At 38.6% G+C, this 144,179-nt stretch overlaps 2 long non-coding RNA genes and 1 pseudogene across 2 annotated transcripts; 1 reads left to right on the top strand and 2 right to left on the bottom strand.

The window, feature by feature from the left end:
* Nucleotides 1–2,051: 2,051 nt before the first annotated feature.
* Nucleotides 2,052–2,332, top strand: LOC100483683 (annotated as a pseudogene).
* A 41,171-nt stretch (nt 2,333–43,503) lies between these two features.
* On the bottom strand, nt 43,504–60,109 carry LOC117796401. The gene is made up of 3 exons (XR_004620887.1): nt 60,030–60,109; nt 48,795–48,916; nt 43,504–44,876 (listed from the first exon to the last, which is right to left on the bottom strand). It is a non-coding gene; the product is annotated as an uncharacterized LOC117796401 (long non-coding RNA).
* Nucleotides 60,110–68,566: 8,457 nt separating this feature from the next.
* LOC117796400 lies at nt 68,567–140,813 on the bottom strand. The gene is made up of 6 exons (XR_004620886.1): nt 140,735–140,813; nt 130,382–130,517; nt 114,945–115,094; nt 73,115–73,233; nt 71,693–71,815; nt 68,567–68,817 (listed from the first exon to the last, which is right to left on the bottom strand). It is a non-coding gene; the product is annotated as an uncharacterized LOC117796400 (long non-coding RNA).
* Between the last annotated feature and the right edge of the window lie 3,366 nt (nt 140,814–144,179).

The raw sequence follows: 144,179 nt of genomic DNA, 5'->3' as shown, positions 1-144,179 counted from the left end.
GCAGATTCTGTCATGAGAGTCTTCATTTCTGACCAGCTGCCAGGTGATACTACTGCTGCTGCAAGGTATGATTTATGGACCACACCTTGCATTGGATCCTTCCATGAAAGGGAACCTGGATTGGAAAGAGACTGGGCGAGGGTGGAGGGAGTGTGGTAAAGGTTAGTTAGGAGGCTTTGGGGAGGTGAACTCCAAAGGCCTTGATTGCTGAGAGAACATGAGAGCTAACAGGGACAGAGAAGTTGGGGGTGACTCCAAGACTTTGTTGGTCAGTGATGCCTTTAGCCGAGATCCCAGGGATCTGTATGTACCAGGTACAGAATAGGGCCAAATATGTTTTTGTTGAATAAATAAGAAGGCAAGAAGAAGAAGTTGGAAGGGGATGAAACAGGAGAAGACAACGACCTCAGTCTGAGATAGTTTGAGTTGATTCTGCAGAAACCAAGAGAAGGTAGCTAAAGCAGATAATGTTTTGAAGGCAGAATGCTGTATGACACCTGCTGGTCTGGAAATGGGTTGTTCTCCATCAGCTGAGAGCTGGAACTAGACCTATAGCACTACTAGCCAGAACGAGCACAAACTACCCAAAACCTCCTTTTCTTAATGAACAAAAATGGACTGGGGGCATTTGTCACCTTGCAAGTGTTCTTATATACATGTTTAACTTTATTCTTACTTTACAATAAGGACTTTAATGACAAAAAGCCATTAAGGAGTCAGAATTTGCTGGCAAACATTTTAAAGCTCTGGCCTAAGAATCAGCTTAGTGTGAAAATTATACCAAAAGGCCTGTTGTCATGGGTTTTGTCCTCCCTGATGTCTAATTTAGTTTGTTCTTCTGCTGAAGATGCTCTCTTTTATGTATCAAAGGAATTGGTTGTGTATGCGATATCATTAGTGCTTTCTCAGATGAAACAGGTTTCTTTCCTTTTTTTTTTTAAACCCACTTTTACCCTTGCAAACTCTGATAAAAAAGGATTTACCTGAATTTTCTGGTGTTCTGCTTGTCATTGGACGTAAAAACAACAGCAAAACCCCAAACATATGTGATGTTTAATCAACAACTTCCTGAGTCTCTCTCTGTCTCTGGTCTCTCCCCTTTAATCCAATTTACACACTGCTGCCCATTTAATATTTCTGAAGCATATTCTCAATCTTATTACCTCTTTGTTCAATAAACTTAAATTACTCTCTGTGGTCTACAAATGAAGTCCAGACTCATCAGTCAGCCTTTCCATATGCACCACCATCTGATTTCCATATACATTTCCAAGAGAATTTCTTTCCTGTTACTTACTTTCACCCACCACGCCCAATGACCAGATCAAACTCATGCTTCCTCATGGGTCGCACCCTTTTTTGTCTTTGGGCTATTGCATATGCTGTTCCACCCAACTCCACTCTCACCTCTTATCTCAGAGTTCTACGGTCCTTTGAGTCCAGGTTACACTTACCCTTTTCCAAGGATTTCTAAGTTGGAATTTTTTTTCTAATTTCCAAGTTTTTTATTTGTGTAGCAAGGTAGAGCAAAAAGGGAATAATCTCTAGAATGTAAACTCAAGGCAGGACTTAGTCCATTGTGTTTATTGCTGTGTCTCCAGTGCCTAGGCTGCCTAGCACAACAGTAGGCGCTGAAGAAATATTTCTTGAATGAATGAATGAGTGAATAAATGAAGGAATGTGTTTTACCTAAGTTCAGTGATATCATTTGCAAATGCCTGGCACAAAATAGGTGCTTGATACTTTAGCTTCCTTTCCTTTTATTGTCTTTTTTTAATAGATGCTATAAATTTCAAGAATATCTATTTCTACAGTGCCTAGAATTGAGCAGGAGAGGAAAGAGAAGTAAATCTATTGAAGACTTACTGTCTGTCAGGTACTGCACAGGGTGCCTTGTCACATTTCATTTTAATTCTCCACGAGAATTCTATACATTAGTTGTTATTCTTTCCATTTTATGTCTAGAGAAGCGTAAGTTCAGAGAAACATGTCCAAGGTCACAGATCAAATAAGTGGGCAGAGGAGTGGTAGATTACCCTGTGCCTGACAAAATGGAGCTCGAGGTCATGAGCAGATACACTAACCCAGTGAACCTGGCTGTCTTCCCCCATTCAACCAGGNGCCCCATTCAACCATGGTGCTATTGGCCACTGGCATGTTCTTTACAGCCTGGCTCTTCGTTCATGAGGTTACTTCCACCAAGTGCACTGGGGATATCTACAAAGAGCTCCTTATCTCCTTGGTGGCCTTGCTCTTCATGGGCTCTGGAGTCCTCTTCCTGCTACTCTTCCTGCTGTTCCAACCAGGCAGCTTCACTGAATTCATGCTTTAGTAAATTCACTTTTTTTTTTTTTTTTTTTNCTCTAAAACTCATACCCTAATAATCATTTATACCAGTGTGGGCTATTGGCTAGTAAATTACAAAGTAGGATGCAAAATCTTGTTTACCTGACTTGATAAATCCACATTCTTGACACTGTATTGTGATGCCTCTCACCATGCCATTACATAGCAAGTGCTTAATAAATGAATTATAAATTAATTCATTAATTTTTATTTTTTTTATTTTATTTTATTTTATTTTTTTTTTATATTTTATTTATTTATTTGACAGAGAGATAGCCAGCGNGATAATCATTTATACCAGTGTGGGCTATTGGCTAGTAAATTACAAAGTAGGATGCAAAACCTTGTTTACCTGACTTGATAAATCCACATTCTTGACACTGTATTGTGATGCCTCTCACCGTGCCATTACATAGCAAGTGCTTAATAAATGAATTATAAATTAATTCATTAATTTTTAAATAAGTAAATAAATTCTTATATAAACTAATGAATTGCTAATGGCAAAAAAACTAATGAATTAGAGAACTAATGGATTAAGAATAAGCCACTCTCCTACTAAAGAATCATGAGTTTAGAATGATGCCAGTCAGCAGAGAATCACCAACCTCCTTTTGCTCAAACAACAGAGTTACCTACAAAATAGAAATAAGCCCCAAATGACACATAGTCCCTTGCTACCCTCGTGGGAGTCCAGAAGCTCTGTAGCCATCACTGAAACTGGCACCCTTAATTACAACACCTGCCATGCCACTTCAGAGTTTCTGGTCTATGACTGCGGGCCTAGAAAAGCAGCAGCTGAAACCTTGTTTTGAGCTGTCATCCATAGCAGATCGCAGACTATGGTAATACCAGCTCCAGCGGAAAATTTGAACTCGAAAACCTCTCTGATCCACTGCTTCAGACTATTCAAATCACAAAATGAACCAAGTGGAGGTAGAGGGACTTCACGTGAGAAACTCTAGAGAACTTCAGTTTATTCACATGCCTTTGATGTGAGTTATCACGCCATAACAGATAATAAAGTGATTCTGCTATCAAAAATATCTTCTAGGGGGTGCCTGGGTGGCAGAGTGGGTTAAGCATCCAACTCTTGGCTTCGTCTCAGGTCATGATCTCAGGATAGAGCCCCGTGTCAGGCTCTATGCTCAGCACGGAATCTGCTTGATACTCTCTCTCCCTCTGCCCCTCTTGCTTGTACTTTCTCTCTCTCTCTCTCAAATAAATAAATAAATCTTAAAAAAAAATCTTCTAAAATCGTACAGGCTGTGTCCCACTCAGTGTGTGACCTTGGACGTTTGCAGAACCTCTCTAAGCCTCAATTGTAAAATAGGGACAATAGTGGGTGCCTTATCAGTTGATTTTAAGGATTAAGTTTTTAAAAAGTACATATGGCATTTAGCACCATGTTCAATAAGGATTTTAATTTGTAATATGTTACACTGACCACACTACTCTTAGCACATTTGGCAATTTCCCCCATAGCAACGGTTGGAAGCTGGACCAACTGATTTGAAATTAATCCTGATATTGAAAATCTCTGATATATATTTTATTTGCAGCAGGATTATGGGGAACTAATATTCTCAGGGTCTCTCTTAGGTGTGTGCAGCCAATCTCAGCTACTTGAGAGAGAGCTCAGAGTCTCTTTCAGATATTTATAACACATTGTCTATGAGCTGTGATTGATTTTGATCTGATCTATATATAGGAATGAATTCTGATTCTCATCATTAATGTAACAATAGTAAAAGCTACCTTTTATTAGACACTAGGTGTTTGCTATGTAATATCTAATTCTTACAACATATCTGTAGAATAAGGATTATCATTCCCACTTACAGATGTACAACTTGGATTTAAATTAGTTTATGTAATTTGTTGTCCAACATCATAGACAGTAAGCAGCACCGCTGTCATTCAAACCTAGATCTGCCTGACTCCAAGGCATGTGTTCTTTCCATTAAGCTACATAGCCGTGACACTCTTAAACACATAGTCATGAACCAACATTTTCATCTCACTAATGGTAATACCTCTGCTAGGGATTGGAGGTATAAGGATGAACAAAACATGGTTCTTTAAGGATTTAATAGTTTAGAAGGGGAGACAAGTGAATAAATAGGACTTAGAGTCTGAAAAGAGCCTGATTGATGCATACATTGGGAGGGACCGGATTAGGTAAGACACTGGACGTGGTGATGTCTTAGCTGAGTTCTGAAGAATGAGTCGGCATTAGTCAAGTGAATGGGAGGGGCTGGGGTGTGAGAGAAAGATGTCCTCGGGAGAAAGCACAGCATATAGGAAAATCTGTAGGAAGAGAGGCAGAGGCACATTTGGGCACCTGCAAGCAATTTAATATGTCTACAGAATAGAGAGAGAGGGAGAGCAGAGAGCATGACGCTCTGGGGTGAACATAAGGAAGTTGGGCTTTATCATAGTGGATATTTATATTGATTCAGGATGAGATTTAGTTTAGGTAATAAAGGAGGGACAAGAGAGCTAGAGAGAGGTAGAAGTCATGGACCAGGGAAGCCAGGCTACATCGAAAGGTCAATCAAGGCTGGAGGAGGCTAATAATTTGAAGGTATGGTTCATAAGAGCCTGTGCATATACCTTGCCAGACTTCTCATTGCTCCCTCTGTTTATATCCTGGCCCACAGTGGTAATGAACCTGTGGAATTATAAATGGGACATTGTTCAAAGGCTTATTGTATTTAATTCTCTATCCAGTCTTAACCAATGACTTACAATGTAAGTACAGTTTCTGAACCCTGTTTATTCAGAATCCTCTCCACTTCTTTTTCTCAAGAGTTAGTCTTTGCTAGATACTGTGGAGTTGGGCCAAGGTGAATTCCTGACAGTATGAGTGAGGTCGAAACACCTGAGTCACATAAGATCCAGAGGGCAGGTAGGCAACCAGAACACTTCTGTGTTAGTCAGGTGTCTTGACAAGAGCTGAACAAAGAATAATTTCTCTTTCAGAGGTATATGGCTTTAATTTGGGGAGAACGACTCCCCAGAATTTACTAGAATTTTACAGTAAGGAGAACAGTGGTGTTTTGGCCACAGGTGAAGAATTTCTTGGTGCCACCATATCCTGTAGGGCAATAAGGAACAGCTTCACAAAAGGGTGTTCTTTTGCCAGTAAAAGCAAAACAAAATGAAATAAAGAACCTGCAATGATTAGCTATAGAGAATGCTGTGGATCAAACTTGTGTTTTTACTCTTAGAACTTATTATTGTTATTTTGTTCCTTTTGAATTCCTGTCCTTCTAGGATATAGTAATTTGGAATAAGGTTGACTTAGTTACATTTGTTGCACTTATACAGATAGTACTTATACCCAATACAATTCTAAGGACTTTTTATATTAGCTCATTTAATTCTTTTATAATCCTATGAGGTCGGAACTATTGTTATCATCACCTCCAATTTGCAGATGAAAAAATATAGAGAGTAATATGTCTGTGGTAAAATAGCTATTTGGTGGAGTTGAATTTTGAACCCAGGAAGTTTGGCTGTAGAATCCATGCCTGAAACCTGGAGTTCCTAAGTCTTAATATGAAGTAAAAATACTAAGGAAGTACGTTAAAATTCAGAATCCCAGGCCATACTCTCCAAGATTCTGATGTAGTATGTCTGGGAGGCGCCTGAGTATTTGCATCTTTAACAGATGTTTCATTACTTGTGAACCACACTCAGAGAAACACTGCTCTAACTCATAACATTAACCTAACTTTGTTACTGTTGTTGAAAGACTGCTTGTCCCTTCCTGTTTCCTACTACCTCAGTATGCTCTTCAATGCAAAGAAAAAAATGTGAAAATAATGACATTTTGATGATTATCTGTGTATCCATCCATCCATCTACCCTTCTTTTCATCCATCTGTCATTTATCTATCAATCTATCTTACAACATCAGCTCTGTCTGCATATATATCTCAGTTTGAATGAAACTAGTCTCAAATCAAATTTTAAGAATTCTGTATGATACTAAGTATCTCTTTATACTACGTTTTTAGCCATTTGTTTCTATGCTCCACAGACCCATTTGGAAATAACTGTGGGAAAGACAATCCTTTCACTTTTGTTATGGGATTCTTGCCATCAAGAGGAGACATTCTTTTATAGTTCCAGTGTTAGAGTCAGAACTTATGTTTTTTTTTTTTTTTAGTCATTTTATAATGGCCTTTTAGTGCTTGTAGCTATGTTTTGAGAATGTGACCCGACCTATGGCATCTTTCTATTGATTAAGGAATGTTAAGTGTTTCTTCTGAGTTTTACTATACTTGTGCTATCTCTCAGCACATTTATGATAAAAGATATGCTGTCAGAGTAGAATGAATGCTGAAGTCAATGTAAAAATGATTAGTGGAAAGGTATATTTGGAATCTCATTTTTCTATCTGAAATAAAAGGGTTATCTGTTTTTCAACCTTATCTTTATCTAAATTTAGGTATTCAGAAGGCACATGTTTTTAGGTTAAAAACTAAAATTCACATCCACTTGATAGAAAAACAGTGAAATGGGGACCTGGGTGGCACAGTTGGTTGAGCCTCCAATTCTTGGTTTTAGCTTAGGTTGTGATCTCTGGGTTGTGAGATTGAGCCCCGCGTCAGGCTTCGTGCTCAGCGAGGAGTCCGCTTCCCCTCTCCCTCTCCCCCTTGCCCCATGCTATCTCTCCTTCTCTCTCTCTAAAATAAATAATCTATTAAAAAAAAAAAAGGAAAGAAAAGAAAGAAAAACAGTAAAAAAAAAAAAAAATGGGGGCACCTGGATGGCTCAGTCAGTTAAGCCAGTCAGTTAAGCATCTGTCTTCAGCTCAGGTCATGATCTCTGGGTCCTGGAATCAAGGCCTGTGTCAGGCCCCATACTCAGCGGGGGATCTGGTTCTCCTTCTCCCTCTGCAGCTCCCCCAGCTTGTGCTTTCTCACTCTCTCTTTCAAATAAATAAATAAAACCTTAAAAAAAAAGATTTAAGCAGAAAATTCTCACCAGTTACAGTTGAGCCCTCTATATAGCCAAAGGTCCCAGACAGACTTGTCCTCTCCCTTAAGAGTGGTGCCTTTTGACACACAATAGAGGACACCTTTCCTGTACCGACTCTTGCTCACCCACCTAATTGTAACTGACTAAAAGAAATGGTGTGAGAAACAGGAGTTTTGGCTAGGAAAAAATGAAGGAAGGGGACAAAAGTAGCTAGAGACTAGAACAAAGGCATATTAACAAGGGTTGTAGAGGCTTCTAATTCTCAGTATACCAAAGGAAGCAGGAACTAGAGAGGGAAGGAAGGGGAGGAGCTTGAATGAGTTAAGTGTGAATTCCTTTCTGTATTCTCCTTTTGTTCTTCAGTGGACTCACGATCTAATGTGGTAACCAGTCTCTGCTCAAAAGTAGCTTTTTTTCTTTTTGTCTTTCTCCATGTGACCTTACTCCAGAAAGGTTTGCTTTCTGGACCTAAACACCAAAGAAGGACCAATCAGTTTCCCCTGTTTTCCAACTGAAGCTCTGTTTGGTACTTTCTAGGTGCCTGGGTAGATCCAACCTAACTCATAAACTTTCTTGTGAGGATACAATTATTTTTGATGTGCTCCTTCTCCTTAGATTGAGGGTGTAAAGTAAAAATAAATACTTTTCAAAATGAATTAATTAACTTCTGCTTCAGGCCAAGATGGAGAAAGTGGGACCAAGTTTGCCCTCCACCCTGAAACAATGAAAAAAACAGGCAAAATGTATGAAACAAAAGTTAAGACATTGGAGATCTAGCAATGAACAACAGCGACACATGAGAGATGGGGAACAAATAAGGTAAACTTTATAATTGTCCCAAATTCCTGCCTTGAATGAGTTTCTGGATTGTTGTGCAGGAAGAGAGAATCCAGGTGGGGCCAGTGGACCCCATGAGTTGAAGAGTAAAACTGAAAGACTGGGGAGACAAAGGCAGTTAAAGTTTGTGGGGCAAAGTTCTGGAAAGAAGAACCTACAGGGGAGAGAAGCTCAGATACCTGCTGAGGGGCCTCTTCAAGTTTTAAGCAGAATGATAATGTGCATATGTGAAGAGAAAACTACTCTCAGCTGTGGAATGAATTTCCCAGAAATATTAGAAGGAAAAGTTCCAGGAGCTCACAAAGGGCTAGGAATAGTACCTATTCCTACCAGCTAGATTGGAAAACTTATAACCATGGGGTATTGGATAGAGAATTTAGAAAAATATTGCCTCAGGGTGCCAGGGTAGCTCAGTTAGTTAAGTGCCCCACTCTTAGTTTCAGCTCAGGTCATGATCTCAGAATCCTGGGATCAAGTCCCACATCAGGCTTCATACTCAGCAGGGAGTCTGCTTGAGGAGTCTCTCTCTCCCTCTCCATCTGTCCCTCTCTTCCCCTTGTGCTCTCTCTCTATATATAAAATAAATTTAAAAAAATATATTAAAAAAGAAAACTGTTGCCTCAGTAGTGGATAATAATTAGCCCTAGACTAAATGCTACTCTGGTCCAACTTAATGAATCTCAAAAATAGGACTTGAAAGTGTCAAATTTTTCCAAGTAATGTAAACTCAAAAATATTTATTTATAGGAATGCAAAAATATGTAGTACACCCCATGGTAAAATTCAAAATGGCTGATATCTGTTAAGAAGTTACCAGTCATGCAAAGAAATGAGAAGATATGGCCCAGAATAAGGACACCAAACCAGAACTGGCATAGATGTTAGAATTAACATAAGGCATTAAAACAGTTATTATAACTATACTTCATAGTCCCACAGCTAGAGGAAAGATGTTAAATAGAAACTTGGAAGATAAAAAGACCCAAATTAAATTTGCAAAGCTGAAACCTATAATGTCTCAGATGAAAAATACACCAAATGGGATTAGTAGTGGATTAGACGTTGCAAAAGGAAAGATTAGTGAATGGGAAGACATTGTAATAGAATATATCCAAAATGGGGGCACCTGGTGTCTCAGTCGTTAAGCGTCTGCCTTAGGCTCAGGGCATGATCCTGGTATTCGGGGATCAAGCCCCGCGTCAGTCTCCTCTGCTGGGAGCCTGCTTCTTCCTCTCCCACTCCCCCCACTTGTGTTCCCTCTCTCACTGGCTGTCTCTCTCTCTGTGTCAAATAAATAAATAAAATCTTTAAAAAAAAAAAAGAATATATCCAAAATGAAAGATAAAGACAAAAAGGAAAAAAAGTAAATAAATAAAGCATCAGTGAACTATGAAACAACTTCAAGAAGCTAAAAATATCCACCATTCAACTATTAGAATGACTAAACGAAAAATACTGAGTATGCTGGATGCTACCAGTTTCTTAAAAACTGTATGGTCCAGCTATTTCCTCTTAGGTATTTACAGAAGAGAAATATAGTCACGTGTCCATACTTGTTCTTAAATGTTCATAGAAGCTTTATCTGTAACAGGCCAAACAGGATATAACTCATACGTCTATCAACAGGTAAGTGGATGGCATATTGATCCATGTGTATGTTATATCCATAAAACGAACAGTACTCATCAATAAAAAGGAAAGAAGGTAGACAAAAAATAGTATATACTGTATGATTCCATTTATTTACAATTCTAGAAACTGCAAAGTCATCTATAGTGACGGTAAACAGATCAGTGGTTGGCTAAGCCTCGAACAAAGATAAAGCTGGAAGTTAAGGGTAATGGTAAGGAATTAAAAAGGAAGATAGGGAATTTTTGTAGTAATGGATATATTCATTTTCCTAGTTGTATCAATGGTTTTGTGAGTGTGTACATATGTCAAAATTTAACAAATTGTATACCTTAAATGTGTGTCATTTATGCATGCCAGTTATGCATATAATGAAGTTATTTTTAAAATAACTCTTTCCAAACTATGAACCATATATCTTATTTAGAAGATTATAGAATCACTTAAAAATAAGACAAAATGGAAAAAGTTTTGTTTCTCAATAGTTGGTAAGAGAGGACTTTCCTTCAAGTCAAAGCTCATTGTCTAGCACCTAGATCTTGAAGAGCTGAGGAGGGGCTAGAGGTATAGTCTCTAGGTTTTGCCAGCTTAAGGTGTTCACTGGGTCGCTAACCAGGAGACATCTCAGAGCCAACTTGAAAGGGATAGTCACTGAAGGTACAGAGCTGAGCAAATGTTGTGTAAGGAGAGAGAAGACAAGAATAGACCAGAAAAGAAAAGGAGACGGTTATGACCGCAAGAAAAACATTAGTCAGGATGCCACATGGTAAGGGGTAGAAGAATCTGAAGGTCAAGAAGAGGAGGGGTGTAGAAATTACTTAAATAAAACTTAAAAAAATTATTTTCTTATATAGTTGATGGTAACATCTAGGTTGAAACCCTTGATGGATGCAGTATTAAAAAAAGGAATACAAATTTTTGTTTCTTTAAACATCAGTGGAAATATATACTCAAAAAATGTGTTTTCTGGCCTACTACAGGGTCCCATCAAGGTGTTTCTCTTGGTCTGGGATATGAAATAAAAGAGTTTTCAATCTATATATGCCAGCTTACACTTGACAAAGGAGTGCAACTAGATGTGACAGAGATTTTATTAGTGACACTTTATATTTGCAAAGCATTTTGGAATTTATAAAATTATTTCATATATATTTTATCTTGCTCATTTACAGATGTAATTTTTATTGAAGTGATTAATTATTACACTGATAAAGATTAAAGTTATTAGTTTATGCTAAATAATTTCATAGTAGGCAGAACAAGAAGAAAGATTCACTAGGTTTAGAAATCATCAAAACAGAACTTTTTGTAAGAAACTTTAGAAATAATTAAACTTGAACCATCTAATATATATCCAGTAGCCACACATTTAAGCTTAAATTGACTAAAATTAAATAAATTAAAATTTATTAAAATTAAATAAATTAAAAAATTCAGTTCTTGGGGCGCCTGGGTGGCACAGCGGTTAAGCGTCTGCCTTCGGCTCAGGGCGTGATCCTGGCGTTGTGGGATCGAGCCCCACATCAGGCTCTTCTGCTATGAGCCTGCTTCTTCCTCTCCCACTCCCCCTGCTTGTGTTCCCTCTCTCACTGGCTGTCTCTATCTCTGTCAGATAAATAAATAAAATCTTAAAAAAAAAAAAATTCAGTTCTTCAATCATGGTATCAATAGTGCTCAGTATGGTTAATGGCTACCATATTGGATAGCAGAAATATAAAACATTTCATTTTTTGCAGGAAGTTCTATTGGACAGTGCTGATCTATACAAATTCTCTCCTTTTTTCAGTGACTGAAAACATATTTATTAAATTGAGTTTAATTTTAGGGTTGAGGAATTTGAGGCCCAGAGAGTTTAAATGATTTACATAAATCACAAAAGAAGAGCCTGAAAATGAACCCCAATCTCCTGACTTTCAGGCAAGTGATTATTTCAGCACCGCACACCACTGAACTTTAACTGGTATGTCTGCTCTTGAATAGGAGGAGCTTGGATACTCCAAACTGGCAAGTAATCAAAGAATCATTTAGTTTTCTATTTGTATTCTACACGTCTATTTGAAGTTAGGCAGAGCTAAAGTCCAGAAACTTCACTTCAAACAAAATAATGATGTCACACTATAAAAACATGATCCGGAAGAACTTGGGTGCTTTCCAGTTCCCCTATTCTGTCCCTTTATACAAGTCCCCATTCAACTCACTCTACTCCATGCTGGGACCAGACAGTTTGTTTTTAGGTTACAGAAAGATAGGCAGATCTGCCTCCTCTTAAAATGTCCCTGGATCGCCAGGTGGTAAAGGGCTTGAATTTTCAAAGGTTACTCAGCAGGACTTTGAAAATTAAAGAGAGCCCAGATGAGATGTGGGGAGAGCATGCAATTACATTTGAGAAGGTGCAGCCTTTCAACTGGGTGAATTCTTGATGAGACAGCAAAGTGAGTCATTAAACAGTAGGCTGTCAATGAAGCTGAGACCCAGATTTGCCTTGGATCAGCTGCAATGCCAATAATTTAACCATCCAAAGCAACCATGGGAGTATCCTTGGTAAACCTTTGGACCTGTTTTTATTACAGGCTTATGATCCTTATTTTTCTGAAAATGAGTAGAGAAAGGAGTAGATATATATTGAAGAGTTACTGATGAAATTCAAGGGTTCTTTAAAAAAATGACCCAGTGTGCAAGGTCATTTTGGAAGGTCAGTGCTTTATAGCCCTTTTACTGGCCTCAGGGAAAAATGATCACTTCCACATTTGAATTTTGGTAAAAGTTGTTTTTCCTGGACCACTGTTAAATTTCATCCAGCTTTTGGCAAGAACTGCCTTCCTGGACCCTGCTGGAGTGCTGGCTGACACGTTACATCTTCCACAGCGCAACAACTGTTCTATCGAATTCTGGGAGAGCAGCCTATTTTTGTTACCAGACGCTAGAGGATGCATGACATGTCATTAACCTTCAAAACTGGCCCTGCACAAGAGTATTGTCAACAGATGGTGACTCCAATTCTTTCTTTCCTCTCCCTGCCTTCCTCCCCCATCCCCAGGATATCTTCTGGCTCAGAATGCTCCTTGGTTTCAAAGGGAAATTTGTGTGTATGAAACAGACATTGTGGAATGTGGAACAAAGACTAGAGCAAGGTTTCTTATATTTATAATTGAGGCTTACAGAAAATAAATGGGTAGAAGAAACCATCAATAGTGTTCATATGCAAAGATGGGCCAAAAGTGATGAAATAAACGTCTATGCGAGAGGCAGACTGTTGCACATCAGGGAAGGAAGACTGGGGCTCTGGATGGAAGAGCTGAAAGCCAGCATGGTCTTAGGATTTGGGTCTAGCTATTTAATTTTGAAAGTGCTCATTTTGCTTTTTTCATGTTTATCAGTGGAGGTCAATAGTAATTGGAACATAAATTATCAACCATCCCCCAAAATGTATCTTTGAAAACAGGAAGTTGATTAATTCAGCAAATGTGTATAGGGTGGTTTACGGTACACCAAGCACCATGCTGAGCTCTAGGAATAAAATAAGAAATTAACAAGGGTGCCTTTCTGTAAGAGGCAGACTAGTAAACAGATGACTATAATATAGCTCTGATAACTTCCACGTTACAGAGGAAGAGAGAGGTCTATAAACTATACTCCAGGGATGCCATAGGATGCAGTTCCAGAGGGTATGGAAAATCACACAGTAAATGTGTCACATCTTTCCAAAGCATCAGTTTCATTGAAATTTAAACTCTTTGTCCTAAAATGGGAAGTACATTAAAAAGTAGAAATAATTTTTTACATAAATTTCTTTCATTTATCCTAGGTACTGGTTCATTTTCCATTCTCCTTTCCAGGAAAAAAATTGAGATCATTGGCCTAAGACATGATTATCAGCTTTTAGCGCAGGTGTCGCTAAAGCCCTTACAGACCCTTTGCCTTCAGGGTTAGGGGTATCACCATCATACTATTTACATTCACATGGCACTGTATAGCTTACCAAGTGCATTCAGTGGATTTTGTACCTCGCAGTAAACCAGTGTACCATCCCCACATAACTGATTAGGAAATGGAAGCTCTTTGAAATTAATTTGTTTCAGTGAAAGTCACAGGGCTGGTAAATGACATCAGACTGAACCTTGCATTTTCTGACACCAAATCCATTATTCTTTCAACTAAATCATTCTGCCTTTCTTTCCAGTAATTAAAAATTAGAAGACCAAGGTCAAGGATTTCTAGCCTTTTTGTAACTCATATCCATTTCTTGCTATCTTTTTGGGAATGGAGAGTAAAAGTGAAGAGGAGCAGACATTGGGTGATATTGACCAGAAGGTCCTGAGAGGCTGGATGAATCAGAATGCTCCACTAAGTATCTGGGAAACCTTAGGAAAACTGGCATGGTAATGAATGATGGGGGAGCTCGGTTAAGTGGGGAGTACAATGGTGACAATTTAAGAACCTATCATGAAAGATTTCAAGATCTGTTGCTAGATTTTATTTTATTTATTAATTTTTTTTTAGGAGCACTTTTTTTTTTTTTAAGATTTTATTTATTTATTTGACAGAGAGAGAGACAGCCAGCGAGAGAGGGAACACAAGCAGGGAGAGTGGGAGAGGAAGAAGCAGGCTCATAGCGGAGGAGCCTGATGTGGGGCTCAATCCCGTAATGCCGGGATCACGCCCTGAGCCGAAGGCAGACGCTTAACCGCTGTGCCACCCAGGCGCCCCTGTTGCTAGATTTTAGTTCATGGTTAGACCTTGACATACATTAAACTCCTTGTTCTCTCATGGGTACCTCATGTTCTCTCATGGGTACCTCATGACCATGGACTTGATAATTTGACTTTTTCATCCATCAAAATTAAAGCACAACACTATATAAGCTATCTAACATAGCTAAAATTTTGGGAGGATATGATGTCAGGAAAGTGTTTAAGATCTCCATCTTATATTAGGTAATCTGGAAGCTCTGTGGACCGTGTTGATGCTTATTGAGAAACAAATCGGCTAAACCACATATCAATTAGCAATGCTAAATTCCTGAATTCTATATATACATATTTCACATGTACCTGCATCATCAGATTAAATAGGGCATTTACTTATAATAATTGCAGATTTGAATAAAATCACACAATCTCTTTCAAGATTTAAAAATTAAATGGCTGAGACTAAGAAATGACAAACTAAAGGAAGCCACAGTATGCCTGCCAATTATTGTTGGCAGGAAATGGGATGACTCATCCTGAACATGTGCTTTCATTGCTCAGGACAATGGAGCATGATGAAAATGTTCAACTTATTGAATATTGTGGACATTTTTGTCATTCAGTTTGTAGGAGACTATTGAAATGCAACCGTAGACTAACAAGAATGCCAAAGTGACCCATGCTTCCATGTGAGAAAACTGATAATAAACACTGGGAAAAAGATATTAACGGTTTCAAAAGAGACTGCATGTGGTGGATCCCAGGAAAGTCCAGGTGGAGAAATTCCAGAAGTTAGGAAGGAAACGTAGTATTGCCAGTAGGAGGCATGACCCATTGCCAAGAGGTAGGGAATAGGATTCATTTCTGGGGAGAAGGAAACAAGTGTGTTTTGGTTTCAGGAGAATGGGAACATTTCTGGAGTTCTTCCTGATGTGACCTTGATAGGGTATCATGTCCTGTCTGGTATCTCATCCTATAAAAATACACAAATAGATGGGGCACCTGGGTGGCTCAGCCAGTTAAGCATCTGCCTTTAGCTCAGGTTATGATCCCTTGGGGAGTCTGCTTGTCCCTCTTCTTCAGCCCCTCCCCCTGCTCGTGCTCTCTCTCTCTCAAATAAATAAATAAAATCTTTAAAAATAGACAAATAGAGACAAGGCTAGTCAGTCAGTTTAACCTCCATGAACTGGCCCAGTATCACTGAGACTCCTAAAAGGACTGGAAGCATGTGTGGGGTCAGGGGGGCATATGGGATATATCTGTACCATGCACTCAATATTTCTGTGACTCTAAAACGGCTCTAAACAATAAAGTCTATTTTTTGGAAAAAAAAAAAAAAGGACTGAGTTGTTGGCAAAGTCTCAGTGATCAAGACATTCCTAATTTAGCCAGAGGACATTAACTGAAGCTCAGTTTTATCCCTAACTGGCTCTGTTACTTGGGGTAAGCTTGCCTTTCTGGGCCTGTGTTTCTGTATCTGATGAGAAGCTTCCCCTAGATTATCCTCAAGGTCTTTTCCAGCTGGAAAATGCTGTGATTCATGTGAGGAGAAATATCTCTGTACATTTAACAGTCTCAGAGGGAAGCCCAGTTTTGCCAACAGATAAATACCTTGAGTCATTTTGCCATTTCCCCAGGGAAATATACACTCTGTTATTATAGTTTTGTAGTAACAGGTGTGTTGTTGGGGGTGGGGCACGAACAGAGGAAATGATTATTGTGAGTGGGGAATGGGATATAGATGGAGACGATTAGTAATGAAAGTTGTGCTCCGGATCATTTTTCACTGTAACCTTAGCCATATTGTCCAGAGGGAGATCCTAGATTTGCATTTTCCCATTCTGTTTGCAGCCCTAGAAAACATTTGTTCTGTTCTAAACCTCCTTATAAAGGCCCTCTTTATAAAAAGAATGCTCCATTGGTCCAGAATTATAAAAGGAAAACACAAGAGGTGGGTAACTGGAGTCCTGTGGTTTGTTCTACTGCAGTGTGGATGTTGCGGTTCCTCCCCCAGGCTGCAAGCACGCAGGCGCAAGGTGCCCTTTAAGGCACGCCTGCCTTTCCCTGCATACAGTCCTAATAACACCACAGTGAATATTGCAAGAAAACGATGTGACATAAAGTAACCAAAGCAAAAGGAGCCTTTTGTGAACAAATCCTTGCAGCAATCTTGGACGGTCTCTAAATATTCTCCCAATTCATTCACTCCAACATTAGACCATCTGTTTGTGAGCCAGCAGAGTTTTTCATTTGGAATCATGACACTCTGCAGGCAGTTACACGGAAGAAAATCTTTTATCTCAGCTTTCAAAAAGCTCCATTAGGCAGATCCTTTTTCTTCTTTTTGGAACAGACCCCTGCTTTTTTGGAGGAGGTGTATGTTCTTGACAAGTGCTCTTCCCAAATGCACTGCATTGTAATTCAAACCCCAGTAACTTGACCAGCTTTTGACATTATCAGATTGGAGAGAGAAGCACTTCTGCCTGAGGCTCTGGCTGCAGAGGTGAATGTCTGCCGCACTCCTCTCAGCGGGTCCTCACCTCCCAATGGCTCATGTCAATTTTTATGGTAGAGCTGCATGTAGAGACCTATCGCATAGCACAAGAAACAGATGTTGGTTTCTTGACTCACATCTCCAAGCTCTCAGAATATATGAATACTGGTATTTATGTGGCATTTATCTCACATTTCTTGGGGTGGTCTTGACTTCAGATTATTTTTCTTGGTCTTTGATATTGAAAATGTGCTTTTTTTACATCAGTGGCTCTCCAGCTTCAGTGTACATTGGAATCATTTGAGAATGCTTATTAAAAATGAAGACCCACATGCCCTTCTCCAATTCTGATTCAAAAGATCTGAGGTGGAACCAAATATTCCCATTGATGTTTAAATCTCTTTATTGAGTCGTCACATAACCCACAGTAAGTGCTCCACTTTAAGTTCATAGTTCAACCAATTTTTTAAGACTTTTATGTTTTTAGAGCAGTTTTAGGTTTATAGCAAAATTAAGAGGGAGGTTAAGAGATTTCCCATGTATCTTCTGCCCCCGCACATGCATAGCCTCCCCCTTATCAACATCACTCACCAGAATAGTACATGTTTTGCTAAAGATGAACCCACATCGACACATCATCATCACCCAAAGTCCACAGTTTATCTCAGTGTTGGACAGTCTATGATTTGGACAAATATGTAAAGAAATATACCCATCATTACAAAATGCAGAGTATTTTTGCTGCCTTAAAAATCTTTTGTGCTATGCCTAGTCACTCCCCATGCCCTGCTCTCCCCACCCTCCCACTGGCAATCACCTAACTTTTTATGGTCCATAGTTCTACTTTTCCCAGAAAGTCATATAGTTGAAATCTTACAGTTATGTAGCCTTCTCAGATTGGCTTCTTTTACTTAGTAGTATGCATTTAAGATTCCTCCAGGTCTTTTCATGGCTTGATAGCTCATTTCTTTTTAGCATTGAATAATATTCTGTTGTCCGGATGTAGCACCGTTTATTTCTCTATTCACCTACTGAAGGACACCTGGTTGCTTCCAAATTTGCTTTTGTAATTATGAATAAAGCTGCTATAAACACCCACATGCAGGTTTTTGCATGGATATAAGATTTCAACTCCTTTGGGTAAATGCCAATAAGTGTGATTGCTGTTATCAAATGGTAAAACTATGTTGGAAGAATGGCCACTGTCTTCCAAAGTGGTGGTAGCATTCTGGATGCCCACCAGCAATGAATGAGAGTTGCTGTTGTTCCACAGACTAGCCAGAATTTCATGTTGTCAGGGTTCTAGATTTTGGCCATTCTAATAGGTGGATACTGGTATCTCATTATTGTTTTAATTTGTGTTCCCCTGATGATGAATGATGTGGGACATCTTTTCACATGCTTTTTGCCATCTTCTTTGATGAGCTCTTTTTTAAGGTCTTTGACCCATTTTTTAATTGGATTTTTGTTTCCTTATTATTGGGTTTTAATAGTACATTGTATATTTTGGAGAGCAGTCTTTTAAAGCCAGAAGTTTTTTTGGGAATATGTTTTCCTAGTCTGTGGCTTTTCAAATTCTCTTGATATTGTCTTTCATAGAAGTTGTTAATTTTTTTTATGATTTTATTTATTTTTTTGTCAGAGAAAGAGAACATAAGCAGGGGGAATGGCAGGCAGAGCAAGCAGAGGGAGAAGCAGGCACCCCACTGAACAAGGAGCCTGATGTGGGACTTGATCCCCGGACTCTGGGATCATGACCTGAGCTGGAGGCAGACATTTAACTGACTGAATCACCCGGGGATCCCTAGAAGTTGTTAATTTTAATGAAGTCCAATGTATCAATTATTTCTTGCATGGATCTTTCTTTGGTGTTTTATCTAACAAGCATCTCCATACCCAGGTGGCTCCCACTTTTGAGTCTCATTGTATTCCTGTCTGTCTCTTCAGTCTTGAGAGCAGCAGTTTGCTCTGTGTCCTTGCTTCTCATGAATCCAAGAAGAATTATTGATTTTTCAGTCTGTTCAGCTTTCTATTTGTTGTTACAATGGAGTGGCAACTGCCAAGCTCCTTACATGGGAAACTAAAAACCGGAAGTCCTCCAGTCCACTGGATTTTTTCATATGTATACATCTCTGTAGGCACCACCTAGATAAAGCTGTGGAATGTCCAACACCCCAGAATGTTTGCTGATATCCCTTCCCAGGCCAACTCCACCCTACCCTGCCTCAAGATAACCATCATTTTAATGATTCCAGGACTCTGCATTTTTAACCAGCTGCTCAAGTGATCTGGATGCATATGCTTTTATCTTTTGAAAATCAGTGGATTTAGTTCCGTGGTTGGGAAAAACTCACCTGTTGTTCTGAGGCTAAACTAATAGAAATAGTCACGTAATGGATAAATTTAACATGCCTGTCAAATTAACCTTTCTGAGAGAGATTTAGGAAATCCCCAAGTCCAGAGGATGCTGCCAGTCACAAAAAGGCATGCCTGGAATGTGACTGATGGAAAAGGAAACTGTAGCTCCCATGTAGCTGGATTATAATTCACTTGTTGTGATCTAGGGTGTTTGGTGGTATTTTATGAAAGCACTCTTGAGAGTGGGAAGTTTTAATGTCTGTCAAGTGCTACTATTCAGGTAAAGGCTGTTTTAATTCTGTAAAACCTATTTCTTTGGCTAGAAACAGTAATAGTTAATATTGTTGGGGCATCTTAATTAATTCTCACAACAACCCTATTAAGATAGACTTTTATTCTAGAAAACCAGTATCAAGTTTTTGGATAGGAATATAATAATGCTGAAGATTTATTGAATGTTTCCTGTGTGTCAGTTGTTGTGCTTAGTGCTTTAAATGGATTGTCCTTTTTCCCCTTTATTCCCATATGCAGAAGAGGGAAATAAGCATTAATGAGCTTGCCCAAAGTCACTAGTATATGTTCGATAAGCTGGAACCCAACCCTAGTCTCACCCAGACCCTAATCACTTAGCTTCTGTGATGGACTGTTTCCCTAGAGGAATACAATGTGTTGATTTCTTAGCTTGGTGGATCTCTCATGTCTTGAGACCATATAACTTCCCTGGTTGTAATTTAAGCCTTTGAAGGATAATTTGGAGGTCTGGGTATTTATTCCCATCAGGATTATTGCTGGCATTGATACAAGCTGCTCTTTACACTGATGAATGCTGGATCCCATAGATGCAATTTCAGGTTAAAGCTAAGAGGTGTCAGAAAAGGGCATTTTAGTTAGTTAACATACAGTGTAATATTGGTTTCTGGAGTAGAATTCAGTGATTCATCGCATACAACACCCAGTACTTATCACAAGTACCCTTTTTAATACCCATCACCCATCTTGCTCATCCCCCACCCACCTCCCACCAGCATATTTGATTGTTCTCTATTGTTAAATGTCTCTTATGGTTTATTTCCCTCTCTCCTTTTTTCCCCCTTCCCATATGTTCATTTTTTTTCTTTCTTAAATTCCACATATGAGCGAGATCATATGGTATTTGTCTTTCTCTGACTGACATATTTCACTTAGCACAATACACTCTAGCTCCATCCACATTGTTGCAAATGGCAAGATTTCATTTTTTTTTTGTTTTATGGCTGAGTAACTTTCCATTGGATATATATACCACATCTTCTTTATACATTCATCAGTTGATGGACATTTGGGCTCTCTCCATAGTTTGGCCATTGTTGATAATGCTGCTATAAACATTGGGGTCCATGTACCCTTTCAAATCTGTATTTTTGTATCCTTTGGGTAAATACCTATTACTGCAATTGCTGGGTCAAGAGGACAGTTTTATTTTTAACTTTTTGAGGAACTTCCATAGTGTTCTCAAGTGGCTGCACTGGTTTGCATTCTCACCAACAGTTCAAGAGGATTCCCCTTCCTCTGCATCCTTGCCAACACCTGTTGTTTCTTGTTTTGTTAATTTTAGCCATTCTGACAGGTATGAGGTGGTATCTCATTGTGGTTTTGATTTGTATTTCTCTGATGATGAGTGATGTTGAGCATCTTTTTATGTGTCTGTTAGCTATCGGTATGTCTTCATTGGAAGTGTCTATTCATGTCTTCTGCCCATTTCTTAACTGGATTATTTGTTTTTTGGGTGTGGAGTTTGATAAGTTCACTATAGATTTTGGATACTAACCCTTTATCAGATATGTTGTTTGCAATTATCTTCTCCCATTCTGTGGGCTGGCTTTTAGTTTTGTTGATTGTTTCCCTTGCTGTGCAAAAGCTTTTTATCTTGATGAAGTTCCAATAGTTCATTTTTGCTTTTGTTTACCTTGCCTCTGGAGACATGTCTGGTAAGAAGTTGCTACTCCAAGGTCAAAGAGGTTTCTTCCTGTGTTCTCCTCAAGGATTTTTATGGATTCCTATCTCACATTTAGGTCTTTCATCCATTTTGAATTTATGTTTGTGTATGGTCTAAGAAAGTGGTCCAGGTTAATTCTTCTTCATATTGCTGCCCAGTTTTCCCAACACCATTTATTGAAGAGACTGTCTTTCTTCCATTGGATATTCTTTTCTGCTTTGTTGAAGATTTGTTGATCATATAGTTGTGGGCCCATTTCTGGATTCTCTATTCTGTTCCATTGATCTGTGTCTGTTTTTGTGCCAGTACCATACTGTTTTGATGATTACAGCTTTGTAATATAGCTTGAAATCCAGAATCATAATGCCTCCAGTTTTGTTTTTGGGGTCTTTTGTGGTTCCACACAAATTGTAAGATTGTTGTTCTAGCTCTGTAAAAAATGCTGGTGGCATTTTGATAAGGATTGCATTAAATGTGTAGATTACTTTGGGCAATGTAGACATTTTAACAATGTTTGTTCTTCCAATCCATGAACATGGAATACTTTTCCATTTCTTTGTGTTCTCTTCAATTTTTTTCATAAGTGTTCTGTAGTTTTCAGAGTACAGATCTTTTACTTCTTTAGTTAGGTTTGTTCCTAGGTATCTTATTGGTTTTGGTACAATTGCAAATAGGATTGATTCCTGGATTTCTTTTTCTGCTGCTTCATTATTGGTATATAGAAATATAACAGATTTCTGCACGTTGATCTTATATCCTGCAACATTGCTGAATTCATGTACTAGTTCTAGCAATTTTTTGGTGTAACCTTTCAGGTTTTCTACATAGAGTATCATGTCATCTGCAAATAGTGATTTTCATTGCAGATTTGGATGCCTTCATTTCTTTTTATTGTCTGATTGCTGAGGCTAAGACTTCCAATACTATGTTAAATAGTAATGGTGAGAGTGAACATCCTTGTCTTCTTCCTGACCTTAGGGGAAAGGCTCTCAGTTTTTCCCATTGAGGATGATATTAGCTCTGGGTCTTTCATATATGACCTGTATGATTTTGAGGTATGTTCCATCTATCCCTACTTTGTTGAGGGTTTTTATCAAGAAAGGAGGTACATGCATATTTAGGTGCACAGAAGGAAAAGTATTGGCTTCCCCTAAGACGACTAAAAGCAGCTCCCCTGCCTTGCCATTTCATATAGCTCTAGTTCAAATAAGTACTGAAGTATACCAGACTGATGAAATTTTTCTTTATTTAACCATCCTGTGTCTCAGGAAAATATATTAAGTTATTATTCTGATGTAGATCATTTAAGCAATTGTAGTTATTTGTTAAATAGTTTTTGGTCAGCTTTCACTAAGCAATAGCAGTCTGTTCTTCCAATTCCAGCTTTCATTCATAGAAACAGAAATTCATCTGTTTTTATCTAATAATCAAGAGAGTTACCCTTGAAATGAGTTTGATTTTCTAATAGGATAGATAAGGTATGACAGAAGAACTAATTCCTAAAAGGCCACACTTCATTAGATGGGTGTTTATAATCAGTTGGACTAAAAGAAAACAGAGAAGAGAATGGCAAAGAGAACTCTTCTAGGGCTCAAGTGCCATCCAGCTTCCCCTGTATGCTGAGTAGCAACAGTGCTGATCATATTCCTTCTCATATATGCACTACTATCAGGTCATAAACAAATAGATAGAGGGCACAGCTGTGTCTGGGTCTCCAGGGAACAGTTTTGATCATGAACTGTCTCAGCGCTCACCTTATAATTTCAATTCCATCACTTTCTCTCTGGTGTATTCTTTGTCAAGTCTCATTGCCTGGGAGCCCTAGGATACCACTCTAACACAGGCCACCTTGTGTTGTTGAATCCTGTACAGTCCTAGAAAATGAGCGTATCCTCAGATGTACTAAACGATTCTGCTTTGAGTGAACTGGAAGTGCCCAAGGCTAGACAAGGGTGACAGAGTTTGGTAACTCCATGCCCTGACTGGTTGTCATTGAAGCCACTGTTGCTACAGAAACCAGGAAATGCTCAAATCCCAAGTCTCATTTGCAAATCCCAAGGGCTTCTCCTTCACTGCTAGTGGAATTAATTATCCCAATAGCTCAGAGACATAATCTTATAGAACCTTGAAGCCATAGACAGTCGAACTCCTTGCAAAGTCAAATCTTTGTGGATCATTCAAGTTAATTAATATTGAGTGGTAAATGCTGCTAAAAATTCAGGGCTTCATGTATGGCAGGATTTAATTTATCATTACTCTGGGGTTAGGTTGGTAGATTAGCATGCACTGGGACATGTTATTCACAATGATGAAGTGAATGAAATGAGCTGGAAGATAGGAATGTTATTACCATAGAATGTTATTTTAGCATGCCTGTAAACATAGTTGGTCTCAGCTTCACTTTACTAAGTCTATGGGGATCTTTGCTCTTGATGTGTATATAAAAAGTATCTTCTGTGTGACCAGGTCCTATTCTTTGAACTTGGGTTCCATTGTTCATGGAAAAGAGCACTGTACTAGGCCCACAGTCACATACAGAGACCATGGTGTGATGGTTAAGAGATCAGATGCCACAGAAGACTGCCTTGTGCTCTAACCTGGTTCCCCATTTAAACTAGCTGTGTGACCTTGGACAAATGCCTTAAACTTTTTAAGCTTCTGTAAAGTAAGGTGAATGATAGTACTTATTTAATAGGATTAAATGAGATAATGCATTTTTTATTCTGGACATAGTACCTGGAAATCAGAAAGTGTTCAATAAGTATTGGCTATTATATTACTGTTATTGTCTTTGGGAATAGAGTTTGAAAGAGGAGTGAGGCTAAAGAAAAGTAGAAGATGGTCAGAATTTGTGGACAGACATTTGACAAACTATCCTTACATTTATTCATGCTTTCACTGATATTTATTGAGCAATTACTTTGCACAATGTACTGTTTTATGCATTTGAGTTATGAAAGTAGACAAAACAAATATTTTCGCCCTTGTAGAACTTATGGTCTATTGGAGGGGGACAGTTAATAAGCAATAGACACAATAAATAAATAAATTATATAGTACATTAAAGGAAAGCGAAAGAAAGGAAAAAAGTAAAGCCCATACGAGGAATCAAGTGCATCAAGGGGTGGGGAGTGGAGCTAGGTTAAATTTAAGACTCTGCTCATAACCTAAGTGGGTTAACCCTCCTGTTCAGTCCATGAGTCTTTAAAATGACTGGGTTTGCTTCTACCAAGGGCACCAAACAGAAAACAAATACTGACTGAAAATTTACTCCATGCCTGGTACTGTTCTAAAACATCACATATAATACTTCAAAAAATCCTAACAGCAGGTAGACATTATTACTTTATCCATTTTATAGATTAGGGATCTGAGGAACAGAAAAGTTAAGTAAATTGCCAAAAATGACACAGTTGATCTGTATCAGAGCTATGATTCCTGCCCAACATTCTTTGCCGCTAAGCTATACCATCCCCACAAAGCAGTGAGTTGATCTCGGAATGTAGAGATCCTGACATCATTTCAGGCTGCTGGGACACCTGTGCCTTTCAAAATAACAAAGTTGCCTCGAATACAAATATATCCAGATCCCTACTTTTTTAGTCTAAATACTTTGAAGGTAAAATATTGTATAATAATTGCTTTACTTTAGTCATCCATTGATAGAAAAAATACAAACTGGTTAAAAGAGACTAAGTGACTATGAATTCAGTAGATCTTTCAAATTCATTGTTATTATTCCTCTCAACAGTCTCTACTTAGGTTTTTTTTATTCTAAGAACAGATATATAATCTGCTTGGTATACATACTGACACGGGAACTCTTTGCAGTAAACCTCCCCCCAGAGGATTATGACCAATAGGTAGGGCCTTTAAACTAAATTTTTAGTTGGATTTTTGTGGTTGCTTTCAACTGGGGATGGATGACATAGTCCGATAGGAGGGGAAAGACAGACTTTGTTTTCTTTTATATCCATTTTCTTATATGGAATCTTGTGAGTTTCTCTAAACAGGGATCCCAATTGAGAATTCTCTGATTCGAAGCTGTATCAGGCTAGAGGCCTTCCTACCAGCAAACTTGTAAGAAATATATAACATATGGTGTTAAAGACTAAGACTCCTAAGCAAGACTGTTCTGTGATTGTACCCTAGCCATTTAAGACTAGATAGGGCAGGGATGAGCCACAGATTCTTTTTCTATGAAATGGGAATTATCGTTACCAACGCCATCACCACCATCATCATCATCATCATCTCTTGGGATTATGGTGAGAAGTAAATGAGATATCGCAAATAAAATACTCATCCCAATACCTGGCACACACACAACATTCAATGAGTATTGTTGATCGTTATTAGTAAACAAATCAGTCATCAATGTTTTTAATATTTGTATGAAATGGACTTGCAGAATAAGGAGAAATGATAGCTGGCTTTGATTATGACTTTTTGCATTAGACATAGCAAAACCTTGGGTAACTAGCGATCAGATCTGTTTTCACTCTTAAGCATTCTGAATAGAAAGAAATAAAAAGAATAATTTGTGGCAGGGAAAAAAGCACTTTTAAACAACTGGCATGGAAATTGTGCAGAAGAACCAAAGGCCAATGTGCATGTGATTGGTCAGTTTTCTGACTAGAAGGAAAAGAAGGTAAAGAGTATGCTAAATAGTGATGTCTATCTGCAGAGAAGTCAAGGAAAACAAGAATCAGAAACAAAAAGAAGGAAGGAAGTGGGGGAGGGATGGAGGGAGGAAAAGAAACAGTAGGGAATAGTACGAGTGCTCATGATAGTGGGTCAGAGGCAGCTGGGTGACAGGTGGGAGGCATCCGGTGGGCTGGGGGGGGAGGGGGGATTGGAGCCAGTGATGAAGACAGAGATGACTAACGAGTGCTTCTGTTTGTCTGCTGTTTCATCAATCCTTGTGAGAATAGGCAGTGGGCATTTTCTCCTCCCTAGGTTGAGTAGTATCTGAAGATGAGGGGGTAGAATACACACACCTCTGTACTAATAGTGTGATTTTCTATTCAGTGTTTATCATGTGCCAGCTGTGCTTTTTGTATCACATAAAATAGATATCCCTATTTTATAGATGTAGAAACTGAAGCTTAAAGAGGTTAAGGTCACTTAGCAAATTAGGAGAAAAGACTCCAGAGTCTTTTACATATTTCTTCATTCCTTCATAACTTTTTTTTTTAAAGATTTTATTTGTTTATTTGACAGAGATAGAGACAGCCAGCGAGAGAGGGAACACAAGCAGGGGGAGTGAGAGGAAGAAGCAGGCTCACAGCAGAGGAGCCTGATGCAGGGCTCGATCCCACAACGCCAGGATCATGCCCTGAGCCGAAGGCAGACGCTTAACCACTGTGCCACCCAGGCGCCCCCATTCCTTCATAACTCTTGAAGCTTCAAATGTTCAACTCTTGTCATTATGTCATATAACTGAGATTCCTTGGAAATTTTAAAAACAGATATATTGCTTTTTTATTGTTCTGTTTGCCAGAGTGAACAATCCACTTTTTTTTTAGAGAAGCAAAGATAGGTATCAAATGCTACAAATCTGGCATTTGATAATTTTCAGTTAATTATGGATGGCATTTGTTTAACATTTAGACAATTTGAAAAGGAATTATTGTGTCTTAGCCGCATTAGCAACAAAGGTTTTTCTAAGCCCTTGGAACCATGAGTCAAGGTAAATAAAGGTCCCTTGATTAGAAAAGGGCACCAAAAAAGCTTTTGAAAAGTCGTTCAACTTGACTTTGACATTATATTCTTGGGAACTTGCCCAGTTTCAAGGTGAGGCTATTGAGACAGGAAGTACAAATGATAATACAAATTATGGGTTTCCAGTTAAATCCTCATGTAGAAGCTGAAACTCTAAGGGAAGTTAACTATGAACCTGAAAGATAAATTAAGCAAAAGTTAGAATTAAATTGTAACTTAAAATTCTCTAGTCTTTACATTAATCCTGTACAGAAAGTAAATGGCCCAAGTAATAAATGTATTTGCTTTGATCATTACCTAGCAAGTTGTCTTGTATACACTTTCAAAAACTTTGAGATACTGATGACATATTCATTAATTCCAGCCAAAGTCCACTGGTGTTAAAAATAAAACCGATTGCATATTACCTGGCTAATTTATGACATTTGTCTACCTAAACAATATTTTGAGGAACTGGTCCATTGTCACACAATACAAAGAACTATGGCATAAGAGGGAAAACATGCTGTCTATGAGGAAGAACAAACAGACAAATTCTGAGGTCCATTTTTTTTTTAAAGATTTTATTTATTTATTCGACAGAGATAGAGACAGCCAGCGAGAGAGGGAACACAAGCAGGGGGAGTGGGAGAGGAATAAGCAGGCTCATAGCGAAGGAGCCTGATGTGGGGCTCGATCCCATAATGCCGGGATCACGCCCTGAGCCGAAGGCAGATGCCCAACCGCTGTGCCACCCAGGCGCCCCTGAGGTCCAATTTTTATCTCCCTGTTGCTTCCAGTTTTATTTTTCAAGCACTACTCTTAACATTGCCTTCTGTTTCTGTTGACCAGACAAATGACACTGAGGAGCTTGGTGGAAAATTGGAGCAGAGAAAGGGGGGCATTTGGAAACAGGTGGGAGATGCTTGCCTCCAGTCAGTCCAGCTCCGTGTTACCTAATGAACAGAGCATGCTGCAGCCCATCCTCCCTCCTTTCCAAGTGGCTTTCAGAACAGTTAGTTTTGAAATGAGAGAGAATACCTTTCTTATACCCCAGTGGAATAAGGCTGTGTTTGAGATGCCAGGAGTGGATTCCTTTTTTCCCTCCACATGGCTAGAAGAGCAAGACTTTTTTTGTAAGCAGATAATTCAGCTCTGGTAGTCAGTTTGATTCAATTTGTGATGGGGCTAACTTCAATTTCCACATTCCAGAAGGAGGAGTTGCCCTTTTCACACTGAGGCAACAGACCATGATCCTGACTAGTTTTGTCATTTCTATGTAATTCAAGTGAGGGCTCAGACAACAATCCTTGAGTAATGCCTGCAAACACAAATAAATTTGTTCAACTGACCTCTATTACAGCAGGGAGCATCTGGGCCAGGAAATATTTAGCAGGTATAGGGTGTGTTTCTTTAATAAGTAGGTAATGAGTTAACTGGACTCAATGTCTGATGTCTACAGACACATTTCCCATCTACTTTGGGACATTTCAAGGCAAGGCTAGATGAAACTATGGGCAGATTGAAGATTTGTGGTGCTTTTTCCTTTGTTTATCCACTAGCTCATTCTTGTGAATCTATATGGAATGATGACTCCTTCCAGCATTACTAGATATTGTTTGGGTAGCAACTCAAGGTACGAAAAGACATCCAGAGCATTAAATATACCCATCCCACAGTGGCAGGCAGGCCAGAGACAGAAAGTTAGGATGTACAGTTCCCATCAACATTTGGAATGTTGAACGAGATCATGACCTGAGCCAAAACCAAGAGTTGGACGCTTAACCAACTGAACCACCCAGGTGCCCCAGAATGGATTTTTAAAAGAGCCCAATAACATGGGGTCTACAAGAAACTAATTTTAAATGTAATGCTATAGAAAGGGATTAAAATAAGCCAACCAAATAAAGAAAAGGTCTTTGTGAAACTTGATAAATAGAATTCTTATAGTTTCTCTTTGAAAATCTGGCTACAGATTGTGAAGCAAAATTGATTTCTATAATGCCTTTAATGGGGAAAGGGAATTTAGAGGGCGTATTTAGAAAACCAGGCCCCTTGGAGAAAGTAGAGATCAACTTTTGGCTGTCGATGGGCATGTGCAAATATATGCATTAAGACAGAAAGCCAGGAAGCAATGGCCATGTACACTAGGCTGTAGGACCTAAGGGCTAAAATAACCCTGATTTCTAGAGCAGGGAACTAATACTTATTTTAGAAAGCAGTTTAAAGACACTGAACTCGGGATGCCTGGGTGGCTCAGTTGGTTAAGTGTCTGCCTTCGGCTCAGGTCTTGATCCCAGCGTCCTGGGATTGAACCCCTGTATTGGGCTCTCTGCTCAATGGGGAGCCTGCTTCTCCCTCTGCCCCTCCCTCTGCTTGTGCTCTTTTTCTCTCTCTCCCTGGCAAATAAATAAATAACATCTTAGAAAAAAAAAAAAAGATGCTGGCCTCACATGCACTGGGTGTGAAAAAGTGCCGAGGCCTCTCCTAAGCCCGGCTGCCAAGAAATCTAACCAGGCGAGCCAGTCATCTTTCCAAGACCAGCCCTTTTTTAGGGCAAAAGAATGAGCCAGTATAATCACAGTCACCTGGAACTAACTGCAGACAGAGCTGCTTTTGTTCTCCAAATGAAATCTTCCAAAGGGGATGCATTACTTTCTAAACTCCCCTCCCTAGAAGGAAAATAGTCTTGTATAATATTTGCTGCCCTCTCTTGCTGTAATTTTCTGAAAAATGTCACTTGTGATTTTTGTGAACATGTAAAAATAAAGGCTAGTACCTCACTGTACCCTTCATTCTCTGACAACACTCATCTTTTGACCTCTTTTCATTAAATAGTGTGAGAGCTGAAGAAAGAACAGACACTTCCAATGGAATGGAGGTTCCGCCAGACTTAAAACCTTAGCTCTTTATTCCTTTTTTTAAGAAGTACGTCTCTGAAGTAACTTATCATTAAAAGAATTCCAAATCTTATGAAATTTGGTTGAACTCTTACTATTTCTGAAGCAAAGAACTGATCGCTTTTAGTGCTGCTATAAATATCATGGTTCAGTGGCCCAATTCTCCTGTTGTGTCTCCAGCAGGATCAAGTTCACTTCCCAGGGAGCTCTGTGCCCAGAGGGTAACAGGAGGGCAGCACGGAGGAGTATGTCTTCTCCATAGGTTCTGACAATGCTATTACACATCCAAAAGCTTTGCATCTGATAAAATCCACAGGTGACGTGCGTGTTGTTTGTTCCTCTGCCCAATATAAAAAGCTCTCCTTTAAATATAATACGAAACCCACCAGCTATGGGACATGTGCTTGAACTTTGTTCTTCTGGCACTTATAACAATATACTGACTTAGCTTTCTACCTGGGTCCCACCTGTGACCAACAGATGAGTTTCTGAGTTGACTGTGTAGGGTGAAATTCGCAGTTTGGGCTCTAAAACAGAGAAAAGTTAGGTAGTCTGAAGTTTTTATCCTGACTTCATTAGCAGTATGCTCCTATATTCTGAAACAATTGCAGTGAATTCAACATTAATTTGGTCCTAATTCTGGGTGGTTCCAGCTCAACTACTCAAGGCCATAGAAATGCAGAATAATGAATGTTCTGAAATCTGTTCATTTTTTTTAACATATCAAGCTCATTTTTGTTTAGCATAAAGATTTAGACCTCATATTCCCTTTTGATTTATCCTATCTTCTCTCTTTATCCTCAATTTTGAAAATACATATAACTGTTCTGCCACATAGCAGAAAGAACATGGGACTCTAAAATCAGAAAGATCCAGGATTGAATTTCAGTCTTGCCATGTAATTTTAGGCAAAATTTCAACCTCTTAAAATCCCCACTAACTCATTTATAAAAATGGAATAAATAGTGTGGCATGGAGGAGAGATAATAGTTTTAGAAGCAGAGGAAATGAGTTTCGATTCCAGTTCCTTAGCCTGTTGGAGCCAGAAAGGTGTTAGTATCCCCTTCATATGGTTGTAATGAGGATTAAGTGCTGTCTCTGCTTGTGAGTTCATAAGGGTTAAATGGAGTGGGTGTGTGAAAGTCTCCAGGACTATGCCTAGTGTACAGCCAGGACTGCATGAGTATTAATTTCCTTGTTCATTATCTGGGCAGTTAGTTGTGTAGAGGTCAAAAACTCCTTTGTTTTTCAGGAGCAAAGGACCTCTGCTCATATTGTCAATAAACGTTTGAATTAGAGGACCAGAACAAGTCAGGACACATTTATTGCCTTGCTCAATGGGAGTAGATTCTCTAGTGTCTTAATCTGTGTGGGCTACTATAACAAAATACCATAGACTGGGTGACATATAAACAACAGAAATTTATTTCTCAGTGTGGAGGCTGGGAAGTCCAAGATCAAGGTTCTGGCAGATCAGTGTCTGGTGAGAGCTCACTTCTAGTTTATAGCTGGCTGGTTTTTGTTTTGTTTTTTTTGTTTTTTTTTTGCTATGTCTTCATATGGTAGAAAGAACAAAGGACCTCTTTCTTAAGGGCACTAATCTTGTTCATGAGGGCTCCACTCAAAACCTAATCATCCAAAGCCCTCATCTCTAAATACCATTACATTGGGGATTCAGATTTCAACATATTGATTTTGGGGACACAAACATTCAGTCTATAGCATGCAGTAAAATCTTGGAAACATAGGAGAATACACATGATAAGTAGTTGTGGCTATTACCTTATAATACATAGTATGTTCACTGTAGAGTGTAATGCGCTGGGCAAAACTGCAACACAGCCTTTCCATCAGTCTCTGTACAGGCATCCAACCCTACCACTCTGGCACCATCCCTCTGGATGACTTTCTCCTATCAGAGACAGGCATTATTTAGTCACCTAAGTATGGCAAACATATGCCTATGTTTCCAGACTATATGGCCACCCTGTCATCACATGTTAGCATGTGAATAAGACAAAGGGCCCCACAGGCGAGTTTGCTCTGCTTTCTATGTTGCAGAAGTAACACGGGCATGGGAGCAGCCTGTTTTCCTGGAGCCTGGAGGGAGCAGGGTCTAGCCCTGACTGGTGTTTCCAGTGCAGCCGCTGAGAGGACCTGCCACTAAGAAATGCTTTCCCCGGTGCACCCAATTTCCATGTAATTCATGATTTTCTTTTTGTTTTTCCTTAGCTTGAATTACTGAGGTCTTATACAATAAATCCTGGGAGATGTTACAAATTCACTTCAATATTTAGAGGCTAGATGAAAAAGGATGAGGGATGATAAGAAGGATTAGCCAGTGAAGTGGAGAAATAGTAAGAGAGTGTGATGGTCCAGATCTAAGTGACAAATGAGTTTCAAGACGGGGGGATGATCAACTATGCCAGATACTGCTCAGGGGTCAGGTAAGATGAAGATTGAGAACTGAGTGTGGATTTGGCAACATGACCGTTAGCCTTGATAAGGGCAGTTATTGCTGTTGGGGCCAAAAGACTTGTAGGAGTGGAATTAAGAGAATGGGAGAAGAGAATTACAGACAACTCTGAGTTTTGCCATTCTTTTGTTTGTGTTGTTGCGTTCAGTGTAAGATAGTTTACTAAAATCATTATGTCTGTAGACATTCTATATGTAACATAGAATCAACGCTATCTCTGATCTCTATTTCCTTTAATTACTGCTTTAGAAAGAACACAGCGCTCAAGCCAACATATGGAAGCTAAAAGCCTAAATGACTTCTAAGGTCCCTCCCAACTGAATCATTGTGGAGCATTGCATTTCCCAGCACTTCCTGCCAGATTGTCCTTAGGACTGCTCTTATTTCTTTTATGCTTGTGAACGTGAGGCATAGTTTTTACAAAATCCCTTAGGTGTATGTTATGAGGATACAACAGAGCGAAGCAAGGGCTAAGTGACTCGACACAGTCACAGCTCGAAGAGAAGGCTTATCTCCAGGACAGGTATCCTAGGTGCCACTCCATTCTGCCTCACTAAATCCCATCCTATTAGGCCAACCTGAGGGGCGATAGCTCATAATGGCCTCGCTTTCCGCATGTAAAACCTACTCTAAGGATACCTTTTAAAGTGTGTCTTTATACACCTACCCAGGAGGTTACTCCACTTCCATGATTTCCCTGCTAAGAAAATTTTTTCTGCAGTTTTCTGGAAAACACTATTGAGGAGGCTGTCATTGAAAAATAATAAGTTTCCCCATCCATATTGTACCTGCTTATGTATATTTTCCCAAACACTTCAATCTTTCTCCCCACTGTATTTTTCTTATATCAGCTTTTCTAAATACAGTTCATGGCATTCTGTTTTATGTCATTATAAGCCTGACTGCTATGGAAAAGTGAGTCCTGCAGTGTAGGAAGCCTCATTATAATCGACAGATACATCTGTTTTCTGGAAACTGTGCATTCCACAGCAGCCCCAGCATATATGATTCTTAAATAATCTCTTTGTTTACTCCCCAAACAGAAGGCAGTCAAATCAACCAGTTGATTCTGCCAGGATTGCAGGAGGACTCCCATGCATTTTCCAACTTTCTTTTTTTTTTTTTGAGCTGCTGTTGTAAAAGTTTAGTGTGCTTTGGGATGTGTCATCTCTTATTTCTTAAGGGTCAACTGTGCTGAGAGAGAGAAGGTCAACCTAAATACTTCTCGGATTTCATTTCGGGAAATTCCGGGCCCCAGCTCAGCTTGTTCTTTACATGTCCACCTTTCCAGGCTAGCCCTCTGTTGTTGCAGCTGTTGCCGAGCACAGAGCCCATTTATTCACAATCAGCTGGAGCTTCCCGTAAGTGTTACCCAGATGCTTTTTCCTACTGCAACTCAACCTAGGTTTTTTACAAGATTTATCAAATAGTTGGAGTTTCACAGGGCTTTAGAATACATACCTCTAACGTCTGATGACTTCTCAAAACTCAGATGCAACACTAGAGGCAAACTATAAGAGATGTCAACTGCCTCCCTTAGTTCAACATCCACCATTTTGTAGGTGCCTCCATACAGGATGGGGAACTGGAATGAGGAGATAGAATGAACACGTGGACAGTTTCTTTCACTGAAGGCTTACCCCCACCATGCTGCAGCAGAGACCTACATAAAATTAGGGCTCAAGGAGAACTCAAGACTTGGACCCTTGATCTTAGCTCCCTGTTCTAAGATAAAAAAAATTTTAGTGACTTGCCCAAGGTCATCTGCTAATCATGCCATCAGCCTCTTGTAATATTTTGTACTTGATCTTGGGGAAAAAAATCTTAAGGTGATAAACAAGAAGTTTCTTTTTTACAAAGAATTTTTTTTTCTTATTTAGTCTAGAGGTCATTGAACATTGTGTTTGATGGTGATAGTTTTAATATGGTCTGTTCTTTCTGACTTGTCAGACGTCTGTATTTTGGGGGTGCCTGGGTGGCACAGCGGTTAAGCATCTGCCTTCAGCTCAGGGCGTGATCCCGGCATTATGGGATCGAGCCCCACATCAGGGCTCCTCCGCTATGAGCCTGCTTCTTCCTCTCCCACTCCCCCTGCTTGTGTTCCCTCTCTCGCTGGCTGTCTCTATCTCTGTCGAATAAATAAATAAAATCTTAAAAAAAAAAAGAAGTCTGTATTTTGATAAGATAGAATATATCTTTATCCTCTACCTGTATGAACACTCACACGCATGCATATGTGTTTCACCTCTAGTAACAGTTCCTTTGTCTGCAGGGACTGGAGTTAAATGTGTCTGAATTTGGGCAAAATGAAAACATCAAAGTAGTAAAATAAACTGATCCAATATACACTATACACTATAGGAGGCATTTGAATGCTGATAACTCACATCTGATATAAATTGTAAGGATGTGAAATGGTGCACATTCTTCTTCTTTCTTCTTGAAACCTAGAGCAGAAATAATAATGTTCTAAGATAAAGGAAAATATCCTTTAAAAATTTAGGCCTCCCCTCTGATTCTTCCTTTCATTTTTGCCTTAAAAATGCAGGGCTCTTGTTGATCTTCTTGATTTTGAATCCTATGATTAAAAAATATCTCTTCTAGTTTTTCAGGACACTAATCACATCATTTCTGTTTTCATCATCTTTTAGAGACATTGGCTTACTGGGCAGATTTGGGCCAAAATTCAACTGCATCTTTTAGCTTGCTGGCTAATACTAAGTATAAGGAAGGAGAGTACTTTGCTGACATTTCCCCCAGCTCCCTACAGTGTGTTAGTCACTTACCTTGTCAGTGGCTAATGAGGTGCACTCTGAAGTCAGACTGCATGGCTGGGAATCTGGGCTCTTCCTCTTGTTTAGCTAGGCAGTCTTGGGATAGTTATTCAAGCTTTCTGAGCCTCATTTTTCCATTTTAAAAAATGTGGGCAATAATAGCGTCTCCCATACAGGATTGTTGCAAAGGTCAGATGATGATATGTATATAAGGTGATTATTCCCTGATGCAAATTAAAAGCTCTATAAAAAGTTATTATTATTATTATTATTACATATGAAATGAAATATTCTTAACCTGAAGAGAGATGGAGAGGGTCAGATTACCTAGATTTTCCAAAAGGTGCACCTGAATGGAACTGTGGGCCTCGGGGCCAGCTGCACAGGTGTTCAGAGCTGTCAGTCATGGACTTATTCTCTCTTGCTATCTTGACTTTCAAAGGACTAAAGGAAGGCCCATTGTTAGCCACTGAAGGATATTCATTGGCCAGAGTATATCTGACCATAGTCTCTTTGGAACAAAAAAAATCATTCTTTATTCATGTTCTGACTTCCCCTCCAGAAAGTAAAACAATGCAATAGACAACAACCTTTTGTCTAAGGTGAGTTCAGGCTAGATAAACAGATAAATAGACAGAGTTGTGCCCAGTTTTCTTTTCTCTTTTCTACCATTCTTATAGGTGTGAAATAAGGTTGTTGGTCGGGAGTCTCTTTTTCCAGGGTAAATGCCCTTTTTATATGTTTAAAATTCATTTCTTGCCTCTTCTCAATGAACTGCCCACCATCCCCAAAGATGATCACTCTTCTGATTTTTTTTCATTTTGTATTAGTTTTCTAGAACTTTATGTTAATTAAATCATAAGGTATGTACTCTTTTGTGTCTGGCCTTCCTCAACTGCTGAGAGGAGTTTGGTGGCATGACTTAATGCAAAGGTACTAAGTTTATAAGTTACTAGCATATCTTTCTTTCCTTCTGACCTCAAATGTAACTGCTAGGTAGAACTACTACTATCAGAAGGCTGAAATATGTGTAATGGGTACTCAAAGTGCTTTCCCCAACAGACAAAATGATACACATTTTAGTTGGCTATAGTTGAAGTGTTTCAGTAGTATATTAATGAGGTAAATTAGGGATTAATAGGCTTCTGTGAAACAGTCTAGGTATCTAACAGCCATGGCCATTGGTATATGTATTTAACAGAGGGAATAGGGGAGTGTCAGCTGGTCCAGTAAGCCTGGGACATGGTTGGGAATTTTCTTGTGCACCCTGGAACCCCTATACACCAGTTGAGCTGTTGAGTTGTTGTTTGCTTACCAAGGGTTAGTTAGTTGAATTTGACTTTGTTCCCAAACCTGTAAATGCCAGGTATACTATTATTTTAATTACATACTTTAAAAATCATATTTATTGATAAAATGTGAATGCAAAAAGAAAGAAGCTTATTGATTTTATGGCAACTAAGTTTAATGTTATGGAAAAGCACAGTACATTTAGTTGGTTGAAAAAAATCCATCCAGTTAGGTATGGATAAGACAACTGTTAAAGAGGAAAACTGTATAGGAAAAATCATGACAATCTAGAATTCTGTTTAATGATGGCGTTACACATGTCCTTGTCTTCCTACTTTAAAGACAAAACCACTTGAAATATATGGGGTAACAAACAAAAAACAAAACCGGAGGACCCTCAATCTAAGAAAAAAGCCATGGTAGTACATCGGAAAAATTGGTGGATCTGTGTTCATCTATGTATGTGTTATTTTTAAGCTTTTTGCGCAGAAAAAGTTAAACATATACAAGATAAACAGAATAGTTATTTAATGAACTTCTATACTCATCACCTAGCTTCAATAATTATCAATTTTCTGTCTTTCCTGTATTGTTGTTCATACTTCCACTTATTCCCCCTAGCTTCGTTACTCTCATTATTTTTCTATGGTTCCTTTTTGCTTGAGGTGAAATTTATATTCTTGGAAATGCACGAACCCTACCTGTAGGATTTTGACAAATAGATAGACCTGTGGAATACACAACCCTATCACAATACAGAGCATTTCTCTCTCCAGAAAATTTCCTCATGCCCCTTGCCAGGGAATTGCACACCCCAACTCCCCAAATGTAACCACTTTTCTGATTTTCTTTGTCATTTTAGACTATTTTTCTAAAACTTCATATAAATGAAGTCATATCATGTGTACTTTGTGTGTGTGGCCTTCTTTTGCTCAGCAGAATATCTGTGAGCCTTAGCTCGTGGTACGCCCGCGCCAGCTTAGACCCCTTGTAAGTCAGCTGTGTGCATCGCTTCCCAACTCCGCATTCAGTGACCTCAAGCTGAACTAGGAGTATTAAAGTGGGAACATTTACATCATAGAAATTGGCAAACCCTACAAATCAGAGTTTTCCCTACCCCGAAGAGCCAATTAATTATCAGCACACATCACTGGATTCATTCACGTGGTTGGGTAAATCAGTTGTGCACTCACTTATACTGCTGAATAGTATTTTTGTGTATAGATATACCACAAATTGTGTGTCTGTGCATTGTGTAGACATACTGAAAATTGCCATGGTACACATTCATGTTATTTCCATTCTGGAGCTATTAGAAATAAAGTGGCTAAGAATGTTCTTAATACAACTGTTTCTGTGGATGTGTGTTTTCACTTATTTTGGATAAATACCTAGGAGTAGAATTATATACATTTTAACTGAAAAATAAATGTTCTAGGTAGGGAAGCATCTTTATTTAAATGATTCCTAGATTAATGAACCAATTTAATTGACCAATCCACTACACAGTCCAGATCGTATCAGGTAAAGTATAAATCTCACAAAGGGCTTTTATTTGTATGATTATTTCAAACATTTTAAAGCTTTATTAAATTATTTATTTTAGAGAGCAGGGTGAGGGATAGTAGAGAGGGAAGGAGAATCTTTTTTTTTTTTTAAAGACTTTATTTATTTATTCGACAGAATAAGAGACAGCCAGCGAGAGAGGGAACACAAGCAGGGGGAGTGGGAGAGGAAGAAGCGGGCTCATAGCGGAGGAGCCTGATGTGGGGCTCGATCCCATAACGCCGGGATCACGCCCTGAGCCAAAGGCAGACAATTAACCGCTATGCCACCCAGGCGCCCCGGGAAGGAGAATCTTAAGCAGACTCTGTGCAGAGCATGGAGCCTGACCCCAGGCTCGATCTCACAACTCTGAGATCATGACCTGAGCTGAAACCAAGAGTCAGTCGCTTAACGAACTTTGCTACCCAGGGGCCCCTCAAAGATTTTTTAAAATAACAAAACACACATACAGAAACAGAATAAAATGCAAAACAGGCAAAAATGTACAGCTCAATGAATTATTACAAAGTGATTGTCTGTAAAACTACCACCCAGGTCAAGAAATAGAACATTGCCAGCATCTCAAAATCCCTTATCCTCCCTTCTAGTTAATACCTCCTATATTTTTCTTTATAAAGATTATCACTATCCTAACTTTATAGTGTCACTTCTTTGCTTTTCTTTAGTTTTATCACCTATACTGTACTGGTACACCTACACTATACATCACCTATGCTATAATTTAGTAATGATTACTTTTCAAAAGGAATAATGCATTCTTATGTATCTGGCATCTTTTGCTAAAAATAGTATTTGTAAGGTATTTGTGAAATATTTTTTCATGTTGTTGTTTGTAACATAATTTATTCATCTTAAATGCTTTATACTACTCCATTGTATGAATATTTTCAATTTATTTTTTCTAATGTTCATAAAAATTTGGGAGTTCCCAGTTTTGGGAAACTATGAGTAGTGCTACTATGAACATTCTTGTATATGAATCCTGATGCATACATACATTTTTCTATATCATGGAATGGATTTTGTTGGGTCATAGAGTATTGTTTTAATCAGTTTGAGCCACTATAACAAATTACCAGAGATTGAGTATCTTAAATGACAAATACTTATTTCCCATAGTTCTGGAGGCTGGGAAGTCCTAGATGAAGGTGTTGGCAGATCCAGTGTCTGATGAGGGCCCTCTTCATAGTTTGCAGATGACCATCCCTTTGCTGTGTCCTCACATAGTGGAGAGCAGGGAGAGAGGAAGCAAGCTCTCGTGTCTCTTTTTCCAAGAGGCACTAATCTCCTCCTGAGGCCTCCAACCTCATGACCTTTTTATCTCCCAAAGGCCCCACCTCCTAATACTATCCGGTCAGGGTTAGGATTTCAACATATGAATATATAGTCCATAACAGGTATGTACCTCTTAATCTTTAATACATAATACTAAAATGTCTTCCAAATGCGCTTATTCGTACTTCAACTTGGAATGAATGAGAATTGTTGTCTCATATTCTCCCTTGCTTCACTCCTTACTTTTAGCTATCTCACAGGTATATAGTTGTTGATCAACTAAAATGTCCCTCTTTATCTCTTGTAATGCTTTTTGCCTTAAAACCTACTTAACTGGGCACTACCAGAGCTAAATATTTTTTGTTACTGTTTGCAAAATCTATCTTTTTCATCCTGTTTTAAAATTTTTTTTCTGTATCCCTCTGTTGAGACATGCCTCATATAGAGCATGTAGTTGTTTTTTTAAAGACCAGTCCAATTAATATGCATTTTAATTGGAGCATTTAACATTTATTTTAGCATAATTTGTGATCTGCTTGGATTTAAATCTCCCACCTTATTATGTGCTTCCTATTTGTCCTAATTGTCCTGTATTTCTTTTCTCCTTCTTTTGGATTGATACTTTTAAATTGTTTCCATTTCCCTCATCCATTAGCTTAGAATTTATGTACTCTTCAGGGGTATCCTAGAGTTGCAACATGTATCCTTGACTTATCAAAGTCTCATGTTAATTGTCACTTTTAACCTATTTCCAAAAAATATATCTTAGAGCATTTTAATGACATTTACTGCCCCAACTTAAATGCTACTTGTATTGTTAATTATTATTTTACATAAACAATATTCAAATATATCTACTTATAAAGTTACCACGTTATTTCCTATTTCTTCTTTTTTTTTATCTTTTGTTTTTCATTTGGTTTCATTTTCTCCCACCTAAAGAATACCCTTATTTATTTATCTTAATGTTGGTCTGCTGGCAATGAATTTTCTTAGTTCTTATTTATCCAAAAATGTTTCTATTTTACTTTCATTAGAAATATAAATTAGTACTTATTTTCTTTCAGGAGTTTACAAATACCATTATCTCTGGCTTTCATTGGTTTTTTTGAGAGATCAATTCTCAGTGTAATTATTGCTTCTTTTGAGGTAATCTTTTCTCCTCTGCTGTTTTGCAGACAGTCTGTTCTTGATTATAATTGGTTTTTACTAAGATGTGTCTACTCATGTATTTCTTTTTATTTCACCCCTTGGTTTTGTAGGGTTTCTTGAACCGTGTCTTAGAATGTTCAGTTTTGGAATATTCTCAACAGTTGGTCAAATATTATTTCTGCCCCATGCTCATGCCCCTCTTTTTCTGGGACTGGGTTTTATACCTGGTTTAGAACTTCTCATTCTATTCTCTATGCCTCTTATCCTTACTTCTGTATTTATCTTTTTTGTGTTTCTTTGTGCTTCTTTCTCAGTTGTTTCTTCTGATTTGTATATTATTTCACTAATTCTCTTTTCACTGTATCTAAGTTAGTGTTCAACCGATCATTGAGTTCTTCATTTCATTAATTGTATTTCTAATTTTCAGAATTTCTGTGTGTTTTCAAAAATGTTCTAGGCCTTTTCTAGATTCCAGCAGTGTGGAAATTCTCAATTGTATTTTTATAACCTTAATCATAGTAAGCATAGTTATTTTAAAGTCTGTTTGATCGCACCAACATCTGCAGCCCTGGTAGGCTTTCTAAATTGCCTGTTGTTTCTGGTTGTTCTCATAGATTTCATGTTGTCTTTTCACATGTGTGGATGTTTTTGATTGTGAGCCAGACATTGTACTTAAAAGTTGTAGGGAGGCACCTGGGTGCCTCAGTTGGTTAAACACCAGACTCTTGATTTCAGTTCAGGTCATGATCCCAGCTCAGATCTGTGGGATCAAGCCCCTCATTGGGCTCTGCACTCAGTGGGGAGTCTGCTTCTCTCCCTCTGCCCCTCTCCCCTGCTCTTGCTTTCTAGCTCTGTCTCTCTAAAATAAGTAAATAAATCTTAAAAAAAAAAAAAGTCCTTTGTAGGAAGTGAGGCTTGTTTGACATCTTTCTCTAGAGATGATTTACTTTTGTTTCTGTAGTTGCCTCTGGACACTTGCAATCTGGGATCCTCAGTTTAATGTCTGAGATTGAAAGTTTGGCTGTAAGTGGAGGACCACTTCTAGTTCACTGTACTCCCCAAATACAACTCTCCAGAGTCTTAACCCAAAGTGCATGGGATTTATAAGCCCTTCCTTGTACTGTCCAGGAGCTCCTTGGCTCCAACTTTTATCTACCTATTCCTGGGATATAACTAGAGCACTGCTTAGCCTCTCTGCCCTTTGACAGCCTCTTTCAGTATTAGCAATGCCCCAGGGGGAAAGTGAGGCTAAATTTTGACTTGCCTCTCTTGATTTCCCTCTTCTTCTGGATCATCCTGGTAATCACTCACTATCCTGTTGAGTGTAATGCCTTAAAGCAAATCTTATTCACATTTTATACAAGATTGTCTCAAAGGGCTAAACATTTCTATAAACTGTTTTTATATGACAGCTGGATAAGAAATACTTAATAAAACTAAAATACCCTTCTTGTTAAACTATCATTTATATTTGAACCATAAACAAGTGCTTTGGGGGGGCGCCTGGGTGGCACAGCAGTTAAGCGTCTGCCTTCAGCTCAGGGCATGATCCTGGCGTTGTGGGATCGAGCCCCACATCAGGCTCCTCTGCTGTGAGCCTGCTTCTTCCTCTCCCACTCCCCCTGCTTGTGTTCCCTCTCTTGCTGGCTGTCTCTATCTCTGTCAAATAAATAAATAAAATCTTTTAAAAAATTAAAAAAATAAAAATTAAAAAAAAAGTGCTTTGGAATAATGCCTATTACAAGGAATTGTGGTAGAAATTTAATAATTTTATTTTTCATTTGGCGGTTTATAACTTATTGAAATATTTTTATTAAAAATTCTGGAAATAATCTTTCCTTTTACAACATTATGTTAGTTTCAAGTGTATGACATAATGATTCAATATTTATATACATGGCAAAGTAGAGGTCACCACAATAAGTCTAGTGAACATCTGTCACCACGTAGAGTTCCAGAGCTTTTTTTCTTGTGATGAGAACTTTTAACGTCTATTCTTTAAACAACTTTTATATATGTGATACACTGTTAGTAACTATAGTCACAATGCTATCATTACATCTCCATGACTTATTTTTTTTATAACTGGAAGCGTGTACCATTTGACTTGCTTTACCATTTTCTCTGTATCCATGAGCTTTTCCCCCCTTTTTTCTAGATCCCACATATAAATGAGATCATACAATATTTGTCTTTCTCTGTCTGACTTATTTCACATAGCATAATGCCCTCAAGGTTCACCCATGTTGTCACAAGTAGCAAGATTTCATTCTCCTTTATGGCTAAATATTATTCCATTGTGTGTGTATGTGTGTATATACACAATATACACATATATAAAATACACATATATATTCCATTATACACACACACACACACACACACACACACATACATACATACACACACCACATTTTCTTTATTCATCCATCAATGAACATTTAGGTTGTTTCCATATCTTGACTATTATAAACAATGCTACAATGAATATGGGTATACATATATCTTTTCGAGAGAATGTTTTTGTTTTCTTTGGATAAATACCCAGAAGTGGAATTGCTGGGTCAATTAGTTCTATTTTTAATTTTTTTAAGGAACCTTCATACTGTTTTCCACAGTGGCTGCATCAATTGGCATTCCCAACAGTTGCACAAGGGCTCCCCTTTCTCCACATCTTTGTCTTGTTATTTCATGTCTGCTTGATGGTAGCCATTCTAACAGGCATGAGGTAATATCTCATTGTGGTTTTGATTTACATTTCTCTGATGGCTAGTGATGTTGAGCATCTTTTCATGAACTTTTGGCCACCTCTATGTCTTCTTTGGAAAAAAAGAAAAGATCCTCTGCTCATTTTTTAATTGGATTGCTTTTTCTTTATTAAGTTGTATGAGTTCTCTCTCTATTTTGTTATTAACCCCTTATCAGATATATATGATTTGCAAATATTTTCTCTCTTTCAGTAGGCTGTCTTTTCATTTTGTTGGTTTTTTTTTTTTTCTGTGTGGAAACTTTTTAGTTTGTTATAGTACCACTTGTTCATTTTGCCTTTGTTACTTAAAAATTTTGGAAATAGTTTTAATAATAAATGATTACTTTTCTATTTTATAAAATACCCATATAATGAACTATAAGCAATTATGAAAAGTTAACTTTTTGAGGAATTTTTAGCAACATAAGTAAACATCCTTTATTGTAATGCTAAGTGAAAAAGAATAAAAATCTGTATTCATTATACTTGTAGTCTTCTGTGTGTGTGTTTATGTGTGTACATTCACAGAAGAACAGATTAAAAGAAAATACATCAAATTTTTAATATTGATTTTCTCTGAATGGTGGGAATATGGAGTTTAAAATATTTATACTTATGTTTCTCAAATTTTTAAAAATAAACATACCTCATTAATTTAAAAATTACAGTAATAATGCAAGTCTATTATAAAAAGTAAAACATAAATACATTAGGTAAAAAGTAATAGTCCCTCATTCCCTTCACTTTTTTTCCCTTGATCTTTGTCTCTTAAGATAATCATTGTTATAAATTTGGGGTCTTTCCATTTAGACCTTTTTTCTAAGCCCTAGCTTGTGTGTGTGTGTGTGTTTGTAAGTGCAAGTGTATATATTTATCTTTCCGAGAAAAGAAACCCTTCACTCTTATATTTACTTAAAGGTGAGGGTACATGCTTTCCTTTTGAATTTTCAGAGATTAATTGAGAAAACTGTAAAATACTTGGCACAATTTTTTCACTTGAGACAAGAAGTAAAGAAAGAAAACAACCTGAGTGGTGGGCCTGCAGGGCAGATAATTCTGTAATGAATTTCATTGATTAGGCATTGATAGATTCCAGGGTACAATCTGCACAGTGGATATAGAGCAAAATGAATTTATACTACAAGATGAAGCCCATTCTTAGGTCATCTGATCAGTTCATGAAAATTATTATTAAAAATAAAATAGAAAATATCAAAATGTATCATATGTATTAGGGTGATTATTGTGTGCCCCAGATTTGTTCGGTTATAGTTCTACATGTGTGTGTTTTTATAAGGTCAGGACGTAAAATGCACCTTATGTGCTGACTGTGAAAATTAAATCTTGTTCTTGGTGTGTGCATGTGTGTAACCCATTGGAGCTCAATAGTAATCCCTTCAGTAATGCAGAAGAACAAGTAGGGATTTGGCATGTGAATTAGGTCTACAGAAGACTGGATTCGAAGGCGGGAGAAAATGAAGATGAACACGGTGTTTATTTATATGAATTACAGTCTATTGCATTTAGCTAAAAGGATATAACTCTCAACATAGGCTATAAGAGAACATTAATTTGGACATGCCCCATGAGTACAACTGCTCTGGTTTCCTCTGGTTCCCTCAAGGAAGACATGTTTGACACTTGGCTATTCATCCTCATGAGGGAGTTCATTCTGCAAGGTTGAAAGAAGTGACAAATAGGGTCTTTGTTGTGCTTTTTGTACCCCAGTCATTTCACTAAAAGATTACAGAATAATTACTTAAATGGTTGAAAAATTTTGCTTTCAATTTTTGCAACATCACCAGTGCATATTGTGTCATTAGCTTCAAAGTATATAATAGTGGCCAGACAACACATAGGCATACTCTTGCTACACTATTTTGATCTGCCCTATCAGAAGTCCTAAAAGCATGGTAAGCTTGGCCATGGACCACCTCAAAGGTTAAACCTGACCTTGGAATGAAGTCTTCTACCTATTGTTCTCATATTACTCCAGTCAGTATAGCTCAGACTTCAGAAATGTACTATAGAGGATATTTTATTTATGGATTGTCCAGGAAGGGAGGGAGATAGATTCTAATACCCCTCTCTGGATAAGTAATGTTACTTCCTGAGAACAATGAGGAATTATATACGTGGAGGAACAGAAGAATGACAAAATTTATGCTATATTCAAAATTGGCATAGACCCATATTCCTTTACCTAAATTTATTTGCTCAGCCATCTAGTCTGCTAAGTTAACTTCTATAATGTCAGATCTCCAATTCCCCTGCCCTTCCCTCTCATTTCCCTTTGCTCATGATTTCCCTTTGTTCTACCTCACCTTCATTCAATCCTGAACATACATCAATATAGGAAGTTTTGTAAAACAGGAACCACTGGGGTTAACTTTTGTTGTCTACGACTTTTGGTGTTTTTTTTTGTTTTGTTTTGTTTTTTTTTTTGCAAATTTGGCTATGTGAAACATACCTGGAGGGCTGGCAAGGTGATCCAACAGGGATTTATTTTAATAAAGGACCAAAACACCACTGGTGAAAAGAAGTTACCAGAACAGATTGTTGGGGTGCTAAAGTCTGGCCAAAGAACATGGGTCTGTGTCCAAGTGTAGGGGCCTATTTTCACTAAGCACAATTTTTGTCCCTCTGGGCATCCTGTAGCCCAAAGCCACCACCAGTTGTTTGGGGCACTGAGAAAATATTTTTGTAGGGCTCTAGTCTATAAAAACAATTTGATTTTAAAATATATTAAAAATGTATGGGCTCATGTAAGGTGTAGGGATTTATTGATGAAGTTTTAGAGAAATACTTAGGTAGTTGTATATTGCCCCATTACTGCACATGAAGTTTTTTTTATACTGTCCAAGCATCATTTTTTCCTATTCAGGTCCAAAAACTCTTTCTTTATATTCTTTATTGTCAGATGATCCACGATTCCTCATTAATTTCCTATCTCCCATTGTGTGAAAAAGGCAGCAAATGCTTTTATTATTCACTATGCCATGACTTGACTATCCAGGAGTCATTTGTACAGAAACAGTATAGATCTTCTTGCTTCTGCAATTCTCTAGAACCATTAACTCAATATTGCATACACAATTATTCATGACACTGCATCATTCTTCAAGCTACCCATGAGTAGTCGTGTCCAATGTCAAGGGTTGAATACTGTTTCATTGTTGATGAACAAAAATGCAACTGTCATGCAGAGTTGCGAGAAAATGTGAGCAGTAATTAATTTTCTCATCGTGTTAAATTTACCGTTCAGAATTTTATAATGTAAACGTAGGAAAACAGATTTTTAAACCATGCCTTCTCTTGAGCTCTTTTGACCATAATCACTGCACTCCTAGAATGGGATCTCTTTTAATGTTGACTGCATCCCTGCCCTCCACACACCTCCACCNCTCATGCAGAGTTGCGAGAAAATGTGAGCAGTAATTAATTTTCTCGTGTTAAATTTACCATTCAGAATTTTATAATGTAAACGTAGGAAAACAGATTTTTAAACCATGCCTTCTCTTGAGCTCTTTTGACAATAATCACTGCACTCCTAGAATGGGATCTCTTTTAATGTTGACTGCATCCCTGCCCTCCACACACCTCCACCAGTAGAAAGGAAAGCAAAGGTCCCTGGGCAGAAAGAGAAGGGTGGTATCATTCACAGAAAGAATATCTATCCTTTTTCTGGCATATCCTCTCTAGCAACCTAGGTAAGTATGATATCAGTGCATTGACTAGAGGAAAGAGTGGTCTGTGATCAGAAGGACCAGCTGGCGTTGAGGAGCAAGTCTCAAAAGCACNTAAGCAAAGGTCCCTGGGCAGAAAGAGAAGGGTGGTATCATTCACAGAAAGAATATCTATCCTTTTTCTGGCGTATCCTCTCTAGCAACCTAGGTAAGTATGATATCAGTTCATTGACTAGAGGAAAGAGTGGTCTGTGATCAGAAGGACCAGCTGGCGTTGAGGAGCAAGTCTCAAAAGCACTTGGAGGTGATAGATGGGGCCATCCCTAGAAGGCTGCGTAACATATAGCATAGAGCTGTTGAGAGGTCGGTGTGATCACCCTGGGTGTCAGTAGTGAGAACACACATGTAAAGGATGTCTGCTGTCATCCTCACTGCTGTAGATCAGAGGTGGCCCCATAGTTGAAACAAAGACAGGTAATACAACTCAATTACGCCCAAAAACCAGCAATAGATTGTGGGTAGCTCAGAGCCCTCAATTCATTTTATGTCTGATGTGAATGAAAATTACCCCAAAGTAACATGTCAGCACCATTTTGGAGGACCAATCTCACATAGTCCTGTAAAAGAAGTACTTTTCCAAACAGTAGGTATAGTCTATTCATTGGGGCACATTCTGAAATGGGTCTGCCCATGGGGTCCAGGATGATTTCATAAGCCTGAGTCCTAGAACTCCAGGTATCTGGTTGCCTGATATGTGCATGTATGTGTGGTTGGGGGAAAAGTGGAGTGGGGATGGGGTTTGGAGGGCACCTTGAAAGATAGATATAGGACCAAGGCCCACATGGTTCCTGCTTTGGACCTGTGTTCTCAGAGTTTGTCAGGCCAAAGGAAGTATGAGTGTGAGAGAACTGTAGTCAATTCATTTTAGGTCCTGTTTAAGAGGTTCCTTCATTGGGTAAGGGGGACTCAGCAGAAAGAAACTAGGGCAAGTAACCAGTTGTTAAAGGGCTGCAGAAATAGTGGCAAGTTGGAATAGTGACAGATCCAACTACACATGGAGGGCTCCTAAAAAGGCAGGCAGGAGAGTCAGCTCTGTACAGCTGCCAAGTCAGAAACCCCTAACGTCAAGTCACCTTACCAGTCCTGGCCGTGCCAACACTCACCAGTGGCTGACTCCTTCCACCTCCTGCTGCCCTAGTCTGGAGAGAGTCTGGAATTGTGGTAGAACAATGGGGAAGAGAGAAACCCTAGCCGAGGAAAGAAAGAAAAAGAAGGAACCAACCACATTCTCGTTTCCTCATTGCAGTCTGTCTCACCTGTTGTAAACCTGAACAGTACAAAGATGAGAGCTTCAACGCCAAAGCAAGTTTTCAGGTTTTCCTTTTATGAGGGTATTGTCCTTGCTAGACTAAAGGTGTGTTTTATTAAGTAACCAGAGAATTGTCTGTGGCAGTGGTAAATGGTTAACAACCAATTGTCTGACAGTGATGGTGGTGGGGACTGTGGTTTGTAGTGGTTGCCCGCCATGGCTGATTCCACCATGACATCAGGTATGTGCAGTTAGAAAGAAATACATACAATTGACTCTGGCAAGTCAATAAGAGCAGGTTCAGCCACTGACTGCTACCTAAGAATGACCTGAAAAGACCTGTGACCTGTCCAAGTTTTCATCCAGGACCAGAGGAAGATCTAGCCCAAGAATAAATTTAAAGACAGTGGGAGGAAAAAATAAAATTGCCTTCTAATTTTTCTCAGATCACAGTTGTAGAGCATAATAGTCACACATTTGAAGTGACTTAAGATATTTTGAGAATGAGGATTTTATAGCAGGACACGTCAAGAGGCAGCAAGGAGTATTTTCTCTTCTTTATGTGTTGGAGAGCTGGAATGTAAGCTGAACCAACCTGGGTGTGCCTTGCAATGCAGAAGACATGATGTACCAGAATTGGTCTTGGCGTTGGCTTGGCTGTGATTCTGCCATCAAATCTCATTGATTCTGCCATTTCTCCAGAATTCATTAGCACAGCTGTTGGAACAGGGTTAGAGGAAAGTGTCAGACACTAAGTGGTATCTATGAGGCTAATATTGAGCATATTTAAAATAATCTCTGGGGACTTCTGGAGTTTGGTAGGAAGAATTTTAAGAAATGCTCTACAGTTCTTAACAGTTGATGAAATAAATACTATGATGCCATTGATATGGATAATGACAATCATGACCTTGACATGAGCCTGAGAAACTTGGCTTTTCTTGTTTATTCTTTTATATCTAGTCCTGAATTTCTACTTGGAGTGTCCTTTTAAAATACTTATCATTATTTTTAGCACAGGGACAATTATTTACACATTTTTATCCTTGGGACCTAGTATAATTGTTGAATGCCTGATGGTGGTGATGGTGATGACCAGACCAAAGAGCAAAAGGGTAGGAATTTTCTGGGTAGAGAAAACAGATGGCCTGTTTTCTTTTAGAAGTTTGCAAGCTTGGAGTGAAGTTTTCTCCTCACATAGCTAATGCGAGCTATGGATTTGCATTATAAACTCCCTATTACCTGAATTCCTAAGGGTAAACCATCTTGATCTTTTAATTAATAATGTCTATTCTCAAATTACAATTATATTCTTAATCCCTGTCCTGCTAACTGGCAATTTTCTGATAGATTGAGTATTCATTCTTCCTTATTTCACTAATTGCAACTTATATAACATATAATAATAGAATCTTCCGAACCCCACTTTGCCAACTGCAAAGGTTATCAGATGCTAATGAGTACTTTTAAATGGCTGTTAACTCATTACTTTCAAGGCTTTCCAAGTTCCATATTTCTTTTGTTATTTCGCTATTTTTCTACACATTTTTTCTTTAAAGATATTCTTCAAAATCATTTAAAATATTCTTGGAAAAAAGCAACATATTTGATGGTCTTATATATGTCAAGAATGCTCCTGTGGTCGTCCTATTTATCCCTTTCAACAGGCCCTGTGAGTAAGGTGTTCTTACTCCTCTAGTAAAGGGAAACAAGGACAAAAAAATGCTAAATGATATGCTCAAGTTCAATGGTGAGGCAAGGATATGAGTTCGTTTTGTGTCTTCAAATCTTACATTCTTTTCTCAACAGAACTCAAGGGACTATGTTAACTTTACCGTAAAGACAAAATACATGGAGAAAAGCTGCCACTAAGTATCTATGGAAGGACTTTCCCTCATTAGGCGCCATCATTGGCTTCCCTCATCGTTACTGTCTTATTTCACTTTTCTTCATTGTTCTACTCACTTGTTGGCTTTAATTTCCTTTAATTAGACATAACTTTTCTTCTCTTCATCTTTTCCTTTTCCAGTTTGCCTGCAAACATACTGAAATTATATAGGAATCATTCAAACTATCCAGATATATGATTTATAATGTCTATATTTGCCTATTACCATAAAATTTGAATTTGAGCACAGTAAAAATACCACCTTAGAATGGTTTTGTGTAACTGGTATTAACCATATTACCTATCTGGTGTACAAATATAGACATGTCTCATTTTACCAATTAATTCTCAAGGCACCCCTTCTGCTCTTCTACAGAATGTCCTATGGTGTCTTATTGAGACTCTCATTGCACTCCTCCTCCAAATTGCCCAAGGATTCTGAGGTTTACTGAATTCTTAGGGATTGAACCTATTTGTAAGTGGAAAACAGAATGAGAACTAAAGCCTAATCTGGCCACTCTGTCTCAAGATTGTGAACGGTTTGCACAGATCAGATGGACTTTGGTCCACAGCTGTGGATTGGCTCTGCTTACCCAGATCTTGGGTCTTCACCTGGGCACCGTGATTATCCTTCCTTCAGTGCATTTTCTCATGCTCAGCTATTGCTGCTTAAGTGAACCACCATGTTGGAGGGGCTGGGTGGGGATGAGCTTGTAGCCTTGGTTGTCTGTTGTATTAGAATCTGCCTCCCCTCACAGGCTGCCTGGCAGATGGCTCAGTTGGCTAAGCATCTGACTCTTGATATCAGCTCAGGTCATGATCTCGGAGTTGCGGGATCAGAGTTGTGGGATTGAGACCCACTTTGGGCTTGGTGCTCTGCATGGAGTCTGCTTGTGTCTCTCCCTCTACTCCTCCCACTGCTCATGTTCTCTCTCTCTCTAATAAATAAAAAAATCTTAAAAAAAGAAAAGAAAAGGAAAGGAAAGAATCTACCTTCCGCATGGGCCTCCACATACGGAGCAGCCCAGGTCACCAGTCCAGACATCTTCTGACCTCTGATGCCCTTAGGGATCTTTCCTGCCACTGAGATTGATAAGAGAGTTTCTACGAATAAATGTGGTATAAAACCTTAGAGTATTATTGACAATAAGAATTATTTTTCATGATTTTTATTAAAAGGGCTAATTTTTCACATTGTTAAAGTTTTATGAAGTACTTTTAAAAATTATATTTTTAGTTCATTGGTTCACTCTTTGAAGCATGATTATGGATTTGCCTATAATTGCCATACATCATCTAGATATTAATATAATTCAGGGTCATGAAAGTTTCCTTTAGTTTAACTGTAATACCTGGTCATGACTTTTAGCCTATTTAGGCTTAGGACCCTCATTTGTGAAATGAATATACTGGTTTAAAATAGCACTATCTTACGTACCCTTTCTGGGCACATAAATTCCTTTTATAGTAATATATTACCTCATGGACTCCCCTAGGTTTTAAAAAATCTCTCATCATCTTATAGGCTGTATAATAAATAAATAATTATAAATTTTTTAAATAAATCAATGTATTATTAAATATTATAATTTTAGTAGTATAATCTGGAATCCTGATTTCATCAAGACAGCCCTGGATTTTATATATTATCCTGGTGATTATTACTAGTGCCTTCTACTCTCACACTGTCCTGATTTGGATGACAAATTATATGGTTACCTTAATTATTTGCTTGTTTAAATATAACCTTAATAATAGCTATATAAACATACATTTTAACTTTTCCTAACTTAAGTTAACACTAGCTATTCAATTTTTAAAAATTAATTAGGTAACTGAAAGCATTACTAAGAGACCAGAAATGTAAAATGATATCTATCATGTTTGTTTAGGAACTAAATATACATTAAAATGTAGATATAAACTTAGCTATATGTGGCAATATTAACAAAACTGCTTATTTTATAAGATTGAAATTCTTGCATTTTGCCCTTAAAAACATAAAGTGTTTTATTTACATATTCATGTTTTTGTTCTTAAAAGATGAATTGACAGACAGGATTTATGTTGTTAATTACCAATATTTGTTCTCAAAAAAACATTTTGTTATTGATAATCTTTAATCCCATTAAGCAAAAAAAAAAACCGTATTAGTGGTGAAAAGCTTTCCTTTTTAACACTGATTTTTGTACGACTGGAGACACCCTGATGTGTTATATAAATATTCTGTCAATGAAAAGCAACCTATGGCAAAGAAAATATTGAGGAAATGTATAGAATTATCTTTTTTATGTTCCTTGTGAGTTTGTATTCTCAGCATCAGTGTTCTTTAGCTCCCTATCTTTTTTTCAAGATTTTATTTATTTATTTGACAGAGAGAGAACACAAGCAGGGAGAGCGGCAGGCAGAGGGAGAGGGAGAAGCAGACTCCCCACTGAGCAGGGAGCCCAACACGGGGCTCGATCCCAGGACCCTGACCCATGACCTGAGCTAAGGCAGATGCTTAACCCACTGAGCCACCCAGGCGCCCCAGCTTCCTATCTTTAACCAGTGATACACCACGTATATAAATTAAGCAATGAATAAGAACAAAAACAACTGAAAACTGCGTAATTGTCAAACCTGTGGATGGTGTTCCAATGGTGATACGCTGGGTGAGGTCGGAATGGAACTATGATACATGCTGGCTCCTCATTCTCAATAAGACATGAGGTTTGTTCTCACTGCTTGCTGGTGGAGCAAGAGCGCGTCGCAGGCCCCTGAGGCCCAGGCGACCACAGGGCGAGATGCCAGTTGTTTAGAATGTATCTGCAGCTAGTCTTTGTCGCTGCCCTACTGTGAGAGCACCGCTCTGTGCGCACGGTTTTCTTCAACTACGATTGCTGCTGCCAATGCTATGTTTGCCTTGGGAAAAGGTAGACTGCTTTATGGAGCCAGTACCCTCCAACTGTGGGGTCTGTTCTTTCCCTTAAATTCCCTTACTAAAACAGAGGTCAGAATGTACAGTTTAGCATTTTAAGATTTTTAGGCTTTTGAGCATTTTAAGGATTGTTTGAGGATAAAAAAAGGGAATTGCAACCTATATAAAACATCTTAAATCACTGCCTCTGTTCCAGATCCTTCTCGGAATTTCTTATGGGGCAAGTTTTTCTTCACTCCTGGTAGCCAGAGACAGCTCATCCTCTCACAGTATTCAGGCTTTAGTGTTCATCAAGATGAGTCCCTAATCTAGAAAACGAAAAGGTTCTCTTTGTCTTCAGGGACTGACATATATCTCTCAAGCCCTCCTTTCTTGTCTTAAGATTGATCTCTTTGTGGGATGATTGACAGTGTGAATATCAATTTTTTTTCCAGGGAGATTTCACTGCCAACCACTGCAGTGAATTAAGGCCCTGTGGCTCTATTCAGTACATTCCTTTCCCAATGTCAGAGTAATGTGGTCATAAATAACACCACTGGGATCGCGAAAAGTTCAGTACAGATGGGACTTGTTCAAACTCAGGTCAGTTTCTTTTCAGTTTCTCTTCATCAAAAAATCAAACTGAATTGGAATCTGGTTTTACCCATGTAACCTTTAATAATCCCCAGGACATAAGTTAATAACCTCAAACATTTCGGTTGTTTTCCATTGTTATATTGCCAAAAACCATTCTGGTAATCAAAACAATAAAAAGATATCTTCATGCCCTTTTGTGGGAGAATATGAATTTGGTTAAAATCAGGCAAAATTTACTTTCATAATCTTCAAAGTATGATGCCTTTTGCGTGTGTGTGTGTGTAATGTGTGATCTGATGAATTTTTGGGAAATAGCACTCCAGCAGAGAGCACAGAATCTGAGAGTTCATCCACTTCATTCTCCTGACCCTCAGCTTCCTTCTGCAGTATCCTGGCCAGCGTGAGCTCTGAGACCAGCTCTGCTGCTCAGGCTTGTTACTGTATGGATACAGAGGCAGAGACCCTCCAGGGGACCCAGAGGGAATGTGAGAGCCCAAGAGAAGAGGATAAACTTGTGGACATATTGCAGAGAGCAATTTTAATATATTGCACCAACAAACTCAGGATCAGTTACTCTTTTGTTAATGAAGAGAATGCATATCTCTGTCAAGCTGCCTCTTCAGAAAGCAGAGGTCAGAATAACAAAAGTCCTGTGGAAAGGGGGCCTGTGTCAAGAAAACGTGCAGAAAACTTAGAGCTGAAGAAGAAAACTATTGTTGGATTTAGGAAAAAGATTTCAAAACAGTGGTCTAGGCTGGGGTAAAGACAGGGATGGGAAGGGGGGGTTGTTACAGAACGAGAGTGACGTGGTTCAGCCAGACCAGCCCGCAGCATATCACCTTCAGAGCCTGGAAGGCTCACAGGATTCAAGGGAGTGTGTAGTTCTGGAAGCCTCTGCTCCTAAAATATCTCTGCATTTGATTGGTTGTATCTTAAAATTTTCAACAGGGAAGAGAAACAGCACATAAGTAATGTAAAATCCAAGTATGAAATTGAGGCCACAAAATTGTGTCCTGTGAGTCCAACAATTTTGTGCAACTATTTCTCACCAGAAAGAGAGTAACAACCTCCTAACTGGTCCACTAACTGGCTTGACTAATTTTTCTGAAATTCGCATCTATTCATATCTTCCCCAATTGAGTCCTTTCATTGTCCTCTAGCTGCCCGTTAGACGGAGTCTGAGTTCTTGACACAGCTGGCAGCACCAGTGGATGTGGCCCCAGCCTTCCAATCCAGTCCCGCCTTCTGCTACTATGTCCCCTGCTCCTTCTCCCACCATCTTCTTTCAGTTCTTCCAACAGGAAACCCTTTGTCACCCTCCCCCTACCCCTTTACACTTATTGCTCCATCAGAAGCCCTTTCACTCTATTTCCCATCCTGCCGTATTTTAGGTTTCAGCTTTGGTCACTGTACTTTCCTTAAAATAGTCAAGGCCCAAAAAAACTTGAGTAAGTAGTTGGTTGATTGGTTGGTTGGTTTTAAATCTTGCCACCTGTGAAGGCTCGCTGCTATGTGCCCATTGCCTCTGTTTTGTTTTGCTTTCTATCATGGGCTTCTTTACAATAAAATGTGTTATAAAAGAACATTAGTCCAAGGTATCACTGTATAGAATTTAGTGTAACAAGTATTTGTATTTGGTGATATTCAGTCAATATTCAGTGGACACAGTCATTTAATCTCCAGTGTTTCTGTTTATGTGGGACATCTGAATCAGTAGGAAGAATATAAAACTGGAAAGCTGGAGGCCTGAAGTTTGGTCTTATTGGTATCATTACCTACATAGCTAATGTAACCAAACTTTCTATATCTAATTGCATTTAAATAAATGCATCATCTTTGAAATGGACCGATGCCTTTTCTGACATCTTACATTGTATAAAAATATAATGAAATGACATATATGACAACACTATAAGCTACTGTACAAAATATAGATGGTAAGAAGTTTGATAGGAAGGATAAGAACCCAGGAGTTAGGAGACCTGTAGCTAGTCCTATTTGTACTATTAATTATCCACTTTTTTCTTTTTTCTTTTTTCTCAATGCACTTTTTAAAAAAGATTTATTTATTTGAGAGAGAAAGCACGGGAGTGAGAGCATGAGCAGGGGGGAAAGGGCAGAGGGAGAAGGGCAGAGGGAGAGGGAGAAGGGGAGCCCAACACGGAGGCAGACGCTTAACCGATGGAGCCACCCAGACGTCCTCCCCAATGGACTCTTATCAAATAAAATAAAACACAAAATAAGAAATTTAGGCAGACTGTTCTTTTCAGATTCCTTTAACTCTTACATTCTGTCAATCTAAGAACTTGAAATGAGTATTCTCTACACAGTCTCGTTTAATTTCTGAAAGAATCTCTTGCTGTTGAATCCATCCTTCCATTTCACGGGCTGCTATAGTTCAGTGGCTGCTGCAGACAGTGTTGTTTTTCCTTTTATCCCCCACCCAGTTATTTTCTGATTGTTTCAGATATGCATCTTCTACTTTGATATATCCACATAGTGTCCTAGAATAGAATGTTTAAAAATCTACCCAGGAACTGGTACTTGCCAAAAGCTCTTTGTGTTTTCCTCCACAGCTATCCAAGAAGGTTTTAGTAATACTATTCTGTAGAGCTCAGTAGATGTTCTATTACCTGAAATATTTTTTTCTTGTTTCCTGGCTTTTCAGTTGATATTCAGAACACCTATTCCCCAGTGCTCTGCCTGAAGGAAAGACAGTTCTTGGTCCCCTGCTAATGCTCAACAAAAAAGGCCAATTCCAATTAAACAGTCTGGGAGATTCTAATTGAATGGCGAATATTAGCATCTTTCAAAGCTAGAGCACCTGCCTTTAGGCAGTTTGTGGTTTTCTATTCTTGTGCAATAAAGGGACAGATGCCTGACAAGACAAAAAAGAATTTAGAAAGTAGGGATGAAACATGATTCCTTTTCCGAGGGAAAAAAATCACTTCATTCAAGTACCTGCTTAGTTTCATTGCTGCATTTGAGCCTCCAAGGAGAGAAATGTGGAGGAGTTTACCCATAGTTGCGCCTTTCATTATTAGTTTATCAAGTGGACCTTTTTGTACATGTGCACAATCCCTATTAGAATCTCTGTTCTTAATTTCCTACAAATTGATAAGCATAGCTATAAGGAAATCTTTGTGGAAATTCTATTTTCTAACAGTTTGGCAGTTTTTCTTTGATTAGTCCATTGCAGTATCTCAAATTTTACCAAAATCTGTGTTTTTTGTTTACCCAAATGGGAAAAACACTGGCAACAGCAGGAACCTTCATCTGCCCCATAAAACAGAAAAACCATCACCCAGGCACTCCAGTAAACCTTTTTCAAATACATACAATAAGACATTTACCTCAGAGCAGGTTATGAGCCCTAACGTATGATTCAAGCATAGGAACTAAAGTCGCTATTAGGGAATAAAAACTGTGGATGTGTTCTTGCTTGCTGCCTTGACATTGCTATTATAGGCAAGAACAAGGGAAGAAATGATGCTGTGAGCTGATGAAAACAGATGCCAGAAGCAATTATAACCAAGTTGTGGTTAGAGAAACAGACTGAGAAATAATTTTACAAAGTTTCTGGAAGGGTTTGTGCAAGCCACACATAACCAGGAACAACAGAATATGCTACAGGACGAGTAAGTGATAAAAGTGACAGTCCTCAGAAAGACTTAAGTATTTACAAAGAGCTGCAGGGTTGAAAGGCTCTGAACCCTTTAAGATGAGTCATTTCCTATATGGTGCCCCAATTTCCTTGTTTGTAAAATAGGATACTAGTAAGGTCTTTCTCCTAAAGCTGTTTTGAGGATGGAATTAGATAAATCTTGTCAGGCACTTAGTAAGTATTCAATAGTACACGTCAATAAATGGTGTCTACTGTTGCTATTGTTATTAACAGGTTGTACCTTATCATGGACTTTGTCTAGTTCCAGAGCATTTGGTCACAGATTGAGTGATCCAAATACTATAGTCTCTTATAGTCTAGAACTGGCTCAGAAATTGCATTTTCCAAAGACTTTAAAGGTTGTAGATTAGGGGCACCTGGGTGGCTTAGTTGGTTAGGTGTCTGCCTTCGGCTTAGGTCATGATCCCAGGGTCCTGGGAGCAAGTCCCACATCGGGCTTCTTGCTCAGCAGGGAGCCTGCTCGTCCCTCTGCCTGCTGCTCCCCCTGCTTGCGCTCTCTCTCTCTGACAAATAAGTAAATAAAATCTTAAAAAAAAAAAAAAAAGGTTGTGGGTTACACTTTCCAAAATGGCTGCAACAGTATTTCCCAACCCACTTGCTCTTTGGTAATATGTTTGTGCTATTCCTCTCATCAAAAGATGAGGTCTGTTTTCTCCTCTTGAATATGAGTGGTCTTATAACCATTTTAGCTGATACAGTGTGGTACAAGTGACACTATGTGCTTCAGAGGCCAGATTAGAAACAGCAATACAATTTTCAGCTAGTTGGCTGGCATGCTCATGCTGGGAGCCCTGTCTGACTCCCCTGAGGCTGAGGCTGCCATGCTGTGAAGAAGCCAAGTCACATGGAAAAGTCATATATAGGTACTCTGGTTGGCAGTCTTAAGCTCTGAGTCATTCCCACCCAAACACTAGACATACACTTGAACAAGTCAGATGATTCTAAACCTGAGCCATTGAGTTAGTCCCAGCCTTAGCCTTCCCAGCTTAGACCTCAGACACCATAGAACAGAGAGATGCCAGCCCCACTGTGCTCTTTCCAAATTCCTGACCAGTAGAATCTTTGAGCGTAATAAAATGGTTGTTTTAAGCCACTAAATTTTGGGGTGATTTGTTACACAGCAGCAAAGATAACTGAGATAGAAATTCTAGTTTGGCTGGTTCTCCCACTATGGATGTTCCAATTCTTTTCAATCAATTAATCATCATTTACCATGTGCCTCTTTATACAAAACACCATGCTGGAATTTGAATAAGCCAACATAGTCAAACAGGAAAATAAACATAGGATAAAAATTGTTATGAGAACCATATGATGAGAGCTGTGTAATATAATTTAGACATGGCCATAGTATCACCTTGGGCTGAGGCAAAGGAAGGCTTCGTGGTAAAGAAGAGGGTTGTACATGGCCTTGAGGAATAGGTGGGAATTGGATAAATAGAAAAGGAAAAAGAAAGAATTCCTGGCAAAAATGTGAAAAAATAAGGTTTTGGAAAAAAATGAGATGCACTGTACCTTAAAATTAATCTGTTAGAGTGTATGTATCTTATTTGCAAAATGATATTTATTAAAAGGACTTCATTTTGATATGTTTCTTTTTTATTTAATCTATCTATCTATCTATCATCTATCTATCCATCTATCATCTTAGAGAGAGAGAGAGTGCACAAGCGGGATGAGGGGCAGAGGGAAAGAGAGAATCTCAAGCAGACTCTGAGCTGAGCACGGAGCTGACAAGGGGTTTCATCCCATGACCTTGACATCACAACCTGAGCCAAAACCAAGAGTCAGATGCCCATCCGACTGAGCCACCCAGGCGTCCCTTGATATGTTTCTAATTCTAAGAGAATTTACTTAGCACTTTGTATAGGTTAAATTAACTAGAAATACATCAGTGATGTCTTAGTTAATTTCCACAAGATTGGTGAGCAAACTTTGCCTCCTATAGAAACATAATTTAGAACTTTACTAGAACACACTGAATTTTTTACAAATTCCAACAAATATGGCTTATACTAGAAATATAGTCTTAAAGTTACACACCAACAGTCCTTAGAACTCTTAAATCACATAATCTAATATAGCAGTTCTTTGCCCTTTCTGGAAATGTACTTAAATAGAAACTGAAATTTTGATGGCAGGATATAGATAGATATGGGTATAACTTAAATTTTATGGTAACTAATATATAAATATTCACTGAACATCCTAATTTCCTTTGAACAGAGAAGAAATGGCTAACACCAACCTTTGTGTTCTCAAGGCTCTCATGATAACTTCTCATTAAGCACCATTGAGGTGTGTGAACACTACGGTAACTATAATTCTGAGTTTTAGAGTTTTAGATTTTCCAGAATCTGCTTAAACATAATTAGTAACCAGAATGCATCACTTTTTAAATAGCAAATTCTGAGACCAAACAGCTCAGCTTCCTGTCCTTGCTTTCACTGGTGCCACCCGATCTTTTAAATTTTTCCTTTTGATCTTAGTTCTGCCCTTTGGAACAGTGCAGAATAACATGACTCCTTCTCCTACATGACAAACGTTCAGTTGCTTGAAGGCAGTACCCAGACCAGCTCTGAGCCTTCTCTTCTCTTGGCTAATAATCCCATGTTCTCTCATATGACTATCTTTCCAGACCCTTCTCCATCCTGACTGTTGTCTTCTGAATCATTTTCACAATGTCTTTCTTAAAATGTTGCCCCGAACAATTATAATGTTCTAGCTGTTGGGGGAAAAGGCCTTGTTTTTCAGACAGTACCTTCTTAGCATACTTTGAGTCTAACCACTGGGAAGTGAGGGCTGTTTGTTGTTGTTGTTGTTGTTGTTGCTGTTGTTGTTGTTCTGGAAAAAAAAAAAGCATTTTAAGACAATTAGTTGGATGGTATAAAAAATGTTTATCAGCTTGGATTCTGTGAGAGCACCCCAAAATTTATTAGAAATCCTTAATCCAAAGAATCTTTGAAACTTTGGCAGCATCCCAGATGTTAGGTAGATTTTGTTGGGAGAGATTTTTGGCTCAAATGAGTCACCTAACTCCTCCTAGATCTAAAGCTTTTTCCTTTAGGTAACCTAGACTCTCCATCATGTGCCCATGATATAAAATATACCTGGGTCTGTCAGCTGACGGACAGGTTAAGATATGCCTGCTGTATTATCTCTGACTCTTCCAGTATTGTAGCCACTAGCCTCATATAGCCATTTTAATTTGAAATTAAAATTGAATTAAATTAAAAATTCAGTTGCACTAGTCACTTCTAAGTGCCCAGCAATCACATGTGGCTAGTGACGATTGTATTAAACAGCACAGATACAGAGCATTTCCTTCATTGCAGAAAATTCTATTGAACAATATTGCCCTTGGACTTCATTTGTGCCCATCTAGATAAAAGCATATAATATGTGAGAATTTTTAAATATAAAAATGGAGAAAAATACGATAAAATGGATATGACATAGACATTTTAAAAACATTAGTTATTTTATTATTTTATATAATATCCAGCTTAGTGTTTTATAGAAGAAGCCTAGTGATTAAGAATCTAAGTTTTGGAGACAAGCTGTCTGAATTCAGGTCCTGCCTTTCCCATGTCCTAGGTGTGTGACCTTGGACAAGTTATTAACCTAGGCCCTCATTTCCTGAACTGCAAAATATATTTAATGAATTTCTTAATGTGATGGTTAAACTCAAACGAGATAATGCTTGTTATAAAGGCATGTGATGTGATGAGCACTGGTGTTACACACAACTGATAAATTACTGAACACTGCATCTGACACTAATGATATACTGTAAGTTGGCTAATTGAATTTAAATTTAAAAAAAAAGGAAAAAAATACTAAGCACAATGTCTGACATTTATAAGGTGTCAATAAGTCATCGTTACTATTATTATTCATAGAAATGTAATTTTTAGTCCCAAAGTTCTAGTCACAAAATGTGTGCATAAACACAATCTAGCACTTTATTAAATGAATTGGACTTATAGGAAGCAAGCAGAAAGCAACTCATTCTTTCCCATTACTGTCCCTGTAAACCCATCCTGCTGAATTGTTCTTCCCTTCCGCTGGTTGAAATCTAGATGATCCCATAGCTCTTTGGTCACGTGAGTATCATTTCTAGGTGATTAAATGGTCTGGTATACTTCCATTCATAAGCTTTAATCTTTCATCTCATTCATCTCATCTCAGTTCTGGCTACCACTCTGAAACAGAAAGGTGGGCTTGGGTGGTCCCTGTTCCCCTTCTTCCCAGTTCTTACACTCTTCTTCATTTACTAGGCTTCCTCTGGATTCTCTGGGATGGAGGAGGTGAAGGATCAATGGGAGAAATACACTGAAAAGGTCTTCCTTGGCTCCATTGGCTCTCCACTGTCTCTGCCGTGGAAGACATGCTAACAGAGGCTCATGGCGGGATTCCAGGAGTAGCTGGGAGTGCCCACAGCGGTGGTGTGTCCATCTGCCAACCCCTGACACAAGTGATGCCTCCTACACTCAGTCATGTAGAGTTTCCTCCTCAGCCTCTGACTCCTCAGCTTCTCTCTGTGGGTGTCACTGCATCCTTCCATTCAGGGTACCTATAAAGATGATTAAAGCTCAGATCCCTATGATAGACTCCATATCTGGTTTTCAGAATGCACACATTTTTGTTCCACCATTGGTGAGAGAACAAACTTCCATTATGGTCCTCTTTTCTCACTCTGCTTTCTAAGAAATCAAGATTCATGTATAAATTTTTCATGTTTAAAATTTTTCAGATGCCAGTCAGATACAACAGTCTGCGTCACCTAACTGTCGGGAGACACAGGTACAGCTTTCTAGGTGGATCTCCAAAGCCCGCTTCATCTGGTTTGGTTGGTGGGGGAGCAGATGCTCTTCCTTCCTGTATACCATTGTGTGTGGTGGCGGAAATGCATAACCACTGACAAGTCTCTCTAAGGACATCTTTACCACTCATATTCTTAAAGTAGAGGTGATGAGCTAAACCTCACCCTTGTATGTGTCTGGGGTTCACACATCAAGTTTACAATGTCTTAGCCCTGAATTAATGATCTCTTCTCAACTAAGATTGGCCTAATTATACTTAGCATTTGGGCCCCTGATAAAATCCTATGACAACAGGAAAATCAATTTAACATTCTGTTACAGTTGTTCTCATGGAGGTTGTAAGATTGATATTTAGGTGGACAAAGTGGAAAGCAGTCAGTTTTCAGGGATTCAGAACTCATCACTTTGTGCTCAGGATATAGGGGTTGATGAGTGCTTCAGTGTATTTAGACAAGGAACAAGAGCAAAAGAGTATGTTTCAAAGGATCATACAGACTCTATTGTAATAAATACAAGGTTACAGTGTTTCTTCGTGAACCGAAGACTCTTCTTGTTTATAACATTTTTCTGTGGCAATCTGTCTTTTAAAGAAGCTGCCCCTGGACTCTGGCTTTTAATTTTCAGGACTAGTGTGGACATTTATCTCTGTTTCACTGATCACACTGGGTAGTAAAAAAACAAAAAAAATGTTGATCCAGTGACAAAGAAAAATGACCTCTTGTATTCCTTGGCCATAACAAAGCTTCTGAATTTAGTAGTTCTGTTAAACTTTACTCTCTTCCTATCTATAAGAGAGATGCCATGCTGTACTATTTCTGATTAACCATTTTCTCATTTCTCAGAGATACAGCCTGGGAGTGAGGTGACCCTCCAAATTAATGATCATTCTGTTTACACATAAAAAGAGAGAACATAAAAATAGTGACATAACATATAATATATAATAAATATTATAATATATATTTGTAATCCATTTTTAATGTTTTATAAGCACAGACTGATAGTATAGTAATGATAATCATATAAGTCAGAGATATTTTAATATATACAGACTGAATAAACAATGACAGTAAATCTCCACTGATTTAGATAAAATGAATACAGTAACTAAATTAATAAAATCAATGCTAGCTTCTACATATAATATAGTTATATTACTTTTATGTAAATTATTCTATGGTATTTAGAAATAGTTTACTGTTTCTAATTATAAATATTCCTTACAACTTTCCACTCTTTTAAAAATGCCAGCATTTTTTCATAAAGAAAAATAAGATGTAAAACCTAATTTTCAAATTGTTTTGTTAAATCCATGAGGATTTTCTATACTTGATACTCGTCATAGGGTTGAAAAGCGCTTTTAAAATGATCTCGTTAACTCTTAAGAAGATGAGATGGAATTCTTATCCATAGATTTGGGGAGGGGGCAGTTTAAGCTCCATAACTGCACAGTTATGAATAATTAAGGAGACTATTGTCAGGATTCAGGGATGTACTCCCACAATCCCCCATCCCCTAGGGCTGAACTGCAGGGGCATTTATGCCCCAGAGATCCCATGCCACAGCCCTAGGATTTCATCATTCAAAAGACTTTCAAATCTTGAACTAAATCTGCATGAAACCAGATGCAGCCTACTAGAACAATAACTGGTTGTTATGTGTCTTCTCCGTAGTGATTCCTGCCAACTTTGTATGTCATCACCTTCTTGGGCTTTCCTGACCAAACATATCATTTGTACAGAGTAATGTCAAGGGTTGGTAGCCATGGGCATTCAGAAACACCTAACTGGTACTAGACTTAACTCCTAGTGCATAATGGATCATTGTGCAATCTGTAGCCCGAAAGATAAATTGGAACTTTTAAAATGAAAATTAGCCACACAGGTTTTCTGGAGAGAAAATTTAGGACCTACTTACTGGCATCTCAGAGATGCGTCCAACTGTTTGCTGAGCACGCTGATCTCCATTGTGTTTCCCTGGTATTTGCCTCACCTGTCTCTTCTGACATGCAAACCAAGAGTAATAGCGTAATATTGATCTCAATCTTTCATACCCTTAGGAGTGTACCCTTCCATTTATTATTGCTTTTGCAAGCCTGCAATTACAAGGCTTTGACATTTGGGTAAAAGTAAATGCTACAGCAGAAATTATATGTTAATGATTTTCCAAGATCTAAATATTTAATATTCTGGTAATGTTTTCCCTGCTTGAATGAGATTGTGTGAGAATATTACATCACTTTAAAAAAATCTTCATGTAAACGTGTAAAATTCTTGTCTTTTTCTTTTAGGTTAGGTAGATTAGTTAATTTCTCATATATTTAAAAGAGGGGAATTTCTCATATATTCTAAGAGGGGAATTCTTCGATGCCTATCTTTTTTGCTAAGTGAGGCACAATTGCATAGTAATTAAGAATGTGAACTCCAGAGTTCTCCATGTGGTTTTGGATCTTGGCTTTACCTCTTAATAATGATGTGACCTCATCAATAAAATGAGGAAAATGATAGTACTGACTTCCTATAGTTCATTCACGCTATAAATACTTATTGAATGCTGTCTGTGTACCAGAAAGTTCACTAATCACCCAGAATAAAAAAGTTAACAACACCACAAGGTCATTGCCTTTCTGGAATTTACAGTTTTGAATAGTAAGTTTGTCTCCTGGGGTGCCTAGATGGCTCAGTTAATTAAACACCATATCTTGATTTTTGGCTCAGGTCGTGATTTCCAGGTTGTGAGATCAAGCCCTGCATAGGGCCCTGTGCTGGGCGTGGAGCCTGCTTAAGATTCTCTCTATCCCTGGGGCGCCTGGGTGGCACAGCGGTTAAGCGTCTGCCTTCGGCTCAGGGCGTGATCCTGGCATTATGGGATCGAGCCCCACATCAGGCTCTTCTGCTGTGAGCCTGCTTCTTCCTCTCCCACTCCCCCTGCTTGTGTTCCCTCTCTCGCTGGCTGTCTCTATCTCTGTCGAATAAATAAATAAAATCTTTAAAAAAATAAAAAAAATTAAAAAAAAAAGATTCTCTCTATCCCTCTCCCTCTGCCCCTCCTCGCCATGCTTGCTCACGTGTGCACTCTCTCTCTCTGTCATTCTCTCTCTCTCTCAAAAAAAAAAAAAAGTTGTCTCCTGATGACCACCTCGTTTGGTTTTATTCTAAATTTACTAATGAATTTAGATTTGCTGAATTATTTACACTCTGGTCATTGATAACAGATTAACATGCTTAGAACAAATGGATATGAATATACTAATTTATTATGCAATGGGTTGGGGGAATAATGTATAAAAACTTAAAGTAAAAAGGATAGAAAGTAAGACTGTAGGTAAACGTTATGGGTAGAGGAGTAAATAAAATATAAGAAGGGATTTGTATGAGATATTATAAATGAGTACATTTTCAATTTAATATACAGAGAAACCATAAGGAAAGCAATTCAATAGATTCAAGGTCTATGCTATCATAGCAAAAATGAAAAGCAAATATTCCTTTGACCTTGACAGGCTGAGATTAAGAGAGAATTGCAGCAGTCAAGATCACAGAGAGTCCAAAAGTAAATCTTTTTATTTTAAGCAGTACATTTGGAAATAAAAGAATAGAAATATGTGTTTGAAGAAGGAAAAAATTGTAAAAAGCAAGCTTTTCATGAAATCAGCTGCTTGATAAATTGGAAAAATTAAAGAACATGAATGATTCTTTAAAAGTTCATATAGCTGAGCTATATTACATTTGTAATTCAAAAACTTCTGTCTTCTCTGTTCCTTTGCAAGCCTGGTCTCCAGGAGATAAAATTAAATGATATAAAGCTGGTCTCTGAACCATTCAGACATTGTATCATGTTATTAAGTATATGCAAAATTTAAAATATGGTGGTATAAACCATAATTTTAAAAAATCAAATTATACTCCTTAAAGGAACTTACTATTAAAAATAGTTCATGTGTCAATTATATTGTAGTTTTAAGTGAATCAAGGAACTTACTATTTAAACACATTCCAAAGTGAATTCTATTGTAAATTCAAGCTAATTTTAAGTGAGTAAATTTGTTTTGTTATATGCAAAATTTAGGGGAGTAAACCACTAAAACCTTTTAAACATTAATTGAAGAATTATGAATAAATTGCAAATACTATGTTTGAAGAGCCTTTCTTTTCTAGAGGCACTCTGCCTCTGCTGCTTCTGTGGAACTGTTCTGATGGGGAAAGAGCCCCATAATTTCAAACCCTGAGAGGATGTCAGGGCTCCTCCTCCTCCTGCTTTGCACAAACAGGCAGCCCTCACTAATGAGACTGCCTCTCGAGATGGAGAAGGCTGCTGCCTTCCAGATAGCAATGACAAACCCTGGTTAGGACCCTATTAATTCTCCAGGCTACTTAAACATCATCAATCAAAAAAAAAAAAAAGACAAAACAAAAAAACAAAATAAAACCAACTGTGACACTGAATTATAAACATTTTTTAGCTGGTAAAGTATGGAGCTGGTAAATATGATCATTGGACAGTGACTGTCATAGGATTACATGTGCTGTGTGATTAGATATATACACTGCAAAATTGAGAGAGACAAGGTCAAAATACTTTGACGCTTTGAAAGTCTAGGGAATACTTGGTTATGTGTTGTTTGGGGCATTTAAATAGATGTTGATGTATAATTACAGAGGTCTGTGAATAACTTTTACTATTAGGGGAGCAAGGTGGTAAGCTTTTGCTATCTTCTAAAATAATATATGAAAGACTATAAAATGAGCCATATTCTGCTAGGTGAGAAGAAACCTTTGATGCACATTGAGAACCTCTATGAAGAATTTTTTAACTAGCAGAGACGATGTAGAGAGAGCCTCTAGTGAAGACTAATTTCAAGATGTTCTGGGATGGATTTTCAAAGTGATTGAATACTGGTAAATGTGCAAGTGAAAATTGTTCAAGTGCCATTTCAGCTACCTTTGATTAAATTACATGCAAGAGTTGTGTACAGATTAAACACAAATACATATTTTGTAGCCATGCGGCCTACCTCCAAACCTTGATGAATAAATAGGAATGCTTAAAATAAGTGACATTTGGGGGAAAAATAATTAGAAGAGTTTTTGGTACTGGAAACAAATAAAGACATTGACCAAAATAATTCACACTTAGTAAAAATACACCCAACACTTCATAGATGGTGTTAATCTCTCAGTTTCAATGATAGGTCTTCAAATTGCATTATAAAACGCAGTGAGCCATTCATTTCAGAGAGACTTGATGGATAACTAATCCTGAATGTACTGCGACATGATAAAAATACAGGAAGTTTTTACCCTTGGCCCAATATTTAATAGTATTGACTATGGAATGAGGAAAGTTTCATAAAGGAAACTGGGACTGTATTGTTTTTGGAAATGGAGTTTGAACAAATGTTCCAGAAACGTACCAGCTCTTTTTTTTTTTTTAAACATTTATTAATTTATTTTAGAGAAAGAGTGAGTGAGTGAGCGGGGGGATGGGCAGAGGAAGAGAGAGAAGCCTCAAGCAGAATCCGTGCTGAGTGCGGAGCCTGACATGGGGCTCAATCCCAGGACCCTGAGACTATGACTAAGCTGAAATCGAGTCGACCACTCAACTGACTGAACCACCCACGTGCCCCAAAATGTACCAATTCTTAGCCCTTCACCCAGTGTTCAAAGAACTTCACAGCGTGGTGCAAGCCTACTTCTCCATTTCTGTTTACCTGCACATCCCCTGTATCGTGAATGTGTCCTATTCTGTAAACAAGAGGAGTTGTTTATTGTCTGTTGTACATACTCCATAATTCTCACCTCCGTGTATTTGTTTTTTTGGGTTTTTTTTAAGATGATTATTTATTTATTTATTTATTTATTTATTTATTTATTTACGTGACAGAGAGATAGCCAGCGAGAGAGGGAACACAGCAGGGGAGTGGGAGAGGAAGAAGCAGGCTCCCAGTGGAGGAGCCCGATGTGGGACTCGATCCCAGAACGCCGGGATCACACCCTGAGCCAAGGCAGACGCTCAACGACTGCGCTACCCAGGCGCCCCCCATGTATTTGTTTGTCTGTGGTCCATTGCCTATCTCTGCATGCCCAGCCTATTTATGATCCAACTGAAATACCCCTCACCGGGAGTTCTGGAGGGACCATCTCCAGCTATTCCTGGTGGCTTAGCATTGTCTGCTTGTTTTACAGTTATTTGTGAGTACACTGTACCTTCCTGCACTACACTTCTTGAGGACAGTCTTTCTGTGATTGATCTTTCCAGGCTTTATGGTAACTATAACAACAGTACTTTCATAAAGAAGACTCATCATAAATAGGTATTAAATAAATGCTTGAATTAATAATTAGAAGAATTGTTACAAAAAATATTTGGGGGAAAATGCAAATTTTCATTTGTCCCTTACTGAAGTAGTTATTTCTTGTTATATAGCAAATTACCACAAAACTTCACAGCTTAAAGCAACACTCACTTACTGTCTTCCAGTTTCTGTGAACCAGAAATCCTGACATGGCTTCATTGGGTCCTCTGAGTGAGGGTCTCTCATGAGACTGGAATTAAAGTGTCAGTGAAGACTGAGACCTCATCTGAAGGCTTTACTGGGGAATGATGTTGGACTGAGCTCAGCCTCAGTTCCTTGCTGTCTCTTGGCTGGTGACTTGCCACATGGGCTTCTCCAACATGAAAGCTTGTTTCTTCAAAGCATAGAAGCTGAGAAGGCAATAGAATCTGCAACCAAGACAGAAGTCATAGTCTTATGTAACCTAATTATGGAAGTGACATCCCACTCACCTTTACTATATTCTATTGGCTAGAAGTAAGTCATTAGTCCTATCACATTCAGGTGGAGAGGATTACACAATGGCATACATACCAGAGGGTGAAGATCAATGGGGGCCATCTGGGAAGCTGCCTACGACATTTACTGAAAGGTTTTGTGCACACTATGTACTTTATAGTTCTTTTCTTTATATTATAGCTTGCTTTATATCGGACTTCTGAGTTTACAAAGGTTGTCAATTCTTTGAGGTCCAGATCAAATTCTACCTTCTTTTGAGTCCATATATTGAGGTTAATTCCTCCTTTCATTATTAACCCATAATACTTTGTATACTTTTCCATGGCTCACATTTTATTTTGAGTTCACCATCATAAGTATGGCCAGTTCACCTGCCATAATTGTTTTCCTATAGACAAGGGGAAAAATATACAACATCGAGATCAGCAGACTTATTTTCTAAAGTCTATGTCTCTTGCTAATAGAATTATAGCTTGAGTGAAAAGATAATAAATAATGGGAAATAAGTTTCAGAGAAGCTACTAGAGTTGAAAAACATTGTCATTTATCTTATAAAATTTAGAATTAAAAGAAATAATCCAGAAGTGACACCTAACACAGTGCCTGACATACAGGTGGAGTTCAGTCAATGGATGATGCCTTCCTTTTTACTTTTTCGCTTTTGTTTTCTCCCCTTCCCAACATTTCCCCTTGCCCCCCCCACCACACACACACACACACACACACACACACACACACACGGTTTGAAAATGCTGATTGAATTATAATACCAGGATTTGTCAGGTCATTTATTTAATCTTTCAATAAGTTTTCAAGCAATTATTGAGCATCTTCCAGTACCAGGCATTATTCTACATATTAGAAATATAGCAGTGAGCAAATTGAAAATCTTTTCTTTTAGTGGAGCTTACATTTAAATAAAGGAGACAGGTAATAACTAATTGAGGCAGATGGCAACAAGTACTGTGAAGAAAAATAAAGTGGGGAAGGGGACAGGAAGGTGAGGTGGATACTCTTTTATGCAGAACGATAAAGTGACATTTCAGTATAAACCTGAAGGAAGTGAGGCATTAAACCATGTGAATATCTGGTGTAAAAGAGTTCCAGGAGGATGGAAGAACAAATACAAAAACCCTGTAGTGGGATCATGATTGGTGTTGGGGCAACAGCAAGGAACAGCAGAGCTAGACTAGAATAAACCAGGGGGAAATGGTAAGAAACAGGTTAGGCAGGTACCTTGGGGGTAAAGAGTTAGGTGGTAGAGCAAATCATGTAGAACCCTGTAGCTCATAGTCAAGACAGAGTCTTCATTCTCAATAAGAGAGGGACCTACTGGAGTTCTCAGGGGAATAATATGGCCTGACAAATATTTCTGGAGAATCACTCTAGCTGTTCTATAAGGAGTAGAATTTAGGAGGCAGAGATGGAAGGAGAGAGACCAGTAAGTAGGCTACTGCAACACCTCTAGGGAAAGGTGATGGAAGCTGCAAGTAGAGACAATAGGATTTGCTGATTAATTGGATATGGGCTATAAGAAAACAAGGAGAAGTAAAAGCTGCCTGCTAGATTTGGCCCTAGACGACTAGAAGAATGGTGTTATTATTATCTGAGATGGGGAAGACTTTGAGAGGAGCTGGTTGAGGGGGTGGCGGGGAATAGGTAGCTTAGTTTTGGACATGCTACAGTCGAGATGCCTTTTGGACATTGAAATAGAGGTTTCAGGTGGCAGGTTAGCTCTGTGGAGTTCCAGAGAGAGTTTGGGTGCCGCAGATTTGGGAGGATTCGTCATCAGCTTGTGGATGGCATCTAAGAGGTCAACCAGGGACTAAATGTGGACAGAGGTGAGAGGAGTCCTGGGCCTAAGTCCTGCAGCTCCCCAGTGATAAGGAAGCCTCCTTCACCTGGAATGGTACATCCTACTTCAGCAACTCTTTGGCAGAGCTGCAAGCTTTTGGTTCTCCAGAGGAGGAGGGCTCCCTGCCTACTCAGTCGGCTGACTGGAGGTGCTTTCTCCTGGGAGGATGGAAACAAAGCAGGGTGAGAAAGAGCCTGAGGCAAAAACCTTGGCACAGGGGACCCGTAAAGGGGAATTATGTGGCTTGCTGTAAGATTTTTGTAAAGATCAGCCTTGGGCTGAGAACCCCTACAGGATGGCTGCGATGGTAGATGGAAATGAATACCCAGCAGCCTGCATTTTTTACAGGATGTAAAAAATAAGTATTACTGGCAATATCTGTGAGAACGAAAGTTACAGACAATAAAAAGTTTTAAAGTAACAGTAAAACTTAGAATAAAAAATAAGATAGATTAAATATAAAGATTAAATGATACAGGAAACTAGATTAAATAATTGACCCCGTCTCTAGCCCCCCACACACAAAAGGAAAAACATAAGAAAAAAGAAATTGGAAGGCAGCCAGCAAGCCATGAGCTAAGAGCAATTAAGATAAAATAAAATTTAAAACTGAAGGTCAGAAAGAATAAAAGAATAACCCAAACAAGCTGAAGTGATTAAAAAAAAGAAGAAGAATGTAAACAATGATTTCAAAGCCCAGGAGGTTAACTAATCAACACCAGTTGAATTAAATAAGCAGGAGCACACAGTCCAAAGACCAACTCCAGAGAGTCCCTTAAAATAAAGTCCAAAAAACCTGCAACACCTTTTTTGTTCTATGGGCTGTGTTCCACAGGCAGCTAGCTGCCTTCTGGGCAGAGCAGGAGCCTTGACTTTTCTCTCCATACCCCTTCTCTCTAATCCCGGCATCTTTACTCTTGGGTTCCAAGGCTCATACTCTCCTCACTCACCACAGGAATGTGTCGCTGGTCGCCATCTGTCTCAGCTGTGGCTGTATCCTCTGGCTATGACTGATGGAGTAGAGAAGAGCACCCGATCCAAATTAGATCAAGCAGAGTTTCTTTCCTAGAAAGCTGGATTTGTGACCAAAACTCAGTTAAGTCTGGCTTCTTTAATGATATGGCAATAATAATAGTAATAAAAGTAATAAATAGTATTTATTGAAGATTTATATGATAGACAGTAATCTTTAAATAAGTTGTCTCAGTTAAACTGACATCAAAGAGGTTAAATAACTTGCCCAATGTCATGCAGCCTAAATGGCAGAGTTAGGATTTAGACTCACCCCTGTCTGGCTCTGCATCCCACGATCTTAGCTTCCATGTGTACGGTCTCTTTTGAACAGAGAAGATAGGAACTTGGGATGGCCACCTTTGCCCACATGAACAGAGAGCAAAGAATAAATTGGCAGTAATGCGCATGAAATGGGAGAGGGAGAGTCTTAAGGCTCTCTTTTGAGTCTAGGCTCTGTTCTACTACATGTCATAAGCAAAGCCTGCTTCACCATAACAAAATTTCCCCATTTTGGGTTAAGCTAATTCCATTGAATCTCTGGAACTTTGCAACCAAGTATTCTAATATTGGTCCTGGTCCTTGACAGACAAGGAAGGCCCTCAAAGCTCCAAGCTTCCCTTGTTTGCCATGCTTCTCCTGCTTGCGGAGGTGGGGGCGGGGGGAGAAAAGTAGCCTCTCCTGTTTGGCACCCAGTCCCCATTCTCTGTCACTCTCTTCCCAAACTGTGGGTCTTTTGAGTACAAAGACAATTAAGAGGCATTTTGGGTGTGTGTGCTCCTGAAAACACTTTAAATATTTTGCAAATGCCAGGTCTTAATAAAATGTTTGTTTAGGTAAATTGTTATGATAATGTTTAGATAGTTCCTTATATAAATGTGGTTTCTTCCTAAAGTATATATTGGGCATGATTAAAAGTCTGTCTTCCCTTGGAGCACCTGAGTGGCTCAGTTGGTTAAGCAGCTGCCTTAGGCTCCGGTCATGATCCCGGGGTCCTGGGATCCAGCCCCACACATGGTTCCCTGTTCAACAGGGAGTCTGCTTCTCCCTTTCCCTCTGCCCCTTCCCCTGCTCAAATAAATAAATAAAATCTTAAAAAAAAAAAAAGTCTGTCTTCCCAAAATCAAAAGGTCACATATTATAGGATTCCATTTCTATGAACTCTCCGGAAATAATCCTTAGAGCTAGAAAACAGATTGGTAGTTGCCAGGGACTGCAGGAAGGGGGAAATGGTGAATGTACTAAATTCTTGGAATTGTTCACTTTATAATGGTTTATTTATATAATGTGAATTTCAATTCAATTATTTACAAAATTAACAAAAAAATTCTAAATTCGAGAAGAAGAAAAAGAAAGACTACCTTCCATTCAGATGGTAATTGTTTGAGCCTGAAGTCATTGTGTTGAGGACTCTTGGTCAATTCTGGGCATGGAAGCAGGGGGCTTCTTGACCATTGGCACATTACAATGTTTTCTTCATCTGAAATATAAAAGTCAGAACTCTTACTGAGAGAGCATGGAACAGCAAGATTTACTTTGTTCCATTCCCACAAGATAATCTTTATGAATTATAACGGAAGACTTGAAGAGAATGAAATTGTCTTCTATTCTTTATTACTGTAACTTATATGATGTCTTGAGAAGTTCTGTGGGTCACTACTTTGTAATATCTCTATTTCAAGAAGTGCATCTCTAAGTCACTGAGTGTGAAAGGAAAAGTAATTTTTGCCACCACTGTAAATAATCTTGAGGTGAAAAATGAGAGGTCAGGTGACCTCAAGAGAGGATCAGACAGTGCTTGAAAATGGCAAACCTCTTTGCATTGGTCCTTCCAGGATGTAGACAGTATGAAAGCTCTGCCTGGAACTTTAACAACAGTGAAAAAGAGTGTCTTTATCATTAAAGGCTAAGAAGTCAATGAAGGTGACTACGTAATGTCATCTTATGTATAAAACAAAGAGACATTACTAGAATACCCTATTCATGGATGCCTGTCTCTTAGAGGTCAACTTCTCACCCATTGAATCAGAAAAGGAATCAGTTATTACTTTGTGAACCTGGAAGGGGATAAGGACCCTCCTTGATTTTTGGACCAAAATTCTCCTAAAGTTATTCCTTTCTTGGTATTCTTGGACATTCTTATTTACAAAGTTCAGGTGGCTTCTAAGTCTTGGCCAAGTTCATATTTATCAAACAAAATAATCAGGATGAATCATAGACTTTCAGACCTTGAAAGCATGCAACTTCCTTCTTTGCAGGGAAGGATCCAGAACATGAGATTCAGAGAGACTGACAAGCTTTGGCTGGGGCAGAAGAGAAATAGTGGCCACAAATATCTCCTACCTGATGCTGCAGTGTCCCCTTTAGAGCCTAGTACTTTGGGTCTTTTAAGATTAGAACTTTTTTTTTTTGCCTAGCTTAATTGGGAGATAATGAAGATATTTGAAGAGACCTCTTTACTCCTTAAAAAAAGCACTATTTTGTATTACCACAATTCAACAATAAATTTCATAGGATCATAGACCCATGGAACTTTCAAATCTTTCCCAGGGTTCTCCCTGCCCAGCCCTTTCTCTGACACAACACTTCTTGAATGCCATTTCTTCTAAGAGGTTGTCTGGTCTCTGCCTCAACATACTTCATGAAGCAGCACATTTCATTTGTGTGTGTGTGCTTGTATTCTCTTCTCAGATGAAAACAGAATTAAGATCATAGCCTATATGCATACTTTAGTCTCCTTTTTACAATTCATATGCCAAACATACTTTTTATATTGACACAAAGTCTTCATTGTGGTTATTATAAATGGTTTCATATATAATTTTCTGAATCAAAATATATATAACCATGCCTTAATTTTTTTTACTTTTCTAAGTAGAATTCAATCCTGTTTTGGTTTGGACGGTTTGGTTATTAGACGATGAAGAGTTCAAGATTTAACTTCCACTCCTTGACTCTAATTGTAGCTTCTAGAACAGCATTGACTAAATCTAACCCCTCTTCTATGAGATAGTTCTTTTCAGTGTTTTGAGGGAAAAAAGCTATCATGTTCCTCTTAAAATTTGTCTTTTCCAAGGTAAACATCCTCAGCAATTTCAATTGTTCCTCACAAGTTGCGGTTTCCAGACCCTTCACAGGATTGTTTGTTCTCCCCTGGATAAGCTCCAATTTGTCAATGTTCTTTGTAAAGTAAGGTGCTGGAATTAATTACTGTAATAACAATAACTGTAACAATAATAACCGCCATTTATTAAGTGTGCACAATGTTCCAGGAACTGGGCTAAAGCCTTAGCTCATTCATTCCTCACAAAACCATCTAATGTATGTGTTATTATCCTTACTTTTTTAGATGACCAAATCAGTTTTAATATGTTAACTGACTTGTCCAAGGTCACACGGAAAGGAAGTACAAAGCTAAGTTTAAAACATGCTCTGTGTTTGAATCACTTTGTAATGTTCCAGAATTTTCTGGCAGTGCAAAATTTAGGACCTGGATGTTTAACTTTTATGAGAACACTTTAAGACTCCATATCTTGTTTGGTGACTTCATGTTTATAGAAAGTATGACAGAGCTCAGTTCTTCCAGGACAAGCTTAAAAACACCAATTTATTCATTTGTCAAATATTTATGGACTGTCTACATCCTGCCAGGCTCTGTTTTAGAAGGGGACAGCACAGAGACAAGCAAGGTAGACAAGGGTCCTTCTGTTATGGGGTTAATATTCTGTTGAGGGAGGCAGACATTCTGCAAGTAAATAAATAAGTAAGTATGGTAACTTCAGGTAGTGGTAAGTGGTATTAAAGAAAATAAGACAAAGCAATGTGCTAGAGAGTCATGCTCTTGAGGTTCAGGGGAGAGACAACATGAGATTCGGTGATCAGAGGAGGTCTCTTGGTGATATCTGGCCTTAGGCCTGCATGATGAGAAGGAATCAGCCACATGAAGATCTGAGAATCTGAGAAAAGAACATTAGCTTCAAGGAAGGCAAGAGCAAAGGTCCTGTGACTAGGATAAGCTTAGTGAGTTCCAGAAAAATAAAAAGGTCTCTGTGGCTTGGGGTGCCTGGGTGGCTCAGTCGGTCAGGCGTCTGACTTCTGCTCAGGTCATGATCCCAGGGTCCTGGAATAGAGTCCCACATCAGGCTCCCTGCTCCCTCTCCCTGTGCCCCTCCCCCCTGCTTGTGTGAGCACACACACTCTCTCTCTCAAATAAATAAATAAAATCTTAAAAAAAAAAAAAGCTTCTGTGGCTAAAAGCAGAGTGAGGGATGGAAGAGTGGAGAAAGCTAACTTCCAAGATTCAGGCAGGGGTGGGTCCCATTAAGCCCTGTAGCCCATGCAAAGAGTTTGGATTTTTTTCTAGGGGTAATGGGAAACCTACATTGGGTTTTAGGCAAAGAAGTAGATTGATCTAATTAATCTTTTACAAAGATGACATCACTGCTGTGTAGAGAATGGTTTGTAAGGGACAAGACTGAAAGCAGGGAGATGCATCAGGAGGCAAGCTATCACAACGGTCCTGGTGAGAAATGATGGTGGATCCCGTCAGATGGTAGCTGATCCCACTGTGACTCACATCAGTGGAGAAAAACGGGTAAGTTCAGAAAAAATGGAGGAAGGGTGGATAAAAATTCCTGGTAAGTTGAATGGAATATGGTAAGAGATCGAGAGAAATTGGCTTAACTCTTAGATTTGGGGGCTGTTAGGAGGGCCGCGAGGTTTAGCACACACAGGTCTGTAGGGGTGTGTGTATGGACCTCTGCATACTTTGTACAGTCCATTTACATATATTCACTAATTTATTTCTCACGTGAATCCTACAAGGTAGCTAGTATTTCCCCAAGCTATGTATGACAAAGAAACTAATTTAGAGAGGCTAAATAACTTGCGTCAGGTCTTGTAGGTAGTAAATGGGAAAGCTAAGATTTGGACCCAGGTGTGCCCGGCCAAGAGCAGTGCACTTTCTCCTGTGCTATAGCGCCGCCCCTCGAGTTCTGTCAAGACTGCAGCTTGCCCCGGAGGTGAGACAGAGTGAAAGAATCCCACAGCAGAACATGTCCTATTGTCACGGTTTGATGTTGCCAGGCCTCCCTCTGGTTCCTTGAAGCCTATCTCCATTTTTAGAACTTTATGTCTGAGAGACGTAGGCACACTGGGTGGAGTCAGAAGTAAATGCAATGATTAAGCAGATGGAGAAAATGAGTTCTGAGAAGGATGAAAAGATTGCCGCTTAGCTCAGTGATGACTAAAGGAGACATCAGCCTATAAGTATTTCAGGGGTGGAAACAGCAGGAAGAGAGGATTTTTTATTTTATTCTTTTTCAGAGAGTAGAGAAGAATTGCATGAAGGGACAGGCAAAGAAGAGAGTTCCTGAATTTCCTCTTAACTATGACGTTCGTGGCTTGCCCTGATTTTGTGTCTGAATAGTCTCACCAGAGGAATGAGCTATGATTGAGGTACTATCTCTCTAGAAAGGCATCAGGATCCACAGAAGACTTTCCTTTGTCCTTTTATTCATTCATTTGGCAGATATTTATTAGCCCTCTACTTTGCAAGAAGAGGGGTTTTTTTTGCCAAAATATAGGTGGCCATTTTGAATATTTTTATTTTACAATGATATCTTTTTAAAATGAGCTAATTATTATCATGGCAGGTCCTCCACAATGATTGTCTATCTGCGATCAGAATTACTCATACACTGAAATATATTAGCTATTGTAGTGTTCCAGAGTCTTAAAGGAGTCTACAGAGAAAGGATGATGCTGTACCATGGACCCTTATTGCCTGAATAACACTACATCCAAAGAATGAAGAGGCTTAAGTTTCAAACACAGGCCAGTGATTCCCTTGCATTTGCCACAATGTATGTTTGTCTGCACATTTGTTAGTGAAATAAGAGAACATGGCCACTTGATAACACAGGAACAACTGTCTGATACAACGTGTGCATTATTTTCCCATTACAGTATGAACATTTTGTATATCAGGCTGCAAAGTCAGAGAGCCTCAGTTTATCTGCTACATACGGGCTGCTTGCAAAAGCTAAAGCTGCTATGGGAAAGGCTTCTTAAAAAGCACACCTGTCCTTTTCAGATAATTTTGAAGTATCATATTCTTTTTCTGTTGTTTTTGGCCCCATGCCCTTGCTTCTCTAGCATGGTTGCGAGGCCACCCTGCAGCCTGAAGGTTAAAGAGAAACCCAGATGGATGTGTCCTCTTAGTGGGCTTTTAATACACTCCCAAATGACACTTTTTTTCTCGCGTGTTGCTTATAAAAGTTACACCTGCAAAAATGGGACTGAGTCCAGTAAGGAAGGACATAATATTTTGCCTGAATATATAAAAAATGAGTGGAGCGTCGTCTGTATCGCTGGCTCTGGGCAGTCAAGTGGGTAAATGAGCATTTGTTTCCTGTACACCATCTTTGTGTTGAAAATGAGTCATACACTCACGGAAAGAATGGCACTATCTTCTTTTGTCTAGTTCTGTATGCTTTTGTGGTTACTGAATTTGTCTTAATGGGAATCTTGATTGTTTCCTTTTTTGAGGCAAGTTACTAGAATTTATTTTTAATTGGATTAGGATTAATTTAAATATATTGTCCTTGATTTGTAACTTGATTCTCAGCCAGGATATACAATTACAGGAATTTTCTACAGGAGAAAGTTTTTTTCAGTTCATACTGTCATCTAGAAGCATAGGTTGGTTCCCAAATGTTTCAACTGGTTTCCTTTGAAATAGTAATAAGAATAATGTGTTCAGTGTCTAGTCTGTACCAGCCACTGTGCTGTTTGGTTTTTATAGATTATTTCTAATCCATGCAATATGCCCAAATGCAAGTATCAGTAGCCCTTTTTTATAGCAAAGGTGAAAACAAGTGACAGAGAGACTAAGAAACTTGCTAGAAGTCACAGAACTGGCCAGTGATTGAACTTGAATTCATACCCATTTCTGCCCTGCCTCCTTGAAAAGTTCATTTGATGTCAGGTTTGCTTCAATTCTTATTAGAAAGAGGGAGGTTATAAAGTAAAAAGATTACAATAATGCTCTCCCCATTTTTATAAGAAAATGATTTTGTAGATTAGAAATGTTTCAGGTTTTTCCTTAAAAAAAGGAGGCTCAGGTGCCCTTGGATACTGGAATAGCCCCCCATGATTCAGGAAACTCTGGTTCTCATCTTGGTTCATCCAGCTCTGAATGGCCTTGACCTTGAGACTCCCAGGTTCCAGATCTCAATGAGTATTCTGTGGAATACACATATGAATTTTAATCCTATCCTGTGTTCTTGGAGGAATAGCATATGGATCAGATTCTAATGTAAGCTTGTGTGAGAATTTCCAGACTGATGGAGGAAGGGGGAACAGACAGCAGAGCAGCACTAAATTTTATGGGGAAAAAAAGGAACAAAGGAAAACGAAAACTTCTGAAAAATGTCAGCAGAGGCTGTGATATCTAAAATTACTGCTGGTAGGGAACAGAGTCAAAGATATTGTCATAGTGCCGTGTGGTGGTAGATGGGAGCTACACTTGTGGTGAACACAGCACAAAGTATAGAGAAGTTGAATCACTATATTGTGCACCTGAAACTAAAGTGACATTGTTCATCAACTATACTCAAAAAACTTTGATATAAATAAATAAAATTTTAATGTACTAAATACATGGAAATAAATACCATGTTAAAAATAATTTAAAAATAAAATAAAATTACTGCTGGGCTATCTGCAATTATAAACCATTATTTCAGAAAATCCGGTAGAATTGCTAGCATCTTAGGGCCAGAAGCTTGGAGTGGCCCAGGTTTGGTTATTAAGGACAGTTTCAGACACTTTTCCCTCATTTCTTCTTGGCAACCAGAGGAGGGCCCACTTCTGAGGAGCTTACGTTTAAGTTCCAGATTTTTGCTACATACTATTTTTGCCTTTCCTTTTGCTCTATTAGCTCTGTTTCCGTGTTCACACAAGAGTCCATGTGACACCACCGAGTGTGGGGCAAACTCCGGTTTGTCAAATTGTCGAAGGACAGTGTCTCCAGTCTGAGTGTATCACATGGATCTGATTTTGATTGTTTATTATATACATTGACTTGGATTCATTAAACAAAGCGAATTTTTCCAAGAAGGTCGGTCATGGCCATGTAACAATCTATGCCTGATGTTATTTGGCTTCCTCACTTCCATCTTCCCCATATTCCTCCAAGTGCAAATTGGAGAGAACTACCCATTATCTGTTTTTCTATTTTTACAACTTGGCATTCACTTCCTCTAGCTACCATATCTGATTGAGGAGCGGGTGCCAGCCCGGCGCAGTGACTGATGCAACGGGCAGAGCCTCTGCTCAGGAGGAAATGAATGAATTCCCTCCTCTAACTGTCAGTCAGGGGAAAGGGCAGGGTCATGCTCAGCCAGTCCTTGCCCATTCCTACCCACCTGGTCATGCCTTCCTTGCAGATGACAGGTCTGTTCTCTTTCTCATCTGCCACATCTGTATTTCCTTCAAGGGCACTTCTGAAGAAAGACACTAGTGTCATCTTTGTGAGCCGCACCGGCACTCTCTGATCTTTCACTTCTCAGATTTCTCTGGCATGTTTTGTCAGGTTGGACTGTCAATGAACACCTACTTGATCACTTTGAAGATTTTATCATTTATAATGCATTCAGTACCAGTACTGGAAATTGCAAGTCAAACTGGCTTAAGCCGAAAGATTAATTGGCTCACATAACTAGAAGTTCAGAAGGTGTCAGGATTGGTTTGATCTAGGGGTTTAACTGCATCACCAAGAACCTGGTTTCCTTCCTTCTTTCTGGCATTCAATGGTATCACTTTCATGCTAAAGCTGTTGTGCTTTTGTGGTCCCGTCATGACTGCTGACAACGATCAGGTCTGCATACTTCCACTTTCCAAAGAATAAATGACTATTTACTCCAAAGACCCAGCAAACACTTCTTCCTGTCTTGCTGGTCTAAAAATGTATCTAGGACTGGGTGGTATGAATACTCTGATTCTTTCTTCTTAGGTCCTAATAATATGACCCATCTTTGGAGTCAGAGTTGGAGTCTGCATAGCAGCCCCCCATGACAAAATATGGGTAACAGAGGGGGTCTGGATGGTGGAAAGGCAACTTCAAGCTCCATGTCATTGAACAAGGGCAATCATTTGCCTGTCCTGCCTTGCAAAATCAAAACTCTCCGTCTCCAGGATTAATTTCGCCCTGTCTGACTATATAAGCTTTGTCTTTATATTAAGTGTGGGTGTACTTGAGAAGAGTTTGCTTTCTGTGGCTGCATACTGATTCGCATACCAATATCTACTTCCTGGTGATCTTCATGCCTCATCTGCTTACCTTGGTTTCCTAGACTTTTCCATTACTCCGATTATTACCCACTACCTGGATCTCTTAGAGGTTCTGGGGACAGAGTTTAAAATATAAGGTTTGGTCCTTGATTTAAAGCGACAAGATTTTTAAAAATCCACTGGTTTCTAGGAATGCTTAGAAATTGTGAATGCATTCCAAATTACAATGGGCTGACAGAGGTGTGGTGGAGCCAGCTCATACTGGCTCATGAGAGTTGATCATTAAATTTCCAAGTACTTTGTGAGCTAGTTGTTAAACATAGCCATTATTAAAAATTAAAATATATTTATAATTAAATAATATTTAAAATAAAGTTAACAAATACACGAAACTCATTATTTCCTAATTATTTTACTACATTTTGCTATTATCTATGCTTCTAATAATATAATTACATATTTTCATCTATTGTACATGTATCATACCATATATAATATACTCTATACATATGTACACTTTATATATACTATACAAGGGCAAGTTGCATAGTGTGCAACTAACTCTCCCCAACTCTGCGTTCAGTGACATCATGTTGGTAACTTAAAATTGGCTAGTATGGGAGTATTTACACCATAGAAATTGGCAAACATTGTAAATCATAGCTTGTTTTTGTTTGTTTATTAAACATCTACCAGCATGGTTTTCCAAACGTAAAATAGGAATGATAGCAGTATCCACATTATTAGCCTGGAAAGAGGTTACAGTGACAGAATTCATATGAAGAATCAAGCTCCCATAAGCCAATTGATGAATCTTGGCTATGACTCTCTCCTTCCCTGCCTGTTAATAAGAACATATTTAACATAGTATGATCTTTAAGTACTGACTCAAGGCACTCGTTGGGAATATGAAGTAATATCACATTGTGAGGATGGTATAGTTATAGGAAGACATAAAGCCCTGTGGGGTATAGGATAGAATGACGTTATCATCTGATTACTGTGTGACAAGTGGGCCCTGCCCTCCAGCCCTTAGGGGTTTCTGCTGAGCCTTCATCTGCTTCCACCTTCTCCTCTTTTCCTCTTCATCTTCCACTTCCTATACTCGCTAGAGGTGGCCTATGCCTTGGTCTTCAAAGGCATGGAGGTACCTCCCAGGCTGTAACTTTGTCTCTTCACTTCAGAAAACTCAGCTGCTCCCTCTCTGTTAGCAATGAGGTTGCTGCTTTATACCACTACAGTGGATGTCTGCCATTCCTGACACCGGGCCGGCCCTTCATCTCTGCAACTTCCTTTTCTCTGCTTTATTTTCCTCTTGCTTTTTTGGTCGCCTCTTGACACCTCTTGGTTTTGACACAAAGCAGAAACCATGTTGTGAAACTAATAACCATTCTCCTTCTGTATGGTAATTGGGTCGTTGGAAAACTATTAACCTCCTAGTATATACAAAGCACATGTACTTGATACATATCCAGATTGAAAAAGCACTTTGCATAAAGTTCTAGGAAAAAAAGTGACAAATGTAGAGATGTAGGAGCCATAAAGGAAAGAGAGAAGAGGTCACATCTCACAAGGAGGAGGGAAGGGGAAGACATGTAAGGTTAATACCCCTTATTTGTGGTTTTGGAAACTTTCTGGATACTTGGCAATGTTGATGGAAAGATAACTGGACTTTTCATCCATATGATGCCTTATATATCCTTAATAATTTCCTGAATGTCTTATCTGTCTATTTGTATTATACTGTAATTTTATTAAGGACAGAGGTACTTCTATCCACCCAACCCCATCTCACTCCTAATGAACCCACATGTACTTAATGGTGGCCTGTGGCTAAAAATGTTTGCATCAAATTTCTGTTGCATGAAAGAATGGATAATTAACTCATGTATTCTGACTTGATTTGAAGATGATATAGCCTCTACTGAAGAAAAATTTAATTATATGTTTAGAGAGTCATAGAAATTCAGGGGTGAAAAATACCATAAGAGTTACTCGATCTAATGATTACCAAATCTGGTTTTACATCAAAATCAAACAGGGGTGGATTAAGGCAAGGTGACTTTAGAATGCAGTCTCCTGACCTCCATCCCAAACCCATCCCAACTGAACGAGAATCTGTATGTTTTGTGACAGTTTCTGCTGGGTGCCAGGTTTTGGGCCCACAAATGAAGTTTGACTTCATCTAGAGTCCAAAAACCCTTATTGCCCCCCTATGAGATCATAATAGTAACATCTTTGCAAATATGGGGTTTGCCATCTGGATGTCCCTAAGTGTACAGTATTCAGGGGTCATCTTTGCTCTCAGTGGCCAAGTGAAATGGCTCTCACCCTTTTCCCACATCTCTGGGAGGGCCTGAGGGAAGACTTGTGCTTGACTGAGCCTTTCCATGCTGGAGCCTGTTCCTCCAAACTCTCTAGACTGTCTTCAGGCTTGCAGTGCTGTCCTCCTTTCTCCTCACTCTGCCCCTCAGTGCTAACAAAAAACTATTGGGATGGATGTTTACTAAAGTCTGGGGGGTATTTATCCAACAAGAATGTATTGAGAATCATTCTGTGCCAGGCAATGCACTGAGAATGGAATATAACCTCCTCATAATCAAAAAAACAAAACAAAAATAAAATAGATATGACCCTACCTTCATGAAGTATAGTTTATTGGGTGAGACAGGTATTTATTAATCCAACAGCCATAAAAATGTATGTAAAATTATAGCTAAGGCAGACAGAGAGTGAGCATCTGGAGATGTTATGAAGGAGAAGTACATAGTGCAAAAAGAACAATAAGGAAGAATTGACCTCTTTGGAGACCTAAGAGATGGCTTCTCTGAAAAAGTGATAATTAAGCTGAAAACTATTTAAGGTTATAGCACATGTCAGGGCCCTGTGGCAGGAAGGGTGGGTGCTGAAAAGAGCTATATGTTGCAGAAGAGAACGTAGAAATGTGGCACACGCTGAGGCTGCCAAGGACGATGAGTCTGCAAAGGAGACAGAGAATCTGGGAGGGGCTGGAGGAAAGAGGGACAAGGGAGGACACAGGACCCAAGGGCAGACAGCATTTAATAAAGAGGAACTGATCAAATATCTCAAATGTTTATGAGAGTCAAATAAGGTGAAGTTTCACAAATACCTGCTGGATTTAGGGTCTTGAGATCACTGGCAACCTATACAGCCAGGTCTGTAGTGATGGGTGGAGATGGTGTTGAGGTATTATGTGTGTGTGTGTGTGTGTGTGTGTGTGTGTGTGTGTGTGTGTGTGGTAAAATATACATAACATAAAATTTACCGTTTTAACCATTTTTAAGTTCTGCTTCATTAGGTACATTCACATAGTTGTGCAACCATCAGCACCATCCATCTCCAAGAACTTTTTATTTTCCCACACTGAAATACCATACCCATTAAACACTAACTCCCAGTTCCTACTTTCCACCAGCCCCTAGGAGCCACCATTCTATCTTCCGTCTCCATAAATTTGACTAGTCTAGGTGGCTCGTATAAGTGGAATTGTACAATATTTGTCCTTGTTTCTGACTGACTTCACTTGGCATAATGTTCATCCATGTTGTAATATGTCAGAATTTCCTTCCTTTTTGAGGCTCAATAATATTCCTTTGCATGTATATACCACACTTTATTTATTTATCCATCAATGGACATTAGGGTTGCTTCTGCCTTTTAACTATTGTGAATTATGCTGCTATGAGCATGGGTGTAGGTAAAGATACTTGTTTGATCATGGCTTTCGATTCTTTTGAATATATATCCAGTAGAGAAACTGCAATAGAATGGTAATTGTGCATTTAAGTTTTTGAGGAACCACCATGCTGTTTTCCACAATGGCTGCACCTTTATACATTCCTGTCAGCAATGCACAAAGGTTCCAATTTCTCTACATCCTCACCAACAATTATTTTCTGGGTTTGGGTTTGTTTTTGTTTGCTTGTTTGCTTTATAATGGCCATCCTAATGGGTGTGAGGTGATACCTCATTGTGGTTTTAATTTGCATTTCCTCAACAATTAGTAATGTTTAGTATCTTTCATGTGCTTACTGAACATTTGTATATTTTTGTAGAAATGTTTATTCAAGTTCTTTGCCTGTGTTTTAACCAGGCTGTTTTTTCATTGTTGAGTTTTAGGAGTCATTTATATATTCTAATTATTAATCCTCTATTAGATGACTTGAAAATATTTTTTCCCATTCATAGGTTATCTTATCATCTGTTGAGTATTTCCTTTGATGTGCGAAACATTTTAAGTTTGAAATAGTTCCACCTGTCTATTTTTGTTTTTGTTGCCTGTGTGTTTGGTGTCCTGCCCGAGAAATCATCACTAAATCCAGTGTCATGGAGTTTTCCCCCTACATTTTATTCTAAAAGTTTTATAGTTTTAGCTCTCACATTTAGGTTTTCGATCATTTTGAGTTAATTTTTATATATGGTGGAAGATAAAGTGAGAGGATTGGAAGGATTTGTTCATTTTTAAAAGCTAATCAGAAGGATCCAGATGGGAGACATTGAGTACATTAAAGGGAGGGATCATAAATATGATAAAGTTTCTGTGATGGCAGAGAAGATGAAGGGATCTACCTTAGAAAGCATGAGAGTTAGCTTCTACGTTGTAAAGTAGTGATGGAAGTGATCATGGAAGCAGAGAAGAAGATGCATCATAAGACAGCCCGGCACAAAATTGAAATTTTGGTATAAACTCTGTCCTAGAATTTACTAGCCACTGCTGCCACAAGGAATTTCTTGCTGGCCAACTTTCTTTCCATGTCAATACCCATTGATATTTGGCTCAAAAACGTCACAGCCCCTTCTTCTCTTTCTCCTTTCCCCTTTCTTTTCCCTCCCTTCCTCCTTCTCTGTCTTCTTCCTCCACCTCTGCTCGCTCTTTGCATTTTTCCCCTTCTCCTTCCCCTTTTCCCAGTTCCCAGACTGCTAATCCCTTTTCTTCCAGACTTCCTAAAGAAACTCAAACTCCCTCACAATGTGTAATTGGCAGAAAAATACAGCACCTTCTGCAACTAGCCCCCAGCCATTCAGACAATACCTAGCGAGCCCAACCATTTTCCATCAAAATATGTATAAATTCCAAGATCATTTTTCATCTAAACAAGGATGAACTATGCCTCTTCCTGAGAAAGTGGAAGCCTCTTCAATTCTGTTTATTTTAATAAAATTTGTCTTTCCCAGTATACCCACATTATAGAGTTGCCACAGTGATAACACAAATATCTAAAATATATGGCATATTACTTCCAGTCTTAAAATGACATAATAAAATGATTTCACCACACAATCCTCATAAATTACTCTAAAAGAATAAGAAAAATGATAAAGAGAAGCAGAAATCCCATCTTCAATAAAATTAGGAGACAGCTATAACTCTGAACCACAATCTACAAAAGCAAAAAGCAGATGGAAAAGTAATGACATAGTACCTAATTCACTTTCAGCATCTGCATTCAGGTAAGTAATGACCTTGAAGTTCTTCTCTAAGTTATGGTTTCTATATTATATTTACATCAGTGAAACTGAAGGGCCCATTTAAGTGGTTTTTCTAAAACAAGGGTGATCTGTCCAGATGTAAATCTCTTGCTTACCTATTGACAACCAACTTTCAAGATCTCTAAAAAAATCTTAGGGTTAACCTCAAAAAAAACAAAGACCCTATTTTTTTCTAAGTATATCAGATAAACCCACTGTAAAAAAGATAATCCACAAGGTTATAGCCCAGTCTTTGGTTTAGCTCCTCTTCTGGGAATGGAGGGCTTCCTGTCATCCAATATGGCATCCACAGAGTGTCAAATTGTACGTGCTAACCTTCTGATTTAAGTAAAACAGAATTCAAGAGAAGGATAGCTTTGAAAAATCTCAAGATTCTGCCTGACTTTTTTTCCATTTGTGCCTTTGGGCATTGCTTTGAGTCCAGGTATGTACTTCTGTGGGGCTTCTCATTGAGCCCACGCCACAGTGGCAAGAGTGCCAAGTTGGATTAGTCTGTAGGACATTTGGGAATTGTCCTTATTAAGGGAGTTTAATTGGTATTCTCTAGGGTAGTGCAAGTCAGGACGAGATGTTCTTACTCCTACATAATGAATATTGATCGAGGAAGATGATAGCAAGGGGTTCTACCCCTCCCTCCCATCCAGTACTTTCCATCAAAAAAATAAAATAAAGCAGACAACCAGACACTCAGAACAGAGGGAACCACGGAGTCAGCTCTTCTTTTGTTCTGTTCCTATATTAATAGTGATAAAAGAAGTTGAGGAATCCCTCACACGGTTCTCTCCTGCACAATAAACATTGAGGTGAAATCCTTTTTGATCTGTACCAAGTGTCCCTGATGCCCTCAGAGAGGATTCTGTGCAAAAACGTCTACGGAATATTTGATAACTAACAGTGCTGTGTCTTGCCGAGATGCGGCATGAATCCGAGAAAGAAAAATTTAGCCATTGCACTCTGGGAATTGACTGGCCTAATTATTCTATTCAGACCTTTCACCGCGAGAAAACAATTTATTCGTTTCTCAACCCCACCCTCTATGGTTAATGGAACGAACGAGAAACAGGGAGGTTCCAGTAAAGAAGTGGAATGAATTGCACTGGGGTGTGAACTTCAGTTACCACTTTGGACTAATTAAGGGACGAGGCTGATTTTAAAGAGGGAAAATTCTGATGAAGGAACATTTTTTTTTTTAATGTAACCTTACTTTCAAACATGAATAATTGCTACCAACAGTGGTTAGAAAACAGGCAGAGGTCATCGCAGGCCTCCTGGAGGAACAGGAAGGGCTATTTCTACGTCTACGCGTTACTTGCCAAAGCCATTGCTCAAGTGCTTCTACAGCTTTGCCTCTTTAAAAGGGATGAAGCTCCTCTCTCCAAGGACAACAGTATCCACACAGACTCTATTTGTGGCACCTAGAAGTCAGCTTCTTCATTCCTTTTATTCTTTCACTCAACAAAAATTTTTTGAGAACCATCTATATGTCAGGAACTGTTTTAGGCAATGGGAATCCAGCACTGACTAAGAAAGAAGAAAATCCTGTCTCTCATGGAGCTTTGGAGAAACAGGCAATAAACGAGTAAATAATTACACTGTATAGTATGTCAGATGTGTTGGGTGATTGAGAAAAAGGAAACGTGGAAAGGGTATAGAGGGAGCAGGGTTGTGGTTTTAAATAGGGTGGTCAGCATAGGCTCTTTGAGAAGGTGATACCTGAGCAAAGACCTGAAGATAATCAGGAAGCCATATATACATCTGGGAGATGACTATTTCATGCAGAAGAAGGAGCCAATGCAGGTTCTGAGGCACGAACACGTGGGGCAAGTACCAAAAGCAGCAAGGGAACTTGTGTGGATTGAATAAGAGAGTAAGTAGTATTTCTTCCTCCCTCCCTCCCTCCCTTCCTTTTTCTTCCTTTTTCCTGCTTAAAAAATATATATATTTTTGGGGCGCCTGGGTGGCACAGTTAGTTAAGTGTCTGATTCTTGGTTTCAGCTTAGGTCATGATCTTAGGGTCCTGGGATCGAGCCCCATGTCAGGCTCCACGCTTGGTTCAAAGTCCGCTTGAGATTCTCTCTCCCTCTCCCTCTGCCCCACCTGCTCTCTCTCTTTCACTCTCTCTCTCAAATAAATAAATAAATAAATCTTAAAAAAGAAAGAAAGAAAGAGAGTAGTAGGAAATTAGATGGGAGAGGAAATGGGTTGCATTGGGGATGGGGGTTGGAGATCGCATAAGGCCCACTAGGTGGTTATAAAGACTCCATTCGTATCTTGGATCATGGAGGTGATTGCACTAAGTGGATCTTAGGAATTTTTGTATGAAAATTACATTTGGTCAAATTTCCAGCCATTGGGTGATCTTAAGCATGCTGAGAAGAGGACTCCTCAAATAATAACCATCTAAATAGTGGCTGTTGAGAATTGTCCTGGGTTTCTCAAGTTGCAAATCTCACTCTCAGTCAAAATTACTAGTCAAAAGTAACCAGGTGAACTGAGAGTGCCATCGTCTCCTGAGAGAGAAGCGTTGTTTAACTGTGGGAATATTTAGGATTAGTATACAATGTTTAAAATAATCAGAACCATAGTACTAATATCATTATGATAAGAATTTATGCATAATTAGTATTTTATACGTTTGAGAAAAATCTAGTATCTTAGAGTGACAATCTTATAATTTTAGTTTTAAGTGTGTAATTGAATAACTGATTCGGTGGATATTACTAAGGTTATGGACATCACTAGAATATTAAAAGAACTGAAGTTTTATCATATTCATAAAGTTAGTTTAAGTTGTCCGAATTCCTTAAGTATGTGGAAGGGTTTATCAATCAGATCTTTTTAAGTGAAAAGGAAATAGAATACTTTACATTTATAAATGATGTTTGCAATACTTGTAGGTGCTTAGGTTATCAAGTTGGTAAGTGGGAACCAAGCAGGATTATTCAAATCCCCTTAGCAAGTGGTTGTAAATATTTGCTAGGTTCTTAAATTGAATAATAAACTAACCATTAAAGCTCAAGGATGAATTAGGTTTCACATTTGTAACTTTCACAAAGGTGTATTAATAAAATATCCTAAAAATATTTTCTGCACTCTAAACTACCCTTAACTGTACTGGAATGTTCACATTTATTAGCAGTTGTTTACTGTATGGTTTCTGGAACTCCATTTCTTGGCCTCTTTCCTTCCACTGCTCATTTTTCCATTCACACCTTCATGTAGAGCATGTATTTTAAAGAAATTGCTGTTTAGAAAGAAGAAAGGTTTCTTGGGATTCCGACAAAATTCCAGGCTGTGCCTAGGAGTGGGTGTGTAGCAGTATACATTCGGTGGCATTCCTTTGGTAATAACTGTTCTGGAATACTGGACTGTAGCCCAGGCAGAATTAATTTTTACGATTACAAGTTATACACATCTCTTCTGGGATAATTACTTTTCCATTATGCACCCTATCTCCTAAAATTTATCATTTTATAGCAAGAAATGTAGCTTGTGTGATAAAGAACAGTGTGCTCCAGCTTGTGTTGGACTAATGATATATCAATTAAAGGATAATATTTATTCACCTGAACTAATTGAATAACTATGTTGCTGCATTGGGACGGGTTTTTAACTAGTCTTGAAAATTACATTATAATCTACATCTTGAATTTCTGGTTTTCATGCATTTGAAAATACAGCCACTACTTGTGATAAATCACTTGTTCTATATCCTTCTGGCTCCATAGCCATGTTTGGGTCAAATTTCAGAGCTTTTAGGACCTGACTTTAAGAATAGAAACAGTCCCCTAGAGTTTTTTGTTTGTTTATACATACTTATTTTTTTCCAAATGTATTATAGGCAAGAGAAGAATTGCGAAAATCTAAAAAGATGAGCTTAAATGCTTCTTGAAGATTTATAAATTTAACTCTTATGTTCATCCTCATATTTTGCTGTAGTTCCTTATACAATTCATCAGTTCGTGATTTTTGATGTTACAGATTTTATGGCTTTTTGTTTCGAGGGTTGTGTGTGTGTCTGTTTGTGTGTGGTGTGTGTATGTGTGTGTTTCCTAACGGAGGCACATGCTTTTGCAAATATTCGTAGAGGAAGTGGTGGGAGGGCACAGCAAATGGAGAAAAGGCTACCTGAATGTATGCCAGTGAAATTAAACCCAGAGAAACCATGTGTTCAGTAATCATCAAATATTGTCAAGAACTGGTAAGCCTTTTTTTTAATTTTTTTATTTTTTAATGATTTTTTATTATATTATGTTAGTCACCATACAGTACATCCCCGGATTCCGATGGTATGCCTTTTTTTAAAGAAAAAAAGTATTCAATAAAACTGAATCCTTTTTGTATTGGAGACAAAAATTTGAGCCTTTCATAAGTTTTAATCTAGGTTTTTTTCAAGACGGATTCCTGATACCATCAATATTTTCACTTGGGGAAAAAGCATTTCTTGATCATAAAACCCTGCTTACTGTCCCTGCCCCTAACGTCTGTCTCTCTGAGCTTACCATGTTCTCCCCTTCATAGTCCTTGGAAACTTGTACCTATCTCTGTTTTGATGCTCATCACCCAGTATTGAAATATTTATTTGTATTTCTTACTCTCCATTAGACCAGAGGACTCCGAAAGTTGAGATCTGCTTAAACACATAACAATTATCAACCAAGTGAAGCCTGTTATTATAGGCGATGTATGGAATGGAAGAAAAGACAATCAGGAGGCCAAGATGGAAGGAATGGGAGAGGAGGAATGAATGAGGGTTCTGCAGGGACGAAGTGTGAGATGTTCCCAGAAGCTTCAGGGTGTCTGAATATAGCAAAGGAGCAAATTTAGTGAGAATTCTCCAGGATCGTATGTTCAAACAGACAAGATCAGATTTTCTCTTGATTTAAATGTAGTACAATCCCAAAACTGGACCACTGGGGAATTCAAACTTTGTATGCCCCACAGAGAGATCTTTGTTCCTGTCGTGTGAGTTCTCAATACCTACTGCAATGAGTGGCTTGTAGTAGAGCCTCAATTAATAGTATTGATTGTTGAACCAGACAGCTTTATGTGTGTCATTCTCTGCTCTGCTTGGGTTTGTTTTTGTTCCTTGGAGTGGGTGTTTTCAGATGATTTCCTCCTTCATAGTTTGCATATTCTGGCTCCACAATAAATATTAGGTGATAATTAACTGTTATTAACCTTCTCTTCAAGAAATTTGTACAAGTAATACTGAAGTTGCTTAACAAGTAAATATTTCACTTGACTTTTTAAAGAGGCATTTAATGTTTACATCTGTATTAGTAGCCCAAGAGTTAGAAGTAATGTAAAAGCCTTTTGCTATTAAAATGACTGATAACCAGGAGACCATATGGTGGATCTCTGGAAGTTAATTTCATCTTATTTTCCTTTTTAATATCTATACATTTTCTAATATTTAGTTACATGAGTCTCCTTCCTATGTATTAGCAAGTATTTTGGTGCTAGGAGGTGGGGGTGGGGTGGGGAGGGGAAGTAAGTTATGCAAGCAGGTTGGTTGAAGGCCCACATCGTCAGGAGAGAAGCTTTAGGCTACTAGACGATGCAGAGGAGTGTGGACTCTCTGAAAGCACCTCTGGAGACTTCCTTTAATTTGAGGGAAATGAAGTCATTCATTCTTCTTTAACTGTTCTGACCGTGACGGCTACTCTGATTTCATGGCTAAAATAGCTCAGTGGGAAAAGGAGGCGGTGGCAAAGGCAGTGGAAGTGACAAAGAGGGACGAGATTGCAGTGGGGGTGGAGGTAGGGGTGAGGACTGGGGACTGGATTAGATGAAGGTAGGAGGACAATCAAAGAGAATAAACATAACTATCCAACCATCTGAGATCCCAGCTCTATAATTATAAGAAATTAACAGGAATGTGGGGCGCCTGGGTGGCACAGTGGTTAAGCGTCTGCCTTTGGCTCAGGGCGTGATCCCGGCATTATGGGATCGAGCCCCACGTCAGGCTCCTCCGCTGGGAGCCTGCTTCTTCCTCTCCCACNCCCCCTGCTTGTGTTCCCTCTCTCGCTGGCTGTCTCTATCTCTGTCAAATAAATAAATAAAATCTTTTTAAAAAAAAAAAGAAAATTAAAAAAAAAAGAAAAAAGAAATTAACAGGAATGTGAATGGGCAACGCTGTACCCACTATTGGTCTGGAATGACCTCAAACTTCCACTTTCACATTCCTGACCTGTTCCCAGGCTGCTGGGGTTAGGGTAGAGCCAGTCTGATTGCAGGGAATTTGTGTCAGGAATATTCCAAAGCCAAATGCAAGTGATTTGGGAATTTTTATTCTGCTTTATTAATTTTCCCTCTTTTCCTTCTCTAGGTGTAGTTAATGAAATATTGCCTCCATGTTTTTGTAGTAATAGTGAATAGTTTACTATTTTTGCTCTGACTTTTCTAATTGACAATCTCCCTAAGACTTAAAGCATTAGAGTCTTGCAAAAAAGTTTCAAAAGACTTCTGGCTTGCTTTTTTTCTAGCAACTGCTGACATATTGCTTTAAAATGTCTACTTTGAGCTTTCAAATAATACTGTAATAAATATCTGTTATGAGAGATGTTTAACATCACATTCATTCTGTTTTCATGTATTAGGCTTTTATATACATTTATTTTGAATAAAGTATTTCATGGCTTAAAAGTTGAAAAGTCCCTAATATAAATGACTGGAATTGCTTCAATAACAGCGTGCTGAATCTACTTATTTGAGTTGTTCAATAATCTGTTAACATACTCTGGCATTCCAATAGCTGAAGGAATAAAATTAGACTCATTTTGCTATATGGGTTAGATTTTGTTCTAAATTCTTGGAAACTGTGCTTTCTTTTCAAAATATTCATAGTAGTTTTTGCATATAGGTTTACATTATTAACAGCACTTAGTACAGCTTTACTTCCTAGATTCCTTTGGTGATAATTTGAATACACTGTAAGAAGGTCATTGTAGAGATAGTAATATTTTTATCAGTTGGGATGGTTTTAATTGCAAATGACAATATTGAACCCTGACTGGCCTGAGGGATTTATTGATTCACATTCCTAAAAAAGCCCAGAAGTGAAGCTAGTTTTGGTTTAAGTTCAGGGCTTAATGACATCCGAGCTCCATTTATCAGATCAGTTGACCCGGTTCTCAGGTGGGTTCATCTCAACAACGTCTAGCCTTCTCAACAACTCTGGTAGAAAAGAGAATTTCCTAATAGGTGGGAAAAATGCCAGTTCTAATTCTCATTGGCCCCAAACAACATGTGTATTCTTGAAACAGCAAGACTGATGATATGAAAAAGAAGAAAGAAAGAAAGAAGAAAGAAAAAGAAAGAAAGAAAGAAAGAAAGAAAGAAAGAAAGAAAGAAGAAAGAAAAAAGGAAGAAAGAGAAAGAAAGAAAAAACTGAACAGGTGAAATTCATTTTATTAATATATTAATAATATTAATATATTTTATTTAACTAATATATAAAAAATACGTTTTCAACCTTCAAGCATTCCATAGCCCCATGTTGCCAGTGACAACATAGTTTTAGTTGCTAGTCTTGGACAGTGTAGTATTAAAGTCTCCTGAGAGCAAATACACAGATACACGACTAGAGATACAGTAAACTTTAACATATCTTGCTTATGAACAGTGGTCATAATTCTATTCTCAAAAGAAATCATTAAGTATCAAGTGGATAAGAAGTCAAAATTAACTTCTAACTTCTACTCATCTTAGAATTCTGTGGACCAAACTTCCCACATGTTTTGAACACCCTCTCTCTCTTTGATAGTTAGCCACACTGTGAGCTCCCAGTTTCCAGAGCAATTTGCAAAAACCTCCTGCATTCTCAGACTCCCTTGTGGCTAAACTGCAGGCGTGTGACCTTGGTTTTGAGAATCAGATTCCCTTAAGTAGGACTTAGCTTGGGAGATAACCAAAGGAGGAAGCAGATTAGGAATGGCTCTTTCATTCCGCTGATGCGGGGGTGGTAGGGGCTGTGCTGACTTCATGCTCAAGCCAGTTCTGTGGTGTAGTTCTAGGAATATTCCTGGAGGCTAGTCTTGAGCCCGTTTCTCCAGCACACCCAACAATTCTCTGAGATATGTAATAAATTCAATATTTATTAAATAGAATGTAGTAGCTCTCAACAGATTCATTTTCTATCTACTCTACCTGCAGTAAATTGTGTTGCTTACAACTAATAGCCCCAACTGATACAATTCCTAATATTATTCCCTGTGAACACCTGTGACTCTGGACAAAATAATGTCTAACAAGGTGAGATTCAATTAGAGTATTTTTCCCGTCTGGAAGAAAAATGTCTGTGACTTACTAAAGAAGCATTTTATATTTATTATTTCTTTCTTATTACCTTATTTGCATTTTCTGGAACATGACTGCTTACAATGTACCTATAAGTTTTTCACAAAACCAACATGAAAATAATTGTGCCTGAATTACACCTATGACTTAAATTGCTCATAGATATCCCATCATTTCATGTCACCTCCCTTCCCTCAATCACACTAATAACATTAAGAGATATAAATGAATCACTATTACTTAATTTTGTGCTATCTGAGCTGGTTGTTGAGCTTGAGGTATTAAAAAAAATCATAACTGATTACAGTTTGCCTTGAAATGTTCCTCCCGTAAAGTTTTTGCATATGTTTCATGTTTACTGACAACAGCTAATTATTCATGCTCAATTCTTGTGTAAAACTTTTCTTTATTTTCAAAATTCTAGACAAGTTGTATTTTTACTGTACTTGCAGTTTTTCTTTTCAGGTTTATGGTGTGTGATTAATTACATTCTAAATTCGAGGAGAAAAGGTATGACTAGCTATAGGGTTTCTTGTAAACAAACTTAGATTAGACAAAAATGCTGCATTTTCTTTCATATGCTTTTACCCTGATTAGAGTTTACTGGTTTTGTTTATAGCCACCATAGGAACATTTTAATCTGTCATATGCCCAATTTTCAATTTTAGTTTTTAATTGAAAATATTCTACCCCTAATCATAAATAATCTTATGGTTAGATGTGCACACACATACGCACAAAAGATACATTCATTATTAAATATTTTGCACCTGAAATAATTTGTTACTCAGTTCTTATTCAAATCACTTACTAAATGATAAAGATTTTTGCAGATTGGGCTCGGTATGAGGAAGAGGATGATTTTCAATAATCTTATTGTTTAGATGTAGAGCTTCTTACTTTTTACCCCAAATTCACATATCTGTTCCCAGTTTGATTTGCTCCCTAGTGCTGCTAACTAGCTGAGTGACTGTGTCCACGTCGGTTACCTTGTTGGCTCTCACTTTTCTCATCTCTAGAACAAGACAGCAGAGTCTATGACTCTAAAATTCGTCTTTAACAGACCTTACTTATCTAAAGTAGTGTTAGCAGTATTATTACAGGCCTCACTCTCATTATATCTTCCGTTATCATCATTTTTGCAAATGCAGTTTTTACTGAGAGTCTATGCTATTCTACTATTTTTCTTCTGTCCCATTTTATATTCTGAAACATTTTAGGTCATACATTCTTTTTTCTTTTCCTAGTGCTTTTCTTGTGGATTTGTTGAAGAAATCATCAAGAGGATCTTAAGGTTAATAGCAGTTGATTAATGAAATTACAGTATTTAAATAATGATGAGCTTCATTTAACAAAGGCTAGTAACCCATTTGCACCATCTTTTAACCAGTTCTAGTCACTAGCTAATATGCACAAATAAGAGTGGATCTCAGGAATGAAAAAACGTATATTACCAGAATGTTCCATTGAGTGAATATTGACATTTCCAATAAATTTATTTTGGATACTTTAACAACTGCCAAATATTCTTTTAAAATTTTGATCCTAAAATGTCACTGAGATATCCCATGGACAGAGCTAAGTGCTCAGTAGATGCTAAACTATAAAAAGAGTAATATTTATAAGCTTGATACTGCCTGGACCTCTAAACGCCTGGAATCATTTATTAAATGGTATCAGAGTTTGTCGGTAGCAAGCAATGAAAATTAACTCTTACTGAATTTATTGGAAAGAAAGCATAGCTCAGAGAAGGAAAAGAAAAACTTTAAGAGACAGGCTAAAGAAATAACAGGAACCAGAACGGCTCAGGCCTCCTAGGTGTATTAGGTACAGGAGCAAACAACTTCAAGAATTAAGGATTCATTAGGGATGAATCAGCTCCGAACATTCCAATTGTGTAGACAGTGTTTGCTCAGCACCCAATTCCAATCTTTTCTCTCTTCTTCCACTACTAGAAATCAGGAAATGAAAGTACATTTATCCCGGTCTCAGTTAAGGATATCTACGTGACACAATTCAAGTGCTGGGCAGAATTTTTCAACCCTCTACACCTTCTATCTGGAAGGTGGAAGCAATGCCTGGAGGGGCAGAAGCTAATCTATAACCATGACAACTGCAATCACAGGCTTGGCTTCCTGACAATATCAACTGACAGAGAGTGCTAAATGTATTGGAAGCTACAAGTTGTCCTAATTGACAAGACCGAATTTGAGACCAGATGATGCTTAAGAGGTGAGGATACAATCATACAGGGCCTGGTAAGTCCCACTAGGAGCTCAGCCCTCCTACAGGTGACAGTGCAGGATATTAAAAGGTTAGAAAGTGAAGGGTTGTGACCAGAATCTATTTTATAAGGAGACCCTGGTTTCGGTGTGATGGATGTTTTAAAAGGGAATGGATCTGGAGACAAGAAGTTCAGTCAGGACATTACCACAGATTGTGTGTGTGTTCACTGTCAGCAAGCTTCTGAAAGGGAAAGGATATTGCTTTGGACTGAATATCTGTGTCTTCCCCCTACCCCAAAATCATGTGTTGAAACCTAATACCCAGTGTGATGGTATTGGGAGGTAGGGCCTTTAGGAGGTAATTAGGTCATGAAAGAAAAGCCCTTATGAATAGGATAATGTCCTTAAGAAAGAAACATCAGAGAGCTGCTTTGCCCCTTCTGTCATGCAAGGACACAGCAAGAAGATCAACCCGGGGGGCGCCTGGGTGGCTCAGTCGTTAAGCATCTGCCTTCCGCTCAGGGCATGGTCCCAGGGTCCTGGGTTCGAGCCCCACAACGGGCTCCTCAGCTGGGAGCCTGCTTCTTCCTCTCCCACTCCCTCTGCTTGTGTTCCGTCTCTCACTGGCTGTCTCTCTCTGTCAAATAAATAAATAATCTTAAAANTTATCAGAGAGAGAGAGAGCACACAAGCAGGGGGAGCGGCAGGGGGAGAAGCAGGCTCCCCACTGAGCAGGGACCCTGATGCCAGCCCCACTCCCAGCACCCTGGAACCATGATCTGGGCAGAAGGCAGGCGTTGAACCAACTGAGCCACTCAGATATTCCGAGAAATAAATTTCTGTTGTTCTTAAGCCACCTAGCCTGTGGTGCTTTGTTACAGCGGCCCTAATGGACTAAGACAGGCTTCATCTTACTCCACACCCCGCGTTCCTGAGCAGAGCAAAATTAGGGTAGAAGAGGCTCATGACACTCAGGAGGAAAGGACACCCCCTGACATTCAGCAGGGAGAAGAAGGGCATCCTTGTGGTCGTTAATTAGTACACTTCAGAGGCTGTTTGAAAAGGGTATTTTTAGATTACATTATAAAAGGATTACTGTATGTATCCAGTAAAACATTGAGGAGATGTTTAGTTAATTTTAACTTCCTTTCTTCAACTACTGAAAAGCAGCACTGTCTAATTATGGAAGAGCGAAGGTTTCTCATCAATCTCGAGTGTCTAGGACAATGTCTGGAATATGCTTGGTGCTCAAGCCATATTTGTTTATTTTGTATGTGCAGGCACTGTTCTGAGGACAAATTCCTACAACAAACCCTATGCAGATCGTTCAATTATCCTGATTTTAAAGATGAGAAAAAAGGCCAAGAAATCCTAAGATTGAAGCTGAGATCCATTTGACTATAAGGCGCATATTTTCATCGTTCTGTTATACCACATTCGTGGGACCTGTGGATTATCCCAGTGATAATTATCCTGCAGATAATGAAAATAAGTGGCTGAGAGGATGCCTGAGTGGCTCAGTCCTTTAAGCATCTGCCTTCAGCTCAGGTCATGATCCCAGGGTCCTGGGATGGAGCCCGCGTCGGGGCTCCCTGCTCAGCGGGGAGTCTGTTTCTCCCTCTGCCGTTCCCCCTGCTTGTGTGCTCTCTCTCATTCTCTCAAATAAATAAATAAAATCTTAAAAAAAAAAAATAAGCGGTGGAAGTTAAAGAGAAAAATCCAGCATCCAGATGCACATTTCACAATCATTTAAGCGCTTAAGTTATAATAGAAGGAAGAATGGAGTAATATCACCTGGGCTGTGACCTTCAAACCTTTGGACTACAGTCATAAAATTTTTTAATAGTGACCTACCATACACACAAACACAGATGCATGTGTATGTGTGTCTCCTGTAATAATACCCATCGTTATTAAATGTGATATGTTTTATCATCTTTAATTGTTTTCTCCTATGCAATTCTATTTCACTTAAAAATGCTACTTGCAATCCATTAGGTTTGATTACCTGATCCAATAATGGGTTGCGCTATGCAGTTCGAAAACCACTGCCTTTAGTAATCTGTGATGACGCTGCCAGCTGGTGACCCACTGACTGTATTTGGCATGGAGATGCATTCTCTTTGGCCAGCATACTCATTTCAGGCGTACAGATGTGTTATGCTTGAGCAAAATTTAAATATTGGAGATTTCATATAAAAGTTTAGATGAAAGAATCTAGATTTCCAAATTCTTTTGAGAAATGGAAAATCTTCTCTAGTAGTCATACTACCTAATGCCAGACATTGACTAGCTGAGAGGCGGCTGCCTCCTCCTACCCCTCAGACTCAAGCCTCCTACACGGTATCTCCCTGACTCGGAATATCAGCTGCCATTTAAGGTCGTACTTCCGTTCTTTCCGTTGTTATTTCCTTATAAGAGAAGGCAGTTCTTTACTGTATCGAAGAGTAGGAGAACCACATATTTTTGTCGCGTACAGCATGCTTCAGTTATTTATGTTACCTTCAGATCTCTGTAAGCACTTAGGTTTGTGATTCATAGTATTGCGTGTTAACGGCTGAGTAAAGGATGGAAGACTGGCCAATACCCATGATAGGGGAAAGAGGAAAAGGAGCCCAGAGAGATTCTAAAAAGGAATAACCAGAGGGTTAAGACCAAACCTGTAAGAATAGGATGTTAAGGACAGGAGGGATCAAGAGCATCCAGTTCAGGCTGTATGGTCGCTCTTAAGTCAAGGCATTTGTGGATTTAATTGGCAGAACTTCCAAAGAAGATCCTGCTCTCTTTAGATGATTCATCTCCATGTCTGATTCCCACTGTCAGGAAGAAACATAAATAAAGGATTTCACAGAGGGGTCCTGTCTTAACATGCCAGGATTTAGAGGATGCGGATACTAAATGCGGTAGCCAGATATTATTTTGGTGGCAGTGTCTTTCAGATTGAACAAGAATGTGGCTCCCACACATGTCCTGCTATTTAGAGCAAGGTTCAGGAGACAGAAGTGGGCAGGGAAGCTCCTGTCTCAGTGTGGTTTGGGACTGAGCCCTTCAGCATAACGTTAGCCATCCATTGGCATGTCTGAAACCACCTGCCACTGATGGGTCCAAGAGTCTGACACAATACCTGAGCTCAGAACTGTGGCATGATAATATTCTCATTAAGCTTTGAGTCTCCTAACGGCATCTCACTGTCAGGGCACATCACTGGCGTGGACATGTAAGATGAGTTCAAGTCCTAGGAGTAAGGCTTTGAGAGGTTTTAGGTCCTATAAGGAAGTCATTTGCAATCAGCATTAACTGAGGGTACTCAGTTAATAATACAGATAACCTGAAGAAGGAGGAGGTTTTAAATTTCGAGTGCATCACGAAAGAATCAAAATCTGCTTGGGAATTAACAATCAAATATTCAAAGGAGGGGAACAAAATAAGCTCTGCTGTAATTTTCCAAAAAATGCTGGACTCTGACTCCAAAACAGAAACAATTTTAAAAAGGATTTCTGCTTTATCACTCTTTTTTTTTTTATAATAATAATAAGGGAGAAGAAGAAACAAAAAGAAAAGACAGACTATTCTTGCCTAACTGTCATTCTTGGAAGCAGGGGAGTGTTTGCTTTTCTTTTGTTCTTTCAAATCCCAGGGGTGCTATGCAGGCTGGAGTTTCTCTTTGCCTTTTCATCTGCCGGGAAATAGCACACAAAGGCAAGGCTTCCCTGAGCAGGGCAGAGACATTTGTGTTTCCTTTTTTCTATTCCCTGTTGAGCTGAGCCTTAAAAAAAAAAATCTGCCCACTGTGCTTCTCTTGTGTTGTAAGCACCGTGACTTGTGTTTTCCTTCTTTGTATATCACATTTCCCGTGTTTTACCATGTTAGCAAGTTAAAATTAATGCACATTTTAAAGTGTTCACAAGCAGAAAGTCTTTATTCCTTTGATTATGAATAAAGGTAGAGCTGCTAAAATGCTCTCAGAGTAAATTTGTCTAGAATTAATGTATATAAAATATTCCATTTGTGATGTAGCCAGCCATAGCATGAACAAATCAAGTCTCTAAGATCTAAGATTTTACAATAAATAAAATCATACATATAGATATTAAACATTATAATGAGAATTTTATTTCTCCAGAGATATTGTCAAATATAGGACAAAATGGCCAACATGAAAAAAAGGGCACACATGACTTATTAGTACTTAAGAGTCTTAAAGAGGATCACTTTCTTACCCCCAAACTCATCAATCAAATCCCTCCCTAGAGAGGGAGACCAAGAGTATGTCTAGTTTAGCTAAGATCTCCCCATAGGAAGCATGAGGCTAAGAAGGAAGGAGGGGGACCTTGAAAGGATTTAGTAGATCTGGTACAGACCTAAGAAAGATACTTGTACTCGAGCAGGTTGGCAGGGAAGACAGACTGAGAATGAGGGGCCATGAATGTTTGGAATACCTAGCAAAGGATAAATAAATGGTAGCTCTTGTGATTAGGATAATATGGCCCCCAATTGCAACAGATCTTGTTACTTATAAAACATGATACTTTACATGTATTTTGCCAATCTTTTATTCTTTGAGGTATACTGTGTATTGTCCTATATGATTCTCAGGAAAACCTTGGTGAGGCAGTAATAGAAGGCTATAATTTTATTAATATTCTCATTTTACAGGTAAAGAAACAAGGCTTAGAGACCAGCCCACAATCACTCAGTGAAGGTGAACAATTTCTGGATCTAGAGTCCAAATCTTCTGTCTCTGCTCTGATGAGTTTTCACAAAGGGAGATCTCATGATTATGAACCCTTGGCTTTTTAGTGGAGGTATGTTCTTTCATCAGTGTTTTAAAACTATCTATAGATACCTTGAGATCATTAGGCTTTTGCCTGGCTCTTTATATTTTATGGAGTTAATTATAACCAGTCTTGAGATTGTCATCACCTTTCCCTAATCTTTCATTGACTCAATAACCATTTATCGAAAGAGAAAATAGAAGACATTCAATATATGATTACTGAATCAATTGAATGACCCACTACGGGCATAGCAAGATCAGTGTACTTCTGTCTTACGGCTAATCGTAACATACAAAAAGCAATGATTTGCTTCTCGCATTTTTTTGATTTTATTGTGATGAGACCCACCTTCTGCTACAAAGTTCCCAAAGGCTAAAAACTATTTTCTTCATAATTTACCTTCAACTATGGTAGCAGACAGGTGGCTGAGATTGTTGCTGCAAGGAAATCAAGCGTGGAAAAGAAGTAAAGAAGCACAGGCAGGAGGGTTCTGTCTGAGGGTTACAGCAGCAGCAACCAGAGTCCAGTAACAGTGACAGAACAACCGTAGTAGAATGTCCGGTGCCCGTGACTAGCGGGGCCGAGGGTGGCATTGTTCTGGTCAGGTTCTCGGTGTCATTTTGATTGTGATTCTGGCTCTCCAACTGTGTGCTTTCTGCCTATCTTCTAAGCCTATTTCTCCAGCTATCCTGGCTCTTCTGAGATCCATGTGATAGCCTTCCAGTGAATGCCTTTCTGCCTAAATTGGCTAGAGTTAGTTTCTGTAGATTGCATCTAAAAAAATCCCAATTGATGGGGCGCCTGGGTGGCACAGTGGTTAAGCGTCTGTTTTCAGCTCAGGGCGTGATCCCGGCGTTATGGGATCGAGCCCCACATCAGGCTCCACCGCTATGAGCCTGCTTCTTCCTCTCCCACTCCCCCTCCTTGTGTTCCCTCTCTCGCTGGCTGTCTCTATCTCTGTCAAATAAATAAAATCTTTTAAAAAAAAATCCCAATTGATGATTTGCATAGCTGAATTTCTTTGTTCAGGTCACAAGTATCTATGGACTGAGTAATGTGTGCTCATCACTATCCTATGATCCACAAGAGAGTTGCTTTTATGAAGGTGAAATTTTAGTTAGGAGTAGAAAGACCATAAATAAGGAAATAAATAAGTGAATAAAATAATTGAGCTAGTGACAAGTGTTATGGGGAAAAATAGCACGGACCTAGGGGAAGGTAACTAGGCAGCAAGGCTGTTCCGCTCAGGATTGGGGGGTTTTAGAACATCTCTCTGAGGAGATGGTATTTGACCTGAGACCTGAGTGAAAAACAGTAACAACAACAGCAAAACAGTAATATGTAAGTCTCAGGGCAAGGCATTCCAGGTGAAGGGAACAGCAGGAGCAAGTGTCCCGAGGTGGGAATGAATTTGATGTGTTTGAGCAACAGTAAAAAGGAAAGTATGGGTGAGCCTAGTGTAGAAACAGGGAGGATTGTAAGATGAAGTCAGAGGCCAGAGCTTGTAGGTCCTTGTAGGCTGTGGTTAGGGGTTCTGATTTTATTCTAAGCGCAACAGGCAGCCATTAGAAGATTTTAGGTAAGGAAGTAGAAAAAATTGATTCATATTCTGAAAAAATGGTTGGATCACAAAAAGACAAGGGTGGAAACCACAAGACCTGTTGGGTGCAAGAATCCAGACCAGATTGAGTTTAGCAGGGACAAAATGAAAAACCTATATGCTTCCAGCTGCTTCTCTTACACCTCTGGAGAACAGTTTATGTTAATCAAGGGCACTGTGGGCCAAGGCCACCATGTAAATGCTTGAATAAACACTTCCACTTCCAAGCAATTGAGAAAGTCAAGGCAGTTTCTTTGTTTAAATTTTTGTGTAATTTTCCATTCCATTCAGCTGAAAAGAACAGTCAGGCAAACATCACTGCTCAGTTCTTCAGCTTTGTGATAGAAATAGAACATCATGCCCCCAAAAGCAAAATTCATTTTCTGCACACTGAGATGTTTTCTTGGTTAATTCAAGGTTTCACGACAAAGCATGTTTGCTTAAAATTGTAAAAATATAGGCTGGTCAAAGTCATTATACAAACAGTTGTCTTAATCTAAAATATTTATGTATAAATGTATAATACTGTTTTGTGTATATTTAAACAAGCCAGATATTTTAGAAACATGGTGCCTCATGTTCCCTCAAGTTCTTTATAATTAACTCCGTAAAGCTAATACAAGAAATTATCAACAGCAAATACTGATTACTTATCACTATTTATTGATTCTATCAATACTTCTGTGAAACTCTACCTAATCTTTTATTTATTTATTTATTTTTAAAGATTTTATTTATTTATTTGACAGAGATAGAGACAGCCAGTGAGAGAGGGAACACAAGCAGGGGGAGTGGGAGAGGAAGAAGCAGGCTCACAACGGAAGAGCCTGATGTGGGGCTCGATCCCATAACGCCGGGATCACGCCCTGAGCCGAAGGCAGACGCTTAACCGCTGTGCCACCCAGGCACCCCGAAACTCTACCTAATCTTAAATAAAATAAGAGTGTGTAAGAACAGTTTATGAAATAATTCAACAAAAAATGTTCTTATTTTGTCTTTCACAACAATACGGAATTTTTGGGTGCTTTTAAAAATTACTGATGGACAACAAGATGGATAATTAGGATATTGTCTAATTAATAAATTGACTCACTTTGTCTCATAAAACTGGTTTGACTTTGAAATGATTAGTAAGATCAGTCAAATAATTGTCAACTCAGTTAATATTATTTTTTAGTCCTCTTTGGATGAATTATTTCCTCTCAATTAATTATGCCTGAAGGAGATGTATTTTTGTATTTAGCTGTGCCAAATATCATTTTTAAATTTACTTTACAAGGATAGGGCCATATGGAAGTGAGTTTTAATTGGTCATAGTAGAAATATTGGTAATATCAATTTGATCTTAGGCAAAAACATCAAAACTAAGAGATCAAAAGATAAGATTCAGGTAGTAGTAAGGGAACAGGATCTAAGTTTTATGGAAAACATAAACTATATTAGATATTATGCTAGGCATAACAAATATATAAGCTCATTTATTTAAGACAAGAGCCCTGCAAAGAAGGCTTTTTAGCCTATAGGTAAGGCAGCTGCAAAGGAAGACATATCCAATGAGTGGCTGAACCAAGAGTAGAATCTATGTCTATCTACCTACAAATATTTTGTGCTTTCTACAGATTCTCGTTAATTCTCCTGCAGTGTTCCTTCAGTGGTTAAGTCTAACTTTTTCTATTATTCCTGCCCCACCCCTACTCTAATTAGAACCTTTCACACTATAGGTAAGTGCACCTGACACCTTAAAAAATATTTGCTTTTCTTCTGATTGTGAAAGTGATATATATACTTGCAGAAACCTTGGGAACCACAAAGGAATTTTAAAAAGTAAATATTGTATGTTCTTGGAACATAAAAATAACCTCCATAAAGGTTTTGATGTCGTTAATGTCTTTCTCTTCAGTATTTTTCATACAAAATGGGGATTACATTTCAGCTCTAGTTTCATATTCTGCTGTGTTTATCTGTTATTGTAGCATTATGTTTTTTTCTAGTTCACCAAATACCCTTTGAAAATGTAATATTTAGGGATACCTGGGTAGCTCAGTCAGTTAAGCGTCTGCTCGAGTCATGATCCCAAGGTCCTAGATGGAGTCCTGGACTCCAGCTCCTTGCTCAGCAGAGAGCCTGCTTCTTCCTCTGCCTGCCACTCCCCCTGCTTGTGCATGCTCTCTCTCTCTCCCTCTCTCTGACAAATAAATAAATAAAATTTAAAAAGAAAAAAGAAAATGTAATATTTATATGGTGCAAACCACCCTCTTGAATGGATGTACTAGGATACATTTAATCATTCTCTCATATAGGAATATTATAATCTTAATCAATTTTTCCTCTTATTTAATCATATTATAATAAGCATACCCATTTGTCCACTTTTCTGATTATTTGCTGAAAATACATTCCTATAAGTAGAAAAATCACTGTATTTAAAACACATATTTTTAAAAACCCTTTTAATACGTTTTGCCAAATTTCTCTGGTTGTTCTCCATAAAAGTTGTAACAATTTGTTCTCTTACCCGTCTTCAACATGCTACACCCACAAAATAACTGCAAATTTGAGAAACAAAAATGGCATCTAATTATGGTTTTAATTTGAATTTTAGCTTACTAGTGCATTTGGATCTTTTAAAATATGTTTATTTGTTCTTTGCATTTCTTCTATAAGTTGGCCTCATGTTTTTTGGCTTTTGCTACTAATCTGAGTTGGAGAATGTTTGCTTCCTCTTTTTAAATTTTCTTGAAGGGTTTTTATATGAATAGAATGATCTGGTTTTAGAATGTTTGCTAGGAATTCACCTGTGAATCCATTTCCCCGGATTTATTCTTTGTAGATAGATTGTATAATGTTAATCCAATTTATTCAATGGTTATAATACATAGAAGATTTTTTTTTTTTTAGTCATTTTGGTAAGTTCTATTTTTCTAGGAAGATACCGATTTTATTTAAGGTTTACATTTTACTGCATAAAGTTGATTTTTAATATTTCTTTAGAGATTAAATAATTTTCCTATTTTATTTGGCTCTTAGTTTTGCTTAGAATTTTCTTACAATAAATGTTAGTTTTTTGGTGGCTGTTTTGTTGTAAGTAGTTAATTTTATCATCTTGTTCCCCTCCCCCACTTTGGCCTACCTAAAAAAAAAGTTATATCAAGTTACTCTTGGGGCCCCTGGGTGGCTCAGTCGGTTGGGTGTCTGCCTTCTGCTCAGGTCATGATCGCAGGGTCCTAGGATCGAGCCCCTGGGATCCTTGCTCAGTGGGGAATCTGCTTCTCCCTCTGCCTCTTCCCCCTTCCCCTGGCTTTTGCTCTCTCTCTCTCAAATAAATTAATAAAATCTTTAAAAAAAAAATCAAGTTACTCTTAAGTTTTTCTTTTTGTCTTTTCTTTTTGTTTTTGATATAATTATATATTTTACAAATCTGCCATGGAATTTGAGGGATGCAGTGATAAAAAACAGAGGAAGCATGATGAGCAGTGAGTAATGTATAGAATTGTTGAGTCATTATATTGTATACCTGAAACTAATATTAACATTGCATGTTAATTATATTGGAATTAAAATTAAAAAAAAAAAAAAAAAAGAATGCTGAGGTGGGGGGCAGCAGTTTGCCAGGACTGCCATAACAAAATACCATAAACTGAGTGGCTTAACCAACAGAAACACTTATCCCAATTCTGGACGCTGGAAGTCAAAATCAAAGTTTCAATAGCTTCAATCTCTTCTGAGGAGTCTCTCCTTGACCTACAGGTGGTCACCCCACTACTGCTTCTCCACTGGACATCTGTCTGTGTGCGTGCTCCCATGTCACTTTGTGTCCTAAATTATTCTTGTTGTAAGGACTCCAGTGAGATTGGATTAGGGCCCACTGAACGGCCTCATTTTAATTTAATTACTTCTTTAAAAAGCTCTACCATTGAATACAATCACTTCTGAGATACTGGGGTTAGGTCTTCAACATATATTTTTGGAGTGGCACAATTCAGCCCATGGTGCCATGGGTTATCACTGTGGAGCTCACTTAGTAAAAGCTCCAGGAGAGGTTAGAAACTTGGGCCTTAAATGAAAATGCAGAGGAAAAAGAACACATGTTCAGTATTATTACTTAGATTATTCAAAACCTCTATTATTTGTTTTTACCACTCCGTCTAAAATGGACTGATGATGGGATGAAGTTTCTCACTACGTTACTTGTTGCTGTGTGAATTTCTAATAATGTCTCTTTATTTCTAATAGTACAATGCTATATTAATATGCACTTAAAAGTATGTGATGAACTAATTTCAGTTTAGAGGTAAGAGATTATGTTGTGAAGTTCAAGAATCCAACAATGATACAATTAAAAGAAATTCCCTCTGACCTTTAATTAATGATTTTATCTTTTACTACTCTAGCTAGCTTTTAAACTTTCATTGCATTTTTTTGTAAGAATTTTAGTGGGTAGCTTGTAGGCATAATCAAGAATGTTTAGCCACAAATCCCTTTTATCTGATACCTGCTCAAGTGATCAATGCCATCTGGATATACACTGACTACTTTTTCTATCTTGCTACCTATCACCGTTATCATTCCCCAAAGTTTTCATTTTTTAATGGAGGTATAATTGACATATAACTTTACATGAGCTTCATGTGTACAGCATAACGATTTGACACTTGTTTATATTGCAAAATGATCACCACAATAAGACTAGTTAACACCCGTTATCACACAGCTACAAAACTTTTTTTCTTGTGATGAGAACTTTTAAGATGTACTCTCTTAGCAACTTCCAATTATGAAATACAGTGTTATGAACTATAGTTGCCATACTGTATGTTACATCCGCAGGATTTACTTATTTTATAACTTGAAGTTTGTACCTTTTGACTTTCTTCACTCATTTTACCCACTCCACCCTACCTCTGGCAATAACTACTAATTCATTCTCTATATCTGTGAGCTCAGGTTTTTTGTTTGTTTGTTTGTTTTGTTTTGCTTTTTGGTTCCCCATAAAAGTAAAAGCATATGGAATTTGTCTTTCTCTCTCTGACTTATTTCACTTAGCATAATGCCCTCAAAGTCTGTTCATGTTGTTGCAAATGGCAAGATTTCCTTCTTTTTAATGGTTGAACAATATTTCATTGTATACATGCACGCACATATATACCATGCTTTCTTTATCCATTCATTGATGGACACAGGTTATTTCCATATCTTGGCTGTGGTATATAAATGCTGCAATGAACTTAGGGGCACATGTGTCTTTTTGAATCAGTGTTTGCATTGACTGCAGATAAATTCACAGAAGTGGAATTGGGGGACATATGGTGGTTCTATTTTTAAATTTTTGAGGAACCTCCATATTTTCTATAGTAACTGTACCAATTTACATTCCTACCAACAGTGCACAAAGGTTTCTTTTCTTCACATCCTTGCCAGTACTTAACTATTTCTTGTCTTTTTGAGAATAGCTATTCTAACAGATACAAGGTGCTGTGTCATTGTGTTTTGATTTGCATTTCCCTGATGATGAGTGATGTTGAGCACTTTTTCGTGTATCGGTTGCCTTCCAACCTGGCAAGTTTTTATTGTAACTATTCTCTCTTTTTTTCCCTGCCTCAGTGTGTTATTAAGACTAATCCCTCTACCTATGTTTCTTTTGCTGTTCCCTCCCACCTCCCAGGGCACTGGTCTCTACTGTACGGTTTAGGCTTTCTAGGAGGTGCCAATGAACATTCTTTTGGGGAGCAGGGAAAATGCTAGAACTACTAATTACATTTATTTTATCTCCTCTTCAATTGTTTTTGTTTATGTTTTATAATTATATTCTATAACATATAATGTATAATTACATAGTACAGGTATAATTTACCAATAAACACCTGTGTAAATGGTTTATTAAATGAACAGAACTCATCAGGGTGTGCCAGAGATTCAATGATATGCATGCAGGATGTTTATTGGGGAATGCTCTCAGGATCAACATCCATGGAGGTTGAAGGAACCAGGATTGCACCATGGGTCTCAACTGGGGAAGATTTTGCACCCCAGGATATATTTAGCAACATGTGGAAATATACTGGCATCTAGTGGGTAGAAGTCAAGGATGGCAGTAAATATCCTATAATGCACAGGGTAGCCTCTCTAACAAAGAATTAGCCAGCTCAAAAAGTCAGTAATGTTGTGTTTGAGAAACCCTGAGGTAGAAGGAGAAGTTGGGTGACGATCACAGCCAAAGCCTCACTTCATTCAGTGGTAAGCTCTGGAGTTGGGAGGGTCCTTTGGCATCCAGCATGGACCAGTCATTGGATACAGGCTGTCTCCAGGAAGGGAGCATGACCTCAGGAATGGTCTGTTTTTGAAAGCTATATAAATGCCTACAGTATGCAATTTTTTGTATATAACTTCCTTTGTTCAACATTATATTTATGACATTCATGTTATAGTTGCATGCAGCTGTAGTTACTTCTTTATTATTGCTATAGACTATTTCACTACATGAATATATCACATATTTTACCATTCTACTAGAGGTGAACCTTTGAGATGTTTCTGATTTTCTCCTATTACAAATAATGCTGCTGTGAACTTTATTCTCTACAACTCTAGCTACACATGTGCATGTATTTATATTGGGTATGCATCTAAAAGTAGAAGTGCTGAGTCATTGGTTTTTACATATTTTCAACGTTAGTGGATAATGGCAAATAGTCTTCCAAAGTTGGTTATATCAGTTTATACTCACCAGGAGCATGTAAGTGTTCCATGTCCTTGTGAACACGTGGTATTATCAATCTTTTTAATGTTAGCATTTTGATGGGTTTGTAGGGGTACCACAATGTGATATAATTGCATTTTCCTAACGCCTGACCAGGTCATCGTGTGTTTATGGTCATTTGAGTATCTTATTTAGTGAAAACCTATTTAAATCTGTTGCTCATTTTTCTATGTTGTTGCCTATTCTCTTCTTATTGCTTGATAGAATTCATCATAATCTGGATACAACGCCTTTATTACTTACTATGTTTTGCAAATATCTTCCCCTATTTTCATGTTCCGGAAGTCTTTAATGAAAGGAAGTTAGTAATTTTAATCCAGATTTTTCATTTCTTCCTGCACAGTGTTTTTTATTTCCCACTTAATAGCCTAGATCATGAGCATATTCTCCTTCAGAAACTTTGCTGTATTGTCTGTCATATTTAGATCAACCATCTACTTGAAACTGATTTTTATGTATCGTGGGAGGCAGAGACTTAAAATTCTATTTTGTTTCCAAGTGAACGTCTAATTTGCCCAGAATAATTTTGTTCAAAATATTGAACTTTCTGTTCTTAATGCCTACTTTGTCGAATATTGAGTCCATAAATGCAAGGGTCTTTTTCTGTTCTGTTTTATTGGTATATTTGTCCATTCTTTCCCTTAATTAATGGAGCTTTATAATAAGTCTTGATATCCAGTAGAGCAAATAATCCAATCTTGTTTTTCTTTTTTTACTAAGTTTTTAATTTTAATTTCCCTGGAATTACCATACAGTGTTATATTAGTTTCAGGTGCACAATATAGAGAGTCAACAATTCTATACACTACTCAATGCTCATCATGAGTGTACTCTTTTAATATTTTACATTTACATTACCATCAATGTGTAAAGGTTCCAGTTGTTCCACATCCTCATCATCATTTGGTGTTGTCAGGTTTTAAAATTTTTTGCCATTCTGGTGGTCATATGATGATGTTTCACTGTGGCTTTAATTTGCCTTTCTCTGATGAATAATGATGTGTAGAGTGTTTGCATGTCTTTGTTGACCATTTGTATATCTTGTTTTATGAATTGTCTATCCAAATCTTTTGTCTATTTTTTAAATTGGGGTGTATATCTTCTTATTACTGAGACAATCTTTTTTTTTAAAGATTTTTATTTATTTATTCAACAGAGATAGAGACAGCCAGTGAGAGAGGGAACACAAGCAGGGGGAGTGGGAGAGGAAGAAGCAGGCTCATAGCGGAGGAGCCTGATCTGGGGCTCGATCCCATAACGCCGGGATCATGCCCTGAGCCGAAGGCAGACGCCTAACCGCTGTGCCACCCAGGCGCCCCTGAGACAATCTTTTTATATAACTTTAGCTGCCAGTTTTGCAGATATTTTCCTTCAATACATAGGTTGTCTATTCATTTCTTAGTAGTGTCTTTTAATAAGCAGTGTTTGATGCAATGTAACTTAGCAATTTTATTTAATTGATAATGCATTCTGTGGCCCATCTGTATTCTCCTAAATTTTCTTCTAAAAGCTTTATGATGTTAGGTTTTACATGTACATTTATGATGTGCCTCAAATTAATATTTGTAATGTAAATGACTGACACAGTTGGATTGGGTCTACCATTTTATTTTTGGCTATCTGTATATCCTTTTGTTTTCCTTTAGCTTATTTGAATAATTTTTGGAATCCCATTTGAATTTACCTATTGACTTTTGAGCTATACCTCTTTGTATTAATTTTTATTGGTTGCCATAGGAATTGAAATAGATACCCTTAACTTTTCACAGCTTACTTAAAATATTGTACCATTTTGTATTACGTAGCCATTTTGTAATTTATTCTACTCAACACTTTATACTAGAGTTTCCATACATACTTCATGTTTTTTCCCTAAATCCCATAAGACAAGGTTTTAATATTTGGTTAAATAGTCATGAGTATTTTTTAAAATGAAAAGAAAAAAATTTTATATTTCCCGACATATTTACCTTCATAATCAATCAGCTACGAAGTTCTTTCAATTCTTTCATTCTAAGTGTATTTTATAACATCATTCTTCTCTTTATTGATCATCTTGTTTGTCTGCATAGTACCTCATGACTAGACAATGCCTCCTATCTAATCACCTTTCCTTCAGACTCCCTGTTCTCAGATCTCTCCCAAACATTGTAATGAGGAATGCAGTAGCAATGAGGAGTCCCTGCGCAATTTGAGAAGAAAGTTAACATGTATAACCTAACTTAGTAAATTGCCTGAAAGTCGAGCCTATTTTCAACAATTTTATATTCTATGCGTTGCCTTGTATTGGGCTTTGCACAAAGAAGGCACTCAATGAATATTTATTAGATTGTTGGATGAACAAAGAAACTGTTTTTTCTTACCCACAATGAAGGAGAACCTGTGTTGCTAAAACAAAGTTATTACTCTGAAAACTGATAATGGCAGCTAACAAGAGATGCATTATATGTTATTGCTTCTCAGTAAAAATAAACAAGCAACAAACAAATCTATTTCGCTTTGTGCATAAAATAAAGGATGATAATAGCCAGTCAAGAGAATCCTATGGGAAAAGGGAGGAAAAACTATGAATCTTCCAGAAATCTGTCTATCATAAATGTCATGTCATATCAATCAATCGCAGGCAGTTTAATTTCAGGATGAAGAGAACTAAAAGTTGATCTGTACTCAGGTTATTAAATTCATCATCAGGTATTATTGCCACAAACATGGTATCAGCTTCTGTATGTCTCCAAGTGCCTGTTTTATTTTCTAAAAGTTGCAAACTGAGATGTTAAATGGCATTTTTTTTCATCTTCTCCTTCTTTTTTACTTTTTGTTTTCTTTTTGTGGAAGCAGGTACATTTTATGCTCGTTCAGCTAAATAAACTGCTGAATTTATAAGCTGAGAAGGGACTCCTCAAAAGGACAGATAGGAGGGGTCTCTGATTAATTCAACAGCTGGATTTCTACCCCAACCAAGACCCGCTAAGAAAAATGAGCTATGGGGAGCTAAAGAGAAAAGGAGGACAGTTTAATTAAAATTGGCTCAGGATGGAAACTTTAATGAATTGCAGTCCCAGAGTGGAGCAGTTCGCGAGACCCTAGAGTCCTAAGGGAACTGTCAATAATAAAGATGCAATTATCTGAACTGATTGCTCACAAGACTCAACTTGTTTTCAATAGTGCCACGTGTTGTTTCTCAGGGCATAATGATTTGGCAGAGAAATAACCTGGCAGAATGTGCTGAAAATAGCTGCTTTATAATTACATTGCTACTTTCTGTAAATCTGATAATGAGGTAATATCTGGTATGCAAAAATTAATCATGCATTCAGAGAGTTCTATATTAAATGTCACATGAGTGAAATTTCCACTCAGTAGATACAACCTAGTCACAAAAACCTCTAGGAAACGGAGTTCAAAAACCAATTATGGATATAAAAAAGCCAGATTTGCCTCCAGGTCTATAATGTCAATCTTATTAGATCAGAGAGGAAAATTTCAATCTAGTGAAAGGATACAGCCTCATGCTGCCCCTGCAGTGTCCTGAATGGATCTGATGGGTGACAGGAGGCTGAGTGAATCTTTGGGAACTCTTGCAGGTGTCCAATGTGTTTATCCTGCTGTTAATTAAAGCCCCCATGTTAGTTTACCAACAAAGTAATATAATATAATATAATGATAAAAGTTTATCATTTTACAGTTCTGTAGGTCAGAAGTCTAACATGTGTCCTCAGGGCTGCATCACTTCTAAAGGTGTTAGGGGAGAATCTATTTTCTTGCCTTTTCCAGTCTTCAGAGGTTGTCTACATTTCTTGACCCATGGTGCCTTTCTCCACCTTTGAAGCCAACAGTGTCACACCTTCTTTCCTCTTTGACCTCTGCTTTGATATGCACATCTCTCTGACTCCAGTCCTCCCACTTCCTCTTAAAAGGACTCTTCTGATCACAGTGGACCCACCTGAATAATCCAGGATAATCTCCCCATCTTGAGATCCTTAATGTAATCACACCTGGACGATCTCTTTTACCAGGCAAGATACCATATTTACAGGTTCTGGGAATAGGATGTGAACATCTTTGAGGGGCCATTATTCAGCTTTCTATACCTCCCAGAAGGGCAAAAAATTTTTTTGCAGAAATTAGCAACCTTCAGGTACTAAGGTACAGACTTGTAGTATTTTATACTTTCTTGATGTTGTAATAGCTACATCCATTGGTTGTGTCAGCTGTGAATGCCAGAAGAATACTACAGAGTAGCTTAAACTCAGTCAGAAGATTATCTGTCATACAATGGGAAGTCCAGGCAAAGGAGTTTCTCTTTTCCTTCTCTGCTGTCTGTAGAGGTGACTGAGGCACTTAGGTGTCCTGCCAGGTTTCCAGGCATGAAAAAGCAAAGCAGAAGAGGCAGTACTAATAGACTTCCACTTACATCCTTCCCCATCCTTCTCAATCAGTGACTGGATAAGACTGGCTGTCCTGTGTTTTTAAAAATGTGTCCCCCTGCTCACCCAGTTCTCCACAAGAGTCCCCCCCCTGCATTTAAATCAACCACAGTACATTTGCATGTGTCCCAAATAGCAAATATTCTAAAATAAAATTATTTAAACAGACCCAAATGATAGTTATGGTTGTAGTTTTCTTCTAAGCAAATTAGCTGATTAAGTGACTGAATCAACAGGTTATCTCATCACTTTGTAAGTACAGCCTCTTGTAGCCCACACCACTTTTCTAGGTACTTACCCTTCATGGTCACAATGGCTATAGATTCAGGGCAGCCATTTTGTCCAACATATCTGTGGTTCCTGTCCACAGTTGATAGGTTGGGTTGGGTCAAAAATCCCAGTCTCCTCTCTGGACCCCACTTGTTGGCCACAGTTGATTCACCTAAGACTGAACAACAGCTGTTTAAAAATAGCCAGTCTTTTGCGTCAGAATTCTAAAATTAGAACTGAGAGAGAGATTACTCTCTTCCTAGACGGCTCAATTATAATACATAAATCAGGGAACAGTTGATCTCCATGTTTCATGTGTTGACTGGGGAGCAGAGGAAGTTAGTTCTCAGAGAAAAACTGTGGAGTAGAAAAGCAGAAAGGAATACAGACAAAGCCCTGGTTCTAGATCATTCTGGGAGCCCAGCCACATTCCTGTGCTGGGTTTGGGTTCTGACTTTTAGTCATGAGAATGCTAGGGTTAGTTAAATGTAGCATTCTATTTTTACAACCAGATATAACTCTATGAAATGTAGGATTTTTACTGATCCATTAAAAAAAGTCTGTAAAAGGAATACTGATGTTATAACAAAAGAAATCACTGATTAACTCAAAGGGATAATTACAACTGCTGGACTAGATATAATTAATCAAACTGTAGTCTTATTTTTAATAAATTTGCACTACATCATACAGTATAGTAGAATGTGGTAAGGCATTTGAAATAGCAATAGTAAAATTCAAGACATACGCATAAAATACGGAGGAGTGCCATACATTAAAAAGCAAATTTGAAATATTTTTATAGAAATGAGATAAATGTTTATTTCAGGCTTTATTTCAAACCTCTGGCATAGATAAGACAGTGTAGTTTAATAAGAGTTATTATCATTAAAAAGTTTGGTTTGGGATTTGCTAAGTTTGGAAATTAAGAAAGTGCCATATTCGTATTACTCACAGGAAACCATCTCTTAATATTTGAAATGAAAATAACTTTATCAATCTTACTTTCAGTAGCTTACTTTAAGATGCTGAAATCTGACAGTTCAGAAACCAATTATATTTCATTTAAAATATAGCTACAATCTAAAGCGTCAAACATGGATCTGTAATGGTAAGAGAGTGTACTACAGTACATATTGCATTGCTAATTCATAAAGTTTCTTCATAAAACTGCAAGCAAAGCCATCTCAAACATCTTGTTAATGAGCCTTACTCTGCCTCCTCGGGGAATGCAGACAGGGGTTTGCTTCCAGCCCTTCTGGAGGCAAATAAGGAAATGGGACTGACGGGGCTATAAATCCAGATGAAACCCTCATATGAAGAGATTCTCATTTGTGCCATCTGTTCAGGCTGAACTGGAGATGAAATATAAGGTGTCATTGACACAATCCCTGGAGGATTGTCACCAAATGATCTTCCTCCAAATTTGCCTTCGACTAATCACAAGCTGCTTTAATTCCTTTCTACTGTGTTCATCATCATGTCATCTGCCTTAGGTTTTCCCATCACTGACACAGCTGACCAGCCCTTTCCTTGAAATGTGATTCTCTGACATGCAAATTTCTGGACTTTCAGAATTCTGTCTGTCTTCTCAAGATGCCTGTTTTCCCTCTCCTATGTGCTCAATGTGAGTATTTTGGAACCTTTTATCCTGAGCCACCCCTTCATTAATCCTTATACTTTGTCCCTGGAGTTTCCACTGACATCTTTGTGCAGATTCCCAAATCTTCCCTTGAGTTTTATTTCTATTCCTTCATTAGCCAACTGGACACTTCCAGCTACACTGGCCCTTCAAATTTAATAAATCGAAAACTTCTCACATCTTTGAGTTCGCAAATATTTATCCTTCTGACTTTCCTAATGCTATTAATGCCACTGCTATATTCACAGTCCCCCAAGCTTAAAAAAGGGAAGCAATTTTTATGGTTTAGTTTTGTTCTTTGCCTTTTCTTTCCCTTCCCATTTTAAAAATTGACAAGTCCTGGCTAGCCTTTCTTAGCAATTTTGTCCCCATTTGTTCCCTCCTTCTTATTCTAGTTTTTACTGCCATCGCTTTGGCCCTTGTTAGCTACATTTAGACTACGGTGACTGGGAGGGGCTGCTCACTGCTGCCAAAGAGGCAGTGCCTGAGATTTCACCTCGATTGCGGTGGCCCTCAGCTCCAACTTAGCCGCTGCAGACGCACCAAGGCTTTCCAAGTCCAAGAAATGAATCTCAGGAACCACTGAACTTGACAAAATCCCATGCTTGCTTTATCATAACACCTTAGAGGCCAGACTCTATGGAAAAATAACTGAGAAGGGTTCTTGGTGTTGACGGTATTCTTCAAGGCAGAGGCTCTACTGCCTTCTTGTAAATTGAGATTCCCTACAGAAAATGAGACAGGAGACAGAAGAGAAAATAAAGGAGGAAAAGAGTGATAAAATGGCCAAATGGGACAGGATGGAAGCCTGTGATGGAAACAGCAACATTTAGACTCAGAATAAAGGTGTAAGTGGTAACTTTGGTTATCCTAAAGAACTTGTGTCCTAAGTGCTCAAAATAGGAATGAAAACAAAACAAACAAACCAAAAAACAACAGCTATTGTGAGACTCTATATTATCTAATTCAATCCTGACAATAGCACTGTGAGATGGATACCCGATTTCAAGATGAGAAAACCAAGGGGCACCTGGGTGGCACAGCGGTTAAGCGTCTGCCTTCGGCTCAGGGCGTGATCCCGGCAATCTGGGATCGAGCCCCACATCAGGCTCCTCCGCTATGAGCCTGCTTCTTCCTCTCCCACTCCCCCTGCTTGTGCTCCCTCTCTCTCTCTCTCGCTGGCTGTCTCTGTCTCTTTCAAATAAATAAATAAAATCTTTAAAAAAAAAAAAAAGATGAGAAAACCAAGGTGTTGGCATATGGAGTTAGACTTGACCAACTGGATTCCTTGGTTTCTTTTTCTTTTCTTTTCTTTTCTTTTTTTTTTTTTTAACATATAATCTATTATTGGTTTCAGACGTATAGGTCTGTGATTCATCAGTCTTATATAATACCCAGTGCTCATCACATCACTTGCCCTCCTTAATGTCCATCATCCAGTTACCCCATCCTTCCACCCTCCTCCCCTCCAGCAACCCTCAGTTTGTTTCCTATGATTAAGAGTCTCTTACTGTTTGCCTCCCTCTCTGGTTTCATTGTGTTTTATTTTTTCCTCTCTTCCCCTATGCTCCTCTGTTTTGTTTCTTAAATTCCATATATGAGTGAGATCATATGATAATTGTCTTTCTCCGATTGATTTATTTTACTTAGCATAATACCCTCTAGTTCCATCCACATCATTGCAAATGGCAAGATTTCTTTTTTTGATGGCTACGTAGATTTCCATTGTGTATATATGCACCACATCTTCTTTATCCATTCATCAGTCGATGGGCATCTGGGCTCTTTCCACGGTTTGGCTATTGTGGACATTGCTGCTATAAACATTGGGGTACAGTTGCCCTTTGGATCACTACATTTGTATCTTTGGGGTAAATAACCAGTAGTGCAATTGATTCCTTGGCAGAGCCAAGGAATCTGGAGAGAGGGGTGCAAAGACAAAAGGACAGTGAGAGATTATTCTTGGAAGCAGTGGTGATGGAGTGAGTCAGGATCCAGGGGTCTGCCAGGCAGCAGCCACTGATAGTAGTGCCCGACGCGGGGATCATGGATAGCAGTGCCCAGCTCTGGGTCCTCAGCAAATGCTCCTGCCAGGGATTTGGCTATGTTCTCTGCTGGCTAGGTCCCCATCTTCTTTTTAAAATTTTAAAATTCAGGGGTGCCTGGATGGCTCAGTCAGTTAAGGGTGTGGCTCTTGATTTTGGCTCAGGTCATGGTCTCAGGGTCATGGGATGGAGCCCTGAGTCAGGCTCCGTCCATCTCAGCAGGGAGTCTACTTGAGATTCTTTCCCTCTGCCCCTCCCCACCACTCTCTCTCTCTCTTCTCTCTCTCTTTGTCAAATAAATAAATTTTTAAAAATGTTTTTAATTCATTTTATGCTGTCTCCTATTTCATGACTTCAAAGGATTCATAAGAACCCAGTCTGTTGAAGTCACCATTGAGCTTATTATTTCTGATAATTTCTCAAGTGTGTTGTGCCTTTCTTTTAAGAAGTTGTTCTAGAAATGTGTATTTAAGACATTAAATTATCAGTGAGAGATTCTATATCACAGGAGGACCTCCATTGTTCCTTTCTTTTCTTTTCTTTTCTTTTTTTTTCTTTTCCTTTCCTTTCCTTTCCTTTCCTTTCCTTTCCTTTCCTTTCCTTTCCTTTCCTTTCTTCCCTTCCCTTCCCTTCCTTTCCCTTTTTCTTTCTTTCTTTCTTTCTTTCTTTCTTTCTTTCTTTCTTTCTTTCTTTCTTTCAACAGCATAACAGTTGTTTGAATGGTGCATCTGTTAACCAGAAGGCCAACCTGACTTCAACTCTTAACTGCTTTCCTGATGGCTATATTGAAAAACTTCCTCATCTCACCACCATCTGGTGTCATTAACCTCTGCAATCTTTCTAGGCAATGTGTGTGTTGATTGTGTGTATGTTAAAAGACACTTTCAGGGAATTTTTCTCTTGAAATTACTTTTAGTAACTCAGAAAAGTTTAATTCATCTTCCCCCATCCTCATTCTATTAAATTTCGGTTAGACTGTCAGGGCCAGAACTGTTTTGGAGGGTGTCTGTATTCCATAGAATTCTACTTTTCTCCCATGGCTTTTTTACATACTTACAATTTGTTTTTCAAAAAACAAAACCTCTTCTAGCCCCATTCATCGGTCTTGGTGGATTTGAGAGGCCCCAGGAAACACTTCCCTGAGTGAATTTTTGTGCTGGTAATTCTCTCTCTTACTTAATCTTTGAGGTTCCAGCTCCGTAGACAACTGTTACAACACAAATGTCATCTAGAAGCAGTATCATGTTAAGGCCTGAGACCTTAAATTAGTTCATTAAGGTGGCACATGGCCGAGGAAATGGGAAACAGCACAATTTAATGCAATGAAAGAAAGGAGAGGAAATAAGTGTTGCCAGATGGTCTTAATGAAAGCCCTGGACATACAATTAAAATATGTCTAAAAACATATATAGGATACTGAAATCTTGACAGTAGTCTACACTATATATTACAGTTTGCAACAGATTACATAACATTTATCAACTTAAAAATTTTTCCCAAGCAGGTAAATGGACAGTTTTTAAAAGTGTATTCTATTACTCATTTATGTGAAAAATGGATTTGAGATGGGCAAGGCTAGAAATAGGGAGACTGGTGTCAGTCATTAATGGAAAGCCTATTTGATGGTTGAGTAAGGGGTGCCAGTACCTTGAACTAGGAAGACACCAGCGGAAGTAGAGTAAAGTACATAAATTTTGGGTATGTTTTGAAGGCAGGTCTGCTAGGACTTGATCATTGAGGACAGGAGGGAGAGAGATGAATCAAGAATGACTCCTAGGTTTTGGTTTATACAATGGAGCAGAGATAGAGAGCACTGAGGGTGATGAGCAGATACTAAGAGGAGTCCAGAGTTCTCCAGGTGATGGGGAGCCATTTAAGTTTCTAAGTTTTTTATCTTGTTTTTGAGCAGGAAAATGACATGAGTAGAGTTATCCTTCAGGGAGACATTAGATATCTTTGACACTGTGTGTGAAAGACTCAGGATGTAGGCTCTTAGTCTCAGTCCTAACATTAGCCATCCATATGACAGTAAAAGGCACTTATGTTCTCTTTGGATTATTGTCATTTATAATTGTTTATTAAAGCTTCCCAAGTACCAGCAACCAGAAACATGAGCCAGGAACTGGGAAAACCAAGCTGGATAAGACAGCTTTGCAAGTGAAGGAGCCTGGCCAGTACCTGGAGTCCTAGCAAGAGCACATCTAATTCTAATACTGTTTTAATTTTCACAGTGTGTTTCTGGTGCAAGACCGAAGTGCTTTGGGAGTTCCAAAACTGGGATGATTATGTCTGCCTGGGTGAAGGCAGTGAGCTGGGGAAGTTGTTTGGTGAAGTTCTTAAGCTTTAAGGGATTGATAGGAAAAGAGGTATTTGGTCATTGTTACAAAGTCACCCCAAAGTCCCTCTGCATACTAATTAGATGTGGTCTGTATGTACCCCACCATTTCTGCATATGTTTTGTATTTTCCCCATCTTCTTTTTCACAGTGACTGCTAGCTTTTTGTTTCTTTGGGTTTTTTTGTTTGTTTTGTTTTGTTGGATCTTCAACTCTTATTAGGCGGAAATATTGTTAAGCAATAATCAACAGATGACACACTCTCATGTTGAGCCACTTAGCAGGCAGAGGAAATATTCCTAATAAGGCTATAGGGCCCAATGAGAAACTGAGAGCATCAGATGTGGAAACTCTTTCCAGTAAATCCAGCTTCCTTTCTTTCAGTGACTCACCAGTTCGCATTTTAAAAGGCCCAAGGCCTTCCCATCAAAGATCCTAAGGTAGTCGTCTCTAGTCCAAGGTCTAGCACTGTAAAAAATGGGCACTGGAGAAGGTTTCCTCTTTGTTTCTTGGGTTTGGCCAATCCTGTTTATCGTTGTATGTTGTTCAATTATGCCACTGAAGCTAAGACAACTTGATGGAAAGCAAAAACTGGGGATAGGTAGGGACAAGTAATCAATCTTGGGCTTTTCTTATATTGGGAACATATATTGGGTGGTTTTCTTTACTTTTCAACCCTTCAAATTATTGCCCCTTTTGATGACGATGGATTCCTCAGGGCATAATCCAAAGCTGGCAAATATGGATTCTTCTTTGGGTAGATGAGAAGGAGCAGGGAGGAAAACAGCAGGGAGCAAGTTCCAGGCAGAAGAGCTGCTATAAGCAAAGGCAAAGAGGTACCTGTGGGCCATATTGCCCAGCAGAAGATGACATTTCTAATGGGATTGTTCGTACCTAATCTAGATAGAAAGCGGCGTGTTGTTATTCATTATCCAGCTCCATTTTCCATTCATTCGTATTCATCCAGAAAACTTTTATTTTCTGCTTAAATAGGAATCACAGATAGGTGAGATGTGTTCACAAGCAGAAAAGAGCACAGGCAATAGGAACTGTACATTTGTGTTACTTTTCTTGCTTTTCGTGTTTTTGCTTTTATAAGTGACCCTATAGTCTTGTATATTTTTCTCTCCTTTTCTCAGGTTAGCACACTGAAAAAAGCATAATTTGTTTTTCCTTTCTTATCATTCCCCCCACAAAAAGCATGTCTTTAAAACTCTTAAGATATTTATAAGCATAAGGATTCCTTGTTCAATGGGGAAAAATTAGACATACAGATAAATGCTAATTATGCAACACTATTGAGCTCATGGATTAGTGTATTTGTGTGTGGTATGTGGTGAGAACTGTACTGTAGTGGATAGAATTATGTCTTCCTTGTATGCTGCAATAAACATGAGCTGTAGTGTAAATAAATATGTTAAAAGATTCATTGTGATTGCTCAATGATATTCCACTTAGTAAAATAAAAGAAAGCACTTTTTTTTAAAGATTTTATTTATTTATTTGAGAGAGAGAGAGCAAGAGAGAGCATGAGCTGGGGGAGGGGCAGAGGGAGAGGGAGAAGCAGACTCCCCTCCGAGCAGGAAGCCCGATGTGGGACTCGATCCCAGGACTCTGGGACCATGACCTGAGGCAAAGTCAGGCACTTAACCAACTGACCCATCCAGGCCCCCCAAAGCACTTTTTAAAAGTTTTTATTGTATTTTATTATTATTATTTTTAAGATTTTATTTATTTATTTGACAGAGAGAGAGAGCACAGGCAGGGGGAACAGCAGGCAGAGGGAGAAGCAGGCTCCCTGCTGAGCAAGGAACCTGATGTGGGACAACCTGAGCTGAAGGCAGATGCTTAACCGACTGAGCCACCCAGGTGTCCCACACTTTTCTTTTTTAAAGATTTATTTATTTTTTGAGAGAGAGAGTGCATGCACATGTGGGGGGGGAGGGGCAGAGGGAGAGGGAGAGGGAGAGAGAATCTCAAGCAGACTCTTGCTCCATCTCACAACCCTTAGATCATGACCTAAGTGAAAATCAAGTCATATGCTCAACTGACTAAGCCACCCAGGCACCCCCAAAGCACTTTTTTTAAAAAGAAAAAATTCAGATAGACAAGATAAATACAATCACTGATAACTTCACTTCTCGAAATAAGTACTATGAATATATTGTAAATAAATTTCTTGTCCTTTCCAACATGTACATACACATAGAAGCATTAAATTATACATGCTCACCTATAAACTGCTTTTCTATCTTAGCAACCTATCAGTTATTGTTTTTAAGCATGATTATAAAATCTCAAAACAGGGGCACCTGGGTGGCTCAGTCGTTAAGCGTCTGCCTTTGGGTCAGGGCATGATCCCGGGTCCCTGGTATCGAGCCCCGCGTCAGGCTCCTCCGCTGGGAGCCTGCATCTTCATCTCTCAGTCCTCCTGCTTGTGTTGCCTCTCTCACTGGCTGTTTGTCAAATAAATAAATAAAATCTTTAAAAATAAAATAAAATCTCAAAATGTATTTGTAAGTGTAAATTTTGAGCTTTTCTCAAAAATTTCCCAAATAATTCTGAGAGTTTCCTGGAGTGTGAGTGTCTTGTGTGAATTCTAAGAATAATCTCTGTGGTCATTTTTTTCTTTCTTCAAAGCACCAAGCTTTTTTCTCCTTTATTGCTTTTCTCTTCCTGCTAGTAAGAGCACATGTGTAGCTCTGTTCCTCCCCTCCCCCTTCTCAGTGGCAGCCTCTTTTGTGCTGCTGGTGGCATCTAATATCCATGAGAAAGTTCTTGAAGCTTGATGTCTGAGATACACGTATCTACACTAATGGGCTGTGTCCTACCTTTATGAATGTAATTGAAGCTAAAGGAGATGTTGATTTTTGTTCTGAATAAATTCGACAATTTTTCCTTTATTCTTTTTATCACTCCCCCCCCCTTCCTGATACCCATGCATTCTTCGGTTCATTCATTCAACAAGTGCAAAAGCTGGGTGGTAGGGAGACAGTGGAAAACAAAACAGGCATGATGCCTGGGCTCAGAGAACCCCTGGTCAAGCAGAAGAAACAGGCATTCACCTGGTAAACACACGAACAAATACATAATTTTACTAGAAAGACTGCAAATGCTGTGGGGAAGACTACCAGAGGGAACAGCTGATGTTGTGGACTCAAGGAGGCTGCTCTCAGGAACTGAGTCCCTGGCTGTTAGGACACGATAACCTGAATATCCAAGACCTTCTTGTCTCAGAATCAATTTACACTGATACTCTGGCCCATTTTCCCAGATGTCACCTTCTAGACCCAGCCTCTCTTAGCTCTTCCTCCAAGGCTCTTCTGTCCTTTGATAAAAAGATTCTGCTGGCCTGTCTCCCAGATCTCTAAATTTCTAGAATGCTGCAATAAACTCAGCTTATAAATACAGTTTAAAATCTATCCATTTTCATACCTTCCTGTACAATGATGGTTAGAAAGAGCTTCTTAATTAAAAAGAAGATCTAATTACTGAATCTAGGTGATTTTTATAATCGAAACAACTGCTTGATAAAGTATCTAAGAGTCCTGATACTACTCAGTGGTATTCTGTGGTGCAAGAATCATACAATAGCTTTCACAACTGTAGAAGGACAATAGATTGGAAGAAAAGAGAAGTTTTATTATTTTTCCTCAAACAGTTTTGCTTTTGTCATTTGAATAATAGTTTTCACTTGAGGGATAGAGTCAGACTGAGAGGTGGAGGGAGGGAGGGATGAGAATGGAGAGGGAAAGGGATTGGAAGGCAGAGAGAGAGCTAAATGGTTATAGTATTACAAGTACCAAGACTCTCAGTGCTCCTCGGCTTTTTCTGGCGAGATGACCTAAGATGAATGAGATGCAGTTATACTCCAGCACCTTTAATTTGTAGAGGTAGGCACATGCCTCTTGCTCCATCTTTTTGAACAATTTCACTTCCCTTTACTGTCATTTCTCTGTGCTCTCCATCTTTATGCGCAGACTGGGTGACGGGGGCTGATAATAGGAAATGGGTTGTTTCATAATAGAAGTTTATTATAACCTTGGCTTCATAAAGTCCCACACATGGGAGCTCATACACTTATGGAAATACACGAAGAAATCATAGATCTGCTGAGTCTTAGACTGCAGCTAGAACCATGACATTTTAAAACAGCCTGTGGGGTTCTGAGCGTGACTTCTACATGGAAATGAAAAGATGCACATACACAGTTCAGTGAGCTGTCAGTGGAAACGTTGTGAATCAAAGCAGAACTCGAGGGCCATAAAAATTAGAGGTCATTTCTCTGCTCATTACTAAATCTGGGATTGTTTTTTACCTTGGCACTTTGCAATCTTAAATCATCAACTTATCTACCAAAAAAATCTTAGAAAAATATTTTGTCTCAAACTGCTCAAGTTTTAATTCCCTGTTATTCAAGAGACATTCCGCATAGTTTAAGTTGCCTGGAAACTCATTGTATTGTTATTACTGAATTCTGCTGTGCTGCTGGGTTTTTCATGTGCTTTTCCAAACTTGATTCCGCAGTGGTCAATGAAGTGAAAAGTTGGGGAAAAGGGGCGGGAAAGGGAAATGCAGATGCATATGCTGACCTTAAAGCAGGTCCTCCACTCCAGATGCAGTCGGTGGAGGTGCTGTCAGGGTTTACAGCCCTTCTGCCGGGCAAGACACTGGATATCCTCTTGCCTTAAGAACACTCCATATCCTTGCTATAATATCTCATTCTTCTTCTTACTCGGAAAGGATAACTGCCTATATCTAAGGCAACAATGCTGTGGACTGTCAGTTTTTCAGCAACGAGAGAGATGATAGTGAGATTTGTTGTGGTGACACCTCTATCCCAGGATATGTAAACCTTGTTACAAAGACCATCCATTGCTTAAGGGAAAATTTGCCTTTCATAAAAAAAATCCCTCAGGTTGTTCAATCAGCTGGTGTTGTAGAAACCTGGACCCTCTTTATGAAATGCAGTATGCCTAAATGGATTTAAAATTTACCAAGGTATTGATATAATTTCAAGTGTATTTCATCAGAAATAATAATAGCTATCCCATGTATTGATCATTTATTATCTCATACTGTGCTCAGTACCTTCTTTATGATCTTAATTAGTCTTTACAATAATTTTTCGAGTAAGGATGTTGTTATTATTCTTGTATCACAGATGGAGAAGCTGATGTTTAAAAGATGTAATAACATGGGGCGCCTGGGTGGCTCAGTCGTTAGGCGTCTGCCTTCAGCTCAGGGAGTGATCCCAGCGTTCTGGGATCGAGCCCCACATCAGGCTCCTCTGCTGGGAGCCTGCTTCTTCCTCTCCCACTCCCCCTGCCTGTGTTCTCTCTCGCGCTGGCTGTCTGTCTCTGTCAAATAAATAAATAAAAATCTTAAAAAAAAAAAAAAAGATGTAATAACATGTTCGGTTTTACGTGGCTAGGAAGTGGTAAAGCCAGAGTGCAAACCATTGTCTGTTCCCTACTCACTAACTTCAGCNTCTCTCGCGCTGGCTGTCTGTCTCTGTCAAATAAATAAATAAAAATCTTAAAAAAAAAAAAGATGTAATAACATGTTTGGTTACGTGGCTAGGAAGTGGTAAAGCCAGAGTGCAAACCATTGTCTGTTCCCTACTCACTAACTTCAGCCTCACATCAAATGACAGATTTGAGAAAATCATGTAGGTGTCTCCAAGAGGAAGATATTTTTAAAGAATATTCTAGAATGTGCTTTCTGAAGCATTAAGGGAGAGTATTCATGCTCATTAATTTTCTGCCTGAAGTGCATACATTAAGAAGATAAGTACAGTGTGCGGTTCATGTTATGCCAGTTTTTGACAAGCAAGGATTGCAGGATTCTTAAACTAGAAAAATAAACTGGCTTGGGATGGGTAAGAATCCAGGTCACTTTTAAAATACCTCTGTGCTTTTTAGCTATTTTTAGGTTAAGATATTTTTTTCTTGATGTAATGATGTAAGTAGCACATACTCGATGGTCATAAGATGTAAAGAAAAATCTCACAGTGCTCTCAGGAGAAAGCTTTCATTTTTACTCCCATTTGTGTCCTAAGGATAGACACATTGAAATATGTCAGTACAGATTATAAACTAACAGTGAACATTTATTGAACACTTAATATGGGCCAGGCACTCATTTAATTCTCACAGTAAGTCTATGAAGTAGATTCCCTTATGATACAGAAGATAAAGCTGAGACACAGTTACATAACTTCCCAAGGTCACGCAAATTCTTAGAGCCACGATGAAAGCCAGGCAGCTACCTCTGGAATCTGAGCTCCCGATCGCCCTGTAGCATGGCTTCTCCTTCTATCCAAACCACTACATCTGCATACGCAGCGTGCTGTCTGTTGCTCTTATAGTTAAACATTGATTTTCTGGAGTTGCTTTCCATGGTGACCAAAATTCGTAATCCTAGCTTAAATTTCTTTAATTATGCAATCAGATTAGTAGCATTTTGGGTTTTTATTTCTTCCAGCACAGAATAATCATGATATTATGCTTTTTCAGTTCATTCACTCATTTACTCAGTCAATAAATTCAGCATGTGCTGCGTGTACTATCTATGACCCACTTTGCTAGGCATTTGGGGGAGGGGTCACGGGGACTCTTTGTGCACTCAGGAACCCATAACTTACGGCAGGGTCGGAGTCATGGAGTAAGGCTAACATGAGTACCACAGCTAACTTGACTACAGTTCAGGATAAGGCGTTACTATAAGATAGTTGAGAAACGCTGTAGGAATTGAAATAAGGGATTCCTTTTTATAGTGATAGAGGTCAGGAAAGATTGGTGAAGGAAACGGAACTGAAATGGAATTAAGGCTGTCATAAAGGATGAATACTTGCTGCCAGTGATGTTACATTCAGAAGGGAATTTAGAGACATTGTACCTAATTCTCTCTTCTTAAAGGAGAAAACACTGAGAACCAGAAAGGTTAATTGATTTCCCAAGGTCACATGCTCCCATCTGTAATGCCGGTTCCAATTCCAAAACTGAATGCTTGCTTAGTACTTTTTTCCAAATAGTTTTGACATATCGTCCTGAATTCAGTATTGGTTACCTTGCTCACATCTTAGATACTCTCAAGAGGCAAATAAAATCAAACAGACCTTTAGTAATTAATAAAAATCATTAAGGCTAAGTAATGCTGGCTAGACAAGTCTGAGGTAGAGTCTGACAGATTAGTGCCAAGTCGGATTGGAAGAGAAGAGGAAGCAGCAGATGGAGTTTTAGGTTGGTATTGACGGTAGGTGGGAAACAGGTAACAGCAAACAGATGGGCCTCATAACGTAGAAAGACCACCAGCATCACGTTTTCCACAGCTTTGTTCCCAAATGGTAATAAGATTTAATACAGTTCATTGCAAAAAAATCTTACTAAGTGCAAACACTTACAAAGTATAATAGTTGGTATCCTAAAGGAATAGTATAAAAATAAGGCTCTTTCTGTATTCACACTCTCTATTGAAGCTCGAGAAAAGTAGGAAATCTAAAACAAGTACAAAAAGAGAGTAATGCAGAAAAGGACAAATGAATGCTATAAGAGAAATACAAATAAAGCATTCATAGAGAAGGTGGCACTCGAGTTGAGTCGCGTCTGTGAGGGTGAAGGGGCCAGAAGGGCAAAAGGAAGTGCTGAAGATGAACAAAAGCTCAGAGGCAGGTAAATGCTGGAGAGGATTTGCTTCATTGCAAATGGCACAGTTATAGACCGGTAAATACATGTCATGAGAGCTATATAATAAGGTGGTAGAGGCCCCAAATCATCATTATATGGCTAGGAATAAGTCACTTAAACCTCTCTCAACTTCCATATCTTCATTTCTGAAAATGAGCTAGTTTCTGCAATCCCTTCCAGGTTTAGGAGTCGGTAACATCTAATCTAAAATTTTATTAAATGTCTTAGACTAATATTTCCCAAAGTATGGGACAGTGTATGCTACCAGTGGCATGCAGGTTTTAAGTGCTATATTTATACTATCTATGTTAATAATCACACAATCTTTGTAGAGTTGCCTTCTATTTAAAGCATATGATACTGATTTCCTTTTTTTTTTTGTACTGTCAAAAGTTTTCCTTTAAAATTTTTAAGTGAAAAGTGTGTACCAAGTTATAAAGAAAGCTTAAGTATTTTCATTTGATGTGTTACATTTTAATTCATACAACTTTTGCAGTTTACACTGAAATACAGTTATGCTTGTGTTGCTACAAAATTCATTCATGGATTCATTCGTTACTTGAACAAATACTTACAGAATGCCAACTATGTGACCTACCCTAGATCCGGTGGTGATAATTTGGTAAACGAAACCAACAAAAATATTTGCCCTTGTGAAGCTAACATTCTTGGGAGGTGAGGCTGACAATAACAATAAACATGATAAAGAAGTAAATTATATAGGGTGTTATTAGATGTTTAATGCTAGAGGAAAAGAAGAGAGCAGGATAAAGGAAACCGGAAGAGCAACAGAGTATGTGTTAGATGAGGCAAGTGGTCAGGACCATTGGAAAGGTGACATTGTACCAAAAATGTTTAAAGGTGGGGTGCCTGGGTGGCGCAGTCGTTGAGCGTCTGCCTTCGGTTCGGGGCGTGATCCCGGCGTTCTGGGATCGAGCCCCACATCAGGCTCTTCCGCTGGAGGCCTGCTTCTTCCTTTCCCACTCCCCCTGCTTGTGCTCCCTCTCTCCCTGGCTGTCTCTCTCTCTGTCAAATAAATAAATGAAATCTTTAAAAAAAAAAATGTTTAAAGGTGAGGGAGTGAGCCCTGCAAATATCTAGGGCGAGGAATAATGTTGTGCTTTACTTCCAGTGAGTAAAATTAATGTTCCAAGAAAGTGTGTCTTCATGCTCCCCTGTATTTCTGCACTGTGGGTTTATGCACACCGTGGTGACCTTACCAACACCAGGGAACACAGAAACTTGAGTATCTTTCCACAGGGATGGCAAGAAAGGAGAAGATGGAGGGAGGTGCCTTTTATTTGGAACACAGCTTGAAATACTTGAGAGATATCCCATGAAGAAACCTAACAGTTTGTTGGAAATGCAGTTCTGGAATTTAGAGGTGAATCTGGGTTTGAGGAAGTAGATTTTGGAGTCATTCCTCTATTATATTTGAAACTGTGACATTGCCTGGAGACAAAAGTTAAATAAAACCCTAGAACCCCTTTCTGTGAGGGATTAGCAGTGGGAAGGGGGAGACAGAGAACTAACATGTGAGGGCTCTTACGAGTCAGGCTCCAAGATAGCAAGGCAGTTTGCATACATTGTATATTGGTTGCAAAGAGGGTAAGCATTGAATATGAAATAAACATTTATCTTTCAAAGAGTTTTCTAAAAGAAATGACAGAGCGTAGTGCTGGGTAAATGATAGAGCATGAAAAAGTGAGAGACACTTGAGTTCAAATATCCATAGTGTGGCTTTAGACAACTTACTCAGCTCTCTTCCTTTTCTGGATCAAGAGGCCAGTCACATCCACATCAAGGGTTTGTCATGAGGCTTCGAAGAGATGAGACGCCGTATGCAAAGGTGCCTGCTACATAGTAAGCCCTCAGTAAAGCTACTGAGTTACTAAAATAGAGAAAGTGGAATCTTAAAGTAATAACAATTGAACAAATTTTATGGCTGTTATTAAAAATATGGGAAATTTGAGCATTTTATTAGCAATGGGAGGAGAAAATTCAGCTAAATAAGAACTTCCAGGATTAGACAGGCTTTCTTATTTTTGCAACTATTGCACAATTTAAGTAAGATCAGTTCCCTTTTGTTCTTTTAGTTCAGTGGTTCTTACTCTCTTTTTAAAAAATATTACAAATGGGGCGCCTGGGTAGCTCAGTCGTTGGGTGTCTGCCTTCAGCTCAGGGTGTGGTCCTGGTGTTCTGGGATCAAGCCCCATGTCAGGCTCCTCTGCTGTGGGCCTGCTTCTTCCTTCTCCCACTCCCCCTGCCTGTGTTCCCTCTCTCGCTGGCTGTCTCTTTAAATAAAATCTTTTTTAAAAAAATATTACAAATACCTCTAATGTAGACAATGGCTCTTCTCTGCAGAAAAATTTATTTAAACATTTGTCCAGGGGCATCAGGATGGTTCAGTTGGTTAAGTGTCCCACTCTTGATTTCGGCTCAGGTCATGATCTTGCAGTTGTGAGATCGAGCCCGCTCCCCACCCCACTGCTCCCCCTACCCCCCACCACTGGCTATGCCCTTAGTGCATAGTCTGCTTCAGATTCTCTCTCCCTCCTGCTCACTCTCTCTCTCTTTCTCTCAATTAAATTAATTAAATCTTTTTAAAAATGTATCCAAAGTGGAAATAAAGGAAAAGGACAACCATGCCATGTCAAAACTTGCTAGAGCAGCATCTTACAAGCTTGTCTTTGGGGGATATAATTTTGCCCGATTTACTATTTATTGATGATTAGGGCCCACTTGCTTACATTTTAACTTGTAGAGAAGGCACAAATGATTTTTTTGTCCGGTTGAAGTGCAAATGGCTTTTCTCCAGAAGAAGATGATCCCAAAGGTTATGCTCTGATTGTCATGTAGTACACTAATCAGTTTTTAATCTAATTTATTAATCATATTCTAGCGTTCTTTCTCTTACTGACATCAATTCCTTAATCTTTTCTTTGAACAGTCTTTGCCACCTTGCTCCTTTCCTCATCAATAAGGTGAGTTTGTTATGCTCACGGTGTACCTGTATGAGAGTTCAATTTCTAGCTTTTTAAAAATTACACTTTGGCATACAGTGTATCAGGATTTAAGCAAAACCATATGTATATTTATTTTATGTGTACTTCTTAATTATAAATATGTAATTAACAACTATAGGGATTTGACTTCTCTGTACTGTGGGAGCTGGTTAGGAGGTCTAAGTCAGGGTGTAAAGTTGTTTCTGTGTGTGGTGCTGGCACCTGCAGTCCACAGGCGGTTGGGGAAAGAAGATGGATGTGAAGCAGAGCGAGCAAAGACAAGCTGGATAAAAGAGAAGGTGGCGCCTTCCATCATGGAGCTAAATATGCATCTGGTCCAAGAGTCAGGGAAGCTGATCCAGCAGGAGGATCTGGCAGGGGCCCAGCTGCTGCTCCCCGCCCTCAAGGTGATAAGTAACAATGTGCCTGAGTTCCAACAGTGCTTGGTGTCCTGCATCCACCTTTCAAGCATTAAAAAAAAAAAAAAAGTGGCTATTCCTCCACTTCTGCATTCTCAATCTTGTGTAGAATTTCTCCTAAGGACCATACTGTCCTAGAAATCCATAGAGAAGGGAATTCTGGAAAACATAGTTCCAACTTAGCTGAGTTGAGACAATACAATCCGTCACACACTATTTATCATAAAATTTGGTGGGGTGGGGGGCTCACAAACCCCTGAAAGCCTGTGCATGGATAAGCTATGGGTTATGAATCCTGGGTTATTACAATTCTCTTTCTTAACTGTACACAATAATAGGAATGGTATCCATGACTCAATTAAGAAAACATGCCTTCTAAATTTAAGCTTATCACTGTCAGCGAGTTATAACAGCTGGAAGAATCTGTGTAATATTTGTTGCCTTTCTAATTTTCTCTTTACCCCAGAGCAAGCATTTTGAGAAACTCTCAGTCTTCTCTAGGTACTAAGGCGTCACCTTCTTGACAAATGCTTTTTTTTTTTTTTAGTGTTACGTTTTACTTTCCAATTTTTCAAGCAAATGCATCCCTTATTAGAGATTTATTATACATGCTACTGACTTTAGTCATAATTAATTAAATGAAATAAATGAGTATTTTTTCCTTTGACATCTAATGTTTCAAATATATTTAAGTCATAGAATTGTGTTGAAGAGATTGCTGTTCATTTTGGAGTTTTAGACTTCTTGAACACTGGGTGGCCCTTCATTCCTATCCTGGCTTCTTGGTTTTGAGGCAATAGGAAACATTTCAACTCGATTGTCTCTTGATCTTTTGACAAATCTTCATCTCTACAGAAAGGAGGCAGCTCCGGCCCATCTGTTCTCTGCCACAGTGGAAAGCTTTTCTATTACGGAGCTAGATAGTAACAGCCAAGATATTGGGGATTTTTATGCAGTGCTGCTTTATCGCTATGGGAACTTGGACCACTCTCTTTTCTGAGAACTGTTTTCACAAGGAAATTGCTTTGTGAGATTTCATTGAACATTTCACTTTTCGTTTGTCAGGTGGGTCTGAAAATCTTACATCTTACAGTGGACTATGATAACACAGTTTACATGTACATAAATAGAAAGAAAAAAAGTCTTTATTTTTTTACTCATTTTTAGACTTTTACCTGAGGTTTCTGCACATCCTGATATTATTTAAAAAACTTTATAGGGGCCAAAAACAGCAACTGATGGAAATACGACATCAGAGCAAAAAGTTATATTAGGTTTTTTTTTTAAACTTATCTATTCAAAGACTATTTCCATTGAGAAAACATTTCTGCATTCTCCCCTATCCACCGATTAGTGGCACCACTAATCTAATTTCTGTGTTTATGAATTTGCCTGTCAGACCGGGGTGCCTGGGTGGCTCAGTCGATTAAGCATCCAACTCTTGATCTCAGCTTAGGTCTTGATCTTGGGGTCGTGGGTTCAAGAATCTTAAGAATCTTAATGTAGGGCTTGATCTCACGACCCTGAGATCATGACTCTGAGATCATGACCTGAACCAAGATCAGGAGTTGGACACCTAACTCACTGAGCCACCCAGGCACCCCAAGAAAACAATTTTTATACTAGAAATCTAGCAAACAAGAGTGCATAGGTTCTGGCCTTATGATCTAAACAGCAAGTTCCTGTTATGTACCTTATCTGTAAAATTATACATTACTTGTAATTTCTTAGTTATTATATAAGATGACTCAATTTGGGTTGTTAGTCTTGTGAACTTATGCATAGGATAAGTGTGGCCAATAATAGGTAATACTCAATAAACACTGGCGGAATGAGAAAGGAACAGCAAATGATGAACACATACCTTCACAATGCTGTATTATCTGTTTATCAGCCCCTTAATTTCTAACATCTGTTAGCATATCTACTCCTAAAGCTCCTTCTCTAAACTGAGACAGAGCCTTGTTTGTACCCACATGCAGCACACGGTGGGGATGCTGAGAGAGGCCAGTCCATCATTCCAGAGTGATCTCAAGTCCAGAAGTTGTCTGTCTTCAAGAGACTTGACTAACTATGGAAACCTTGAAATCCTGTTATTGCCACTGAAGATTCCAAGCTCACCTAAGTCATGCTCTTCATTGCCTCTCCCTGAAGAACTTTTACAAACCTCTGTATTGAGCACCAATTAGGCTGCTTATCTTAAAAACCCATGAAATTCCTGCTAATCCGCTCTCCTGCTTTCCCATATTAAGAGAATTTACCACATTACACTCAAGCCCACATGATTACTCAGCATCAGTTTCTTCTTGAACTCACTCTGAAATATCCTCATGTGTTATGATGATCTGAGACTTCTGTATACGAATATCTAGCAGATACAGACAAAGAGCCCTATAAAAATTGGGAAGGAGGCAGCATTTGTCTTGTGTGCATTTAGCCCGTCCTCCATCTCATTCTTTTACCACATCTTACTTTCAAGGTATAGAAACTCACTCTTGGGGCACCTGGCTGGCTCAGTCGGTAGAGCATACAACTCTTGATCTCAGGGTTGTGAGTTCAAACCCCACATTAGGTATAGAGATTACTTAAAAATAATAAATAAAAAAATCTTTAAAAAAAGTAAAAACTCTCTCTTCATTAGATATATGATTATCTTTTTAAAGTATACATGAGATAACGTCCCCCAGCACTTCTGAACTTTCAGTGGCTTCCCATTACTCTTAAGATAAAGTCCAAACTCTAACATGGTCTCTATGCCTTTGCATGCTCTTGTCCCAGGCTAGCTCTGCAGTCCCTTGTCTCTCTTGTCTCCCTGTTGCTTCTGCCATTTGCCCACAGTGGCTCTGAGTCTCTGCCATCCACCCACACTGCCCTCCACGTTCTGCCATCTGTCCGCACCGGCCATCTTTTATTTCCTGGAAGGGATCATGCTTATCCCTGACAGGAGAAGGGCCTTTGAACATAATGCTTTTTTAAAAAATTGTGGTAAAATATACATAACCAACAATTCACTATTTTAACCATTTTAAAGTAGATAATGCAGTGGTATCTTGGTACATTCACAATGTTGTGTAACCGTCCCCACTACTGACTTTCAGAACATTTTCATCATCCCCAAAGGAAACCCCGTACCTATTAAACTGTCACTCTGCATTTTCCCCTATCCACCGATTAGTGGCACCACTAATTTAATTTCTGTGTTTATGAATTTGCCTATTACACCGGGGTGCCTGGGTGGCTCAGTCGATTAGGCATCCAACTCTTGATCTCAGCTTAGGTCTTGGTCTTGGGGTCGTGGGTTCAAGCCCTATGTCAGGCTCCATGCTGGGTGCAGAGCCTATTTAAAAAAAAAATACTCTTGCAATCCAGTGAATTTGCCTATTTGGTATATTTCATCTAAATGGAATCATACAGTATGTGGCCTTGTGTGTCTGCCTTGTTTCACTCAGCATGTTTTCAAGGTTCATCCATGTTGTAGGATATATTGCTACTCTGTTCCTTTTTATGGCTGAATAATGTTCCATTTTTATGGCTGAATAATGTTCCATTTTTATGGATACTGAGCATACTGTTATTTTGTCCAGAATGATTTTCCATCTTTCTCATCACATAGTTGTCTCCTGTTCAGCCTTTAGCAGTCAGCTCAGTGATCAGTTCTTCAGGGAACTTCCCTAAGACTCCAGCTTAGATGAGGTCATACTCATTTTTAGGCCAGCTTTCTCTTCTGCATGGCTCTTATCTCACTCTGGGATGAAACACTCATTTAGGGACAATTTGATTAATGTCTGTCTCCCTAACTAGAATCTAGGGTTCATGAGACAAGGAATCATATCTGTATTAATTCCATATTGTATCCCTTGTGCCTATGCCAGGGCCTGGTATATAAATAAACTTTTGTGAAATAAATGTTGTGAAATTATTTCCCACTGAAAAGTAAATAATTGGCAGCTGCTTAATGTTCTTTCATTCTCAATGGCATTTTGAATCTGAATAGAAATAGCACTGTCATGGAGAAATTCCAGGGAGGAATTTCCCTGGCAGGGAGTAAGGGGCAGAGTTGTTCTGGGAAAGGGTCTCCTTCCTGTTCCTTGATTGCAACACCCCAAGCCTACTCTACCTGCAAGCTGGGCTCTCTGAGGCACCATTCCATTCATACTAAAGTTGTCCTGCTTCTATTGCACTGGAACAGAAAAACAGGCATATTTGGTTCCATTAACATCGTTACCTCATCCACTAGAAAAGTAGTGATCTGTTCTAAGTAATTACCTCTTATCCATCCCTCCTCCCTAGTATTTATAACATAAGCCTGATTGAAATTTGATGGGTTTCTGTGATGTCTGCTGCTAAAGGATACAGTTCTCTGTAAATGGGATTATAATTATATGTTGGAATGTGACCTTCATCAACTCAATGGCACTGTCTTTCCCTAATCTTTTCCTGATATTTGTAATGGGTTTAAAAGTAATAGTTCTTCTTCCATGCCTTTCCTTTACCTCACACATAAACCATATCCTTTGTGTAAGGGTTTGCAGTCTCCACTATGCTGTCCTGTCTTCGAGTAATTACAACTGGAAAACTGCCAGCCATTAAAGTGATGGCATATTCTTCTCCAGTATTTATAGACAGATGACAATTAATTTGAGGGCCTGATATAGTAAGAGTACAATTTAACAAATTCACTTTGTGGCAGCATTTGTATTTAATTTTTATATAATTACTCATGAGAAAATTTTTCTTTAGAATGATAATTTTATGCTACAAATGAGCTGCTTGAAATTTTACTCATTGAGGCATCAGATTAAGGGACAGTTGTATCAAATAAACTATCATTTGCGTATAGAATCACTATTATTTTAGTTTTCATTTATTATGTCGACCTAATGACAGTTGTATTTCTGTGTTTTCTCAGATACATCTAAGACCTTCAAATGGTTCTTTTCTCCCCTAGGTGGGGGGTGGAAAGCTAGATTTGGATAAAGTTAATGGCTACTCTCTGAAGGTTGAGATGTGAATATATAATGGCTAAATACAAAAGTCTTTGAAAAAACCTTAAAAAAGGAGCACCTGGGTGGCTCAGTCAGTTGAGCGTCTGTGTTGGGCTCAAGTCATGGTCCCGGGGTCCTGGGATGGAGCCCTGCGTCAGGCTCCCTGCTTGGTGGGGAGTCTGCTTCTCCCTCTGCCTCTCCCTCCACTCATGCGCATGCTCTCTCTTTCTCTCTCAAATAAATAAACAAATAAAATCTTAAAAAAAAAAACTTAAAAAGATCAAAATGAGTCCACGGGCTCAAGGATTATCAATGCTCTAATTAATTGTGCTAATGTAATGAATTAAAGAGGAATTATTTAGCCATAGAGTCATTGGGAAAGGAGAGCACCAGAGGCGCACATTGGCAATATAGATCCAAATGGTAAAGATTGATTGAATCTCGGTCCATTAATCAAAAAACAACTAATTACTCAGTGTAAGTAATCAATTCCTAATTGTGTGGGTGGCTTTCAAAGTCTAATGTGGTGTATTTTTGAATAATATATAAAATTGCGCTTACTCTGACCGTAATTTGGCATCTCATAAAGCTAATCTATGGGAAGAGAATGCATTGAGAAGAGAATGTGTTGGTCAGTGAATGTGATTGTCCATTCCACTGGGGTGTTATATTTCTCATTTTATAAATTTAAAGATTGCTTTGGTTTTATACACATCTTTATGATGTTAGAGAGAATGAAAAGAGTACACTTTGGAATATAGACCATATTAAATTTTTGAGCTCATAAGACTGAGAGCCCAGGCCCTCAGAGTGGTGAATTCACCAAGGCAAAAGCCAACCCATGGGCCTCTTCTTGCTTCTAATGATCAGCTCACTCTCCCAACGTAGCACCCCTCTCTCCTGCTGTAGGTCTTCTTTTAAATTACTCATCATCTTTTGGGGGTTTCTTTGAAGAGATTGAGAGACCTTACAGGGGGAAAAAGTCTTTTGAGTTAAAGAATCCCATGTTGAGATATTCTTCCTGCCAGCATTAAGTGACATGTATTAGGCAAATTATAATTTTTCTTAATTTCAATTTCATCATACCTTTAAACTGGAAATGCTATGTTGGGATTTCTTTTGAATATTAAATTAAAACTGTTTTTTAACATGCTGTCCCAGTGTGGTGCTGACATACAGTAGAACTCAATAATTCATTTGAGTAGCTTGCAGCTTTTTCTTTTTAAAAAAATAAGTTGACAGCGACGTCCACTTCTTTGGTTTGAAAAGGTATGGTTATAGAATTGCATTCATGGGGTCCAGCTGATTTGCCCCCCTGGAGAAAGGCAATAAATGGGCACATATATCTGGTCCTTGGATATCCCCTCATGTCTAGACTTAGAAAATTAGGGGCTTTTTGGTGTGTGTGGCACGGCAGCCTAGATGAGTACAGAAACAGCCTCAGGGTGTGAGCATGCACCAGGAATTTCATGAGACTCTGAGCATTTTAAAAAGGAAAAAACAACAACAACAACAACAACAACAACAGAAAAACAAGGACGAGAGCATTCAATCCCAGAATATGGCTTTTGTATAAATGTATACTAGTTCATATCCTGGTCTCTTCTTCTAACATCCAGCTTTTTTCATTCTGTTCCCTGATAAACCAGTTACCAGTTGAACAGTACCAGCATCTTCCTAAGATGTCTGTCCTTTGGGACTTGGCCAGCACACTGTGGTTTTTAAGCCTGCTCTTAACATATAAACCCATGACTGGGAAAGAATCACTCATTTCCATCTCCTGTAATAGGATAATCTGTGAAAAGATCTATTTAAAGCTGCACATCAGAAAAGACACTTTCATTTACTCAAAGTGTCCTTTCATGTGGGCACATTTTTTTTTCTTGAAGGTGGGGTGTTCTCTAATGTCAATGTTGGAAGACTCCGTCAGTGAGGTCTGTGGCTTTTATAATTATGAAGCATTTCAGCACAAACCAGTAGGCATTTCCTTAGCTAAATCTGCCTCACAGAAAACTGTCTCCAACCAAACGCCCAATTTAAAGGTCAATGTAAATGCTAACATGATTAAGCAATAGTAGTTGGAGTAAGACATTCAGCTGCAGTGGAAGACTGTTGGAGGGGAAAACATATTTATGTACTGTTCCTCCACTTTTTCCCAGAAAAAGTTTCTTGGGCTTCCTCCTTTTCCAGACTGGGGTTTTATTGTTTCACATTGTCTAGGGAGGAAAAAAACTGGGGTTTTTCAATGTCGACGCATCCTTGGAATTGGGGGTTTTAAATCCATAATTGGGGCTCTAGGGAACTTGCAAGGAAGAACACCAGACTCCCTCATTATCTTAATGGCTTCCCTGAGCTGCTGGGTGTAGGCCTCATTATAGCTTGGAGTCTCTCTAGGGACTGTGCAGGTGCCTTTTTGAAGTTCAGGTGGACAGTGTGGAAGTGATGTCTAGAGCATGTCCCCAAGGAGAGCACAGGCTGATCCACTGAGCTCCCAATGCACACACTTGCAGTTACCTCCACTAACAAAAGCACAGGAGTGTATGTGTCAGATGAGACCACGACACCATGGACTATATGTACTGAATGTGCAGAAACATGGCATTCATGCCATACATGATGATGATTCTTAGCTAATAAAGAATAAATTATCTTTCATTCAAACCCTAGCACATGCTTAAGAAGTTTCTTGGACCTCCCCTTCACTTTGTATTGCTGCTATTTTGATCTTTAGTTTCAGTACTTCCCCCATCTGTATGATGTGACTGTGTGTATGTGTGTTTGTGTGTGTGTGGTGCATATCTGATGTAGACATATATATCTTCATGCCTTCAGATATTTCTTATGGGCATGTTCTCTTGGATCTCCCAAACTGAACTCAACACTGTTTTCTCTCAAGTCTTCCTTTTCTCTTGCATTCTAGTTCTCAATGTAGTACACTGTCATTCACCCATCATGTTGGCCTTCATCCCCCACTCATGCTCCAGATCCCTTTTCCAATCACCTTATCTGCTCCCCAAGGCAATATCCCATTACCCAGTTAATTTTCTTCAGGGCATTTATCGTTTATTTATATGATTAAGTAAACTTCTTGTTTACTTGTTTTTGTCTGTCTTTTTCTACTAGAGTATGAGCCTAAGAAGGCAGAGGTCTTTTCCCTGTTATTCCCTGCTATAAACCTGGAACGATGCCTGGAACATGGTAGCCACTCCACAAATGTTTATTAAATAATGAATCAATCAGTAGTTACGCCATTGCTTCTATCTCCAGAATGTCTTGCAAATCACTTTTTGCATCCCGGCTGTTACTACCCTGGTTAGCGCCAATATAATTTTGCATGTTGGTGGCTGTAAGAGCCTCCTAGCTGCTCTCCTTGCTTTCACTTTCTCTTCTAGCTGCTCTCCTTGCTTTCACTTTCTCTTCCGCCCTTCCCTGGTTATCTACTTTGTAGCCTGGAGTCCTTCTGACTGCGGATTGGCTCCTGTCATTGGTCTGCTTAAAACCCTTAAGCAGCTCCTTGAAGTGTGCTTTGCAACCATTTCTACAAGGGCTCCCGAATGGCAGAGGAGAGGGTGGGCCTGAAGGTACAACCTGAAGTAACCCATCACAAGCAAAATGTCTTAGGAACTCGTGATTTAACTTACAACTGTGCGCAGATTTTACATTCTACTCCTTCGGTAACAAATATTTTCGATTACTCACCGCTCAGTGGAACCAGTGCTTCAGGAAGACATTTCTTGTTTATCCTGTGGTTCTGGGATATGGGCCACACCAGGATATCAAGGTCTTGAGAAACACAATGGCAGATGAAGATCAGATAAATTAATTTGATGTACAAGGCCCTTCAAAATCTGGTGCCTGCTTCTCCCTCCCCCACCCTGCCTTGCCTCTTGCCACCCTCTCATACACACCTCCCAAAGCCCAGCCCAGCTCAGTGCCATCCTCATATCCAAGGCTGTGTTAGGTCCCCCTTGTGTGTTCTTTCTCAGGACCTTATGCATCTTCTGCCTGTACATTATCAGTCCTCATTGTTTACTTCTGTGTCTGTAGCTCTAACCTATAAACCCTTAAGGAAAGGAGATGTGCCTTACACATTGCAACCCAAACCTGGCACAGTGGCTCCTGTATCTCAGGCACCCAATAAACCTCTACAGAATGTATTGGTAAATGAGTGAATGGATCACCAGTTATTCCAAACAAATGCTTATTTAAAGCTATAAGAGCCCTTATATATATCTAATAAGTGATAAATAAATACATTCCTGATTGATTTGATTGCCCAAGGGCTGGGAACTACTGTATTGCCCGGGACCAATGCACCAATCCAAATTTACTAAGAGACCTAAGTTCTCTCAGGAACTTGAAGGGAGTTTTGAAAGACTCCCTACCTTGAAGCAGCAGTTGAAGAATGGGGTTTTGATGACATTGTTTTTCCTGGTCTAGAAGGCACCTAGGAATAAGATGTAATCTGCAAAGACTTCAGAAGGAAGTTGAGCCTATGTTTAGGAAGACACTGAACCTCGCTGTTCCATTGTCATAGAGAATCATAACTGGTCTACCCACCTGTCTCATCCATGTCTCACATTCACTATAAAATATTGTCAGTGGGACTGTAATAAAGTTTGGTCATTTGAATGATCTGATGAGCTAACCCTAGGGTTCAATGTTTAGTTAAAAAAAAAAAAAAGCAACACTTTGCCAGTCAAGCATAACTAGTGGGGCTCCTATGCTCTCAAAGTATCTTAGAATTATTTTGTTGAGAGCCAAATATCAACTGCATTTCATGGAGTTTTCAGTCCTGCATGACAGACAGTCAAGAGGAAAGTTCTGCAGATGTAGTCTTTTTACTGAGGGAAGTGCTTTGCTCTTTTTAAAAAGTCTGGGTATCAGAGAGAGCACAAGGAGGAACAGGAAGCAACAGAAAAGGATGTGACTCCAAGACCATCCCTAGGTGCCTAATACATACAGCAGTTGGCCAAGAATCAAAGTCAAGCAGCTGTGAGTCCCATTTTCTGAGAACTCATAGTCCCAGACCAACATTGACTTAAATACATGATTAAATACCACTTGGCCAGCTATCCAGATCTTCAACAACAGCCAAAATAGGTATTTTTATAGACTGAAATTAAAATACAAGCAAATAAATTAAGAGTGGTCAACCCCCTCCCACTGCATTGTAGAATATAAATCAAGATATCTTCTTTATAAATAGCTAACAATGGATTCTTGCTGAACTACTCTACTTTTCACTGGCTCAGAAGATGTCCTTTTTTATGCGTGGACTATGATCTGGGGATGTTTAATAACATAAGATTTATTATTTAGAGTGTTTGCTAATTTTGTTTTATTAAACAGTGTTTATAAATAGTGTTTCCAGTCAGTACAGATTAAAAAGGGGGATTGTATATTTTAATTAGTTAGTGATAGTGAATTATTTATCTCTAGTTTGGCCATGGCTGAAGCAGCCTATTTGCTGACTTTTACATAGACTGGTCTGCAAGCATTTCCTCTTGGGATTGCCTGAAGCAGCCACCATGGGATCACAAGCCATCCCTTCAGTCACCACTAACCCTTTTCCAAACACACGGTGGAACTGAGAGGCAGAGCTCGCCTGGGTATGGACTGCTCCCCAGGCACTAGCAGAGTGCCTTTGATTTATGTTACATTTTCAGATGTAAACTTTTAAAAAAATTCTATAGCTGAGAGAGTTTTAGAAAACTACTTTTAATAGAAATATGGGTAGATAGACAGACTGTATAAATAGAACATCGTTGTTCTACATAAAAACTACTGCACTGAACCATAGGGCTTTGTGAATTTAAACTCCTTCTGCACCAACACCCAAATATATTCAAAATTTTCCTTCCTACCGAAGAAAAAAACAACAGAAGTGTAATGGCCGCCAAATACTCAGTGTCTGTTTCTTTAAATTAGGGGCTGTGATTAAATTTACTAGATGTGTATGTATATTTCAGGTGAATACATGTATATTTCAGATGAATTAAGCTGAAAACCTTTGTATCAACACAAGTGATTTCACTAATTTATCTTGTGGAGGAAGTTATAACCTGTGACTATGACATGTAGAGATTAAGGGCCAATGAATCTAGCCTTGACACAGGCTTTTTCAAGACTGAGGTTATCGATTATTTAGAGAACGTTGAGAATCCATTTGCCGAACATTCTGACTGACAGGCAAGAAAACACAACAGCCCTGAGCTGGCTGCCCACATAACAGCCATGCTCTAAACACATGTCAAAGTAGATAGAATTGAGCATTCTATTTCTCTGCTTTCTGGAGAGAAGATAATCCCCTGCTTTCTATTGCAGCATATTTATTTTAAATCACTGTGAAATGAAGTTCTCACAACATAAGATGCCCCCAAACTGCAGTTATTGACAGGCATCAAAGCCAGGCATTTGGAGTGTAGTGTGAGGTCTCCTCTGCTTCACCCCCCAAAGTCCTCCCAGCCACCCACAAACCTACCAGGAATCCTGGAGGCAAGGTCATCTTTTTCATTTGGAAAAATTCTAGCAAAGGCAATACAATGGTTTATTCCTTTAATTTTAAATGGCAATTTCCATCTGTACTTATTCTGCAATTATCTCCTTTCTTTTAAAATGAGAGAATCCTCTCCAGGAAATATTTTAAATTACAAATATAAAAACCTTTATGAATATAGATTTCATATTTCATTCCCTAAGCTTTAGTTTATTCTGACTTTCTTCCTTCCTCCATTTCTTTTTCTTCTTAGATACACCATCAAATGATTCTCTTGCTATTTCACATTTTGCTGATAAGCAGTTCCTATAATTAATAACCTTATCTTTCTATGTAGGAGAAAAACAAATTCAATGCATTTTAATAAGGAGGTTGGAAGGACAAGGAGACATTCTATTGCCATGATGATTTTGGTAAGACTAGAAATAACCTGGTGGGCTGGGGACTGCATGCAATAAATGGTATTTGTGCAACACATTCTTTGTTACTCTTCATATTGGTACTTCACTATTTCTTTTAAGTATATTTCGGAATAGTCACAGAATATAGAATTCTTTAGTGAGCAAATCTCATTGACTAATTTATGGTTTTCGAGTCACTTTATCTTTATATCTGATTGTAATCGTGTGTTTGTAGTTCTCAATT

The sequence above is a fragment of the Ailuropoda melanoleuca genome, chromosome 15 (genome assembly GCF_002007445.2).
Source record: "Ailuropoda melanoleuca isolate Jingjing chromosome 15, ASM200744v2, whole genome shotgun sequence".
Classification (NCBI taxonomy): Eukaryota; Metazoa; Chordata; class Mammalia; order Carnivora; family Ursidae; genus Ailuropoda; species Ailuropoda melanoleuca.
The sequence above is the reverse complement of the archived record's forward strand: the minus strand, read 5'-3'. Positions and strand labels throughout refer to the sequence as shown.